Genomic DNA, 144,179 nt, shown 5'->3' with positions numbered 1-144,179 from the left:
ATCCGTCAGAGGTTTTGCAGAAAACAGTTATGTAAAATTTCAGTATATTTATTTTTTAAATATAAAACAACTGGAATCCACACATTGTGTTAAGCTTGGTGCCATTTTTTCGCAGGATGTTCATAATCAACCATTGAGACTTCCAAACTATGGTATGCATATAACTATGAGAGTCTTAAGAAATTGTTATATCTGTTTGTCTGTCAACAGGTATCAGGAGTCCCATCTTTAACAACATTATGGACCATAGACGCCCAAAGGGGTCGCCCCCTACCTCACGAAATTGTATACGTAATATAGCAAACCACGTATACCAAATACCGCAAATACCAGACGTAATGTAGCAACCATGGAGATGGGTCCCCCTAGAAAATTTTCTTCGGGCGCCACTGTTATGGGCCCCTGGACATGCAAACCACTATACTGGGGCCCCTACGATGACTACCCACAGGAATAAAATATAAATAAACCTACATACATGTGAGGTGGTACTATGGTAAAAGTGACTGCAATACTAACCCGGGTGTAGTAAATAAGAGAGAAATTAAAATGTCAATTCGTAACACAAGAACATGACAGCAAATATTACTTTCTAGTCTAGTATACTGTAAGATTACCTCGACAAAGTAGTACAGATAAGTAAGACAATTTATTACACGGGATTCGGTTTTTTTTCTCCCACAACCCTTTATTATAAAATTCCTGTTATATACAATACTCGTATAACAGAAAATCACTGTAAGTATGGTTCTAACACCAATTCAAAGTTCACTAAGTAGTTTGGTAAATAGGTGTCCCTAGGTCCAGCCAGCCACGGGAAGGTTTCCCACAAAGCTTCAGGCAAGCTGAATGGAGATGGTTTTTAAGATTCTCAGTGCTCCAAGCAAGCAAAGAGAGGTTGGAGTTCCATGGTGAATGCTGTACAGAGACTGTTCCGTAGAATATTTGGTCAACGTAAAATAACCGAATAAGTCGACCGTGATGAGACTCATTGCCAGTTTGGTTCTAGACATCAAATCTTGTAATAAGTTTTCACTATGACAACACGCTGTTCCGTCGTTGAAGCGCTCCATTTCTACTCGAACACAAAAACAGATTACGATAATGCGCTATTCGTCGCGCCATGACTACTAGCCACAATGACAACAGAAGAAAATCGTGTAGCGTTCAGTGCTGCCAAAACAGAAATAGCGGGCATTTTAAAAGTTGTGTTCTTTATGGGATACCTTTTACAATATACTCCAATGATAAATTTAGTTTAAATGTTGTTATATACGGTAACACCCTTTATGTTATCTCAAAACGCAGAATAATTCTGATAACTTCTAAATGAAAGTAAGAAAAAATTAACAGCATAAATTTTGTACATATTATGAATTTACGAAATCGAACAAGTAGAGCTTTCCAAGTAACGAGACGAGACAAGAAAACATTATTCTAAAATTGAGACGAGATTAGAAAGAGTTTTTCTAGAATTGACACGAGCCGTGATGAGTAAACATACTGTATTTTGTCTCGTCTCAAAGGTAACATTAAGCATGGAAAGTTATGTGAGTACGTGCCCTAAGATCCCTACTATATAAAAGCTGTGGTCCTTTAAAACTGGCATGTAATTTAACAACATCCTTAAGGCATATTTGTCAATATTTTCCTTTTTTAACTGGAAACTCTCACAAAGTACATTTTGCTGTTTTATTCAGTAATTAGTGGGTTTGCCTTTATTCTAAAGTATTTAATTCAGAAATTCCTGCATGTCCATTTGTAGGAGGCGCTAAACCAAACGCTTTATTTCTTCAGAAACGAAGTAAGCAAGCACTTACTACTGCTTAACGTTGGGTTTTGTTTGTCATGAAAAATGACTATATTACATGAGGATAAAAATTGACTAAGTTGTCGTGTTGAAAGAAAGGGGTGGGGGAGGGGGACGGAAGAATCAACAGCCGAAAGCCCAAGAAAAACAAATGCACGCTTTGCGTGTTGTCATGTAAATGATTTTTTAACCGATCATTACCGTTCATTGTCCACGGGGTCCGTTATCTTCCCAGGAACTAATGAATAAGCCTAACAGAGAATTAGATTTGCCCATCATTTTTTTTTTTTTTTTTTTTTTTTTTACGAGGAAAAAGAATGAACAGTGGGAATACGTCACAGATTTTGATGACGCAAATTTCCGAAACTTAAAAGGTGAACAGTCTTTTAAATTGTTTATTTGCTTTTCTTACACTAAGGAGCAACATTTTGTGATGTCGCATAAATATTTGTTCATGTAAATGTTATAGGAGACAAAACTTCGGAAAGATTTTCAAGTTCATAATGAAGAAATAAAAGAATTTTGAGCAGTGGTTTGTGATTCCCCTCCAACTTTCAGTAGGAGAAGTAAGGCCAGCAAGTTACTGATTAAATATTGTCATTACACTTCAAAGAATAAATCACTGCTTGAACATGCTTATCGAGGACACGGTATCTCAGTGGTCCTAGTGTCTCTGGCGCATGGGGTCCCTGATTCGATTCCCGAGACAAGTCAGTTTGTGGTAGACAACACCGTGTCCGTATGTTTTTCTCGGGGTACTGCCATTTTATCCCACATTTTCATTCTACCAATTCGTCTATCATCATTCACTTGCTTTAATCATCGCCTCCCTTTACCTAAAGGGTATAATCATGGAATGCCAAACTGAAATATTTCATTTTATTTTTGAACATGCTTTCAACATTAAAAAAAAAACAAAGAAAAAATAAACTAATATTGGTCATTATTTAACATGTCCAAGAAATTCCTAAGAATTGTATCAGTGAACAAGAAAATACATAAAATTCATCCGAAAAGTGCTTAATAGGAACTATCCGAAGAGTGTTCAAAATGTAATTGAACTTTCGATGTGTCCAATGAATATACGAACAGAAACGATTTTACTTTATTACTTTAATTTAACATTATTTGTTTGGTGTTGGTATTTGACTATATCGCATGCTTTAATAAGTTTTCTACTATTCTCCAATAAAATGCTTTCCCAAATGGCAAAACCAAATTTAATAATAATAATAAAACCTGAATCTGATGTGTAAGCTATCTACTTAAAGAAATCGCCCAGCCAACCACTTTACTTTGCCGAGAAGTAGTAAACAGGATTTATTATTATTATTATTTAATTGTTCATGTCACTTTCTCTTCTAGCCTGGTTCTTTGATGATTATTTTCTTCAATTCACTATGATATTCTTTGATTTATGATATTCGTGGCTCAGTGCAAGGGTGCTCACCTTGTATGCTAGGAAGTTCTTGGTTCGATCCCAACCCAAATGAGCTTCTGGTGCATGACATCTTGTCCGTGAGTTTTTTTCGAGGTTTTTCCCTCCAATTCTTCCCTAATCATACATTTGCGTTAATCATCAGTCTTCTTTAACCTACAGGATATAAACCGCAGATATACAACTACAAATTTCATTTCAACTTTGTCTAAGAAATGTCTCTAAAAAAATATAACCATATTGTGTTTTGAAAGCTTGAAATATGTCCTTTCGGGCCATTGTTTGAAGATAAAACACACAAATTGGCAATGTAACATCATTTGGACAGTTTTACAATTTTTACCTTCCCCTACCAAAAAACTGTCCTATGTGTGGTCAACTTGTGTTTTATTTCTTTGTAGTATTGGCTACAAGAAATCATGTGAAATTATTATGAATTAATCTGTCAAAAAAAAAAAAAAAAAGAGCTAGGAATCAGAACAAAAAATGTAAATAGTACTAGACTAATGGACAAGGAATTGTAGCTATGGAGTTACAAAGGGACACATCGAGTTTTGATGTTGAATATCTAGAAGGGGAGCACGGTAGCTTAGTAGTGCGTGGGGTCTCTCGTTCGATCACCGGCCAGGTGGTTGACCACATCGTGTCTGTGGGTTTTCTCGGGGTACTTCCGTTTCCACCCACTTTCCCATTCCACCAATTCTTCAACTTGCCTTATTCATCACCTCCCTTAGCCTGAAGGACGTTAAACTGTAAGATTTCATTTCATTTCATGTGAGTACCTACACTTTCCTTGTTTTTAGTCCGTTAGTATATATGGGAATTTATATTTCTGTTTTCTTTGAAATGAACTCTAATTTTAATGAGACGTTACACATTTCTTTTTTCAAAACGAATACATTATTACTTTAACTTGATTATTAAATATTAATATTATACATAGTCTATACAACAAAGGATGAGGCTCATTTCCCGTAGGCCATGTTTCCAGCTGATAATCCAATGAAAAAGTATTAAGTGAGTTATTACAAAAAAAAAAAAGTTTGGGCAGCGGGGAATCAGAAGCGCGAAAATTGAATGTGAAATTAATATTATTGACCATGTGAAAAGCACAAAAATTGGCATAATTATTTTTAAAAAAATATATATATTTCAATAGTACTTACATGTTAGTAAGACTTTTAAAATGGATCTACACTTGTCTTGAGAATACGTGTCATTGACGAGTTATGGTCAGTCAAAGTTGTACCAAATTGATATTTTAAATATAAAAGTCTAAAAAGATGCCACTTCTCACATAAGACAGATAGTCGATTGGTCAGCGCAGTTGCACTGCATGCCAAAGATCTTGTCATCGAACCCTTCCACTCCACAATTGGTGTCTTTAAATACAATCGAGTTTTTAACACTTCAAGAGCGAAATAAAGTATAGCTTATCTCATACGACACACAGTTGGACTGCATACCAAAGGTCTTGGGATTAAATCCAGTCGACCCCAAAATTTCTCAAAATCGTGTTGTGTGAAGTCTGATTTATTTTTATACAAATCACTACGTTCTTCTGTTTCAATAACACACACAACAGTTTAAGCCATATTGAAAATAATTCAAGTTCAAACCTTATATTTTCATTGACCATAACTCACAATGTTATATTGTCTTATTGTAAAGTTCTTACTAATTATTATTGAAATATATAATAAAACTCCACACATTGTGATTTTTTTAAAAAATGTTATGCCTATTTTTGTACTTTTTCCATAGACGATAATGTTAATTCCAAATTTAATTTTCGCGCTTCTGTTCGACCTTTGTCCAAACTAACACTGTTTTTCGTATTAACTCGCGTAGTTCTTTAACATGCATACGTTTCATTATATTATGTGCTGGGGACATAGGCTGTAGGAAATGAATCTCTTCCTTTAATTTTTACGAAGTACAAAGGACATTTAAACAGATCTAAAAAAAGGAACCAACACAATCAAAGCATTAACGTTAGTTCCATTTAAAAGGAAACAGAAAAAATAATTTCCCAAATAAATCAATGCGTTACTTAAAAAGGAAAAATGGCGCAGTTATCCTACACGGTTTATAACAAAATTCGTGCGTTGGAATTCTGATTTGCCCAGAATTTCTCATCGCTTCTAATTGGTCTTGAGTAAACTACTTAAAAAAAAATAAAATTAAAAAAATCTATAGCTTCCTAATTGTCTCACGACGTTAGAACAATATTAACGAATCTCTACTTCATTCAGATTTAAACCTGGCATTAGAAGAAGCTGGTGTAGAAGCTAGTAATTAGATTTCATAAATGTAATATTATTAACATTATAAGGTATGCGTAATTAAAATTTAAGATATGATAATGCATATTTTCTTAGATCATTCACATGGTTCATTAAAATGCTATGAAAAGAAGCGTTAAAGTTTTATTATTATTATTATTATTATTATTATTATTATTATTATTATTATTATTATTATTATTATTATTATTATTATTATTATTATTATTAAGTACCCAAAAGTAGGTTCTGTTGAATTTTGACCCCGTAAGAGGTAAATATGTAACAAGCAGTAACAGCATAACATGAAGTAAGGCTCACCTGGAAAATAAGAAGTAGTGCCAATCTGTATCAATGACCTGTATTCAAAACACGTGCATGCAATAGATCTCATAATGGTAGAACTCAGCGAAATGTGAACCAAAGAAGTCCAGTTCACTGTTAGTGGAATGTTCGCATTTGTCGTGAGAATGATTTGGTTATCTAACGAATGCCACAAATGATAATCTAATAGTGCTATTCGGAGTTTAACGTACCTGTCAGTACCGAAGCTCCACGAGACGTGCACCTATAGTTTACATTAGGATCCGGATCACGCGAGCTTCCATCGGAAATCGAACATGAGTCTGTTGTCTCGAAGATGTGTACGCTAAAACCATGAGGGAGCTCCGAATAGTTGCGTCAATACATCTAATTTCGTAATACTAGAAATTACAACTCCAAAAATGTGCATTTAAAGGCATTAAGGAGCATTGTATTCTGTGCACGTGCACACCCACATGGGGGGAGGGGGGTCTACCAGGTCCGGACTACCCTGTAAAAAGACTTCGTAATTCGTAATTCTACATACATTTATACACTTTATTATTAAAACTACAACGGTTTAGCAGAAAAATTATTGATGTAACCTAATGATTTGCTCTTACTCTTCACCTATACTCTCCCTTATCTTATAAACATAATTTAATTTATTATTTTTTGGTACTGAACAATAACTTGTGGCCTTTTCAGGTGTGTAGTAATAACACCGATTCAGTACTACACAGACGTTGTGTCTTGTATTGTTGGACCCTTCCTAACAACAACAACAACAACAAATCTGGGTGCACTCCTGATACCGTGTGATAGGAAGGTGTACACAAACCAAGGTAAGAATAGCGCAACAGCAATACAGAATTAATAGCAAGAAACATACAATATGTGTGAGCTACTTAACTTCGTGATAGCATATCTAATTTCGTGAGGGTGTGTACCTAATTTCGTGATTCTGTAATCCACTCACTTTCTACTAATTGTCACTATTTATATCTCTGCCACTGGCAATTGCACACACACATTCAATTCATTCAGAGAGTTGATCGCCACAAGACGCGTCAATATGCCTAAGAGGAAAACTACGTACAAGAAACGTCAACAGCAAGACAGGGCTGTTTCTCCAGCCCCTTCTGTTGAATCAGTTACTTCATCTCCCCAACCAGAAGAATTTTCTTCAGATGACCATGGATACAACATCTATTATATACACAACATGTAAGAAACAGTCGATCTCCAGAAGTTCGCTGATTTCCTCAATACCAAGATGAAGCACGTTGTGCCTTTTATGCTCACCAAAATAGAGTATCCAAACAGTGTGAAGATAACATTCCGCAGCATTGAAGAAAGCCAAGAGTTTTTCTCTGCATGGACTTGCAAGGAATTTGGACCAGACGCCTTTTACTCAGCTAACCGGATCAATTATGAACTACCTGTACAGAAGAATGACACCCACACTCCGAAAGAAGTCAGCCCTACTACCGCAGAAACCCATTCACAACAAGAGATACCAACACAGCCAAACAAGAAAGAAGATAAAGAAGTCCCCAAGAAGACGTCTAGACTACCAGCCGCTAGGACTGACATCCCAAACAGCCGCAACCAGCCAACATACACCTTCGTTATCAAAGGTGTTAATACCCAAACCAGACTGAATGAAATTCGTGCTGATCTGCATTCACAAAAAGTTCCATTTACCAACATCATCCGTATCCAGTCAGACCAAGGTCCCCTCCCACTCATCCGGCTTTTCTCCAAGGACCCTATCACAATCAGTAACCTCATCCAGAGTGGTGTTCATCTTGGAGGAAGAAGACATCCTGTCGAGGCCTCACGTAGCAGCCCACGACCGCAACCTTGCTGGAATTGTTACTCTTACGGTCACGCAAAACACCAGTGCAACGCCCCACGAGTGTGCTATCGATGCGGTGAAAGCCACAACGAGAATTGTAACCAACCCATTGACCGAACATTCTGTGCCACATGCAAGTTGCAAGGACATCGTACCGGCAGCAGTTCATGTCCCCGACGTCCGAAAGAGCAGTCCAGGAAGATTCCCAACATAATCTTAGGAAGAAAACTGGTTAACTCCGAACCCTCCGGCCCTTTCAAGAGCCAGTCTGAAACTCCATCCAACCGAGAAACCATAACCCCGACAGAAGAGGATCACATCGAGATGCAGGAGCCCACCAGCATTAACACCATAGAAGAAAAAATCACCACAGCAATAGAAGCAGCTACACGCAAGATCATGACGTGGGTGTCCTCCATCCTGACCATTACTTTGGAACCTAAACAGCAGAAAACCCTATCAACCGCAATAGAAAAAGCCTCAAGAACAATCTTCCAAACCCATCTCAGAGCCATAACCACAACTACAGGAGATATCTACATCCACCACCAGAAACCATCATTGAAGACTTCAACACGCAAAAAGAAACTTCAGATTGAGAAACCAACATAACTGAAGAACTCATCGCCCACCGAGAGTTTTTGAGCTGAAGACCAGAACTGCATGATTTGCAATTCTCCAGGGATGCAAGACATCACCGAAGAGACCTCACCATCCAGCCACGTACAGGGCCACAGGTACAGGACCACTTCCCTTGCAAGAGCCACATTGTCGGCAACACACAACTTCGGGATCACATCAAGAATACAAGAATCAGGACCAGACGTGCTATGACTTGTTTCTTCAACCTTGCCAAAACTATAATTCAAAGCATTGGGTAAAATAGCAAATGCTGCTAGACACCCGTCTCTGCCTGCATGGTTAGAGTAAAGTTATTCTTGTCGTCGTCGTCGTCGTCAATTGCACACACGCTGCAAACAAATATGGTTATTTTAGTTGAATCAAATTGCTGTTGTGTTGCTGGAAGCTCTGGTGAAACCATTGCAAGCAAAAGCAGCACAGTATTTACAGCTAAAACTCTTTCCAGAACACTTTTTTTTTTTTTATTTATTTGCCAGGAATAGACATATTTTACGGTCAAGCATGGTTAAATATAGCACATGAAAGAAAGCTATAAGTATGTTAGGTATAGCTACTGCTTTTAACGCTTGATTCAATGCTAACATTGTCTTTATTGCCATCAGTGCTGTTCACATAATCTTCCCAAGGAATAGAGAAATGATTGACGATTGACCCTCTCATAGTTAGTCCATTTTTACTCTAAAATTTCCTGGACAACATTGAGCACTACCAAGAGAATAAATCTCCCTTCTTTAGATAACACTCTCCGTTTATTGTTGTTGTTTATCTTCTTTTCTTTTGTCACAACCCTGTTTTGCTCTCCTGTTGGTCTAGTGGTTAGTGCGTGTGCTTTTGGTGCACGTGATCCCGGGTTCGACTCCCGGTGGAAGAGCACAAAATGTAATTTCACAATCATAAAACGTAATTAATCATCTGTCTCCCTTAGTCTAAAGGACACTGAAGGACGCTAAACTAAGAAAAATATTTTTATAACTTTGTATTGTGTTAGAACAAAATAAATAAGAATCTGACACAATTTCACAACAGTGCATTCAATGCGCCTTATTAACTTTTAAAATCAAGATAACTACAATATCCGTAGAAGAAATTTATGTAAGAACATTTACGGAAGAAACCATTAACATACAAAATACTTCTTCGAAGATAAGTTTAATGGAAAGCGTTTTCTACCTCAAGCACTAACAACACTTTGGAGTACCGTCAGTGTTGTAATAGTCAGGGACGAACCCAGGGGGTTGGATCTTGGGGTCCAGACTGTCCTAAATCCCGACTTTTCTGTCAATTTAGTGTAATTTTATGCGTGATTTTACGAATTTTATTATAATTTATGCTCGTATTGAATTTGGACCCCTCAAAAAGCTTTGAACCCCTCGAAATAAATTGCTGCGTACGTGTCTGGTAATAGTTCTTGCTGCAAATGATTTCACTATATTGCTAAATCGTTGTCAACTCTTGAGAAGTGGTATAACTCGATGTACGAAATATGCTTTGCTCTGTGATTAATAAAATGTCTCATATCACGAAATTAAGTTTATCCCGTACCAAAAATTCTCCCTGTTGACTCCACCTATAACCAATAGTGTCATTTCAAGTTTTGCCAGCAAGGAACAAGATTATGTCCACCAACACAAGAATTTCACTTTTTAAAAAATCGATATATTATTAGTATACAATTTATTAAAAACAATGGCGTCATTTCAGACTTCACTTGGGAGGGGGGCAAGAACACCACCGACATAAGACTTTCACGTTTTGTACTAATATATTAGTAGGCAATCGATTAAAGTATATGTATTCCTCAAACTCTTGGGGGGAAATTGCCCCCTCCTGCTCTCCCTAAATGACGTCCCAAATTGAAAAGCAAGTGTTTCTCAACCTCAGGGGTGCATAATTGCCCCTATTCTCCTTAAATGACGCCCTTGCCTAGGACTACAATCTTGTGATGTCAGAAGTGGATATTTAGTTTTTAAATATATCGAGGAGGCACAGAAGCAGCAAGAATTTTTCATATGGATGTGCACAAAATTAATCTCACCCCCCCCCCCACTATAATATTCTTACTTGCTCATTTTATTAGATTTTTTGAGTTGAAAATCAGATAAGATGTTACTTTGATTAATTGAAGAATTACAGATATTTTAAAATGCATGACGAAGAAAAAATGAAACTATTTTAGAACATCTATTGGGAAATCTAACATATTAGAGTCTTGACAGTCTTGATAGTCTAGTCTATTGGGAAATCTAACATATTGATAGTGTTTTCTTGATCTTGACAAAATTTTATTAACCCTTCTAGGTGTTTTGGTAACTTTTGTTACCATGGCATAGTATCGACTTTGACCGCTTATTTAGGTTCTAAAACATTTATTTAAAAAGTTTTTTTTATTAGTCAAGTCAAGGATGGACCAAAGAACATCCCAGATACCTTTTGGAACCGGATGGTCAATTTGTCGGCGCCAAGTGGGGACGGAGGGGCGTGACTTTTTTTTTTATTTGTTCTTAAGGCAAATTTCAAAAAATTTTCACGTCTTTAGTTTTCACGATATCAGATTAGAACTTTGCATAAGGATTGTGTGTACCTTTGGGTATTTCTTAAATTTTTCTGAGATCCCTACGTGAAACCGGGGCTGGGCCCGGGAGGAGCAAGTGTTCCGAGGGAGTGATTTTTTCAGAAGAAATTCCGGAAAGGGCTCGTTATACTGAAGAAAATAACGTTTGAACCATGACTCTAGGCCAAATAGTAATGACGCAGTAAATTTATATATATATATGTATATATATATATACAGGGTGGGCCATTTTAATCAATCCACGGAAATATCTGAAAAATGATAAAACATAGAAGAAATGTTTTAAGTACACGTTATATATTGCTAAGGGGAAAAACCAATTCCGCCAAAAGTACCCCTCCTCGCCCCCCGTAAATGGGGGTAACTTTGAAATGTCAAATGGGAACATGGGTCGAGTAATACCTCGTTCGAAAGGTCTTGGAAAACTAAGTAACGCTGTACCAAAAGATGTTTCATATGGAGCACCAGTTTCAAACTGGCCGCCATGATATACTTCGGAAACTCCAGTACCCGTAGTATGAAAACCATGGAAAGTAAATGAATGGAACGAAATTGAAATACGTAAATATCATAGGGCATATCGAATGGTGTGGTCTTTGTGATCCCAGTGTCCTCCCTGAAGGGGTCTTGTGGGCTAACTTCAAGATTTCAAATAGTAACATGAGTCGAGTGATACCTCGTTCGATAAATCTTGCAAAATCAAACATCTTGCAGGAGAAAACAATTGAGGTGAAATGGCACTGTTCTCAAAATGCCGCCGAAACATAGTATTCGTGTCAGAGAAAAGGTTTAGTACCCGTAGTATGAAAGCGATTGGAGATAAATCAACACAAGAAAAACTGGAGTAGGTAACTGATGTAAGGCACGTCGAGAGGTGTTGTCGGGGTGACTCCACTGAAAGGTTTCCGGGGCCAACTTGAAAATTTCAAATAGCAACTTGAAGCGAGTAACATCACGTTACATAGACAAATCCATATCAAACAGCTCCTGTAAGAATATTTTCGACATGAGACACCGTTTTCAAAATGAACGCCAAGACATGGCGAATGTGTCTAAGAAAACGTCTAGTGCCCATAGTATGAATACGGTTAGAGATAAATGAAAATAACGAAAATTAAATAGGAAAACCCGGAGGCGTTCCAATGCTCGAGAATGATACAACAGAGATAAAAATGTTAAGAGTAAAATTGCCATAATGTATAGAGAGAAATCCAAGTCCTGCAAAATAATCTCTTCCTGCGCTCTGTATGTGAGTGGGGTGGAAAGTAACTATGAAAGTTCAAGTGAGAACTCTACTTTAATTCGCAAATTAAGGCTACGCTACAAATAGGTATGGTGTGTTTGAAACATTTGTTTGTAAGGATGACGCTGTAGTGACTAAAAAAAGGTGAAATTTTATTCGAATGGTAACGCATATCTATATGGCTAAGTACGATTTGAGGCGAAAACAGAAGGAACGTTATACGAAAGAAGTTGTCGAATAATGCAGTTGCTGGAACTTACAAACGTGTGAATTTGCTGAAAAGTTTCTCCGTCGCCACAGAAACTTTTATGTAATGCGTGCTGGTTATTCGGAAAACAATTCGGGGATATACGTACACAGCGTTTCGTCCCTCAAGCTCACAATATGACATGAGTGCTAATAGTTAATCAAAATGTAAATGTGACCATCCGCATTAACTCAATGCACCAATTCTCTATCCATGAAGTCTGTCTTGCAAACAGCATTGGGTAGATCAAGCATCCGCCCGAACCGTTGTCCGGTTGGACATTGAAATTTTGAAGTTAGCCTACAAGACCCCTTCAGGGAAGCCGCTGGGATCACAGGGATCACATCATTCGATATGCTCTATGATATTTACGTATTTCAATTTTGTTTCATTCATTTACCTTTTATGGTTTTCATACTACGGGTACTGGAGTTTCCGAAGTATATCATGGCGGCCAGTTTGAAACTGGTGCTCCATATGAAACATCTTTTGGTACAGCGTTACTTAGTTTTCCAAGACCTTTCGAACGAGGTATTACTCGACCCATGTTCCCATTTGACATTTCAAAGTTACCCCCATTTACGGGGGGCGAGGAGGGGTACTTTTGGCGGAATTGGTTTTTCCCCTTAGCAATATATAACGTGTACTTAAAACATTTCTTCTATGTTTTATCATTTTTCAGATATTTCCGTGGATTGATTAAAATGGCCCACCCTGTATATATATATATATATATATATATATATATATATATATATATATATATATATATATATATATATATATATATATATATATATATATATTTGGATAGAGAGAGAGAGAGTATAAATTTAGAATTTCAACAATTTTCCCGCCCTTTGTTTTCAAGGTACAAGATTGAAATTTTGCACACATATTATGCACATAACAGCGGGTTTTTAGAAAAAAAATCAGTTCCCTACGTCAATCCAGGCCTGGGCCACAGGGACAAAGTGTTTTGGTGGGATTTTCAAAAAAATTCCGGGTTTTTCCCTAATTTTCCGGTTCAGGTGTATAATACGGACTTGTGTTGGAAACGGCTCGTTATACTGAAGAAAATGGCATTTGAAACATGACTCTAGGTCAAATAGGAATGACGCAGTACATTTTTGAATATTTTGTATATACATATATATATATATATATATATATATATATATATATATATATAAATATATGACAAAAATGAGTCATCTTCAGACTTTTAAAAATTTCTCCCTACCTCAGTTTTCAAGATACAAGAATGAAATTTTGCATAGGCCTAGGTATTATGTACATCACAACGTATTGTTTTTTTTAAAAAAAAAAGAATAAAATAGATCCTTACATGAACCCAGGCCCGGGCCAGAGGGGCCCAAAAATTTCGAAAAATCTCCTATTTTTGTTTGTTTTTTATGTTTTCCCGTTTCTGGTGTATAATATGGACAAGCGAGTGGTACCGTTAGAAAGTATGCTTTATCCTTAAAAAAAAAAAAAAAAAAAAAAAAAAAAAAAAAACACGAGGTATGAACCATGATCCTACGATACATAGTAAGGAAGTAGTAGCCGTTTGAGTGAAAGTCTAAAATTTACCTCAGAAAGTGGAAATCCTAAAAGGGTTAAGAGCCCTCACTTCTTCTCGAGCATGTCAGATTTCAGTGATCTGGGAGCGGGGAGAAGGGTAGTGTAGGTGTGGCCATTCGTCTGTCAGTCAAACTCGTCCTGTAGTGTTTCCACTTTACATTAAATATCGTTATCGGTACTTATACATTTTCCTCTTGTTTTGTCATTTGTTGGGAAAATCCTACCAGATTCTCATAGGTGACATATTCACACAAAAGATACTATAAATTTCTTACTGTTCTTGTTGCACAAGTCGTACAGAACGTTAACTTTCTTGTCGAATTATTTTTTTTCCGTTAGACAATTATTTCATATCAGATATGGCAACCTTGAAATTCCACCCAAAATAGTTCTCATCAATAAAGCGTGTAAATTTCGGTTATAAGTTTTCTTTAAAACTTTTCGCTGCTTGAAAACAGTCATAGTGAACCTTCCTGACATCCCTACAGACACTGATCTTAGTATAAACGATGAATCCTATATTTCTGGAACAGTTTACTGCAATACTTCCGCGATGCTTGAATGGCAATGAAGTTGCATTGTAGTCGACTTTGAACTACCCTGTACCCTGCAACAGCGCTAGAGATAGGAATAAGCGACATACCACACACACACAAATACACACACACACTCACAACGGGTGAACACAGGTTCTTCTAAGAAACGCACGCACAGGCTTTTGATACCTGCCGGACAGATAGTAAAATTATTCCCGCACTCCACAGTTCATTGACACGGTTTCCAGCTATGGAGGAGACCTTTCAGTTTGTCAAAAAGAAGGGACTTCGTAATCAGAACTGCTGTGCTGCGTTTCCTGAAAATTTGTTTTTCAGTCTCCCATTGTAAGAAAGCATAGGCCCTATACAATTTCAGAAACGTATATCACAATACTTCACACGCAAAGAATGCCAATACAGTGGCGTCACTAAAATATTTTTTTTGGGGGGCATACTCCCCAACAACTCAAAAACTCCGTTTAGTATTTTAGAATCATCTTCAATCAAGGACACAATGAAATTCGCTTTTAGGCGAGGGAGAGGGGATATTGTTGCTGCTCTACGCTTTCATATTTTTGGTATCATAGTCGTGTTTATTTATTTCACTTTTATCGTTACTGAAATGCACATTCTTGTACTTCACCGACTCATTCAGATACAATCACGCAATTTTTCTTTTCTTTCTTGTTTTCTTTCTTTTCTTGATAGTTATTTTTCTTAAAAGTACTTCATGAGAAGCTACTTTCTCAGCAAGCTTATTTTTATATTCGACTTCTGACCTGCCTGAAATAGTAATACAATAAGGTAAAAATAGACAATAATAAATAGCATATAAAATTTCTTAAAAGTTATCCATCTAAAATTTGCAGCACGAGATAGTTTATAGTTGAGACCTCAGCTTGCGAAAACAAGAAGCGCGAACTAAGAAGTAAAGGAATGAGAAGTTCAGTTCACATAGTATTTCCAAGTGAGAAATACGATAGAAAAGCATAATTATGTCAATTTACGATTTTGTTTCGAAAGGAGCTATCCTAACTTTCGGGGGGAGGGGCTCTGACTGGAAATGTGAAAATTCTGCAAGATATTTCAGTTATTTTACTATAGTAAGTAAGATTTCGAGTGGGGCCTTAAGCCCGGAAGTCACCCCTAAATACGCCACTGATTACGTCATAGTCATAATAGCTATCGCTTTTCTCAGCTAAATCTAATACGTCAACAAGTATCTGTAGTCGCTTGCAGAAGAGTGAACTTCACATTGAGAACCCTATAGAGAACGCGTTGCTGTTTGTTGAAGCAAAAAGAAGGCAACCCAATATATCATGAGTCTACTGATGACGTGTTAGAATCTTACCTTTGAAATAAATTTCTCAGTATATAATGTATTTTCAGAGTGAGATTTTGGTCTTAGTAAAGACTATGTGCTTGATCAGCAAGAAAGTTCGCAGCTTTCATAACTTCATAGAAAAGGCCTGATTCTTTCAAAGAGGGGACAATATTCTCTTCTTCAGGTTTGCCGCAAAAATAACTTGCACAATTTGAATGGTCACCAAACACGTGGTAAATTCCATTCAATATGTCCTTCGAAATCATGTCATTTTAGTGACCTTGCTCTTATCCGTGGTTTTTCTCCAATGTTCAACTGCTTTACACACACCAACACGAAGACGCAAAATTTTTTTCTCCTAATTTCCGTCTATGAAACACGGGTTTAATTTTAGTTAATTACAATTTCTCGCAGTTTGGAACAATAGTTTCTCAGAAGATGATTTCTGCATTCTATTTTCTCCACTGTAAGATTATCATAAGGCCTTGCCTCCATTTTTTTTTTTTTTTTTTTAATACACGCTACTATCGCCGTCTACGATTAGGCGACCAAACCTTACGCTATAAAGTTCTTCACTTTTCCTAAAGCCTTCCACAATAATATCAGCTTCCATACTAGTTGAGCTCCCTGTCCAGTTCTTGTAGCATAGATGATCATGATTTGAACTATCAGCTCCCGGGGGCTCTGCTTCTCTCTCTTTCCTAGCACATAGTGTACAATATTTGTTTCTAACTCCCAAGAAGAGAACTTTGCGTGTTCTTAAGCCAACAATCGCGGCCTTGAAAAATTAATACATAATATGTTATAAAAATAAAACTATTACTTAACATTTTACTTTACTAAATATATCTAATATAAATAAAATGAAGAGTTTGTGTGTGTGTATGTGTATGTGTGCGTCCTGGGAACCAGACGACTACTATCCATTTCATAAAGATAGGCCCCTGACTTGGCGGTGCTGCCGTGACGTCCAGTCATAACTTATATTACATTGTCGTACCTCGTTGGAATTGTTGGAATGTTGTCTTTTCAATACTTAAGACATACAAATTTTCTTTGTACTGTGTAGTGAGAAAAACATAGAAATTAATGAAAAAGTGCGTATTTTTTCGTACTTTTTTGGTAAATCAATGTTTATAGGACTATATCTCGGAAAGGAGATAACATAAAATAATTTCCTGTGCACCATATGTAGATGCATATGTTACCTGTAAGTTCTGAAAATTTCATTACTGAACACGTAGTAGTTTTCTTGTTATTTAGTAAAAAGTGAGACATCATTATCTCTGAATTGCTGCGGTGTATTAACAATCTTAAAAAACTTTTAGAAAGATCTTAAAGTAGCTTTTTCAACCAAACTGTTTTGACTTGTTTTAAAAGATAAACAATCACAAATATGACATTATAATTTTCTCAGCTTTGCGCCCTTCGCTATCGCAGTTTATACGGAGTGCTACGTTGCCACATTTTCCTGGCGCGTATACACTCTCAGACAGACGGGTATTTAAACTTGTCACGCACACTGTCCGGCACTTTTTAGATATATTTTTAAAATTTTATGTCTCCACAGATTTTAAACCAATTTCTTAGAAATTAACAGGATATACAGAAAATGTGCCAAATGTTCAAAATTAGAAAAGCGAACTCTTATTTTGTTTGGATTTGCATGTGATGGTCTTCGAAAATTTGTTGCTTTTTGTCAGTTTTTCACTTACTGCACGCAGTACAAAATACACTTGCACAGAAACAAATACAAGCATAAACTTTATTATATGATACAACCTTAGTTGATATGTAATATTGAGTTTACACTTCACAGAAGATCTGTTCCACCACTTGACAGACATACTAATAGCTCTTGCGTAGTTGATTTGTAAAAATCGCGTAAAGCTGGCTTCCGTGCAAGGCTTATGTGAGTAATTAGTGTAAAAAGTTCCTGGTTTTTAATTAAAGTAACACGCTTTCATTTAGAAAACAAAGATTTTTGTTTTAGTAGTTTTTCTTTTTCTCAATCTGCTGTTTTGCGTATTGATTCATAACTTTTGCTACTATTCCTGGGAGAGCTCATGTAGTTTGGATTTCACGTTAATCAGTAGGTCGACGTCTCATATAGCCTCACTGCTGAACAGGACGTTCAACTCAAAATCAATTCAACTTTTTTTTACTATAAAACTTCATCGGTAAAAACAGCTGAAACACTTTATATGCGGAATACTCTGTAGATAACCCAGCATTTTGGTCAATTCCCGGGATACCACTAAACAGGGGTTTTGCATTTACTTGAATTTTATCGCTCCAAGCTACATCAGAATCTGTCTTTGAATAGGAACGACACGTTTTTTTCTCTCTTTCCCGGCGCAGCCGCAGGTTCACTTGAAACAGAGTTACTATCTTGTTCACTCCCGAATACGCCACTGAGCACAGAATAATCAATGTCATTACTATTCATTACTAACTCATAACCGTCTGAGTCGGAGTCATTCATCAGTTCTGCAATTTCATTATCGCTAAAAATTTTGCCTCTTCTTTTTGTAATACCGCCGCTCGTAAAGGAATATCCATATATATATATTTTAATCAAAAACCACGACATATACTAAGGAAAATATAAATGCCCATTCGTCCGTCTCATTGCAATGAACCCATATGGTGTGAGTGCATGTCTAAGTTTTTGACGCCTACGAACCGAAGGGAAGTGTTGAAGGCGTAATCAGTGCAACGTGATTAGACGCAAATAATTACAGCCCTCGTCACCTACACATTGCATAGTTTTCTTTCGTTGAAAGAAAACAAAGGACCCATTCTGTGTTATTGTATACATTCGGCAGGGGAATTGATCGCAGAACTTGGGTGAACACGTGATTGCCAAGGATACATTTCTTTTTAACCTTTAACATGTTCGTAAGCTGGAAAGTGTGTATACTGATAATCTTGAGGTAAAAATGGAGCCATTGTTAATAAGTGTACAGGAAGATAACAGGAGCAGCGATGAGTCAACAAACCCATTACGAAAGTGAATGAAGTAAATAGATTAAGAGATGAGTTTTTGGATGTTTTACTTCAACGTTTTATTTCGATTAAATTGAGATGTGTAATGCATTATTATTATTTTTATGATGTTGTGAAAGGTTATAATAAATACTTTTTCCTATTACATTCTTATGAAGTAAGCTTCGCGCTACAAGCTTCCTGAACGCGACAACACTGCACGACAGCGTTGCCGCACTTCCACTTACTGTATGCTGTTTCTTCATATAAGCGCGGGGAATTTAAAGATTGGGCTGCAACATGGCTCACCGCTTAACGCAGAGAACATGTTGAAGTAAAAGATTTTTTTTAAAAAATAAATACTCTACAACTAAACCCTTTTTTGTTAATAGTTCCAAATATTTGGAACACTAGACTTCCAAATTTTCGAGCAGTGTTTTGTACGTTTCTCTAACTACCATGGTAAAGGAGATCAGAGCGTCGTACATTTGTTTTAATTACACAAAAAGTATCAAGTGATGAAAATTGAAATTCTCACAACTTACAGTTAATGGATGCATCTACATATTGTACACAGGAAATTATTTCACGTGATCTCTTTTCTGAGATATAGTACTATAAACATTGATCTACCAAAAAAGTACGAAAAAATACGCACTTTTTCATTAATTTCTATTTTTTTCTCACTACATAGTACAAAGAAAATTTTTATGTCTTAAGTATTGAAAAGACAACATTTCAGGAATTCCAACGAGGTACGACAATGCAATATAAGTTTTGACTGAACGTCACGGCAGCACCACGAAGTCAGGGGCCTATCTTTATGAAATGGATAGTAGACCGAGAGTTACCAAATTTGGGCCACGGGTATCTTGGTCCAGGACCCAGACCAAGACGAAGCTTCTTTTTCTTAAATTTCGCACCAAGAGGGTCTCTCGGAAGGGGGGGGGGGGATACCGGGACATGTAAAAGAAATAGAAAATGATCGATATTAGTGTCAAATTCATAGTTTTTGCTGCCGCTGAGGTCAATAGTGAAGCTCTGATCGCATTAACTTCCAAATTAACCCCTTTGGCTGCGGACCGGGGTCACCCGGCGGGATACCGAGATATGTAAAAATAATCCAAAATGACCGATATTAGTGTCATATCCATAGTTTTCGCGGTGGATGAGATGAATGGTGACACTTCCATTAGTGATGACTTTCAAATTCAGCTACCATCGTATGCGGGTTGGAGGTGACCAGGAGGGGGGATACAGAGACGTAAAAAATAATCGAAAATGGCCGATATTAGTGTCAAATCAATAGTTTTCGCGGTCACTGAGATCAATGGTGAAACTCCGATCGCATTAACTTCCAAATTCACGCATTCTGCTACGGACCGAGGATCACCGGGGTGGATACCGAAACATGTAAAAATAATCCAAATTGATGGATATTAGTGTCAAATCCATAGTTTTCGCATTCGCTCACACCACTGGTGTTGGAGAAGCGAACGTTTATGGTTAATAGACTGAAATAGTGATGTCGTCATTTCCTCTCTGTTACCATGGTGATCTCCATGTTTTTTTCTATACAAACGCGTGAAGCGAATGGTGTATTTTAAAGTCTAGTACAAACAAGGTCAACATCTGTAAATTTATTTACAATTACAAAATATTTAACGACTAATAAAGTTGGTGAGAAAGGGTACAGATTTAGAATATCGAAATGCGTTTAGGAAACTACGAGTAAATCAAGAAAATTCATAAAGAAAGACTAATAGCTAAGGAACTTATTTCTAAAAGCGCCACATCTCTAAGTGATAAGGTAGAAATCAAATAATTAATCTAAACGTTGTTATCATGGAATTCACCTTAAGAAGCAATTATACACAATATAAATTCCCTAAGTGCAGATTGACAAACTGTCGGCACAAGGAAAATGTAAAAATATACGATTTTTTTAAAATGAAAAATATCTTTTAGAACAATGTTAATTCTATTGGGACATTCACTTTTCTTATGTCCACTCTTCATAATGGAATTGCACAGTGTTAATGCCTACACTATTACAAAAAATAAATAAATAAATAAATAAATAAACAAGCTTTTGGAAATTTTTAATCCGGACCATCAGTGGATATAGATCAGATCTTTTCTTATATTCCCTATCAATTTTTTTTTTTAAATAGAAACAGTATAATAAGAAAACATCCAATTATGAATGGTTCAGCATATATTCTAAAGAACTGTTAAACATTAATCCTGTCCATGTATGTAATGTTATGAAACTTATATTAATGAATCAAAAATTTTCCAGAATTATTTAAGGTTAATATCTGATTATGAACAAGATGAGTACACTTGTTTTCTTTTTCTTTTTCTATATGTCTGTTTTTTGGTTTCATTGATTAGAAATATTTAAAAAGAAATATAAATATTTCATTCAGTCTAATGTTCGCAATTCAGAAATATTTCATCACTATTTTCGTTTTGCATTTAGATCCTTTAGGTATTTAAGCTACTTGTTGTTTAGAAAATAAAATGGCGATCACCATGGCAACGAAAAGTATGTGACGTCACACTATTTCAGTCTATAGTCCACAAAATATCAAAGAGTATAATCTGTAATCCAATATGGCTGCCAGCGTGAAAAATGAGTTTGTATATAAACATGTTATTTCTTGGAATACTGTGACCAAACCAACAAAGTTTGACGCAGTTCGATGTACTGAAATGACTTTACATATGTTTGGTACTACTTGCCAATCTTGCATTTTTTTTTTTTTTTTGTGTGTGTGTGTGTGTGTGTATTTGGTATTGCTTGAAGTATTGAGATCAAACCAACGAATGACATACAAATGTAACCATCACGAATACGTTACAATAGAGCCCCCAACCTACTGGTGCAGTAAGTTCTTTCTGTATGAACTACGTATGACAAAATTAGAAAAATACCCGAAGGTATTCAACTTTTGTTTTCACTATGAGTAGGAAGTCATAGTTGTGTGTTCATCGCATATTCGTTATATTCAAGTAAATAATGTCGAGAGAACCGTGACGAACGCACATTAAGAAGAAACCATATATGTGTCGTTACCGAATGAAATAATAGTTGAAGTGAATCGAAATTCAATTGTTCTTTAGTCTTCCTAGTATTTCTAAATACATAATAGAGAAAAATAGAGATTTAGATTTGTACTGTTATGAATGACATAGGTTTTAAGCGGCCATCTTGGATTCAAGGTGGCCAAGGTGGCCAAGGTGGCCATTTTTCAATTAAGCTTTTGTTTACATTTTGACCCTCCGTCATTTTGCACAGGGTTGTTGTAGAGAGTCGAGACTTGCTGCATTTTCTTTCATTTTACAACAGCTTTCAAATGATGTGCCACTTAACCACCCTTGCCATTTGAAACTTTTGAGTTGGATCCCGTCTGGGGCCCTGCGGGGGACCCTGGGACAAAGTTTTTACCCCAAAAAGTTTGTCGTTGAAAATGATGGGATACGTGTTGGTCGAGTTTTCCATTTACCCAACCGTTTCCGAACAAATGACTCGGTTCAAACTATTCTGCCAGGTAATTTTTTTGTAGTTCTTACATTACAAAATATGTTGTAAATCACGATATTCCGCCCGGTGGCACGTATAACTTTGGGATTCATCTAGTTATAGCATTTAAAATGCAAACACAATTGTCTCGTTCGGATCTCAGCGGAGCCACTGCGTGACCCTTCCTTGTGAGATGGCATTTTGCCAACGATCACTTTCTTCAAAGCTGCACTATGCGTTCGTCCTGGAATTCGGAGATTATACACCTACCAACAGAGGAAAGGATTCCCGAACGTGACATAAGCAGCCGATGCCGAACGAACTGAACTCGTATTTCGCGCCTCCAGGAAGTTGAGTGAGGGAGACTGCAAGGAATAGTATCACTCCGCGCTGACGTCAAAAAGTGGGTGGGTCAATGCTTGCAGCAAACGCCGCCCGTGCTGGCTAATTTTTTTTTTAACGTACCATTTTCTTTTTTACGTAATAGTTTTGCTAATATGCATTCAAAATAGATTTTGATTTCAGGAACGTTTAGCAAAAGGTTCAGTCTACAAATCCCTGTTTTTACTTTTTCTTTTACGCAACAATTTGTTTCTGTTGAAGAGTAATTGATAGACAAGCTGTCAATTCGATATTTTATTAATACTTTTATTAATTAAAGTTATTTTACCACGCTTATTGGAGAAAAGAACTACAGACAACTGTTACATACAATTTAATCTATCTAACAAAAAAAAAAAAAAAAAAGAGCACAACGATATCTCACATGATAAGAGAATTAGAGCTAAAATAGATTACCATGGATTTAAATGGCAAAAGCAAACTTGGACAGAATGCGGTGTACATAGGCACATACCGTAGCTACGTCTATACGAGAAGGAAAGTTGAATCCAGGAAATTAGGCATTAATAAGTTGTAAATGAAAAGTAAGTTCCTTCAAAATTTCAGAATAAATGGATGAATCAAGTAATTTATTCACTTACTCTGTCAACGAAAGTGCAAAGTTCCAAATCTCATGTTTTTGGTTCTGAAGAACACATGATATAGACTGCGAGGAAAAGAAAGTAATGGTTGTTATGTTTCATTTTATTTTTGATGCAGATACCTTACCTACCTTCTTTTTCTTTGACCTGTTGAGCCTTTAAAGATTCTTCTTTCTGAAATGTACATAAAAATCACAATTCTCTTTATATGTGTAAATCAGTGGCGGAAAACATAACCATTGTAGCAGGGGGGGCGCACCCATGGGTAGTTCACCGAGTCCGGACCCTCCCTCCCTCCCCCCGCAAAAGAAAACTTCGTAAGTCAGCCACTCAGTATAACAGAAAAAATGATTGATGTATCATGAAAATTTGATCGTACACTTCATCTATAAGAGCAATCTAGTTCTATCATTTTATTTATTTATTTATTTTGAAAATATATGTGGAAGTATTTTACAATTATACAACGATATTGTATATCAGTACAGTGAATTACTTTCATTTTTATCGTGTAGTTATTTTGGACAACGGTGCTTAAAAGTACACAATCTATTGTGAAGAAGAAGAAGAAAAGAATGTATTTTACAAGGATGTTATAAATAGAGGAACTACCCATATGTATCTTCATTGTATTAAATCGATGAAGCCAAAAAAAACCGAGCATCAGCATGTTTGATTGGCTACTCTCGTTTCTGCCATCGTCTGATTGGCTACTTTCGTTTCCGCCATGATTGTTGGCCCAAAACATTGCGATCCTATTGGGCGGAGTGGGCAGAGAGGGGTGGCGAAACTGTGACGTATGGCTTCAAGATTTTGTTGTAAGGGCAGATCCTCTATTTTATAAGATCCTTGGTATTATATATATATATATATATATATATATATATATATATATATATATATATATATATATATATGTCGATATCAGATGGCTATTCATGTAATGGTAGTTACAGTAACAAGATATGGTTGTTTGTTTAAAAGTTGCTATGACAACTGGAAAAAAAATATTATTAATTGAGAATAAAAGGTATTTGTGATGTGTATTAGATGTGTCTAATTTCCAGGTTATGCAATTGCTAGTTCTTGGGGTGCATGATAGTGGTGACTTATCTTATTATTCGAATTGTGGGCATAAATGTAACGTATAAAAGAGAGAATTACGTATAAAGTAAGAAAATATTATATATTCGTAAACTGTTACAATTACTTATCGTCGTTTGAGATGCAGAATAATACACGTTTCGTCAATAGACGTAGTGGCTTGTAGTATTGAACCTCTCTTACCAAAGTTTGGGCCCCTCCGAACAGAAATTTCTGGTTGCGCGCCTGTCTAACGGTGATACTAACTACTTCTACTAGTGACGCAAATACTTCTGATTCTCACACATATAGCATACCCTTGGTAATGACTTCCGTTAATTATTTAATTAATGAATCCAGAAGTATATAATCGTAAGAACCTCCGTGAAAGCTAGAGCATCTTATAGTTTTAAGTATAGGTAACGCTAATAATGTTCATGCAGATATGAGCCAAATATGCAAATACCTTTTTTGTACCTCATACTTTCGGTTGTCTTCATTTCCATAAAGGGCCAATATCCTACTAGAATTAATTAATACATAACCATTTTGTGTAGAGCGCAACCTTTTATGTGTAATTATCGTATATATATGCTTGACCATCAATTTTCCACCTGAAAAATGATGACGATAATAATAATAAAGGAAATATTTTTAAAGGTCTGTGCTGTGGGTTATTTTGACAGCATTAACGTAACCACTCCCATCTTTACAATATAGAGAAAAATTACCGAAATTTACAGTGAAATTGTTACAGAAGGATGACTATGCTTTTTAATACATATATATATAAGGTTGTAACAAACACAATTTTGGATAATTATGTCCTTACTTAAGAGGTTTGGTACTTAATGTGACCCAACCGTGTTAACGAAGGCGAAAATAAGATTTTTTTTTTCCAAGTCATAGAGGTACGATATCTTTTAATAGTGTTTAATAGACTGAAGACCTTCTACCTTTATAATTTCTTGATTTTTTTTTCTCTTGAGACATGGTGGCTTCATTTTGGCTTCATTTAAAAAAAAAAAAAAAAGAGGGCAATTTCCTGTTTAAACCCTGCAGGTGTAATTGGTGAATCGGTGTAAGTGGTGCCATTATGTAATTAAGTTATTAGAGATGAAACGGTCTACGTCTTAGGTGTAGCGTTGAAATCTTATAAGAACTTATTAAAAACGTTTTTTAGAAAAAAGTATCTGTGTATGACGCTTAAGGAACAAAAGAAAGGACAACGAGACAAAAATACAGAGTGGATTGTAATTGACAGTATAATAGATTACCTTCATACATTTTCTTCAAAACCTTCTTCATCCTAATGCTAAGCAACAACACCTCTTTCACGTGTAGGCACATCAGCCACACAACAAACCTTGGATATAATTGTTTTCCTCTACAGGGTGACTCATAAGTTTTGATGCATGAGGAATAACTGGTTTTCTTGCATTGTTTTTTTTTTTTCTTTTTGGATCAAAATATCCAATTTATTTCGATCAAAATTTTTTTTGTACGCCTTATATCTGGAGAACTACATATAGTGTAGCCAAACCAAACCAACTATCACTTAACTCAGTATGATGTGTTTCTTCAGTAAAAGATGCTAAAAGTCGATTTAGGGGTCGTTCAAAAATTTTGTGGCCCCTGATCTAAAAATTAATTATTGGCCAAGATCGCAATCTTTTGATGTATATTTGTATCATTCCTAAAATTTTTTGTCAAGATCACGATCTTTCGATTTTTTTTAAAAAATCATTCCTAAAGTTCTTGCCAAGTTTTACCTCTTATGATTAAGTTCCGAGGCTAAAGAAATCTTGGAAATGAAATAGCTTAACGACCCACGATTGTATCCGTTAGGCTAAGGGAAATGGGTGATTGATGTAAGTGAATGAAGATGGAATAAATTGGTGGAATGAGAATGTGGGGGGAAACGGGAGTACCCCGAGAAAACCCGCGGACACGATGTCGTCTACCACAAACTTACTTGTGTATGGATTGAACCACGTCCTAAGCTAAGGGAAATTATGCCGATGATAAAGATAGTAATGGTGGAGTGAAGAAGGTGCAAGAAGCTTGAGAAAACCCGCGTACACTGTGCTTATCCAGCACAAAAGCCACTTCGCAGAAACTAGGATCAAACCAGGAATCCTAGGCACCTGAGGTTAGCGTTCTACCACTGAGCCACAGTGGTTCTCTTTACAATTATTCTTACTATATTGTCAACTGATAAGTTAGAGAAAATAACTAAACAATAAACCAGGTCTCACTTTAAAAAAATAGCTAACAAAATTTAACTTTCAAACAAGCAACATATTTCATAATTTTCCTGACTTGTCTTAGATACTCTGTAATACTGAAACTGATATGCTCAAATCTAACACCTTCACTTCTAAGTACATACCATTTATAACAGGACGCAAAATTTCCGGTTGCCATTGGCGACTAGATATTTAGAGCTGGCGACCAGTGTTCTCTATGAACGGTTTCTGCCTAAACTCACAGGGCTGCGCAGTTTCTGTTTAGCACGAAAATAATTGTCACTGAGTGAGAGAAAACATGGAATGTGAAGTCTTCACAACGAACATGGAAAGCAAAGTCTTCACAACGTTGTAATTCGCCCCTCCTTTCCCACCCTCAATCGAAAACTTCATTGCGAGATTCCCAAATTTGCTTCGAATTGTCACATTTTGTGCAGATTTACCTGTGAGTATTCCTTCATGTGAGAGAGGCTTCAATAGTCTCCACAGGAGTTAAGACTGCCTACAGGAATTCACTGAAGACTGACACACTGGATGATTTGCTGACAATTTCCATCAACCTTCAATTAACCCATTAGCGCCGTGCGTGATCATATGATCACACCAGTTAGTATTTATGAAAATTAGCCTTGTATAACATACTTTTAGAGGTTTCTTTACGCTTTATGTGTTGACTACTAGGAGAAGGTTCTGGTAACGATATTCAGACAAAACAAATTCCACATTGTGGCGCGAATGTAACTTAGAGGCACAGATATCCGCAACGCGCCAGAAATATAAGAAAAATTGCATCGTCCTTGTAGTAAGTATGGGAAAACAATCTTATATCTTATTCTTTCAAATTATTTTCTGCTGGGTTATGTTTTAGAGTTGTCAAAAGTTGTTACAGATTACATTTCCCTCATCTGAAAATAATTGGGTCATGGTTATTGACGTTTTCCATCAGTGTGATCATATGAACACGCAAGGCGTTTAAGTAGCTTTTTCTCTTACGTACGTACGTATAAGTGTTGATAATACAGTAAAATTTTGCAGGTATAGTACACCAATTTAGAAGAGTTTGTACATGCTTTCAGTTGACTTACTTTATTCTTTTTACTTTATTATTATTATTATTATTATTATTATTATTATTATTATTATTAGTAGTAGTAGTAGTAGTAGTAGTAGTAGTAGTATTAATGCCTTTTCAACTCATGTTACTGGTAATTGAATGTTTCCCCTTTAGATACAGAGGTCTTTCACTTCAACAAATTCTTGATTCTTTAGAATCGCATGACGTGCAAGACACGCAAGACATATATGCTGAGCCTCCGAAACCTAATGTCTTTTCGGATGAAGATTCAGGAAAAGAGGATGGAAATGAACTCATCGAGAACCTTACATGGCGACAACTTACCAGTCATGCTGAAGTTGGTTTTACAGATAATACTCAATTTGGTGAAGATGCTGTGACAACTCTGTCGTCACAACTGCTTCTACTTCTAACGGGTTTCAGCCTGTTTTTAATGTCGAGCAAAATTCCCAAGGTGAAAAGAGGAAGTACTCGTGTGTATGAATTCGGAATAATCGGCAAACATATGGAACTTACTGATCATGGGAAGATATCTCATATCTTCTCATATACTGATATCTCATATTATAGAATTAGAATCAAGTCCAAAAAGTGGTGGTGGGCGCCTTTCTCTTCGATGAGTGATGTATCGCACGAAACGCATGGCTAATATTGAGAAAAGCCAGAATAGACATCTCACACTTAGAATTTGGAAGACATATTGTTTAAACTTATTTGCAAAAGTATAAAACCATTCTATTAGATGCAGGGCTTCCATCCATTTCTGAGTCCAGCAGTCAACAATACCATGTAAGGAATGACGTTTGTCTTTATGGATGAAATCACTTTGTGGTTCTTTCTAAACGTAAACGTTGTGCAAGGACACTATGTTCAAGCACAGTACCTAGGGAATGTTTCAAATATAGCATGGGTTTGTGTACATACCGACATTCTTTTCAATTTCCATAAAGTCCTAGAGATAATGGGCTTGATAACCTGACAACTCCATAGTCCAAATACTGTCCTTATTTTTGTCTTCTAAAGTGTAAAAATTTTTAAGACAGAAAATGTCTCTTTTCTTTTCCATATTTGTTAATAATTTAACAGGGCAACCACTTAAACATGATATACGAAAGTACTTAAACGCCTAGCGTGTTCATATGATCACGGGGCTCCCCAACAAAACCGCTTACGTCACGAACTTAAAATTTCTCGTAAGTGGTCCTTACACCTAAATAACTCAAAATTACAAATTTCACCGAAAATAAATACAAAAAAATAATTTCGGCGTTTTAAGGTGCGCCATCATTTTTGGCCACCATTATTTTTGAATTGGTGAGTGCGTCTGGCTTTGAAATTTTGCGCCCTGATTTATAACATACTCTATTCCGGTCATTTATTATTTAAAACGTCACTAGACATTCTTTGAGTATTTTCATCCTTGGGTGGTTTAGTAGCTAAGTAGTAGAGCTTACCTCTGGTGTAAGAGGTCTCTGGTTCAATCCAGCCATGTGAGTTTATAGTGGACAACATTGTATTCGTTGATGTTTTCGGGGTTTTGTCGTTTCTTCCTACATTCTCATCCAGCAGTCTCCATCTCACAATGATAAATTTTCATTTCTCATTCGCTTGCTAGTTAAAGTTTAGCCTTTTCTTTTTCAGCACGGAGGTTTATATGAGACATAGACCTTCAATTGAAGGTGGAATCCGAATCATTTTAATTATTTCAAATTTCAGTGCTTTCCAACCTAAAATAGAATCCGGGACGCCATGTACGGAAGACGTGAGCACTATCCACTATACCACTTGGGATGACATTCGTATTTTTTTTAGCCTAAAAGGAATAATTATGAAGCACTAAATCAATTCATTTTTCATAATTTACAATAATGTTAGCCATGTATTAATTTAGCAAAGCATTAAAAATCACAATATTAGTCGAAAATACACTTAAAATACTCATAAGGAAGTTATCATACACTTAAAACACCCATACGTAAATTATATGGCATTGACCTTCATTGTAGAAAGATACAAATTTCCGGAACACCGATTTGCTTTGAGACCGCGGTATATAACCAAATGAAGTTAAATTTTTAGTTTCACGGCCCAATTATTTCCTTTAGGTTAGCGGATACAGATGATTACTGGAAATGAATGGTTATAATATAATTGGTAGAATAAAAAGTGTAAAAGAAATCTGGAGAATCTGGACAAAACTCACAGACACATTGTTGTCCACTACAAACTTGCATGGTTGGGGATTAAACCAGGGATATTTCGCGTTAAAATGTATGCCGTTCATGGCCGATTTCATGATAAATTTTCTTCTGCTGGAATAGATTATTTATTGTGTATGAATAATATAAATCATCAAGTAGCAGATTGTCTTTCTTCTGCTGGAATAGATTATTTGTTTATTTATTGTGTATAAGAAATATATTCCATTAGCAGATTGTCTTTCTTCTGCTGGAATAGATTATTTGTTTATTTATTGTATATAGGAAATATAAACTGTTAAGCAGCAAATTGTGTTTTTTATTTGCTGCTAGAATAGATTATCTATTTATTAATGTATATGAGAAATATAAACCGTTTAAGCAGCGAATTGTGTTTTTCTTGCTGCTGGAATAGATTATTTATTTATTTATTTATTGTGTATGAAAAATATAAACTGTTAAGTAACAAATTGTTTTTTTTTTCAGCTGGAATAGATTATTTATTTATTTATTGTATATGAGGCATATAAACCGTTAAATAGCAGATTTTTTTCTTGTGCTGGAATAGGTTATTTTTTCGTTGTATATCAGAAATATAAACCATTAAGCAGCATTTTTTTTTTTTTTTTTTTTGCTGCTGGAATAGATTATCTATCTATTTATTGTATATGAGAGCCACATATCTCTTGTTGTTGTTGTTCTGTTTAATTTCTTCTAACAGAAACGCACCAACTCCGAACGGTGACCCATATATTACCTTAAATTTTGTGAAAAAAAAACATTAATTTTTCTTTGTTGAAATATGGAACAAATTAAAAGTATCTCCATTATTTTAAATGGCAAGAGAAGCATTTAAGAGGAAAAACGTCTTTTTTTTTGTAGGTTCCTGAATAAAGGGTTGAGAAACAAAACTCGTAAAATGTTTCGTGTGGAGTATTGCACTGTATGGCGCACAAACAGAGACATTACGCAAAATGATTTTTGAAAAGTGGAAAGCTTCGAAATGTGGGTGTGGCGGAGAATGAAGAGAATTAGCTGTGTCAAGCGGGAAACGAACGAGAGAGTTTTAGAAATGATGTGGGAAAAAAGAACAGCTCCATTGTAGATGTAATTGAAAACAGGAAGAGAAACTAAATGGGATTTTGGCTGCCAAGGAACTGTATCGTGAGGGATGTGCTAGAGGGTATGGAGGCATAGGAAAGAGAGGGATAGGCGAAGGAAGTTGATGGACGGTATCAAAACAAAAATATCGTACGCGAAGACGAAGATTTAAGCTGAAGATCGTGGAGAATGGAACTTTTTCAGTTGCGGCAAGTCACCTGCCAATAATGGCAAAACGCTTGTGATGATGATGATGATGATTTTATATGGAAAAATGTGATTGCTAACAAGTGCTTTCATAAAATACCAACAACTTTATGGAAGGAATGAATCTTGTAAAGTCGACGTATATAATAGTGTACAAATAAAATTGTATCTTTCTTTGGCCTAAACTTGCACAGAGAGAAAAAAGTATCTAGCGTACGTTAAACGTAGGTTACATGCATAAATCCCGTAGTTTTTGTACTTAAGGTTGGTGTAAAGGGACAAGTTTTGCCGATTGATGTCACTGCGGTTTTCATAACTCTTTCATGTATTCTTTACCTTTTACGAAAATTTACAATTTCTCTTACAAATTTTAACCTGAAGACTTCAAATTTTTAGAAAAGGAACTTCATAATCTATCGAAGGCAACAAACCGTGCCGAGTTTTCATTTAGAATATTCTTCATTGTTGAAACAGATCCACTGTTAAAGGTTTGGACATCCAACTCAACAGTAAATCCATTTTAACAATGAAGAAAATTCTAAATAAAAAATTGGCATGGATTGTTTCCTTCAATAGGTTATGAAGTTCATTCTCTAAAAATTTGAAGTCTGTAGGCTGAAATTTGTAAGAGAAATCGTGTATTTTCGTGAAAGGTAAAAAATACATTAGAGATATTCGAAGACTAATGGCATCTATCGGCAAAACTTGTCCCTTTAAACTAACCTTAACCTGCAACTATAGGTAACGTCCTGAAGCAAACGTACAACTAAAAATATATTTTATACGTACTTTCAGTATGAAAGAATTGTATATAGGCGGTAGTAGTAGAAAATGGATCGATCTGGAACAACCTAGGACAACATAGAACAGCATAGAACAACTCACAAGCCCCTGGGAAATTGACCACCGTACTTCGTGAGCCCACGGTCTTTTACGACCTCCATTTTAGGGGTGAATTCGTTCCCTTTTATGAGCACTTTTTAGGGGGTGTACTCGTTCTCTTTTACGAGCACATTTTTAAGGAGTGAACTCGTTCCCTTTTATGAGCATATTTTCCAACCCCTACGAACACACAACAGAATAGATAACACATAAGACTCGTTCTCTTTTATGAACACTTTTTCAACATAGCAGACAATGAACATAGCAAAGGGGTACGAACACATAACATAACAAGGGTGTACTCGTTTTCAACCCCTATTTTAACATAGGAGATAACACATAAGATTACGAACACATAGAAGAGAAGATAACACATAACACTACGTAACACACAGCAGAACAGATAACACAAAAGACTACATAACATAGCAGGGTGAACTCGTTCCCTTTTATGAGCATATTTTCCAACCCCTATTTTAACATAGCAGAAATTACACTGAGACTACGTAACACATAGCAGAACAGATAACACATAAGAGTACGTAACATAACAAGGGTGTACTCGTTTTCAACCCCTATTTTAACATAGGAGATAACACATAAGATTACGAACACATAGAAGAGAAGATAACACATAACACTACCTAACACACAGCAGAACAGATAAAACAAAAGAGTACGTAACATAACAAGGGTGTACTCGTTCTCTTTTATGAGCATATTTTTCAACCCCTATATTAACATAGGAGATAACACATAAGATTACGAACACATAGAGGAGCTGATAACACATAGCACTATTTTAACATAGCAGAACATAAGACTACGTAATACATAGCAGAACAGATAACACATAAGAGTACGTAACATAACAAGGGTGTACTCGTTTTCAACCCCTATTTTAACATAGGAGATAACACATAAGATTATGAACACATAGAAGAGAAGATAACACATAACACTACGTAACACACAGCAGAACAGATAACACAAAAGAGTACGTAACATAACAAGGGTGTACTCGTTTTCAACCCCTATTTTAACATAGGAGATAACACATAAGATTACGAACACATAGAAGAGCTGATAACACATAGCACTATTTTAACATAGCAGTACATAAGACTACGTAACATAGCAAGGGTGTACTCGTTCCCTTTTATGAGCATATTTTTTCAACCCTTATTTTAACATAGCAAAAATTACAGTGAGAACACATAGCAGAGCATAAGACTACGTAACACCAACAACCTCCATTTTAGGGGTGGACTCGTTCTCTTTTATGAGCATATTTTCCAATCCCTACGAACACATAACAGAGGTGTATTCGTTTTCAACCCCTTAGCATAACAGTATGTAACATAGCAGTTACGAACACATAGCAGAGCAGATAATAAACACAACAACCTCCATTTTAGGGGTGTATTCATTCCCTTTTATGAGCATATTTTCCAACCCTTATTTTACCATAACAGAGACTACGAAACATAGCACAGGGGGTGTATTCATTTTCTCCACCCTAATTGAACATAGCAGAAATTACACTGAGACTACGAACACACAGCAGACCAGAGAATACATAAAATTCATTCCCTTTTATGAGTACATTTTAAGGGGTGTATTCGTTCTCTTTTATAATTACTTTTGCAACCCCTATTTTATCATAGCAGAAATTACATAAGATTTTTTTTTCAACCCCTATTTTAAGACAATGAATACCTATGTAACATTCCCTTTTATGATGAAACATTCCCTTCTATGTTACATTCCCTATGTAACATTCCCTATTTGGATGAAACTCGGCATATGGGGGTTTTCGACCATGCTGAGTACGAATATCATACTTATTTTTACCTGGGTCCTATAGTTTATGTGGCATACGCCCTTTGTACGACAATTTTAACCAATTTGGGTGAAACTCGGTATATGGGGGTTTTCGGACATGCTGATTACGAATATCATACCTATTTTTACCTGGGTCTTATAGTTTATGTGGGATACGCCCTTTGTATGACAATTTTAACCGATTTGGATGAAACTCAGTATATAGGGGTTTTCGGACATGCTGATTACGAATATCATACCTATTTTTACCTGGGTCTTATAGTTTATGTGGGATACGCCCTTTGTATGACACTTAAAACCCAATCACTCGAAAATGGATCCACATATTGAGGTGCCGTTTCCACATTTATCAATAGGTCATCAGGTACCACGAGTTCCAAAATTAGTGGTCATCGAGGTCAAAGGTCAAAATACTTAAAACCCAATAACTCGAAAACGAAGCAACGTATTGAGGTGGTGTTTTCACATTTAGTAATTAGTCATCAGGTACCACAAGTTCCAAAAATAATGACCATCGAGGTCAAAGGTCAAAGTACTTAAAACCAAATAACTTGAAAAGGGAGCCAAATATTGAGGTGCTGTTTCCACATTTAGCAAGAGGTCATTAACTAGTACAAGTTCCAAAATAATGATCATCGAAGTCAAAGGTCAAAATACTTAAAACCTAATAACTCGAAAACGGAGCCAAATATTGAGGTGCTGTTTCCAAATCTAGTAATTGGTCATCAACCACTACAAGTTCCAAAAATAATGACCATCGAGGTCAAAGGTCAATCTCGTAAATGAAACCACATATTGAGATAACGATTCCTCATTTAGTAAATTTGTGTGATCTATTCAATTTTGTACAAAGCAGAAAAAAGTGAAGAAGGAATAAATTTGGGAACACAATTTTAACTAGCGCAGAATTTCTGTACCTTTTTGGGCTATTCAAAAGAAAGCAAAGATATGCCATATTAACTAGCTGAGAATTATTTAAGCAAAACGAAGAAAGCGAACATGGACCATTTTACTCAAATTTGGATGGAGTATTTATATTTGTATGAACCAGAAAAAAAATGAAGAAGGTTCAATATTTCTGTACAATTTTGTACTACCCAAATAATCACAAGAAAATCAAAGAAGGGTCATTTTAACTAGATCAGCATTTTATACCTTTTTGTGCTATTCAAATAATAGAGGGAACAAATTTCAGTGGTCTATTTTATTTTTGTACCAATTACAACGAGATACTTTGTATAAATTGATAATTACTTGTATTTTTGGGCAGAAAGTGCTTCTACATAAGCACTATACCAGATATAATGTTAATTTAAAAATAACAAAAGAAGAATGTTTTTAATATATGTAAAAAAATATACATTATTGTATAATTCGTTGCTATGTAGTTGTTTATGGATACCTAACAAACATGTACGATTGCAATACAGTCTATGTGCATATTCGTTCAAAGAAAATCAACGAATAAAATTGTTTAATACGTATCATCGTTTCGTGATTTCAATATAAAAGGTGAGAATACTAGTAAATGTAATCACAGAAGATATTTTAATGTGTAAACAATTACTACCACTCGAAATCTACTTATATTATTAGCCGAACCAGGTTGATGACTACCTTTGGTGAGTCGTTGTAAAAATTTTGGTTTACCTCACCCGGGATTCTTGTAAATTCATATCCCGAAGTAAAGTAAGGGTGAATTTACTTCTGTAATAAGGTTAATGACTACGAACTTGACAAGACTTAGAAGTGGTAGAATAATCACAAGAGAAGTGAACGGTGAGGCAATGGAGAAAGGAACCAGTGATAGTAATAACGGTGAACAAAGTGCAGCACCAGGAATGACATTAGAAGACCGAATTTTACTAGTCTTACAGCGGCAAGAACAAAGCCGAAAAGACGATATGGAAGCCATGAAGCAGGAATTAAAGCAGACGATAGAGCAGAAGTCCGAGGAATCCAACAGACAATATGAAGAATTAAAGCAGACGATGGAGCAGAAGTCCGAGGAATCCAACAGACGATTGGAGCAGAAGTCAGATGAGACGAAACAATTTATTATCCAGGCAATGAATGACATCACTTCGCAGTTTGATGAAAAATTAAAAGGAATATCTGAGGATTGCCAGGATAATCAAAACCATCTAATCCAAGAAGTCAGTGGTGTAAAAAGGGATTTGGAAGTAATAGAATCTTCTGTACAGCAACAAAAGATTCAGGTCACGGATAACTCCAACCAGATACGTATGAATACACAGTTGATAGCTACCTTACAAGAGAAAATCAGGACACTACAGATCAAGGACAACACATACCACAACATGGATAATGATCGTGTAGAATTCCCTTGTTCACAAGAGATGACTTCGCCTTCACCCGTATCTGATGAGGACATTATTTTGGAAGAAATTCATCCGAGGAGTACAGATGGGCGGAAAAGAGATGGTGCAACTACACATCACGCCATAGGTAGGAATTGTCACACAACAAGAACACGGAATGATAAAAGGAAGGTAAAGTTAAACGTAAAGATGAGTGAAATACGTGCTATGAGTAAGTTCAGTGGTAAATGTAATGAGAATGCTACTTCTTTCCTAGAAAAATTTCAGGACGAGTGCAATATAATGTGTATAGATAGATCACAATATATGAAACTAATCCCTCATTTATTACTCCCACCATGTTCTTTATGGTTTAAAGCAGTACGAGATCACGTTAGTACGTATGAGGAATTCAAAGCAGCGCTAATCGCAAATTACGAAAATGACTTTTTGCTTGCAAATAGAGATGCCACGATTAGAAACCAACATTTCAATCCTCGTTTGCACAAATCTGTTGTCGAGTTTGTTGTAAATACATACAACGAATTAAAAGTCGTAAATCCATTGCAATCGGAATCTAGAATCATAGCATCAATTCGAAATTTGTTACCGTTTAAGTTACAACAGATCCTGTTTTCTACCCAGTGTATGAGTTTTAACCATTTATTAATGCTTGTTCAATGTTATGAAACTCAATACCATGCTCTGAATCAACAAGCAGGAATAGGCAAAAGTAAAAATAATTCCGATCATTTTGTACCTGTTCGGAATCTAAATATCCGTAGTGTGAACGATACGGAACACAACCGAAACCGAGTAAATTCAAGCAATCAGAACGAGCAAAATAGGCAGAGCTATGTAGGGAATCCGCCTAACCTAATTAGTCGTGGCAATCCTTATGTAAGACCATATACCCAAAATAGGCATAAAAACAATCGAAATACATGGCGAAATTCTAGAAATGCTACAAATTCTATGTATCGATATAATCGTTGTTCAAGAGATGGCACTTCGTATCAAAATCAGAATCACGACGCAATACATGTACAAAATATTGCGGAACCTAATCATGATAGTGCAGTACAATGTACTTTATTAGAATCATATGCTAATACAAATTTAAACTGACTCTAGTTAATGAAGTAAGGGTTAAACCCATACCAGCTATAGATTCTTGTGAAGATTTATTTTTAAGTTTATGTGTTAATATCAATAATGAAAACAATTCTTATGACTTCGATATACAAACACTATACTTGATAGGATTGGTTAATGGACTCATAAATATTTTATCACATTTGTTTCAACAAATGATAATTTTCAAATGATTTTAACTCTTTCTTGTTAATATGAAGAATTATAGTTCGATTCATTTAAAGCAAAGGTTATTTATAGTATATTTGATTTGTGTTGAAACTTAATTATCAAAGATTATGTTAAGTATATGATTCATTCTATTAAGCTAATTATTCGACGACTGTCTTCATGCACAATCTAATGTGTTACTTGAATAAGAATTATTCTATATTCTGACGCCCGATTGATACAATGCATACTGTAGAATATCATCTAAAGTAATTAATATATAATGCGCCCTTGATCATGGTGACTCATGTTTTGAAATGTAATTGCTTCGTACTATTTTGAATTCGTACCCTTCGTTAATTATATAAATAAGCGACGACGTTTTAATAATAAAATATATATTAATGTAATAAAAGATAAATGATAATGAAATGAAAGATTTATTATAAATATATTTATATGTTATATATATGCGAGGGTCGATCAAAATGTAAAGGACGTAATTATGGAATATTGTTCTTATAAACGGACCAGTGGTTCTTAAATATAAAAACCAAGCTCCCTTGTAACTTTTATATTCAGTCCCATCGTCGGGCGACATTTTTATACAACGAGATACTTTGTACACACAAAAATATACAAAAATGTAACACTACAAAGGTGTAAAATTCTGAGCTGTTTTCTTCTGATTGTTACAAAAATGAAATAGAGTAATACAAAATGATATAAACTTACCGAGCTTGTTATAATGGACCTTCATGGTTGGTATAAAACTAAAAGGGGCTTGCTATAAAAGTGAATAGGTCACACAAATTTATTCCTTCGTTCATTTGAATAACACAAAAAGGTATAGAAATTCTGAGCTTATTCCGTCGTTTGTTTGAGTAGCAGAATATGATATTTCTTTGTTTTTCTCTGGTTGGTATAGAAAGTAGAATTTGAGTAGTACAAAATGTACATAAAGTAGACCTTCTCCGTTTTTTTAAATTGCAAACAAAATTTTTTCTACTTGGTATAAAATTGAATAGATCACTCAGTTTTAATAGCACAAAAGGTACAAATTGACCTTCTTTGCTTAAGCCACTCAAAATTTATTCTTTCGTTTCTTTGAGTTAGTTAATATGGTTATTTGATTAGTACAAAATGTTAATTCTTTTCTTTTCCTGCTTGTTTTCAAAACTGAATAGGTCATAAAAATTTATTCCTTCGTTTATTTGATTAGTACAAAATGGTATAAAATTCTGAGTTAGCTAAATTGAATCTCCTTCGCTTTCTTCGTTTATTTAAATAGCACAAAAAGGTATAAGATGCTGAGTTATTTAAAATGATATTTCTTATTGATACCAAATTGAATAGGTCACTCAAATTTATTTATTTGTTGATTTGTGTATCACAAAAATACTCAGCTAGTTAAAATGGCTCTTCTTTGCTTTTCTTCTGATTGGTATAAAATTGAATAGATCACTCAAATTTATTCCTTCGTTTATTTAAATAGCACATAAAGGTATAAAATGATCCTTCTTCGCCTTTTCTGGTCAGTACAAATTCTTTCCTTTTCTGCCTGGCACAAAAAAATAATACTCCATTCAAATTTAGTTTTTTCATTTGTTTGAATGGCACAAAAGTACAGAAATTCTGAGCTAGTTAAAATGATCCTTCTTCGGTTTTTTGTTTATTTGAATACTACTGAGGTGGTTAAAAAGGCATTTCACGCTGGTACAAAAAGTAGGACACCTAAACAAAACGTATATAAATTCTGAGCTGCTAGTTAAATTGGTCTTTTTTCGTTTTTTCTTTCGTTTATTTTAGTAGTACAAAATGGTATAAAATTCTGAGTTAGCTAAATTGGACCTCCTTTGATTTTTCTGGTTAGTACAAAAAACAGGCCACTCAAATTTACAAAAAGGTACAGAAATTCTCAGTTAGTTAAAATGGGCCTTCTTCGGTTTTTTCTGGTTAGTACAATTTTGTTCTTTCGTTAAAATACTCAGCTACAAAATTAAATAGCTCACTCATATTTATGCCTTCGTTTATTAGACTAGTTTAAAATGATATAAAATGATCCTTTGTTTTTGCTTATTCCTTTGTTTGTTGAAATAATACAAAATGGTATAAAATACTCAACTTCGGTTTTTCAAATGCATTACTTCGTTTAATTAATTTTAGAGTTGACACAAGTTATAATTCCTTTGTTTATTTGAATACTCCAAAATGGTGCAAAACTAAATACTCCATTGTTTATTTGAGTAGTACAAAATTGAATAGGTCACTTAAATTTATTATTTCGTATATTCAGCTAGTTCATTTTTTTCTCGTTGGTATAAAAAGTAGAACATCAAAATTATTCTTTCGTCACAGAAATTATGAACTTGTTAAAATGATCCTTCTTCGGGTTTTTCTGATTGATACAAAAATAGAACATTTCAGTATTTCAAAAGTTACATAATGGTCAATTTTCGTTTGTTTAAACAGTACATAATGGGCTAGTTAAAGTAGCTCTTCTTCTCTTTTCCAGTTGGTATAAAAGAAAATAATCCACCTGATCTTCACTTCTTTTTTTTCTGATTGGTATTCCTTCGTTTATTGGAGTAGTACAAAATGGTATAAAAGTCTGAGAATGGCATATCTTTGCTTTTCTTCTGATTGGTACAAAAATAAAATATACCACTGAAATTTGTTCCCTCTATTATTTGAATAGCACAAAAAGGTATAAAATGCTGATCTAGTTAAAATGACCCTTCTTTGATTTTCTTGTGATTATTTGGGTAGTACAAAATTGTGCACATCTTCTTGAAAAATGTGCTCGTAAAAGAGAACGAGTACACCCCCTAAAAAGTGCTCATAAAAGGGAACGAATTCACCCCTAAAATGGAGGTCGTAAAAGACCGTGGGCTCACAGTGTACGGTGGTCAATTTCCCAGGGGCTTGTGAGTTGTTCTATGCTGTTCTATGTTTTCCTAGGTTGTTCCAGATCGATCCATTTTCTACTACTGGCGGTAATGACTTCACATACAGATGGACGTATATAACATATAGTTAGCGTACATAACATATGTATAAGTATGTAATACATGGAAGACTGTTAGATGTCAGACATCCTACAGCGGCATGAGGTAATATCTAAGCGGGAAAGAGGCAGTACGTATGTAGCATATGAATAACTTATGCTTCGTACAGATTTCCGTAGTAAACATATGAATTCCGTGTATTTGTTTAATATACCGCTGTAAGGACAACGGATTTTTCTCAATATGATATATCTCACTGCTGTAGGTAGGATTGGAAACTAAAGTTTTTTGATATTCCGAATCTCGGTTTATGGTTTCCAATTCATTAGTTAATGTTTAAACTAAACTTCAGCGCTTTCCAGACGCAAGAACAATTTGCTGTAACATATAGCCGCGTATGATTATAGTCTTGTTATCGTGTTGTTTGTAGTAACTTAATGGATTTTTTTAAAGTTCAAGGTGATATTTTAAATAATGATAATAATAAATTATATTTAGCATGAAGGTCAGTCAAAAGGATGTGAAGTTTCCTTTCCTTTATTCTTATTATTATTTATTTATTGTTCCTTAAACGAACCTACTACATTTGTGATATACTAGTAATTAACACAAGACACGAATGCATCCAATGCAGATACCTATTACGTAATTCTTTCTTTAAAACTCTATGAGAAAGACTTTATTTAGAATAGTTAACAAAACTTTTATTTTTTTAAAAAAATAAAGTAATTTATTTTGTTGCAAGTGCGAAGAAAATTACCCGACAAAAATAATTTTGTTTCCCACAATTTTCTCTACTTGCAACACTTCCTTGAGAAAGTTAATATTTTTTTATTTCTTTTATGCACTGTTAACAATGTTATACTTCTAAATTATTATAGATAACAGATAAAAATATACTAGTAATTTTAAAAGTAGAGTCATACCTTTTCTATTGCATTAAGTGAGGAAAATTGTCAGAATATTCTATCGCGCAAGGTACCACCAACAAACTCAAGATTATGAAGTTATTATGTTATTCGTATCTTTATCATATATACATGTACAGGGCCGGATTTGTACGTGCGCCCCTCTTCGTTGTAAATATACACTATCTAAAACGAAAAGCTAGCAGTGAAAAATAACAAAACTTTCTGAAACTTTCTGCCGTCATGTTTCCGTTTGGAGTTTAAGAGAAAGCGAAGTTTTGCAAAAGCAATAGTTTCAGTCAATTTTCTGAAAGTTGAGAGAAAAGGATTCACCAAGCAGAACAGTATTCCTCATTCACTACACAGATGCCTAAAGGCATTAAAAGAATTCAAATTTAATTTAAATATGCTGGTAGTTATTGGTGTACCCACGTCAGAAAATCCTGGATCCGTTACCATCTTGATTAAACGTTACCATCGGATGTTTCAATACGTTTACTATCATCATCTTCATCATAGGTATTCTGTCATTTTTGGCAGGTCACTTACCCCAACTAAGAAGCTTCCATGCTCCATTGTCTTACGGTAACTTCTTCGTCTTGACGTACGATTTTTCTCTTTTGGGATCGTCCATTGGTTGTAGCCTTCTTCGCCCTTTCCCTCTCTTTCCTGCCACCATACCCTCTAGCACGTATCTCATTGAACAGTTCCTTCTTAGCCAATGTACCAATCAGTTTATCTTTCTCATGTCAATAATATTTAAAGCTGTTCTTTTGTCCTCCACCATTTCTAACACCCATTCATTTGTTTTTCCACTCTACCAAACTAATTCTCTTCGCTCTTCTCCAAGGGGGCCACGGTGGCTCAGTCCTACAGTGCTTACCTCTGGTGCATGGTGCCCTATTTCGATCCCCGGCCAAGTAAGTTTGTGGTGAACATCGTGTCCGAGGGTTTTCTCGCAGGGTACTCCCGTTTCCTCCCACTTTTCATTACACTGATTCTTCCAAAAAATTTTTTTGTCCTGCAATCATCGTCTCCCTTAGCCTAAAGAGCATAATCGTGGGGAACTTAAACTGAAAGATTTCATTTCATTTTTATTTTTATTCTTCTTCATACACACATTTCGAAAGCTTCTAGTCGTGTTTCATATATATATATATATATATATATATATATATATATATATATATATATATATATATATATAATCTTGCATAATTTACATTACATTCTAAGTTTTTACGTTATTTTCTGAGCAATATTACTGGATTTATCAGCCAAAGACAGTAGTTCTACAAAAATATCTTTAGAGTATAACAAAAATCTAATGATGACACTTATACACTAAGAAAAAGTCCATTCTCCGGACAGCGGTATATTGTACAAATATACGGAATCCTCTTGCTTACGATAGAAATCAGTATGGAGCATACATCATCCATATGCTACATACGCATTGCCCTTAGATGTTACATCATGACGTTGCAGGATGTCTGACATCTAACAGTTTTCCGTATATCACACGCATATACTTATGTTACATTTCTCAGCTGTATGTCATATACGTCCATTTGTATGTGAGATCTTGACCGCCTATATTGTTTTATACGGAAAGTACGTATAGATGGAACACTTATGAAAGTATTATAAAACATCCGTTTTCAGTTAGATCCTATACGTCTGCTGTACGTTAAGTCCAAAAACTACAGGCATTAAGAGTCTTCATCCCGGCGAAATTAAAATACCGCTAATTTTACAGTAATTATGTGATATCTTCAAATAGATAAAAGATAATTAAAATATGGAACAAGAGCGCACTAGACAATATTATTTTGCGTGAGGTACCGTTATCACAAGTCACCTAATGGCTTTCCTTTTTCAGCTGTTTAGAAACGCGAAAATAAATGCCGATTTTCAAAATGGCTCGAAATCGAAAGCAGATAACTGAGTCGTGATAGCGGTTTCTCATGTAAAATAATATTGTCTAGGGCGCTCTTGTTCCATATTTCGATTATCTTTTATCTATTTGAAGATATCACATAATTTCTGTAAAATTAGTTGTATTTTAATTTCGCCGGGATGAAGACTCTTAAGCATGTAATCTATCTTTTTAAGTACGCCACCTACAACTTTTTTCTCAGTGTATGAATGAGCAGATCATTGAGTTGAATAAAATGATGCACACAGAAAGAAAAAAAAACATATGTGACGTAGGTAAAAAACGTAGTTTACATGCGTAAATCCTGTAGTTTTTGGACTTAACCTACTATACGTAACACCCTGAAGCAAAGGTATAACTGAAAACGTATGCTTTATAATACTTTCGGTATAAGTGTCCCATCTATACATACTTTTCGTATGAAACAAAGATCTGTATATAATAGGCAGTAAGAATCTCACATACAGATGAACGTATACCTGACGTGTGTAACATACGTATACGTATGTAACATACGGAAGACTATAAAATGTCACACACCCTGCCGCGGCACGATGTAACATTTAATCGGAAAAAAGGCAGTACGTACATTAGAGACCTGCACGGGCCGAATTTTTCGGCCCGAGCCCAATCCAGCCCGGGCCCGAAAAGTTTTGGAGATTTTCGGCCCGAGCCCGGCCCGGCCCGATAAGTTTTTTGAAATTCTTGACCCAAGCCCGGCCCGATATTTTTTTTAAAATTCTTGGCCCAAGCCCGGCCCGATAAGTTTTTTAAAATTCTTGGCCCAAGCCCGGCCCGGGCCCGATAAATTTTCGAAGTTTCATTTTGTAACATTTTTCACGGGCACACTTCTTCAACGTTTGCCTTTATTCTAATTATCGTTTAACGAATGTCAATAACTATTAAAGAATTGCAATTAATCGGCCCCAGTCCGGCCCGACCTAAAGAGAAATTAGTGTCGGCCCGCTCAAGCCCGGCCCGGCCCAAAGAAATAATAGAGTCGGCCCGCCCAAGCCCGGCCCGTGCAGGTCTCTAACGTACATAACATATGGGTAACATATGCTCCGTACAGATTTCCGTAGTAAACATATGGCAAAAAATAAAATGAAATCTTTGAGTTTTACGTCCCATGGTTATGCCGGTTAGCCTAAAGGAAACGAAGTGATGATGAGAAATGAAATGAAATGGTGGAATGAAGAAAGTGGGAGGAAACGGAAGAACCCCGAGAAATCCCACGAGCACGATGTTAGTCCACCACAAAGTCCACACGGCGCGAGCTGGGATCGAACCAGGGACCCCCACAGGAACCGGAGCTGAACGCTCTACCACTGAGCCACCGCTCCCCCCGTAAACATATGGATTCCGTATATTTGTACAATATACTGCTGCCCGGATAACGGATTTCTGTCAGTACGAGTGAGTGTAACTCTTCATGCGTAGTTTTTGAGAAATCTAGGAAAACATTTTTTTTTAAACTAACACTTATTTACGATAACTACACCATTTACTAAGATAAAAGTGACACTGAAATATGTCGTCATTAAGCATTTTCTTATGCCACTAGAAATACCACAGTAAATGGCATAGTTAATGAGATAGGCCCAAATTATGATTAATTTTAATACTTTAATTTTAGTTTAACTACAAATAGTGCCCAAAACAAAAATAAGATTTTTGGGGGGAGGGGGTAAATTCTTATGTCTAGTTTTCGGCAAAATAGGGAGAAATTAAATTTATAGCGCTAATAGGTACAATATGTCGGTCATTGCCAGTAAATAACTTATCGTCTTTATTCTGTACGAACAGATTGTATATTTACAAGTAATATGTGTGTGTAACCGGGGCGTAAATAAGGGCCCTGCAGATCCCACATTGCGGGGGGGGACCTCAAGTCATCAGGGAGACCCCAAAAAGTGAAGTGGGACGTAGAAAAGGGACCCCACTTCACGCTGCCTGCGGGGAGGCCTCCAAACCTTTAGTTACGCCACTGCTGTTGGGAATATATTGTGTCATTATTAGAAGTACTTGTGTCAGCGTTAAAAGAACAAGAATAGATACAATCTCCTAGTTAACCGTGCATATCTATATATTATGGATGGCCACAAAGTTCCGGTTCCGGCGGAACCGGTTCCGCGAGGAACCGGTTCTCGGAGATCCGGTTTTTAAAATAGGATCCGAGGAACCGGATCTTAGGAACCAGTTCCAGACCTGGATCCGAAAACCCGGTTCCAGAACCCGATCTTAGGAACCGGTTCCAGATCTGGATTTGAAAACCCGGTTCAGAACCGGATCTTAGAAACCGATTCCAGACCTGGATCCGAAAGCCCCCAAAAAGCCGTAAAGGAGGCACAAAGTTCAGTTTCAAAACACTGCAAAAAGGACCATGCGCTTGTGCCCTCCCCGCCCAGACCCGCTTGTACCCCCAGAAAAAAAATTTGGTCCACCAGTGGGTGTTTAGCCAAATGAGTTGGCCAGTTTTCCTGTTTAGCCAATGCGTTTGCCAGTGTCCCAGTTTATCTAGCCAAATGAGACAAGTGGCCGCCGCCTGGGCGTCTGCTTGTCACTTCCACCATTTCATCTAACACACTGTTCACAGCCTGCCAGCAGCTCGGGCTTAGCGTAGGGATGATCAGAAAGTTTCGGTTCCAGCGGATCTTGGGAGATCTGGTTTTCAGAACCGGTTCCATACCTGGATCCGAAGAACCGGTTCCAGACCTGGGTCCGAAAAACCGGTTACAGACCTGGATCCGAAAACCGTTTCCGATCTGTTCAGACCCGAAAACCGGTTCCACTAGGAACCGATGCTGGCCATCCCTAATATATATAGGGCCTTTACAGTTCACAAATGAACAATCTTCTCCAGTAGAATGGAAACTGTCTGGCAACGAACAATATACTTTGTACTTTTTAGCGCCATAAAATTTCTTTCTAAGACTTTTCTCGAAGATTACGCATTGCAATTTATCTCGAAGCATTGTTCAGGTCGATGTCGTTTATTGATTGATATAAGTCTCATCTTTGCGCATGGAGTTATTAATCAATGTATATCAAATATGTTAATTATTTGCAATCATAGGAAGATTTATGCGAGAGTACTTGTACTAGTGAACTAATATTTGATTGAATTAAAAGAACATATCTAAGTTTATACTGTTCACGTACGGATTTATGTCCCTCTTGATAACAAATATATTTAATGGCGTATCATGAAAGACATATCATACTCAAGAGAGATTTCCACAACATCCTATCCTCCTATTCGTGTTGGTGGCGTGTTGTTTGCCACGACCCGATTTTGGTGTTGTTTGCCACGATTTTGCTACAGTATTTGTATTCCGATCTTATCAGACCTCGTTATCGTGAAGATTCACACACATCTGGATAAAAAGGAAGGGTTGCCAGGCTCCTCTGTTTGTGATCCCCTGAACAAAGTGGTAAGTGTTCTCGCCTTAGGAACGAGAGAGAGGTCTCATTAAACTCGCTCCTGAAAGACAACATTAAGCTCCAAGCAAATGAACACAAAACATCATTAATATCACAATAACTTAGTAAATTGATATAATTGTATTTTTTCATTGATATAATTGATATATATATATATATATATATATATATATATATATATATATATATATATATATATATATATATATATATATATATATATATATATATATATATATAAAATTCATATAATTGGAGTTCTTAATATAACCTTTTGTTACATAATGTTCTGTTTTTTATTATGCTACGCAACTAAAGAACTGGATTTTATATATTTACAAAAGTGAAACGAAATATTTCAGTTTTACGTCCCACGATTATGTCGTGTAAGCTAAAGGATATGATGATCATGAGAATGAATGAAAAGTTGTGCATTGAAGAAAGTGGGGAAAACAGAACCCCGAGAAAACTCACGCACACGGTGTTTGTTCACTACAAAGCATTCTTGATTCTTATAGATGCCACTTAGGATTATGAACCAAATATGATGTGAAGTTATAATCATCATTCTACGTATTTCATGCTTCTGGGTGCATAAATTATACTCTATGGTATATTATGTCTACAAAAAGCTTGCTGCGGAGTATTAGAAACGGATTAGAAACAGCAGAAGGACTAAATGGCATCAACTTCGAGGTTCGTAAATTAACATATACACAGAGAAAAATCCGTTCTCAGGACAGCGGTATATTGTAAAAATATACGGTATCCTCTTGCTTACTATAGAAATCAGTACGGAGCATACGTTATCCGTATGCTACATAGGCACTGCCCTTAGATCTGACATCATGCTGTTGCAGGATGTCTGACATCTAACAGTTTTCCGTATATCATATGCATATACTTATGTTACCTTCGTCAGCTATATGTTATATACGTCCATTTGTATGTGAGATCCTGGCCGCCTACATTGCTTCATACGGAAAGTACGTATAAATGGAACACTTATACAGAAAGTATTATAAAAAATGCGTTTTCAGTTATACGTCTGCTGTACATTGTCCAAAAACTACAGGAATTACGCATTTAACCTATCTTTTTAAGTACGCCACCTTTCTCAGTGTATACAAGTGTTACAGTTGACATTTTGTAACTTTTCGTATTTGCGACCGCCTGAACAGCTGAACTATTAAGCATGTAGGGACAAAGGGGCTCAGTGGTAACGCATTCACCTCTTGTGCTTGAGATCTCCGGTTAGATTCCAGCTAGCGCGAAGTGGGCTTTGCGTATATCTCATTAGAAAATGAAATGAAATCTCTGTTTTATGTCCCACAATTATGCCGGCTAGGCTAATGGAAACGGTGATGATGAGAAATCAAGGCAATGGTGTAATGAATAAAGTGAGAGGAAATGGGAGAACCCTGAGAACACCTACGTACATAGTGTTTGTCCATCACAAAGTCCACTTGAAGCGAGCGGGAATCGAACTAGAGCCCCCGTGTACCAGAGGTAAACGCTCTACCACTGAGCCACCGCGTATATCTCAATAGAATCAGCCTATAGGTATATAAACTCATTAAAACATAAATTAATAAGCGATCGAGCACTGTCTAATGTCAAACGAGCAGAAATCCACTAAAATATCTAACGGTCAAAGTCATAGGATAAGAAATGGAACGTTTAGATAATTTAAATTTTGAGAATAAACTAAAATACTCTTAAAATACCTTTGGAGAGATATGTCTAATGAATACTCAAAACTATGGTTATGGAATAGAAGCAGTAACCGTGTCTGGGGCCGTTTGTATTGTATATATTCCGTTTATAAACGTAATAGATCTGATTTTTATAATATAGTCATCTGGCAACCTCAGTTTGAGTCGATTTTCTATAAATCTTCATGATTATCACATAAGATAAATCAGAGAGAACAATACCGTGGCAAACAACACCAAAATCGAGTCGTGGCAAACAACACGTAATCTTCGTGTCGGGCCCTCCATTTGTTCTTCTGGTACTTATATAAAATATCTTTCACAATGGATTATAAAACGTCGGACAGAGGTTTCAACCAAAAATAATCCTTTGCCTCACTGTATTATGGATTTTATTCAGAAGTGACTTTCTAGGTTCAATTGAGCAGTTTTCTATCATTGAATCCAGCAGCGTACTAAAGAATGCGGAATCCACAAAGAGTGGTGTGGCCAGAACAGAGTAATGTACAAAACTTCAATTGATCGTTATCTCCAAGCATGATAAAAACAATATAATTACTAATTATGCTATGTACTGTCCTAGTGTCATAATAAAGATACTCTTCTTGTTCACCTCAACCGTAGGTTGGTGGGCAACATGGAAATTTTAAAACTTTTCTCTCGTTTGCGAGAGCTGTTTTATACTTTGATAAGACCTCTTCTTCGTAGCTGCATCTAGATATCCTATCATTGGTCTTCCTCTTCCTGGTTTTCCTTCTGCCTTTTCCTCTATCAACACGGTGATCCAATCGGAGTGCCGAATAAGATGGCCAAGCATGCTGTTTCTTCTTTTTCTTATTACTTTCATGATCTGTCGTCCTTCATTAGCTTCCTTTAGTACGTCTTCATTCCTTTTCCTTTCGGTTCATGATATGTGCAGCAATCTGCGCCAACACCACATTTCAAACGCTTCCAGCTTGGATATTTCAGCTTTTCTCAATGTCCACGTCTCTGATCCATAAAGCGCCACGCTCCATACCAATGTCTTAATAAATTGTTAACGAAAGTCCAGCGACACATTTCTTGATGTTAGTAGTCTTCTTTTCCTAGAGAATGCTTGTTTAGCCTACGCTATTCTGAAACTTACGTCTTTTTCATTTCTTTCGTCCGAGGATATCACACTTCCTAAATAGGGGAGGCTCTTAACTTCTTCGATTTTCTCTCCATCTAGCCATAAGTTGGCCTCTTCCTGTCCTGCTCTTGTGCACTTTATCACTTTCGTTTTTTTATTATCTATTTTCATTTTTCATTTTTTTTTTTCAGTTGGTTGTTCAAGTTTGAAAGTGCTTCGTTCTTCGCTATCAATGCTGTGTCATTAGCAAACCTTATTAGAAAACCTGACCATTTACTTTTACGCCTTTCTCGTTTTTATCAAAGAATTCTTTAATAGCCTCTTCTATATAGACGTTGAACAGAAGAGGCAAAAGTCCACATCCTTGCCTCACTCCTTTACTTAATCTTGCTTCCTTCTGATCTCTTCCTTTAACAACTGTCTGGTTCCTTTCGTATCAGTTTCACTTCATTAAGTAGTCTAGTTTTCGTACAGCTTCAATTTATAGATTTTCATTTATATATATATATATATATATATATATATATATATATATATATATATGTATGTATGTATGTATGAGCTTTTATACTCATTTATACCCTTTGTTTAGCTTTATGAGATCTACCCCGGCCAAGTAAGTTTGTATTGGACAACATCGTGTCCTTGGGTTTTCTATGGTACTTCCGTTTTCTCCCACTTTCTCATTCCACCAATTCTTCTATCATTATTTTCTTGTTTTAATCATCGTATTCCTTAGCCTAACATGCACAATCATGGAACATATTTAATTTCAATTTCATTTTCTATATCTATTGATTGGTAGCATATATATATATCTCCGATTTTTGGACATTTTTACTTCGATAAAAAATTTGGAGAATTTATGAGCTGTATTGTTAAGTAGCAGACTGAATATGTTGTTCTTATTATTTTTGTTTGTCTTCTGCTAATGGTGACACACACTCCTAACAATGACACACCAACTCCTAGCAGTGAAACAAATCCTACCCACACGGAGCAATTTATGAATATAAAATCGAAAACTAAAATATTATAGAAAATGTCTCTTCCCCTCTAAAAGCGAGATTTTTCGCAAATGCTGGAGTACGTGTTAAAGTTATTTTTGACATAGAGTTTATACATCGAGTTTTGTCCTCCATGAAGTAGTAATGAAATGTTATATTTATTTCATTTTTTAAGCTTCCCTTAGAATACATATTTCAATGTGACAAAAAGAATTTCAAATATTGATGAGAGTGGGTCAGTTTATTAATTTATATAGTAGTACAGATAAAATTAAACTTACGTTATATTTTTTTAATGTCATGTTTAAAAAAATATCCGCTAATGTCAGTAATAAGCAGTTACCATGATAACCTTACTAGTTTTGATTAATAAACCTTTAAAATAGTAGTTAATAGTTGATTAAACAATCCTTAAGAACACAGATGTAAAACGTATCGTCCTTTCTTTCTAACGAAAGCTGTACCTTAAAGACGAAGTGACTGTACTTTCTCAACACCGTGTTACATCATTTCTTTATATAGTATTGCAAATAAAGAAGAAAAGAAGAAACGACTTCAACCTACACGAAACTACTGAATTGGAAGCCCTTATCATGTCTTATTCGATGCATGATGCCCTGTTTACAAGTCATACATATGCCACATGTAACAAAGCACTGTTCTTGTAGCACAACAACATTATACATAACAATATAGCCTGTCATGAATTCTTCGTACCTCTTATATGCATTTGAACTCGCCCACCCCACGGTTCTTCTCGTCTCTGCTCGCTCACACACCAATCCATTTCAGTCGGTACACGAAGATCGGCGCGGTTTACCTTTTAGAACGAGGAGGAGAATAGAAAATGGTGGCCCGGAGCCAATTTCTACCCCCTGCCTGCGTCGGCAATGAATAATCCATTAAGGGTTTGAAAATTATTTAATTATCGGAAGTAACCCCTGCTGTGTTTTGGTCAATGCCGATAGTTGCCTTCGACGACGGTTTTGTGGGCCGTGAAAGAATTGGTTTGTTCGGGTTCCAGAAGAAGAAAATAAAAAAAAAAAAACTTGAAGCGTCTATCGGACCAATCTGTGCTATGTTACTTGTTTTACTGTTTTACTTACACTACGTATGTGTTAGTGAAGAAATAATGTGTCCTGTGGAGATAACTGTTAAAGACCTGCAACTTGATATTTTACTGGCTATTTCAAATCTACTTTTGCCTGATGTATTTCGACTAATAAACTATCAATATTCTAGTATCAGCATTCCTGAAACTTTAATCCTCGAGGTCTGCCCTTGTGATCCCATTGAATTGAATATGGGTCCCAAAATGTCGGAAAATGTCAAATTCATTGCAATTGCATATCTCATAATATTTCATATCTCACACAATATCTCATAATATTATTACAGTTGAGAATTTCAAACAGGTAAAGATTATGTAAATAATAGATTAAGCAATTTAATAAGATAAAGATTATTTAAATAATCGATTATATAATTTAGTGAGATAAATATTATACAAAGCATAGATTATACAATTTAATAAGGTAAATATTATACAAAGAATAGATTATACAATTTAATAAGGTAAAGATTATACAAAGAATAGATTATACAATTTAATAAGATAAAGATTATACAAAGAATAGATTATCCAATTTAATAAGATAAAGATTATACAATTTAATAAGATAAATATTATACAAAAATTAGATTGTACAATTTTAATAAGATATTTATTACAAAAAGAATAGATTGTAGAATTTAATAAGATAAAGATTATACAAATATTGGATTATATAATTTAATAAGATAAGGATTATACAAATAATGAATTATACAATTTAATAAGATAAAAATTATACAAACAATAGATTAAACAATTTAATAAGATAAAGATTATACAAATAGTAGATTATACCGTAAAATTCACTACAGTAAGGATTAGCCTTCACAAATTCTATTAACTTAAATAGATTTATTATTATAAGATATTCTTCATAGCTCTTAATTACTAGACTTCCAAACAATTATATGCACAAGTATTGGAGGTTTAATGCAGTGGTTCTCAACTTTTTCGAATCTAGCTCCCTCTTGGGTAATTGCAATTGTTTCGAAGGACCACGTCATTTTGTCCCAATTCATCCATGCACAAGGCTGAACATAGCAGTCTAAGAACAAGAAAAAGGTTTCAATTCTTAAAATCATCCTTCAAGGATCTATATTATTAGTTGTAAAAATAAATCTAAACTTTTGATAATTTGTAAAATACATATCTAATATCTTTCGTTCTATAATAAGAAGAAAGTCTAACAGGTCTTAAAATATCAAACGCCCCCAAACAGTCTATCGTCTCTTTTTTGTTCTGATGCCCGTTCGGAAACGATAGCGGTCCCTTGGAAGCGTTAACACACAGATTTAGAACCACTGATCTACAGTAATAGAACGACTGATATCAGAGTAAATACGGTCACGAATATTAAGAAGCATTTTTTTTTTAATCAATTCAGCGTCCAAAGAATAAGCTCCACATCGTTTGCTATCTCTCTATTCAAACCAGAAATTGTAAAAAGTAATCATATCCTATTTCAATGGTTGTCATGGGGGAAAAAGTAACAATGACAAGTGTTTTCTGAAATCGATTCAGCGTCTGAATAAAAGATACCACCTGCATCTCTTTACTAAATCCGGAATTGGTAGAAGTTTACTACTACTTCCGGTTTCAATATTTATCTCCATAGAGCAGAAATGGTAAGAGATATATGCAGCTTCCTGGAATCGATTCAGCGTCCCAACAACTACAGTGATTCCAGCTACTCCGTTAACTTTCTAATCAAACCTGAAGTGGTGAAAATTAACCATTTCTCGTTTCAACATTGTCATAAAAAAAAAAAAAAAAAAAAAAAGTAAGAGAGAGCAAGAAGTAATGTTTTGAAATCAATTCATTGTCCCAAGAATAGGTTTAGTATCATGTAGTAACCCTCTATTTCAACCGAGTGTTAAAAGTTAACCATCTCCGGTTTCAACGATTGTCAGGAAAGAAGGTAACAGATTACGACAAGTGTTTTTCGGAATAGGTTCAGCATCTGAAGAATAGATCAGAGATGAAATGGGTCAGTGGGTCCAGATTTGTGAGTGAGTCAGTGGGTCGAAGGTCAACAAGCTGTGACCTACCATGGCCCATTCTGACACACTGACATGCTCTGACCCATCGACCCACCATGACCCACTCTGACCTACCGATCCACTCTGCTCAGTGCATTGTAGATGGCATCTTCTGAACACTGGTGAATTTGTGTACGTTTTATTTTCAAGACCTTCATTTTTTTTCTTCCTTTTCCATTTGTTTCTATTTATTTGCCTGGGATAAGTATATCTAAGTGAAAAAAAAAAAACTTCAGGCACTTTTGGATGTGATATTTGTAATTGTAATGATAGCAATAGGACTGTTGAGGCACAGTCGAATTTTACACTTTTTTCCTTTATGTTGGCCTACTTTACCTAGATTTGAGACTCAAATTTCATTATATTTTCCACTGAAAAGTACCTGTAATTCAACGAGAAAATAATTATTTATGATAATTAAATCGAAATTCACAATAATTTGGCCCATGACAAACACTTTACCATTTTATACCGTCCATAGAAGTCAGATTCACCGGGTATTGTAACAGAGTGCTGCTTGAGCGATTGAGCGTAGAAATTCAAACTCCGATTAGTGATAATTTCACAGCCTTGTTTTATTACAAGTGTAAAATATTTAGTCAGTGGAGAGGAGGGCGTGGATCATGGTTCAGAGTTAATGATGATGGGTTTTGGTGTATGGTGGATCAGAGCGGGTCATGGTGAGTGGTGGGTTGGAGTGGGTCACAGTGGATCATGGTGGGTGGTGGATCGCAGTAGGTCACAGTGGGTGGTGGGTCGGTGTAGGACATGGTGGGTCAAGTTTTCATTGATCGACGCCAACTGTGGAATAGATACCATTTTTACCTGCCTTTCTCTACTAAACCGGAAAGTGATAAAAATTTACTATTGCTTCTGGTTTCAAGATTGACCTCTATAGAGCAAAATCAGTAAGAAGTTGGGAGTAATGACTTTCTGATATGGATTCAGCGTCTGAGGACTACCATTACAATTCAAGAGTTATCATATGGAGTAACGAACATACTATCATTACAATTGAAAAGTTATTGTGTGGAGTAACGGACGTACTACCATTACAATTCAAGTTATTGTGTGAAGTAACGAACGTACTAACATTAAAATTCAAGAGTTATTGTGTGAATTGACGAACGTACTACCATTATAATTGAAGTTATCATGTGGAGTAACGAACGTACTACCATTACAATTCAAGAGTTACCACATGGAGTAACGAACGTACTACCATTACAATTCAAGTTATTGCTTGAAGTATCGAACGTATTAATATTAATATTCAAGAGTTATTGTGTGAAGTAACGAACGTACTATCATTACAATTCAAGTTATTGTGTGAAGTAACGAACGTACTAACATTAAAATTCAAGAATTATTGTGTGAACTGACGAACATACTACCATTATAATTCAAGTTATCGTGTGGAGTAACGAACGTACTACCATTACAATTCAAGAGTTATCACATGGAGTAACAAACGTACTATCATTACAATTCAAGATTTATCGCCTGAAATAACGAACTTATTAATATTACAATTGAAGAGTTATCGTGTGAAGTAACAAACGTACTAACAACATGATTGAAGAGTTATTGTATAGAGTATCGAAAGTACTAACATTACAATTCAAGAGTTATCATATGGAATAACGAACATACTAACGTTACAATTTAAGGGTTATCGTGTGGAGTAACAACTGTACTAACATTACAATTCAAGAGTTATCATGTTGACAAAGAACGTACTAACATTATAATTCAAGAGTTATCGTGTGGAGTAACAGACCTACTAGCAATACGTATTGTTCCTACTTGTGTGAGGGGACGCGGTGGCTCAGTGGTAAAGCGTTCACCATCGGTGCTTGGGGTCCCTGGTTCGACCCCAGCTCGCGCCGTGTGGACTTTGTGGTGGACAAACACCGTGCTCGTGAGTTTTCTCGGGGTTCTCCAGTTTCCTCCCACTTTCTTCACTCCACCATTTCTCTCATCATCACCGTCTCCTTTAGCCTAACCGGCATAACCGTGGGACGTAAAACTTAAAGATTTCATTTCACTTTTTTCCTACTTGTGTGAACCTAATAATAGCTTTATTTGAGTTATTTTTGTTCTAAATATAATTTGAGTATATAAATCGAAAATTTGACTGAGTCCAAAATCTCAACTTTGATTATCTTTAACTCAGAAACCAAAGGCCGACTACTGAGTTCGATATAGACATAAACACAGAAACATTGAGGATACCTAAAAGCTCTCATGCTCTTCAGTAGGACTCGAACCCACGTTGGATGGGGCCTTGCAATCCGAAGCTGAACGCCCGAGACTACTCGGCTATTACCACCAACAACCACTACAACAGCATAGTACTAAGGCTATACTCCAACGGTGTATAAAGACTTAATACAGTTTCTTATTTCACATGACATTATTTCCTTATATTTTGGCTGTTGATTTAAGTGAAATCGAAATGCATTCTTTGTGTGTGGCACTTGAAAAATATTAACTTTGAACAGATATAATTTCCTACAAATTAACTTATCTTCCTTAGTTTTAAAATATTAAATATTATTTGTTGTTTTAAATTAAATACTAACCTCAAAGAACACTCTTCCATCAAAATAATTTACATTTTTTTCTCCTTACAAACAGTCTACACACATACACACACAAACAGAGAGAGAGAGAGAGAGAGAGAGAGAGTCTGTTTCTACTACGCCCCCTCTAATTTGAGGAAAGTCTGCTTTAATATATAAACATAAAAAAAAAAGAACCGATTCCGAAACCCAAATTAACCTTTTTGTCAAAATTCGCTTTGAAGGGCTTCGTACCTAACCCGGGAGGTCTAACCTTCCGATCATGACGTTAATTGAATGTGCCAATCAAGTTAATGAAATAAGCAGGCGATCGTGTAAAGGAATTTCGTCCTTATGGTCCCTTAAGCCAGAAGGATCATTATTGTTTCACACAAGCACTTGGCGTAAGTTGCGCATCTATTAGAAGCCTCAGAATCATCATTTATCAGAAACAAATAGTATGTTGTCATGGATAGTTTTTTTTTTTTTTTTTTTTTTAAGGGGGGAGTTAAAGAGAGAGGATATAGTGGCTGAAAACCATGATGTGACCCTTTCGTGACCTCCTTATAGAAACAAAATTCGAAATCAATTCCGTGCATTATAACAGGCCTATTTATCTCAGGTGGACCATCTATATCAAGAGGAAGAAACCATGCTTACTAACAACGATAGACAAGATTGGTGAGCATGCTGGGATGACACTCGTAAGACTGACTCCATTGCTCTATATAGGGGTCTACTTGTTTTTTCGTCCCAATGTTGCAAACTCCAGAAAAATACACTCTCTACATTTACAACAAACAAAAATCAAACGAAATATTTAAGGTACAGTACCAAAATATTCGTTAGAACACTTTGTAGCGTATGAATAACAGGCTTCGTAGTTGCTTCTAGCACGAAATACCCGAGGTTGGTTCCAAGTGGATTTACACATTGTTTGGATTTATGATAAACTGTAGTCCACATAGTTGGATAAAGAACTTTTAAAAATCTCCAATATCAAATCATCTATTGATAGTTCCTTCGTGGCGGATTGGCTAACAAGGGAGGGTCACGAAGTGGCTCCGCTGAGATCCGAATGAGACCATTGTGTTTGAATTTGATATGTTATAACTATACGAATCCCAAAGTTATAAGTGCCACCGGGCGGGACATCGTGAGCTACAACATATTTTGTAATGGGTAAATGGAAAACTTGGCGAACACGTACCCCATCATTTTTAAGGACACACATTTTGGGACAAAAAAGTTTGCCCCAGGGTCCCCCGCAGGATTCAGACGGGATCCAACTCAAAAGTTTCAAATGGTAAGGGAGTTTTTTAAGTAGCAAATCATTGAAAAGTTCATGGCCACTCCTATAAATTGGAAACGGTGAGACAAATGTGAAAACTGGAAAGTACGTGTGGCATTATTTTCTAAGTACAACAATTTAAGTTAAAACGTCTTGTCCCAGGGCCCCCACAGGGTCCCAGGTTTGAGTCTAACTCAAAACTTTCAAATGGCAAGGGAGGTTAAGTAGTATATCATTTGAAAGCTGTTGTTAAATGAAAGAAGATGGAGCAAGTCTCGACTTTTTACGATGATTCTGTGCAAAATGGTGGCGGGTCAAAGTGTAAACACAAACTTAATTGAAAAATCTATGGCCACCTTGAATCCATGATGGCCACTTAAAACCTATGTCATTCTTAACAGTCCCCTAAAATGAAGTTAATGAGAGACACAGTAGTGTTGCTAGAAATTTTTCAGAAAGTGCCAGTAAGGGGAGGGCACTAACATTAGAGAGAGCCATTTGAATTTAACACTTTGAAAATTAAATGATTTTATTTTAGCTTAACTTCCACGGTTTGTTTATTTATTTGTACATATTTCTGCTCATTACTGGCATCTGAGGTCTTAAGCACATCATGTATGAGCGTCCCTCGGCGAGCACATTATCCAGGGAAGGGGGAAAGGAAAAAAGGAACGGGGAAGAAAGGAAGTGACCTGGGACTTGTATTTTAGGTATCATCCCGGAATTTACCTGATGTGAATGAGGAAAACCGAGGAAAAACCTCATTCAGGATGGTTAGCCTGAGAAAGCCCATCGGAAATCGAACCTCGGACCACTAGTATCAAAGACGAAAGCGTTAGCCACTACGCTACGCGGGGCCACAACTTCTTAGGGTTATGCCCTATAGGTTAAAAGAGAGGGATAATTATTTAATGTGAAACTATATTTTCATGCTATCCCACCCCCATCAGGAAGTCGCGGTCGGAAAGAGGGATTGCCGCTGTCGACGGTGGTGGGCCACCGGAGGCAGCCGGCACCCGTCTGCGCCGGCACGACGATCTACTTGTTCAAAGTTGCCGGCCTTTTGCCGAGGCGGCAAGCGGTCGAAAATCGTAAAATAAAATGCCCTTTGCCGACCGTCAGACTCGGCAAAACAGTCGGGAAGGCCTCTTTCCGACCCTCTGCCGACTCCTTATGCCGGCCTCTCTTCGACGGCGGCGCCGGCGCATTTAATGCTCATTTCCGGCTGTTTACCGACTGCTCGGCAAGGCAACTGTTCGTCGCGGTCGAAAATCGCGCTGAAAGACACCGACGTCCGGCATCAGCAATCCGACCGCGGCATCTGGTCGGCATAGAGAAATTGTCCGACTGTAGGCGGTAGAATCCTGATGGGGACCGGGACCAGGTGCACCCAAGACACGCACGCTAGACACTAGACTAGCGGGGAGAGCTTTAACAACCTTTGAGAAAAATGAAAAGTAATATAAAGCAGGTTATACGTCTCAGATTTTCCCTTTAGTCTTACAAGATAAAGACAGAGATTGTACCTTGAAAATGGATCCTTTCTACATCCATTTTCCACTTCCCACCACCACGAAGTCCATAAATACAAGTGTGTATAACGAAAATATCTATATTTCTTACTAGAATTAAGAAATTAATGTGTATTTTGTCCATCAAATTATAAACAAAGTTAAACTGCTGATGTTAAACTATATAACTATCACAGCTAAAATTGCGTTTCGTTTTAAGTAAATCATAAAGGGTACTTGTGCCTTTACTACTAACACTATTTCTCCTTCAGACAATCTAAACCCATTAAATCCCTCTCCCTTAGCCTAAAAGGTACTAGTGGGACGTTAAATTGAAACATTTCATTTCTAAATCCATTTAATATTTGCAACACAAAATTTATTTCTAAATTCTAAAATTTCGCGACATACTCCACAGACATATTAGTTAAGAAAGTTTGTCGTGCTGTACCGAAAGGGCTAAGATTTGTGGCTAGCTTTCATGCTTTTCAACCAGGAAGTCCTGAGTTTGAAGTCAATAACCAGCTATCGTGGACCAAAATCTTCAATATTCTTTCTTTAGTTTTACCAGGAGAATGCCAAGATGTTGATTATATCCCTAGAAGACTGCCTTCGAGTTGCTTTCCCAGTAATGTTAATATTTGTTGATTACTAATAATTTTAGAATACGAGTAATCTTGGCCTCATTGGTTCCATTCTTAAATAAATAAATATTTTTTTATCAAAAAAAATCAATATTTGATTTCTCAATACGAAGCATCTGTAGTATATATATCTGGTTATATTAAGTTGCTTGATAGTTTTAAATAAATCAGCAACAAAAGTATTACGTAATACAATAATTGTTTCAGTATTCAAAAGAGCTGGATAATTGGAGCTGAATTGTATTTCATGGCCAGCTAAACATAACACATAAGAAAAGAGACTTGTTAAAAAATTATGGGAAATATGCATAAGACATATTTTAAAAAATGAAAGAAATTTTCTCACAATTTAAAATCCTTTTTCCGTAAATCTGAAAAATAATATGCAACGTATAAGTGAAATGGCGTCTTTAATGACCTCCAAACTAATTGCGTGCATACTGTTTATAAGGCGAAAAGTAATGTTAATAATATATATTGTTAATGAAACACTATTCTTCTGCGTTTTTTTTTTCAATATCAAGGTTTCAGGTATAGCGTGCAATTATTTTACACTGATTTTTTTTTCACTGAAAGATGGTACGGATTTGGGGGGAGGAGAGGAGAAGTAAGGGCCTGTGTGCATTAAAGGTACTACCCTAACATTCATCTTATTCAACTTGAAGAAAATCTGTAGTAAAGAAAACAGTTTTCTGGCGGAATTCAATGCCGGTTTCTCCCAGTTGCTATGACGAAACTCTATAGTTATTCACTGTAAGACCCTGTAATAGAGCTATAATGTGCTTATGTTATAATTTCTGGTTAAAGTGCACGGAAAATAAAATGTTTGAATTCCTATAGGAGAAAATGTGGTAGCCGCGGATATTTTCGCATAGGAAACTACTACTTACTAAAAAGATGCAAAATAGTTCCAAAATATTTATTTAGAATGTGAACTTTACATAAAAAACATAGAGGTCAAAATAAATGCAAAACTAAGGAAAGAAATAAGCGAGAGTATGCAGGGCTATTTTTTTTTCATATTGCAAATATTGTCGGGTACTAGTGGACACTTAAATATATTTGAAATATTCTCATTTTCTACACTAGCAAGGAACAGCAGTACGAAAACCTACCCGAGCAGAACAAAAATCACATGTGTAATAGATATGTGATTTTCGACATACCTGTTGTTTCGATATACCTGTAGTTTTTATGAACCCAATCTTGGCGGGGCTCACATTGCACCCAGCCCTCGTTGAACGTCACTCTACAAACTATGCATTCATTGGTGCATTCGTGTCCGTATGGTAATATTTCCTCTTTTTATTTGTCACAAGCAAGGGATTAATGGATCATTAACTTCTTTTGTCATTTCTTTGCTATATTTAATGTTGAAATATCTTTTCTTTCGAGTCTTTTCTTATATGATGAAGATGTTAGTATTCACTCATTTCTGTCTTCTTAATGCCAAAGTCTCTTAAGATTTTCTAAAAAAAAAAGAAAAAAAAATGGTATTTTCATATAATGGAGACTCATATATAGTTGAGAAGATTTCTGATTCCTATGTGTTATGTAGAGACAGTGGATTTGCTGCAGGAGCAGAACAAGAAGCAGCCCCTGTTTCCTGAATTGATGCTGAACTTAAACATAGTTGATCTTCACAGGTGGTGTAATATTTTTCAGCTCAAGTCAAGTTTGCTGGCAGAAGGTCAATGAAAGAAGTCGCTCCCTAAATTTGTCTGTAAAACAACCATGTAGACAGGGGTGGATTTACCACTGGGTCTAGTAGGCCCAGGCCTAGGGGCGCAAGTTGGACGAAAAAACATATTGCAAAAGTTATATAATAATGAAATCAAATGGAAAATAATTTTAATTTAATGTCCCACGGCTATGCCCTGTAAGCTAAACGAGGCGGTTAAATACTACTACTACTACTACTACTACTACTACTACTACTACTACTACTACTACTACTACTACTACTACTACTAATAATAATAATAATAATAATAATAATAATAATAATAATAATAATATCAAAGTTCATTAAAACTTACACAAAAATGCTGAAACAAAAGTTTGCTTATTTCATTCTCTTAAATTTTGTGAGGGGCGCTAAATACCTTTTGACCTAAGGGTGGAAAAACATTAAATCCGACCCTGCATGTAACTTATTTATATCTGAATTTCGATGTATGGTAGGCGTCTGATTTCTAAATGAAACTATTATTGTAGTAACAGGATAATATTATGATGTATAGATCTTTGGTTTCCCAGTTATTAGGCATCTAAGTTGGGTTTGAAGTCAGTAAAATCGACAAATTTCACTGACACGCGATTGGCGAAATTCATCTGATATTGACCAAACTTGAGATGGTGATAAAATTCATGAGTTCGAGCATGAATTCATTTGATTCCTCGGTTATAGGCCATCAAAATTAGGCTTGCACTTCGTAAGAGGATATTATACAAATACGTCGCACGCAATTGACGAAACTAACTCGAACTTGGTAAAGTTTGGCAGGTGATAGACCTCAATGAACTCAGTACGCAAGAGAAACAGTATGGTATACAGAACGTTGGTTCTCGAGTTAAATTCGAATTTATATCCATTCGAGCTTAACATGAAATATGGTGTACAGGTCTTTGGTTTCCGAGTTATTGGGTATCGAAGTTGAGTTTGAACTCAGTGAAAAGATATCACTAAACCGGGAGTGATGAAGCTCATGTGATCTAGACCAAAATTGGGATTGTGATACAACTTTACAAGCTTAGTTATAGTCCATCAAAGTTAGGGTTGGACTTAGTGAAAGGATATTACATATTGCATGCTATCGACGAAACTCATCCGATCTTGACCAGACTTGTGTCGTAATAGATCACGAGAAAATTAGTATTCATATGAAATAGTATGGTATTGGTATATCTTTGGTTCCAAGGTTAAGTGGAGTTCTATAGTTCAGATGTTATTGACCATAAAAGTTAGGGTTTGGAGTAATGAAATTTTTGTAAGAAAAAGAAATAGAGGAAGTCCTTTTGACGCGATCGTTGGAATTCATACGATCCTGACCAAATTTGGCATGGTGGTAGATTTTTGCGGGATTAAAATGCATATGAAATATTGTTGTGAGCAAACATTTGGTTCTCGAGTTATTTGCTATCAAATTTGGGGCTTGAACTTATTTAACTATGTTCAAACCTCAACTTCGATGGCCAATAAATCCGGAACCAAAACCATATACAATAGTATTTCGTATACCTACTAACTTATTAAAATCTAACATCATTTCAGATAGGGTCAAGTAGAGACCTTTGGTTCTCGAATTATAGACTATGAAATTTAGTGTCTGAATTCAGTGAAATGGCTTGCACACTATGGCCACATGAGCCGCAGTGGCGTTCATCTCTGGTGCATGAGGCCGCTGCTCTGATTTCCGCTTGCGCGAAGTGTGCTTTGTGATAGACAAACATCGTGTGCAAGGGTCTCTCATCATCGCTTTCTCCTTTAATCTACACGGCATAACCGTGCATTGTAAAACTAAAAGATTTTATTTGCTATGGCCTGGGTTCATGCGCTATACACTAAAATATTTCACATGCAAATTAAACTTATTAAGGTGTACCTGTATTGTAAATTTGATCAGGTAGTGATCTCTAATTTCCGAGTTATTGGTCTTGGATTTAAGGCGGTCTCTAACCCTTGGAGCGCGCTGAGATTCTCCCTATCTAAAAGCATGTAAAATTTGGTCATGATTATTTCAGGAACTACTGTACTTAGAACATTGTAATTTTGGATAAGTGTTTTAATGACCAATCTCAAGAAAATGACTGAGCAATTTTATAGATATCTCGTTTTGTTTTGAAGTTGATTTTCATCGATTAAATTTGACAATCATGCAATGAGACTCGTCGCTGCTAGCCCGAGCAGACACATTTTTTTCTCTTTGGTCACGTTCATTGTAACTCAAGAAACATTTCAACGCTCTGCGCTATACTTCCGCTTTCCTGGTATACAGTTACTGTGCGATGCCGACACACCACAGGTGGTTGAGGATGTCACCAAACTCAGTATGATGACCTATTTATGGCTGGTCGAGGGAAAGTTGGTGAGGGTAACAGATCTATTGTTGCCACTTTTGTTCCATGATTTTATGCTGTAGAATTCACCCACGCCAGTTATAGCTGTAGGTTTTGGTTTCACAAATGCGGTTCCTAAAACAATCGACTGCAAAAAAAAAAAAAAAAAAAAAAAAAGTCACTCTGGGCTTCCGGAAAAACGATCCCTCAGGGATATTTTCTGAAGAAGTACTGGGAAAATCGACGAGAATCTGAAATGGACAGGTAAGCAAAACGAATGTCTGCTTCTTTCAAGTATTGAATTGGTGCGATTGAAATGTCTATTGTCACTTTCAATGGCAGTAAAACCAAATAGAAAGTATAATTACTAATTAGTTATTCAAACTAGTCTCTGGTTGCAGCCACACACTTTGCGTTCTCTCTGCCAACAATTAGATTCTATCAAGAAAGTCTGAAATCTGCAGTGGCGGAAATCAGGCCCGTATAAACGAGGGATCTGGGGGACCTGCCCCCCAAAATTTACTGACCCTCCTAAAATTTTTACGGAATGCTTGCAAATGAACTATAATATGGTTGGATCGCCCCTCCTAATTTCTACCGGCCCCCCTACATTTTTGGGCTGGCTACCTGCCTGGCAAAAACGTAGGGAGATCAGACCTCCCTTCTCAGTAGCGACCATGTTATTGCTTACTAAAATATTGAAAAACTTGTACAGGTCGGGTAAATACTTTTAGCTAACAAACATTCAAATGCAATACAAACTTCTGATAACCCTAAAATACCACTAGAAAATCAGTTTTGAGTTGTCCACAAGAAAAATATAATATGTGTAAGCCATATATAAGAGTTTCGAACCCAGACATACCTAATGCTGAATCAACGAAGTGACAAGCAGTGAATCAGTGGCTGCTAATATATATATATATATATATATATATATATATATATATATATATATATATACTTGTTTATTATTATTATTATTATTTATTATTTTTGGACATGTAAGATCAAGTACTAAAGTATTATCGGAGTAATTAGAGGCGGCCTGGTCCACCCGTGCGGGGTGGAGCAACATGACAAAGACGAAAGTGTCTATTTCTAAGAAAAATATTTGTTTGGTTAGATGATTTCAATATCTAGTGTTACGCTGCTATGGGCTGGATGGGAAACCCAATTTTGTTGCACGGCCAACTCGGTAGCTAAGCTAGGTGGGCCAAAGTTTGCCAATCCGCCCCTGGGAATCAACATAAATAAAAGAAACGGACACCTCATTTCTCATTCCAGCTTCTCAAATTAGATAATAAACATGTCAAACTGAAATATTTATTATTAAACTAGCCTTCGGCTAGCTGGGAGCTTGTCGTCCCCAGAGGCCCTTATTGGCTTGACCTACTACCTTGCACTTCATAGACCTGCAAGCATACCGAATTTCACTTCCAATATCAGGTTTCATGTCTCTGACCTTCCGAGATCCTAGGATACATCGAATTTCAGTTGAAGTACCAGGGGGCTTCGCTCCCAGACCACCTAGTTTGCTCGGCCTGCGGGCTCGCACTTCATAAACTACCAAGTACACCAAATTCCAGTTTCAACACCAAGTTTCATGTCTCTAACCCTTCAGGACCCCGAGATATGAACATATAATCATTGTAATCCCCATCCATATTTCTTCCCGTCCTTTTTCTTACCTTATAGACCATATATAAAAATACCGCTTATTGAGAAGTCGAAATAGCAAATTGCATGTTTCTAATTTTCAGAGATTCTGAGATAACGATATCTTTATAATTGCAATCCTCACCCCTCATTTTCCTTTTTATCTCTTTTCTTATCCTTTTTATTAAAATTCTGAAACACTTGTGAAATTATTTTAAATGTGAAGTCCAAATACAAAGCTTCTTGAAGTCTCTAAGGGTTTGTAATAATGATTGTAATTCCCACTCATTTTTCTTTCCGCTCATTTTCTTCCCTTCAAGACCATATTATGGGGGGGGGGGGAAGCTGAAAACACGTATCTAATATGAGTTCAAATACCAAATTCCATGTTTCTCAAATCCTAATATGTATTGTCCAAATTTCAAATTTCTGGTTGTGGATTAACCTTTGCTTAGTGTCAGCCAGTCACTCAGGACTTCAATATTTTATTTACTGAGATTCAAATAGTCTGTCTAATTAAAAAGTTTACATCTAGTGTGGTCGAAATTTGTGGAAGGATTATTTCTCGTCTCGATTCCATTTTTCCCATCTCGTCTCGAAAACTTCCTCGTTTTTTTGCTGTATAATGACTTGAACATCTTTAAACGTAATAAGTGCTCTTCATTTTGTACGCACAATAACTTTGTCAACTTATAGGATTATATTATGCACCATTAAGATCTAATATTTAGCAAAAAATACTGTTTCCCGCAGGACTCGAGAAATTTATCGTTTCATGTGGAGTGTCGTGTGGAAAACAAGGTGAGAATTGTCATGTTTCTCGTCTTGTCTCGAATTTAAAAATTACTTGTTGCCTCGATTTCGAGACGAGACGAGACATCTCGTCTCGTGACAACACTACTTACCTCACCAGTGTAATATCCTTTCTGGGTCCTTCACAAAAAGAAAAAATGTACCATATTACAGGGTCAATTATGAAATACTATATTTATTCTAAAAATTCAATTTATATAGCATTTATTCACAAAATTATAAGAACCATTCCTAACAGAATCACTAGAAAAGTCACTCAAATTCCGCTGATTCTATTTTGACAGAAATTATGCTATATTCTAGATTTACTAATGAAATAAACTCTGGAAACGACAGTATAGAGTATCAAGTGATATTTTCTAAATTAATATTGAAACCGAAAGTGATATTAGATTTATGCCGCTTCTGGTTATAGTAGAGAGATTAGAGTGGGCAATATATTTTTTCTTGACTACAGAAAACCGTTTCTATCTAGGTAATTATCTATTACAGTTTTTGTCTACAGTGATCAACATTAAAATGTCAACATCAACATGAACTATGTAACATATGTATACATATGTAATATACGGAACACTGTTAGATGTCAGACACTCTGCAGCGACATGATGTGATATCTAAGCGGAAAAAAGGCAGTACGTATGTAGCATATGGATAATGTGTGCTCCATACAGATTTATGTAGTAAACATATGGATTCAGTATATTTGTACAATATACCGATGTCCGGATAACGGGTTTTTCTCTGTGTATTGTGACTTGAAAAGACTGGCCACCCACTAGTCATTCAAAAGCCGAATTTAATCAATCGTATGCATGAAATTATGATGCGACAGCTTGAAGAAACATCTTAGTTATCCAAAAAAGATGTTCTTGTGTTGCTCATGATGAATAAAATCGATGGATGTCAAAGAGTTAGGAGAGTGTCCAGACATTTTTTGAACCAGACTGTACAAGACGAAATTAGTGATGGAACAAATGAATTCAGACCCAATAATATTATATCCTACAGTGCTTATATTGAACACATTCTTCACTTGCTTTTACTGTGAACGGACTTAGTCTCAAACTTTAAAATATTTTACGTTTTGCATTTTAAAAAGATATGTGAAAATTAGTAAGGAGCCAGTTTTGTTCTTTTTCCAATCACTTGACTGTTATGCTTCTGCTGTAAGAAAAGTTACATTATCTGTGCTTCAGCCTATTTTCAGATTCGAGGGAGAAAATGACTGAATAATAATAGTACTCCAATAAGCTGTAAAAAAATTAAATTTCTTATAAGCATTTCGTGTAGGGAGACAGGGCAACGCGAGGAAGAGGAAAGAGAAAAACTGGTCGATTGTTGTTTTCCGTGCGAGCAGCAGCCAGTCCTACTGCGCGGTTGTCACATTTAAATTATCAAAGTCCACTGGAACATGAAACGGGATATCTATAATATTGCTCAGTCATTTTCTTGAGATTGGTCATTGAAACACTTATCCAAAATCACAATGTTCTAAGTACAGTAGTTCCTGAAATAATCGTGACCAAATTTTACATGCTTTTAGATAGGGAGAATTTCAGCGCGCTCCAAGGGTTAGAGACCGCCTTAACAAAGCTGTTATTTGAAGTAAGGGCAGTGTGAACTTGCAATAAAATTTGCTAGAAATCAATGAAAGACGATTTTTTCCGCTACAAGATTTTTTTCGCTCTTTCATTATGTCTTTTTTCCTTAACGAAGCTTCTCAAAAATTTGCATCAAAATAGTTACAGACTTGGTGTCATCGATTCCAGAGCTACAAAACAAGGGAGGATTCAAGTTCAAGATAATTTATTCAAGAATCATATATATATATATATATATATATATATATATATATATATATATATATATATATATATACGATTTCCCTTTGATTTCGTATCGGAGAATTATTTGAAAATAATGAAGTAAAATTTCTAGTTTCTTTTTAATTGTATTTATTGACATTGTGAAGAAATTGATCAGAAACATAAAAATTAGTAGCAAGAAGTAAGTATACAGAAAAGCAAAAGTGATAGCTAGTTGTGGGCTAATTGACTATACTCCCCACTAATTGCATTCTTGTATGTTATTTTTTTAAATATCAACAAAGTGATAGTGCTTTCTCAACTCAATAATTTAATTAATTATTATACATGTCTAGTAAAATCTTCATTATAAACACACCAGGCAAAACAATAGTCACCCTCCACAGAACTTGCCTAATAGGGGTTAGACTTTCCTGGTTTGAATTGTCTGGAACTGACTTCATGAGGTATTGCTGGCATGCTACATCAATAGGAATCTACTCACTCATAGTAGATGCACGAAGATGCCTATATTTGCGTTATACACGATCCTCCAAACAGCTACACAGATTTACATTCACTTTAAATCTGGGAACTTTGCAGGTTACCATGTGCGACAGGGTGCATGAATACTCCTCAATAAAGCATATACAAACGGTTTGAGATTTTTGAAGAGAGTATCCACTGCATATTCATCATGAAGATGTTGAAATGACAACGATTGCTCGAAATGATTGCTGAGAATAAACATACTATACCTTGTTCAAAATAAGAAACGAATTGACATTCGAATAAGACGTGTTACTCTGTTACCACATCATGAGTATCCCGCTAAAACGTCCTCTATAACTTTACCCTCTCTAATGAAATAGAGTTATAGAGGAAACCTCAGCGGAATAATTCATTATGTGGCAACAGGGTAACAATCTTTCTCTAAATCTCAATTCGTTTCTTATTTTGAACAAAGTATAGTTCATGTTCTCATTCATCTGTACGAATGGGATTAAGTCATGGTACTGAAGTCAACTTCACTTGAAGAGCTTGAACTACACTTTACACCCATTGCGGATGAAGTCCTTCTTGGGAATTTCGGTGCTTTCGACGCCTTGTATAATTGAAGTGCAAACAAAGCACGATTCATTGAACCATATTACAGGTTTCCAGTCAGCCACAGCCTGGTGTCTGTGTTCTGAAGCTCATTGAAAATAAGGATCTTTATATATAATACGAAGTGATCTATTTTGTGGTATACCATTTCAAATACCCAATTCGTGATGGATTTGCATTAACAGATTGCAGAAATTCTAATCGGGGTGTAAAACAATTTTCCTTCACCAGGCATGCAGCTTGTTGGTGGTTCCTCTGTGTCGGGATTTTTTCGTGACTGTTTTATAGCCGTTTCGTATTTATACGCGTGTTAGATCATTAACTGTATACATTGGAAGTCTGCTTTGATATACTAACAAATCGAACAACTTTCTTTAATATACACCCATGGTTCCATCCAAACACAACAGCTTCTTTTCACAGTTCTGTCACACCTTTGTTTCAATCCGTTTTGATGAACTGTTTCCATTCAACCGACTGGTGCACTGAACTCCACTGAACTCCAATGGTCATGAATCAGCAATGATGGGGTATTTAGTCACATGTTATCAGTAAAATGTGACCCATAAAGATAGAAATGAACCAATGTTAGATCTTGAAGGGGTGACTAATATTTTGTTCGGTGTACTTATGTTTTTTGTTGATTACAAGTTAAGTAGAGAATAATAAAGTCTCTTTGGACTAGAGGTTTTCTGGCAATAATTTAATCTTAATAAAAAGGTTCAGATCTTTTAATTAAACTAGATTCCCAAATGACAGATATTGCTGGATCATCATCGAAAATTATGTGTTCTCCGGAAATAGAACTCGGAACCACGGTAGTTTTAATTAAAAGGAACATTATATTATTACAATGCTTTTATTAGAATATTGTTTTACTCAAAATTAATACGTATAATTAAGTTTCTTGTAGTTATTGTATTTAAAAATTGAGCGCCTGTTGCTTATACAATCCAACTCCTTACTAGAGTTTGGTTGGTTGCAGACAACAAGGAGTAAATAATTGATTGCAGGCTATTGAAGAAAGTAACAAAGTGAGTTTTGCTTAATAGTGCGGAACTACAGTTGACTTCCGAAATACGGAAATGTAATACTCAAACTTGAAGTACTATGTCTATAACTACTAGTTGCAATAGCTTAATAAAATCAAAGATAGAATCTGTTCCGCAGACGCTGAATCCATATCAAAAAGTCATTATTCGCTATGCCTTACTGTTTTTGTTCTTTGAAGATAAATGTTGGAAACGGAAAACTTTAATTTGAACCACTTCCGGTTTGAGTAGAGGGTTAACGGGAGAAATGGAATTTATTCTCGGAACACTGAATCAATTGCAATCTATGAAAATCAGTATTAAAACTGGAAATAGTAGTAAATATAAATCACTTCCGGTTTTGATAGAGTGTTCATGGGTTGTGATGATACGCTCTGTTGAGACTCTGAGTCGATTATAGAGAACCGATTGCCGAAAACTATTTTTTGTTCTATTGCGATAAGTGTTGAAACTGGAAGTGGCTAGTTTGAACCACTTCCGTTTTAAATATAGAGTTAGTGAGGAAGAAGGGTTCTATTTTTGGAACAATGAATCGATTTCGCAAAACTACATTTCGATATTTCTTACCATTTTTGCTTTGTGACCATAAGTAGAAACCAGAAGTAATAGTAAATTTAAACCACTTCTGATTTTGGTAGAATGTTCGGGATAGTCATGGTACGTCGCCTTGAAACACTGAATCGTTGAAAAAAAAACTGTTTCTCACGTTTCTTTACCGTTTCCGTTCTATACCGATAAACCGTTAGAACCAGAAATGACTAAATTGAACTACTTCTGGTTTGAATAGAGAGATAACGAAGGAAGTGGAACCTATTCTTTGGACTCTCAATTAATTTCAAGAAATCGTATCGCTGGATACATGTTACTGTCTCAGCTCTGATTCCTATCAACAGACAGACGGACACTATAAGACTTCCGACACTTATGCATAGCATAGTTTGGAAAGCTAATAATAGCGTTACGATTTCGATGATTTCGCATCTGTTTCTCCGATGAATTGAAGCGTTTCTCATCATGATATCATTTTGTTTCCTTAAACATTGGGTGACTTACTCATTTGTTACTGCATTTTTACGAATTTCAAAATACACGTGTATATTTTTTCCATTTTTGTCATATATATGTGCATTTTTTAAAAAGTGTTTCATCATTATTACAATTACATATCTTATACAAGTTCATGGATGTTTTAAATGAAATTGAATATAGTATTTTCTTTAAAAAAAAGTTCACTTCACCTAGAGAAAAGAACATATTCGAATTCTTAATTGTTAAGTTGCAATTGTTATATGAATCATATTTTCCTCGTCTCTTTCGCCAGTTCGCCTTCAACTGTGTAGATATATATTTTTTTTTAATCCTTTGTGAGCTAAGGCAATTTTCTACAACGTTCTCAGCATTATTATTGCAAAATGCTTAAAGTTAACGAAGTAAATCTTCGGAAATTCTTTCAGCTTAACGTTTCACAAATTATGCACTTTAGACTAAGAGAGACGGAAGATTAAGGAAAGCAAATAATGGTGGAAGAATAGCTGGAATGAGAAGTGGTAGGAAACGGTAGTACCCCCGAGAAAATCCGCAGATGCGATGTTGCCCACCACAAACTTACTTGACCGGAGATCGAATCAGGGACTCCACGCACCAGAGGTAACCACTTACCCCCGTGCCTCCCAAAAGTAATTCTTCGGAACTGAATATTTTGTTATTTTGTTTCTGAATTTAGTGGTGCAAAAGTTTTTACCACAGATGACTCTATTTTCTATGTAATGGGGCGTTTACACTTAGTCGATTTGCGTTCGATTCAGTTGAATTGGCGTCACTTTCAACTTAATCGACCGTGTAAACGGGACTTCAACTTAATCGCTTGTTGATCGAAGGCGACTAATCGACTGGCAACTGAATTGAAAGACGTTCTATTTTCTGTGGTTGAAATAATTGAACACATCCATCGATCTAATTCGGCCTAGTTGCTTCGATTTAGTGGCAAATGCAGCGAGTCGATTTAGTCGTGCGACTAAATCGACCAAGTGTAAACGCCCCATAAGGTGTGTGACACACAGCAGTTGCTGCTGAAAGAAAGTTTACTCTGGAACAACAAGTGCAAAGGTGGAAACGTAGCAGTAAGTTTAAGTTGCGTGCGAACAAAAAACCAATGCAACAACTTCTTAAGAGTCATCATCCCGGCGAAATTAAAATACCGCTAATTTTACAGTAATTATGTGATATCTTCAAATAGATAAAAGATAATCGAAATGTGGAACAAGAGCGCCCTAGACAATATTAGTTTACATGAGAAACTGTTGTCACGACTCACTTATCTGCTTTCGATTTCGAGCCATTTTGAAAATTGGCATTTATTTTCGCGTTTCTAAATAGTTGAAAACGGAAAGCCACTAGGTGACTTGTGATAACGGTACCTCACGCAAAATAATATTGTCTAGGGCGCTCTTGTTCCATATTTCAATTATCTTTTGTCTATTTGAAGATATCACATAATTACTGTAAAATTAGCGGTATTTTAATTTTGCCGGGATGAAGACTCTTAAGCAGCGTGGTACATCAAATCGTTGTGTTTTTCGAATATTTGTGTGGGACGTTACTTTGAGTGAAGTGGATAATATAAACAGAGTGCACTTTAAAAAAAAAAATACAACTCTAAATACGTTCCGGATTCTACGTGAAAATGATTTTACTTTTTTAAAAAATTACTGAATATAAGACATGAAATGGAAGGAAAGAAAATATGGGTGTACGTGGATAAAACATGCAATTCACAGGAACACAGTGTTGTTATTAGTGTGATACAACATGACGGGCCTACTAAAATATTTCTTCTAAGCTGTGACATTCTGTGAAATGTCAATTAATATATGGTAAAGTCGGCAAACTCATTGCAGGCGCTATATTTAAAAATGATTCATATACATAACTTGCCTCAGCGATTCAAAAGACTACGAAATTTATCTTAATATATGAGTCAATCCATTCTAAGTGATCAAGCATGTGCCGCTCGACTATCTCCAAAAAATATTTTTTTTCGTGAATGTTTATCCTATATCAGGATACTTCGAAACCACAATTAATTAATTTTTACAACATCCCATGGCGACACAGAGGCTGGAGCCATTTTGCGTTTTTTTCGATTTTATTCGTTTACGTTGTTTTGAATATCTCAGCATGCATTTGTCCTCCAAATTGAAAACTGCTGGACGTCTCCAACTCGTGCAGAGCTAACACTTGATCTCTTAACATCTTTTTCCTAAAACCACTTAAAGGGGGTGAAATCAAGGTCTGCAGTAGCAACATTTTTGGACATTGAAAACATGTTTGGGAAGAGGAAACAACTGACGTAGAGGTCTGAATTTGTGTGTACATGTAGTCCGAGGTCATAAGTTAATACACAAAAATTTTCAGACCTGAAGCTGCTTCCAAAGGCCTGAAAAAATCATAAAGTTGGGGAATTAAGCCAATTTAGCATTTTTCACTGTCCAATATCTCCAATGGGCCTGGATAAAAAAAATCTGAAATTTTGGGAATAGTTAGTCCTTTAGTATACCATAACACACAACAAAGCGTGTTTCGTGTTTTTGAGCAGAAGGGAGTCAAAGTATTAAGTAATGACGTTTACATTCCGCAGTCCGTGTTTACACCGAGTAAGTGTTCTCTGACTTAAGAATGTAGATCAAACGAAAGGACAACAGTCTCCTGCATGAGTTGACAGTTAAAACAAGAATAAACATGATTGAATATCATTGATATAGCAAGCAGCAAGAGCAAGGAGTACTTACGGACTTTTTGTCAAGGGTGCATTTTGACTTTCCTCGCCTTCTGCTGATAGCAGCATTCTTCACCAGTGCTGCTGTGGGTGTGATAAGACAGTGTCACAACTAGAGGAAAGAAACGAGCTTGAGAGACTTGACGGGACTAACCATTCATCCTACTTTATTTTACTTCACAACAACAAATTTTCAGTAAATTTTATGAACAAAACACCTCCTAGAGTATGACGTCATTACTTAATACTTTGACCCCCTTCTGCTCAAGAACACACAACGCTCTTTGTTGTGTGTTAGAGGACTAACTATTCCCAAAATTTCAGATTTTTTTTTATCCAGGCCTATTGGAGATATTGGACAGCGAAATGTGCTAAATTGGCATAATTCCCCAACTTTACGACTTCTTTCAGGCCTTTGGGAGCAGCTACAGGTCTGTAAATTTGTGTATCAACTTAGACCTCGAACTACATGCACACACAAATTCAGACCTCCACATCAGTTGTTACCTCTTCCCAAACATGTTTTCAATGTCCAAAAAATATTTTATGAACAAAACACCTCCTAGAGTATGACGTCATTACTTAATACTTTGACCCTCTTCTGCTCAAAAACATAAAACGTGCTTTGTTGTGTGTTATGGTATACTAAAGGACTAACTATTCCCAAAATTTCAGATTTTTTTTTATCCAGGCCCATTGGAGATACTGGACAGTGAAATATGCTAATTTGGCATAATTCCGCAACTTTACGATTTTTTCCAGACCTTTGGGAGCAAGTTACAGGTCAGTAAATCTTTGTATATTAACTTATGTCCCCAGACAACATGCACACACAAATTCAGACATCGTTACTCAATTGTTTCCTCTTCTCAAACATGTCTTCAATGTCCAAAAATGTTGCTACTGCAGACCCTGATTTCACACCCTTCAAGTAGTTTTAGGAAAAACATATTGAGAGATCAAACTTTTAGCACTGCACGAATTGGAGACGTCCAGCAATTTTCAATTTGGTAGGGCAAATACATGCTGAGATATTCAAATCAACATAAACGAATAAAATCGAAAAAAACGCAAAATGGCGGCAGCCGTTGCATCGCCATGGGATGTAAAAATTAATTAATTGTGTTCTTGAAAGACCCTGATATAGGATAAACATTCATGAAAAAAATAGACTTTTTGGAGATGGTCGAGCGGCAATTTTTCTTTTTTCTCGATCACTTTGCGTGGATTGACCCATACATATTTTTTATGAATCTGAAACTAAAAAAACTGTTTTTTTGTTTTTAAATACTTTAAATTATTTTAGAGTATTTAAAAAATATTTTAGGGATTTTTTTATTCTGCATTTTCTGCAAATTCATAGTACAATAAAATCCTAACCTTACTAAGTAATAACCTTTTAAAAAAATAAAAACAGTAATTTTATAAAGTACACTAAAAAGAGAAAATATTTTTTGTGAACTAAAAAAAAAGACTGAAAGCATTGTGTGTTTATTTTAAGATAGAGGTCTCGCGCCCAATGTGTTACCCGGTTACCATTTGGGAGTTTGAAATTGTGTGCTTCTTTACTTGAGTTAGCAACACTATTAACTAAGGTGGCTTTTTTTTTTCTGGTACAGACCGGGAGTATCTATCTGAAGTTGATGTTCTTTTGTCTACTTTGGTCAATTATCGAAGTCAAGGTTAAGTGTGCTGTACGTCGAAAGGAACCTTGTTTAATTGAAAAGTTGGTTAGCAGCTGATGAGCATAGCGCGGATATAATCATCGTGTATTGTTGCCTCATCAACAAGGATGAGACTATCTCTTCCTCCCAGCCTTAGATAAAAATTCCTTCCCACTGGGTTTTAATTACACATTGCATCATTATTCCTATAAGATATTTTTTTTCGTTACTTTTTCTGATTTCAGGAATTTTTTCTTCAGATAAATGTTTTTATTTTTAGCTTACTCAAAAAAGGGGGAGGAAATTCATATTTAATTAGTAACTTCTGAACTTAATTCATAGTTAAATTCTATGGCAGAAGAAATCTATGGGAACGAGTTAAAACAAGATAATCGGGCTAATACTAGTGGCAACATTAAGAACAGTCCTTCAGTTTGACGTCCTACGTTTATGCCCTTTAGACTCAGGGAGATGGATAATTAAGGACAGATGATGATGATGATGATGATGGAAGAATTGATGAAATGATAATGTGGGAGGAAAGGGGGAGTATCACAAGAAAACTCATGGACTTGATGTTGTCCACTACAAACTTACTTGGTCGGGGATCGAATCAGGGACCCCGTGCACCAGAGAGAGTTAGGCATTCTACCACTGAGACACCGTACCCTCCAGCAACACTAAGAAAAATACTAAGTTATTATCAGGATCCTTCCATGGTCCACGACACACACACACACACACATATACTCCAAAATTCTTGTAATGAAATGTGATATTCTGGCAACTGTATACAGGAAGTACTGATACATTGGCTCTAAATAAAGATCTGAATTACCAGAAGAAAATCTGTTTGTTTGATTTAATTTCAAAGGTGAGTTAGAATATTGGGCTTTTAAAAGAGAGATAGGTGGTCAAGTTTTTTTTTTAAACAAGAGTGTACTAAAATTACATGTTCACTGCACAAGGAAATCAAATCCACTTATGGTAATTTTGATCATATTTCGGTTTTAAGATCTCTATCTGAAGCTTCTTTCAGAGCTTAAAAGACTCACTTCCAGACATTGTAAATCAGTGCTATTTAACCTTTTTTTTCTCGCTTCCCTTTAGACACAGTTCGCCATCCAATCGTGTACTCCTGAAGCTGTTTAAAATAAATTAAACCAAAATTAACTTGTTAAATTTAATACACATGTTCTGTAGATTTAAAAAAAGGGGGGGGGGCAAATAGAGACCCGACAAAAGGACAATCAGTGTGCCAATCAGAAGACTATTTACAGGAGGATGAAGTGCACATCCGAAAAAATTAACATGGGAAATTTCAAAATATATGGGAGACATCCAGTTCCACTGAGAGGAGGATTTCCTCCTCATCCTTCCTGATAATTCGTACACCAAGAACAATGTTAAAAATTCAAAAAACTAAAAGTAACTTTAGAACTAATCTGAGATGACTGAGCTTGTTTCCGGAACGCCAACTCCTGGATTCCTGGTCGAATCTTCGGGAGTGCAAGAATCAGAGCTACTTCTGGATTCAAGCAATTTCTGTGCTTTGTTTTTATTGATGCTAATGCAGAGAAACCCTGTTCACACAAATATGTTGATGTAAATGGAAGAAGTTGTGAAATAGCATTGTCACTAATTTCATTGTACTCTTTTCGAGCATAAATCCAAAAGTCACAAATTGACCAGTTATCGAATTTCATTTGCAATGAACTGTCAACAGACACTTCCAGCAGACTCCCAGAAGCAGCATTACGTACCCCCAGATACATCTTCGCATACCCCTAGCTGTACACGTACCCCCGGTTGAATAGCACTGTTGTAAATAACTTATATATAACAATGTTAATGTTTCCATGCACAATCTTGTTCAAAAAATCTTGGTCTTCCACCTTGATTTGAAAGATGATATACTGGCAACCGTATATAGGAAGTTCTGATACAAGGGGTGATCAGAAAGTAAGGTTACAGAGCCCGCAGTGAAACGTGTATATATTATTTCATACAACCAATACAGCCAACACATACTACATACATTAGGTTATTTTTCGACATAATCTCCATTTCGGTTGAGGCATTTGTTCCTTCGTTGGATGAATTTGAAGATTCCCTTGTGGTAAAAAATCCTGTCCTTGCGTGTTCAGCCACATTGTCAGCCACAATGTGTTTCACTTCCTCGTCCGAAGCGAGGGACGGCCTCCTAGGTACTCCTTCAAGTGCAGAAACAGGTGAAAGTAGCTTGGAGCGAGGTCTGGACTGTAGGGAGAGTGGTCGATAATGTCCCAGTTGAATTCAAATCTGTTGATGCCTTGACTACATCTTTCTGCGTCATGCTGAAGAGGTTACAGTCTTTCCGTAAACCTCTACCAGCTACCGGCGGGTTCCAGCCGCGGGTACATGTTTCGCACACAGAAATCTAATAACTGAGAGGGCTTCTTCGCGAGACCAGTTTTCGAAACGAGTCGTCATTTCTGCTTACATACAGCTAGCGTCATAGCTGACAAGTGGCTGAAACTCTGCACAGTTGCCAACTCCAAGTATTGAAATTATAACGAAATACTTTGGATAGTTTAATAATTACCTGTACCTTGGGCAGAAAGTGCTCATACATGTGCACTATACTTAATAGAATGTTAATTTAATAATAACAAAAGAAGAATGTTTTTAATATATGTAAAAATATATATATTATGGGATAGTGTTATGTAATTAGTTGCTACGAAGTTGTTTATGGATACCTAATCATCTTGTATGTGTGCATGACAATTTGAATGAAAATACATAAAAGTGTATCAACTAATAAACCATTTGATACCGTTTGTCGACTTTATAATTTTGATAGAAAAGGTGAGAATAATAATATGTATAATTATTAAAGATATTTTTACATGCAAACTATTACTACCACTCGAGATTCATATATCATCGATCGAACCAGGTTAACGACTACCCTTGGTGAGTCGTTATAAAAATTTTGGTTTACCTCACCCGGGACCTGCTGTAAATTCATATCCCGAAGCAAAGTAAGGGTGAATTTACTTTTGTAATAAAGTTAATGAATACAAATTTCACCAGACTAAGAAGTGGTAGAATAATTATAAGAAAAATGAACGGTGAGGCAATTGAAAAAGAATCCAATAATAGTGACGACGGTGAACATAGTGTAGCACCAGGAATGACATCAGAAGACCGAATCTTGCTAGCCTTACAGCGACAATTGATTCAGATGTCTACCGAATTGAAGCAGACGATAGAGCAGAAGTCCGAAGAATCCAATAAGCAATACGAAGAATTGAAGCAGACGATAGAGCAGAAGTCCGAAGAATCCAATAAGCAATACGAAGAATTGAAGCAGACGATAGAGCAGAAGATAGAGCAGAACTCCGAAGAATCCAACAAGCAATACGAGGAATTAAGCAGACGAATGGAACAGAAGTCAGATGAAACGAAACAATTAATTATCCAGACGATGAACGATATCACCTCGCAGTTCGAGGAAAAGTTAAAAGGAATATCTGAGGAATGCCAGGATAATCACAACCACCTGAGCCAAGAAATCAGTGATGTAAAAAAGGATTTAGAAGTAATAGAATCTTCTGTTCAACAGCAAAAGATTCAGGTCATCAATAATTCTAACAACATACGTGCAAATACGCAATTGATAGCTACTCTACAGGAAGAAATTAGAACGCTACAGGTTAAGGACAACACATACCACAATAATATGGGTAGTGATCGCTTGGATTTTCCCCACTCACCAGAGATGACTTCACCTTCACCTGTGTCTGATGAGGATATTATTTTGGAAGAAATTCATTCGAAGAGGACAGATGGGCGGAAAAGGGATGGTGCAACGACACATCACGTCATGGATAGGAATTATCACCCAATAAGTACACGGAATGATAAAAGGAAGGTAAAGTTAAGTGTTAAGATGAGTGAAATACGGGCTATGAGTAAATTCAGTGGTAAATGTAATGAGAACGCTACTTCTTTCCTGGAAAAATTTCAGGACGAATGCAATATAATGTGTATAGATAGATCACAATATATGAAATTAATCCCTCATGTATTACTCCCACCATGTTCTTTATGGTTTAAAGCCGTACGTGATCACATCAATACTTATGAGGAATTCAAAGCAGCGCTAATTGCGAATTATGAAAATGACTTTTTGCTTGCAAATCGAGATGCCACCATTAGAAATCAACATTTCAATCCTCGTTTGCACAAATCTGTTGTTGAGTTTGTCGTAAATACATACAACGAATTAAAAGTCGTTAATCCATTACAATCGGGATCTAGAATAATAGCATCGATTCGAAATTTGCTCCCATTTAAGTTACAACAGATCTTGTTTTCTACACAATGTATAAGTTTCAATCATTTATTAATGCTTGTCCAATGCTATGAAACTCAATACCATGCTATGAATCAACAAGCAGGAGTAGGTAAAAGTAAAAATAATTCAGATCATTTTGTACCTGTTCGGAATCTAAATATCCGAAGTGTGAATGATACGGAACATAACCTAAGCCGAGTAAATTCTAGCAATCAAAACGAGCAAAATAGGCAAAGTTATGTAGGGAATCAGCCTAACCTAATTAATCGTAGTAATCCTGATGTCAAATCACCCAACAGAAGTAGACATAAAAACAATCGAAATATAGGGCGAAATTACAGGAATACAACAAGCTACATGGATAGACGTAATTGGAGGTCAAGAGATGGCACTTCGTATCAAAATCAGAATCACGATGAAATACATGTACGACATGTTGTGGAACCTAATCATGATTGTGCAGTACAATGTACTTTATTAGAATCATATGCAAGTATGAATGTAAGCTGATTACCGTTAATGAAATTAGGTTAAACCCATATCAGTTATAGATTCTTGTGAACTTTTATTTTTAAGTTTATGTGTTAATATCAATAATGAAAACAATTCTTATAACTTCGCTATACAGACAATATGAGGAATTATAATTCGATTCATAATTGATTAAAAACAAAGATTATTTATATTAGATTGACTTGTGTTGAAAACTTAACTGCCAAAGATTATGTTAAGTGTAAGATTCATTCTATTAAGTTAATTATTCAACGACTATCTTGAATGAGATTCTTCTATATTTTGATGCCTTATTGATCCAATGTTTATTTTAAAATATCACCTAATATAATTATTATATAATGCGCCCTGGATAATGGTAACTCATGTTTGTTTCTTACGATTTTGACTTCGCACCCTTCAAAGATTAAATAAATGGGCGACGACATTTTAATAATAAAATATAATAATAATATAATGAATGATAATGAAATAAATATAATTAATGTAATGAAAAATAAGTATTAATGAAGTGAAAGATTTGTTATAAATGTATCTATATCTATGATATGTAATCAAGATACATACGAGGGGCGATCAAAATGTGATGGACATATGTAATGTAAGACCATTATTGTAAACGGACCAGTGGTTCTTGAAGATAAAAGCCAAGCTCGCTTATGACTTTTATATTCAGTCCAATTGTCGGGCGACATTTTATATAACGAAATACTTTGGATAGTTTAATAATTACCTGTACCTTGGGCAGAAAGTGCTCATACATGTGCACTATACTTAATAGAATGTTAATTTAATAATAACAAAAGAAGAATGTTTTTAATATATGTAAAAATATATATATTATGGGATAGTGTTATGTAATTAGTTGCTACGAAGTTGTTTATGGATACCTAATCATCTTGTATGTGTGCATGACAATTTGAATGAAAATACATAAAAGTGTATCAACTAATAAACCATTTGATACCGTTTGTCGACTTTATAATTTTGATAGAAAAGGTGAGAATAATAATATGTATAATTATTAAAGATATTTTTACATGCAAACTATTACTACCACTCGAGATTCATATATCATCGATCGAACCAGGTTAACGACTACCCTTGGTGAGTCGTTATAAAATTATCGTACAATTCTGATTCCTCTATGACAGACGAAACTCCAGAAATATTGGCCTTATAATCTTATTATAAGCTGATCCTTCTTCGTACATTATTGCTAAATAAAAATCTGAATTAGCCTAATAATATTTGTTTGGTTTACTTTCAAAAGTGAGTTACAGGAAACACATTTTAAAAGAGAGGTGGGTGGCCAGATTAAAAAAAAAAAAGCTATCATACGCACATTATATCTCTTTTTCTCACAACTTTGGTGGTTGGAATTTATTCCCTTGTGCTCTGAACGATTGAAATATCAGTATCACTTTTGAACTTACTCAACAGCTTTGACGTATTACACTCCATTCTCACAGGAACGGCGCTGATTACTAAGTGTGTTTCCTTGTATAAATTATGCAATTTTATACTTAAGAAAAAAGAAAGAAAAAAGTTTTTAACTAGTTTAAATGTTTCCTCTATTTTTCTCGACCCCCTTCTCCCCAGAACTTAAGTTTGTGTCACGATACTCTTCCCTATGGGCATCCCAGGGTGGTAATATCTAAATGTCCAAATTACGAAGTCAGACTCTTGGTCAGTCTCGTGCTCAGTAGCAAAAAATGTGAGCGTGAGCCCTATAATTTGATAGTAAGCTAAAGTTCGAGTCCTAATATGGTTAATGAGCTTAACCAATGAGCGATTCAAAGTCATAGACCCTAATGAGGACAGCCCACCTGAGATCTTTGTGAAATGCGAGTCAAATGAGGTTAATGAGCACAAGATTTATTGAAGATTGTAAGCCTAAGATATAGGCCTAATTAAAATTATAGTTTCCGCGCCGAGTCGTGATGCTTGATCTTGATCTACCGATTTCACCACCCAATAGAACGCGAGGGTGTGTTCCGGTCGTCTACCCCCACCCATAACATTTCGTCAGTGTCGTCTCTCGCGCTACACGGAAAACATCTCTCGAGAGTACAGTGTTGTCGGATTGGCGCCAAGTTCCGTTTTGATAATTGTTTTTTTGTTGCATTATATTATCATTGTTACTATTCGTGTTTTTGTTACCATTTTAGAATAATTGTTACTGTTGTTATTGTTGTGCAGTGTAATTATTGGTAATTTTTAAATGTTTTTTAAATACTCTTTTACACTGTCTTCAAAATTTGGCAACATTGTTGGCGAATTTCAGCTGTTTGACGTTTCCCCAAGTGTGCGCTCAGGAAGCGGCTCCACGAATTGTACCGAAGTTTCCCGATGTATCAGAGCTCAAGCAATGATTGGTTTAGAGCCCAAGCTTCACGACTCGGCGCGAATACTATAGTGAAAGCGAGCCTTGTTGAGAAAAGTGATCTCAGAGATAATGGCGATGATATTGAAGAAATGGTGGAATGAAGAAACTGGAAAGAAACGGGATAATCTCCTAAAAATCCACTCACGCGGTGTTTCTTCACCACAAAGCTCGCTGGACGAGAGCGAACAAGGTACACCACGAACCAGGCACTCCAAGAACTAGAGGTGAGCGATTGACAACTGAGCCACCGTAGACCCTGTACTTCAATATCATATTGTTCATACACTGTATGTGGCGTACGTAAAATCGTAGGTTACATGCGTAAATCTTGTAGTTTTTTTTTTTACATAATATACAACTCTATGTAACATCCTTCAGTAAACGTATAACTGAAAACATATATTTTATACGTACTTTTCGTACAAGTGTTCCGTATAAATAAAAAAAAAATAACTATGAATAGGCGGTCAGGATCTCACATACAGATGAACGTGTATAACGTATATATAGCTGACGTATGTAACATACGTATATGTATGTAATGTATGGAAGAATGTTAGATGTCAGACATCCTGCTGCGGCATGATGAAACATCTAAGCGAAAAAAAAGTATGTAGCATACGGATAACGTGTGCTCCGTTCAAATTTTCGTAGTAGACATAAGGCTATCGTATATTTGTACTATATACTTCTGTCCAGATAACGGATATTTCTCAGTACGCTGTTAAAAATCGTTGTGTTATTTCAACGACACGCCTATGTGTTAACAGGATTGTGTTAACATATAACACAAACAGGTGGTTAGGACAACTCACTCTCCATTTGGAGTTGTGTGTCAAATGCCGATAGTTGAAATGACACACAGCCTGTGTGTTACATTAACACAAGTGTAGAATCTTCGGTGTTGTTTTCTGCGTGATTGCCAAATATGTTGGACATCTAATTATAAAGGCTTATGTACTGAAGCTACAGACAAACACAGTAGAAAGAAATACTTAAACAAATCCAGGTATTCGCAAAATTTCAACGTGCAAAGGGAGCGATGTGTTTTCAATTGTTTTACATAATGTTTCTGAAGAAATACGTCAACAGCGAGAAACAGCACCGTATTACTGTGTCACTTCTATACTCCACTAGAGCTCACTAGTCAACAGCCGGAACTGTATTTCAAAAATGGCGGAAAACAAGTAGAAACACGATTGAGGGGGAAACACTATAAGATATAAGTAAGAGTTTCTATCATTCTTGAAGAAGATATTGGTGAAGGTTGAGTTTCGCACCATTAAGAAATACTTCACAATAAATGTTGGGGAGGTTTTATGAAGGTTTTCTAAATGAAGTGTTCTGTAGGTTACTATTCTTATTTTAAAATTACTATCTTCACTAATCATAAGCATGCACACCACAAGCTTTTCCAACACAGAAAAATAGTTACACCAACACCGAAATAGGTGTCATAGTAACACAGAAGTGGAGTCGAACTAACACCAAAAACGGTGTTAATCTGGTGGTCCGAACTTGAATTTTACCACAGGGACTGTTGAATTAACGCCAAAACGGTGTTACTTATATGGCTTTGAGACTGCTCAACACTGGTTGTGTGTTAAAAATGTAACACACCTTTTGTGTTAATCGGCAACATCGCGGGATCTGTGTTGAATTAACACCGCATAGTGGTAGTCACGCTGGAACCACTGCTCTGTGTTAAATTTGAGTTGAATTAACACAACCATTTTTTACTGTATATATGCTTAAATATATTCATGATACCATATACATGCATTTACATATACATTTCCATATACTCCTCGACTAAAATTTAACATCTGAAGTTAAAAAGTACATTTCTGAAATCGCCGATGCTGCATTTGAAAACTTGCACGTCGATGATACTCGTAAGTAAATAAAGAACCATTGTTGAATTATTATTATTATTTGTCATCGGCGTTATAAGTATACAAGGTTCTCTTCCCCATTTGTTTGAATGACTTGGAGTGTAATGTCCCGTTTAGCATTTAGGCTGTATGACACGTGAACCTACAGATTAACGTGGGATCCGAACCATATAAGCCCCTACCCTATATCCTATTGATAAGTCACATTAAGAAGTTAGAGATTTTCCATTGCAGTATTATTAAACAACATTTTTCGATCTTCTTCGTATTTTAGATACAAGTATATTTTTGAGTTACGGTTACGGTAAAAATTTGACTAAAGTACATTTCGAAAACTATCTTTTTACGGTGGTTCAGTGGCAGAATGGTTACTTTTGGTGTTGTTAGGAGGGGTCCCTGCATCCGTGGTTGGATCCAGACCATATGAGTTGGTGGTGGATAAACATCATGTCAGTGTGTTTTCTCGAAATTTTCCTGTTCCCTTTCACATTCTCATTCCATAACTTTTTTTTTTTCACATTCACTCACTTTCCTTAATAATCCATCTCCTTAAGCTTAAAATGTAAAACTAGGCGTAAAACGACAAATTTCATTTCAACAATACTACAATATTATGTAAGTTAGTTGACATGAGAAACTCTGGAGAAGACATTGTATTGCATGTGAGTGTGTCGAAAACTGCTCATATTCATATCTCGTAAATGAATATTTCACTAGCAACTCAACAGTATAACATGATTAGTTTGTCTCAGAAAGCTCACAAAAGGTATTTTGTTGATGGGGGTGATTATTCTAAAAAGTGCAGCTTTTTCTTCAATATTTTACAAATAAAAACTTAATGTTCAACGCTGCAAGTTAGAATAATCGTTGTATTTTTTTTTTTTTTTTTTTAATACACGAGGATGATATTTTCAGAGATTTTTCTTTTCAAAAGTGTTACAATGACAATCGTATTCCACAAGTGTACATTTCATTAAAATACTATAACAGAGTGGAATCCGTTTTCGTAATAAAATTTCAGAAAATATTTTCCTGATGGGGTGAGTCTTATTCAGACAATTTTCCCGAAAACATTTAATGACTTTGTTCATATTCCATAAATCAAATATCCCACCCTGCTGGTCTAGTGGCAAATGCAGACTCTTCATTGCACGGGGTTTCCGGTTCAATTACCGGTAAGAGAGACTTGAAATTTATTGCATTATGGTGATAGAGAACCTGACATCAAAATTAATAAAAAGTTACCATTTTTTCTTTTGCTTGCTTTTTGTAAGTGAAAGGAGATAATGAAATGCGACTTACCAGAAGATTCTACATCAGAAAATATGAACCTAAAGAATGTTCAATGTTGCCATCCGTAAAAATTACAGTGTAGCCAGAATAACAACTCCCCCAAAATCTAAGTTAAGACAGCGACTAGAGGAATGAACGCAACTGTATTTCTTTACATATCATGTTGTTCTGGTATCCAGTGAACTACCTTTTAAATGACATTATTATTTAATTTTAATAACTGTATGTTAAAACTATTTTGTTTATTACAAACTAAATACAACTGTTATTTTAAAAAATCGTTTACAGGATTCCAAGACAACATGATACGTAATCAAATACAGTTAAGTTCGTTCCTCTAGTCGCTACCTTAACTAAGATTTTGGGGGAGTTGTTATTCTGGCAACACTGTAATTTCTATGGATGGCAACACTGAAAATTCTTCAGGTTCATATTTTCTTTTTGTAGAATAACATTATCTATATAATTGTGGTAAGTTGCATTTCATTATCTCCTTTCACTTACTGAAAAACAAGCAAAATGGTAAATTTTGTATTATTTTTTGGTGTGTCAGGCTCTTAAACTGTAGGTCTACATCTCACATAGCCTTCTAAAAAACAAACAATTAACCATAAATCAATAGGCTTATTTCACTAACAACTGTACGGTATAACTCATTTTCCTAACAAATTCCAGACATTTTCTATTAGCAATAGTAAATATTTTATTCACACCGTCTTCTGGAGAACGGCGGTATAGATTAATAAACAACTCTACAAGTACACCTAACTCATTTCTCTCGAAAAAAAAAAAAAATAATCCGGAAAAGGTAAATTATAGTATGATGTGAATTCTTTATGGACGATATTTTGGTTATTGGTTAAAGCGATTTTCTTTATTTTCATGAATACACAGAAAAAAATCCGTTCTCCGGACAGCGGTATATTGTACAAGTATACGGTATCCTCTTGCTTACTATAGAAATCAGTACGGAGCATATGTTATCCGTATGCTACATAGGCACTGCCCTTAGATGTTACATCATGCCGTTGCAGTATGTCTGACATCTAACAGTTTTCCGTATATCACATGCATATACTTATGTTACCTTCCTCAGCTATATATTATCCATGGACCGCCTACATTGTTTCATATGGAAAGTTCGTATAGATGGAACACAGAAAGTATTACAAAATATGCGTTTTCAGTTATGGTAAACATACTACATTTTTTCTCAGTGTACTTTATTGTAAATACTATAATAAGTATAATCCAATTTTGTAAAATAAATAAGTTCACCGCATGTTTGTTCATATAATTCTCAATAAGTCGGCTTTATGATGTTTGTTCGTTTATCATAAATTACTATTTAATTAAACTCTCTACAACATACCATAATCATTTATCTCACAAAATTGCAGGAGAGATGGCATTCTAGTGGGAACGAATTTCGCTCGGATAATTTTCTCGAAAATGATTCAATGCAGACTAAGAATTGTTTGTCAAATTAAAGACTTTAGCTTTTCTTGCTTTAAATGATTTTCTAAAACGTTCTGAACTGTTATTACCCTGCCACACGCCCAAATAATCGCGTACAGATTTGATAAAAAGTGACCAAACTAATGTCTACATTTAAAGCGTTTTCGTAAAAGTTTACAAAGAAGTCCATTTCTTCACTCCTATTTATCGAAAACACATAAAACAAAACTGTTACAAAAGTTATTGTAGTACCATTTCGAAATCGAAATATCCGTAGTTAAGACAAGAAACAGGGTATTTTGAAAACAAAATATTCCGTAGTTTATAGGGTAAACGTTGTATTCATCGATGCAGTCTTCCTTTACGAGGACTTTACCTTACGTGTATAAATATGCGTCTGAATATATATGCTAGTACAAAAAGGATTGATCAGAAAATAAACCAACTTGTGCTAGGTGTCATTAAAAGCGAGTCTGCTATCTAACCCAGTCAGGGTAGAAGAGCAGCAGTGGAGCCTTTGTGGTAGCGTGGGGTGTGCGTCTACGGAGAGCGGGTACGTCAGCGACGGGGAGTATACGCGTAGCCGATGATAGTGGAAAAAACACTTGATATTGCATAAAATAACATACAGGGCATGCACAAAGTCCCTTCACCCCAAATTAAGTATAAACTAGTGGTCTAAGTAAATTGTAATTATATAAACTATAAATATATGTAGGCTGTAAATATATATGACGGAATTACAGTGTATTTTTTCTTATTTCAGATGTAAACAATGGCTAATACAAGTGATTATATCATTGAAGAACGCATCGTCACAAGCACTTGGGTAAACGAGGGGGCCAGAACAGGGAAAATGTTGGGTTAGGTGTGTATGGATTTCCTGCTACGATTCGAACTAGAGTCCCTTCCAAAGAAAACACTTTTGCATTGGAAACGAAAACTACTTTCTACCGGCAGTGTTAAGAATAGACCACAAAGTAGTAAACCATCAATAAAAGAGGAACAATGCACTGACGTCACGGCATCGGTAGAAAGATCACAATGAAGTCAACTTGCAAATAGCCTATGGAACTTAATACACCCTGGTCAACTCTGCGCAAACAGTGAAACATGACTTAAAATTACACTCATATCGACCAAAATTTGTTCAAGAATTTTCTGACAATGATTTAAACCGAAGGAAAGAGGCATGTAACACACTTTTACACGTGTTTGACACTGTTCCGTAACGTGGAAAAGTGTTTTCCAGTGATGAATGTGTCATATACTGAATCTCCGAGCAAGAAATGTCTTCTGGTCAAAGGAAATCCTTTACTTTATGAGAAAATTGAGAATAAAGCTCCCCATATCATGATATGGGCTGGTCTAGGCAGCAAACACATTTACGTCCATATATATCTATATATCTATATATCTATATCTATATCTATATCTATATCTATATCTATATCTATATATTCCAAAACGCTGGATTGGCCACGGATTGCCTCCACTGCCCGCAGTACAACGTTATGCCGCGATTGATGAATTGAAAGAAACTGTGAGACTTGTTTTCAGACGGGTTACTCCAGCAATGATGAGAAGAATGTCTCAGAGAACCTGACGACGTATTATTTTGTGTTCGGAACACGATGAAGCCCATACTAATGAGTTAGGCATTTAGATTAAAGTAACAGATGTCCATTACACATAAAACTCAATCACCAGTGTGTACAACTATAGTTATAATTAAAGTGTGCATAGTTTGAATATTTAGTGCTTCAAGAGGGAAAAGTGACGAGACTCTGTGCCCACTCTACAGGTTAGAGAACTTGTAATGGTCTCACACTTGTAACTCTATACAGTACTTATAAACATAAAATACAGGTGTCCTACATCATGCAGAAATAGAAATTAGTACGTTGTATAATCATCTTCCATAGGTAATCATTTTAACACTAGTATAGCTCTTGCAATGTTTCATATTTGCAGCATTACACTTGTAAACATAAAATACATTTTTCCTTCGTTGTTTAAAATTCCTCTGAGAGTGGAATTAATATCCTGTTCAATCCTCTTTCATGTGCTCTCTCATTCTAACCATAAAATTACCATTCTTACATATCATGTACTATTCTTAATCAGTACAAATGGCTCTAATAATTGCTTTTGTATTCAATAAACATTTTATTAATAATGTTGCAACATGAGATAGTAAGTAATTTCTCTCCTTAAATGCACTCTGAGAGTTGAAAAGAGAAGTTAAAGCCGACCAATCAAATGAATTGCCAAATAAATTCTGTATTGCGAAAGAAAAATCGTTCTTCATAGATTATTTTAACAAATCTTTATTATAATTGTTTTGTACTGATTTAAATGTAATATCTATGAAAATAGCGAATAATGGTGAAAATTCCTCGGTCTATTGAAGACCACGGAACTTACTTGTCATGGGTCTCTTCTTTCCTTTCTTTTCAATCTATGAATTCTTTCTAAATACTTTTTTTTTTTTTTTTTGCCCTTAAACCATTTCGTCTTACAATATTTATATTGATTTTGGGATTGGGGGGGTTAACGTAATAGATGGAAGAACTTTGAACATAACGAATTGTTAATTAGATCTCCTGGGGTTTTCTTCTATAATTCAGAAGCATTCACTTTTAAAAATGAAGTACTTTTGTGTGGATTCTATACGAATCGAATTGACCTATCTTTTTTTAAAAGGAGTTTAAATTTTTATACCAAGTTGGGTGGCCTCTCTATCTAGTAACAATCATCACCATTCCTGCTTGTTACATAGCTTTAGTGAGAGTTAATTTTTAGGTACTTTATCATCATAAAATATTTCCCCTTCTTTCGGTTTTTTATTCTTTTCTCCTGTTCCCCTCCCAACCAGACACCCGTCTTTTGTTCATGCGTAAGTATAGCAACTAAGTGGGTCCAGATAGTCTTACGTCTTCTTTTTGCCACATCAAAGCGTAATTTTTACATCCGAATGCGCCTTGGCTCTCCGCCTATATGATAAGACCCTTAACGGTAAGTGCTTCATATTCTCCAATTTGTCACGAGGTTTGAAGCCAATTTGGAGTGATTAGTCCCACGTAATAGGTACTCTTAATGACAACACAAAGGATATAGCATAGAGAGGGCGGGAAGGGAAGAAGGAAGATTCTAAGTGATGCCGCAGGTGAATCTGTTATAAAATTGAAGCTAAAGCATGGGTTTTCCATCCCCGTTCATTTCTCGTATTTCCCCCCGCCTCCCTCCAAAATACTCTTCTTATTTTATATCCTGTTTCCTAATGAACTCACCCGCATGATATGTCTCAATTATACAGGGCTGTGCCCATACTTATGGAAACAGAGATAGTCTTACAAAGCTTATTATTGTGTGGCACGAAATAGATTCGCCAGTTATATTATACCAACTAAAAGCTATTAACTTTTTTTTTCTTCCCATTTTCATACCTTCCTCTGATTATCTTAATTCTACTTTTTTGAAAGAAGAAAAAAAATAAAGAAAAGAAACTTCAATCGCTTAACTAAAAGCTGTAAGCAATATGGTTCAAACTGTATCCAAACACCACTTAATAGAATTTTTCTTCATTGTTGTTAAAACTCTGTACTCTAATGCTGCGATTCCCAAGTGTGCACCATGGGGTGTGTGGTATTTCCGCGAAAATTGCACCGTTTGCATCTCCATGTACACTTTCGCATTTCGGTTTGATTTTAAACAATTACTTGCTATTCTTTTTGAGTTGCAATATGCGGAAATCCTCACATTGACGTATTAACGAGCTCGTATATCTCCCAAACGGTAAGAGATACCGGTATAGCAAAGTGTTTCCTCTCAAAGTTGTTTAAAATTTAGCGAGCAAAATTAATTCCTGTTTCCATTTGAAATTTTGAAGTTGTTCCCCCTGTAGAGGTATTATATGATTTCAGAAGCATCACCACGTGATTCAACACATGCACTTTGATAATTTTTTTCAAAGATTTCTGTTCACTAGGAGCTGCGTTAAAGCCCTATTACGGATTTCGTGAATCACCCCATATATATATATTTCTTAACGGAATATCCGGGAATCCTCATTTCCTGTGGTGGAATCCCTTGTGCCGCTACTGAAAGATTATGAATCATGTATTTTTGTATAGAGGAGATCACAAGTCTAAATCAATAACATGCCGTCTTTGCTCAGTGGCTATTAGTTTCCAGGATATTCGCCTCTAAAGTACATTTTCCTTCGCTTTCCGCAACCTGTAACTCTCAAACTAAACGATTTCGAGGATATGTTTATTGGCTTTTATTTTCTATTAATAGATTTATCTCCCAAGCGTTTTATTAAAGTTAACACCCTGTGCATGAGCGCATGTGAACGTGTAAAGAAATGAAATTTTCAATGTATATTTTTTGTAGAATGGAAAATGGAATTAGGCCTACTCTATGTTGAACTACACCTACTATAGGTTTTGAATATAAAAATACATTTTTTTAAAATTTAATGTAGTATTAACTAACCTCCAGTAATTGGAGAAATATTTCTCTGTTGAAGGAAATAAGTAAATAAATTACAAAAGTCAGCGAAGAAATATTTAGAGAGCTTCGAAATGTGGTGATGGAAAAAGATGGAGAAAAGGATAAAATGGACGGAAAGATTTAACAAATGAAGATGTTTTAAAACGAATAGGAGAAAAGAAGACCCTTTTAACCAGCATTCTTCATAGGAGGGTGAACTAGATTGAGCACAACTCGCGAAGAAACTGTCATCATCATACCGCCATATACAGAAAAGATGGAAGGAAAGCGAGGAGCAGGGAGAAGAAGAGCACAACTTATTGATGAATTGGAAACTAGAAAAAATATTAGGAGTTACAGGATGAAGCTGAAGATCGAGAAATGTGAAAGAAACGTTCTAACTAGGGTAAAAGTCTTCTATTAGTCCCAGGACTTGCCGACAGACAGAATACTTTAATAATAATAATAATAATAATAATAATAATAATAATAATAATAATAATAATAATAATAATAATAATAATAATAATAATAATAATAATAATAACAACTTGCATTTCGTAACACGGATTCCTGTCACCTTTAACTCGGATTATCGATAGTTCACTGTATATGATTTGGAAATTGGCAGTAATGTCAAAGGCGGCAAGGTAGACAGATAAAGAGGAGAGGAAAAGGCAGAAACTATTAAGTCTGCATGTTGTTCTGTCAACGCCCAAGTCACTTGCGCGTGATATATCGATGCTTTTCGGGGCAAGGTGAAGGAGGGAGACGTTATATAGTGAAGAAGAAAGACAGAGCTAAGAATCCTGCTGAGTAGCCCATGCCGAGTCCTCAGCTACCATCCCCCTTGTTTTCTTCGCTTGTGTAATTACCTGTGTTTGTGTTCATCCCCTATGAATTTCTCAGTTGGTGGGAGAATCCTACCTAAGTTAATAAAAACAAGAAAGAAATTTAAAAAAAAAATAGTAGGAAAATTTTCCCGCTCCACTAAATCTGAAAGCATTTTCAACAAGACATTGTCTCATAACACCAAACAAGAACCGTGACTATTGACTGGTCTTCTTCACTATATACAGTATATACTTCCCTGCTGAGTAGTTCATAACACTAATGGTAACCGATAGAAATTTATTTTAATTTACACTTACGTACTTTTTTTTTTTTCGTAAACCATTCCTAATGTTGCAACATACATTCTATATATTAAAACAAAAAATGTTTATTGCTAGATATGTGAACATAAATGTTCAGTGCTTTATAACATTGCGTAGATTTAAGCAGTGCTTGAAAGTTAAATATCTCTTGTTATAGTTACAGCTTTCCTTTTTTCTGTTTTACAGCAGGTTGTTGTGTCTTTCAGATTATTTTTAAGACTGATGCCTCATGAAACAATCAACCTACAACTACACTTATATCAGATGCTGGAGTGTTACCTATCTCGCTCCTGAAGACCGTTGCTTATACCAATGTGCGATATTTAAATTTCGATATCGAAAATCGATATTAAGTAAATATTTAACTCCAACTGGGTATGGAAAATTTGATATTTTTAATGTAGTGAATATCATAAATATTTAAATATTCGAAACAGAGAAACCAAAAACATACATGTTTCGCATTTCAATCCGTATTGTTTTGTCTGAATATTGATATGTCGAAATATTGGCTAGTTTTAGTTGCTCGAAAATTCAAGTTAATTAGGGTGACTAATGCGAATATCGCCACCAATTTGGATTATTGGAAATATTTCATTGATTTTTCAATCTCTTCAGTCCATAGGTGCACATGTGTGCACCTTTGGTTTTTATTGTTTTGCTTCTACTCTGAAGCTTGCATCGTAGTAGAACCTGCTTTGTAACGTTTGTGTGTACCTCTCACCTGTGTTAATTACTAATCTTTGTCATTAGATGGCATCAACAATCATCATATTTCAAGCGATAGTTACAAAAAGATATGGACCGCTTAGTGCCAGGACTCTAGAGGTTATCAAGAAAAAATGAATAAATTTTATATCAACTACCTAGAATCTTGTAGTAAAATATCCATCAGCTGAATTTTCAATACGAGAAACCAGTTACAGTTTATTAATGTTTTTTTTTTTTTTTTTTACACTAAACAAAATGACGATATTATAAGCATCTAAACATAATACCGCCACTTACAAATATCAGGATTTACAGAATAGATACATACATTTGAGTAGTAAGTTTTCAATCTAATATTGGAAAGTATAATTGGAAAACAAGTATGCAGCAAAAAATAATACACAATAAAACATTAATTTAAGAAAATATATATGACCAGTAAGTATTAAAACAATAGACTTCCTTTGTGGATTCACATAACGCAGATGTAATTTAAAAAAAAAAAAATCATCCAACAGTGCACAGTCGTCTTGACACTTCTAACAGTCCAGCTACTGACACAGACTTCATTGGCAAACACTTTTCATGAAACCACATCTTGCCCTCCATACATTCAATCTAGGATCTTTTGTCTTTTCGTTGGTAATAAAACTCCTTACAATTGCCGCAAAAATTGTCTTTCTGATGGTCCTTCTTTGTAATAAGTTGATTTTGGCTAACACACAACTTCGGTTGATGATAATCGTTTTCGAGTTGTCTGGATTGTCCAGCTATATTTAATCTCATCTTCGCGATTTTCTTCGAAGTTTGTCCTTTGGACGCTCTTTCAAATTCTATCAACAGTTTCTGTCTCAAAATAACTGCTTTGCTGCTAACTGATTTTCTGCAAAGTTTCGGACCCTTAATTTTAGGCGTTGACAAAATCTTAGCCACGATCCTTTGTAATGAGACTTCACCCTCGCGACTTTGCAATGATCCATGGAAATCTGTCGGAGTTGGAAGTTTACCTTTCTCTGAAGTGGAATCAATAAGTTCATGATCAGCTATAGGCTTGGGGACATTGGATCTTTTTTCCGAGATTATGCTAGGAACAAAGGCAGCTTCTGGAAACATGTTCGAATCATAGGGACTGATTCTTGATGCCTTAAACCCTGAAATAGCATTTTCAGGAGTTGCAGCCCTGTACCGTACTCGAGCAAAAAGTATTGGAAACTGTTGCTTGCTTAATAATTTCCCAGAATACATTCGTCGAAACATGTCTGTGGCTTCATTCCATGCTACGTTGAGGGATTTTAAATAGCTCACATCAAGTGGTTGCAGTTCGTGGCTACAATGGGAGAGAAGATAGAGCATCACAATATCAAACTTGACAGTCAATTCAAGTGCAGATGCATCCAGGTGAATGGGATGTCCGTTGTCCGTTGGTGCTATTGCTAACAAGAGTATATGGCGGTATTGTCTCATTATACTATTTTAGTTATTCGCTACTAAACTTCTACTTATGAAAGGAAATACATTTTCTTTATCGCCTGCAATGAGCTAAAGTCGTACGTGACGGAAACCTATATTAGAGATTATGTCTAGAAAGTAAAGAGAATAAGAAAGTAGCCACTAAGAAGTTTCTTGAAAATTGACGATGTTTTGGTGGCTTCAAAGCACACAGCTTGTCTTCTTCCACAAGGCCTCAAGCAAACTAAAGCTACGAGAATTTCCCGAAAACGCGGTCAGTACGTACCAGCAGACAACCAACAAATATACATAGAAGAAAATAGCTTTTCAGCTGTGTAGGTAACTTCTCAAACTAAAATTTTTCGGTATCAGCGGCGATATTGTCGACATGGCGATATTCGCCTCAGTTACCTATATAAACTTCATGTCGTTCATTGGTAGTTTTGTGTCTGTTTTGTTTTAGTTAAAAATAAAATCTGACCACAACAAATCACTTTTAGTAATAAATAATCCTGCATCAAAGAGATTATGTCAAGAATTGCCATAGCCAAAGAAGCATTCAACAACAAAAGATCACTTTTAACTAGTAGCCTTAATATTGGACTAAGGAAGAAATTGATCAAGTGCTATATCTACTGTATATGGAGTATTGGACTTCATGGTTCAGAGACTTGGACATTAAGGAAGTTAGAGGAGAAATATTTAGAGAGCTTCGAAATGTGGTGTTGGAAGAAGATGGAGAAGATAAAATGGACAGAAAGAGTAACAAATGAAGATGTTCTTAAACGAATAGGAGAGAGGAAGACACTTTTAACCAGCATCCTTCGTAGGAAGGCCAACTGGATTGGACACATCTTGCGAAGAAATTGTCTTCTTCATATCGCCATAGAAGGAAAGATGGCCGAGAAGTAAGGAAAAGGAAGAAGAAGAACATAACTGATCGATGATTTGAAGAACAGAAGAAAATATTGGGAGTTAAAAAAGGAAGCTGAAGACAGTGAAAGGTGGAAGAAATATTTCCAGGCTCAAACCTCATTAGTTCCAAAAAAACCTCATTACTTCCAGAACCTGCCAAAAGACAGAATATTTAATAACAATAGCGTTACGATCTCGGCAATGTATCATTGCGTTTAAATAAGGTGTAAGATGTGGAACAAGAAGATAAACAATTGATGAAGAAAGCAGACAAACAGCTTATATGGGATTTAATTAGTGAAGAAATCGAGATATCTACAAAGTAGTAAAAGATAATATCCGATGAAAGCAACAGGGCCGTGCCGTGGGAAATCAGCGCCCGGGGCGAGAGTACATGGCGGCGCCCCCATACATATATTCCAAGCGATTTTTCCTATCTTTTTTCCTTTTTTCTCCCGAATTTTTCCCCCCTTACTTCGGCGCCCGGGGCCGTCGCCCCGCTCGCCCCCTCACGGCACGGCCCTGGAAAGCAATGACACGTTCCTGAAACTATAACACTATTATTTATTAAAAGTAATTTGCTTTGGTAAGATTTCATTTTTAATTAAGATAAACTACAACAGTAAATAACACTTAGAATGGCTATACACATTTAGAGATGCTTTTCAGCTACTGTAAGTAAGCCATATTTGTAATTCTTTTCGATATAGTTCTACAAGGCTTAATATGTGCACAATTAATTCCTTTTTCTCATAGTTTCGGTTTATATACTTCTAAACAAGGTTGAATGTTGTTTTCAACACTATGTTAAGTGCATATTACAAGTGCAGTGAAACCTGTCTTTAGCGGGATCGGGCGGGACTAGCAAAAATTTCCGCTAGAGTAAGGTTTCGGCTGAATAGAGGTAGACCTTTCCTTTAAAAAATACATGCTTATAACGAACATACTGAGAAAATACATTACTGTACGTAGCTTGTTCAATTACAGTACTTCTTTCTTCTACTAATTAATACACACACACACACACACACAAAAACTTAAAATGAACACAAAATATGCTATGTACGCGTTTACTTTATTTTTCCAATAGTCAAACAGGGTTTTCTGTATACACTGCTGCTTAGCTACTCGACTTTTCGCATACACTGTAGCCTGAGAAACTACACTAAGTAAATCAGTCATTATTCCATAAAGCAAATTATCCAGAAAGGTTTAACAAAAGAACGAAGAATTTATCGCAGACAGTGTAATATATATGTTTGCCCCTCATACAATGACTAAATATTTTCTAAACGCTGTAGTTCGGAACTCAGAATTAAAGGTTTATTTTGCTTTCCATTGTCCTGAAGGAACTTTTACATGTTTCTTACTCCAAAATTCATGGGACCAGGGACGTAGGCAGGGGGTGGGTCCTGACCCTCAATGTGTAAATTTAGCCTAATTTTAGGGGCAATTTTAGGAATTTTAATATAAAATACCCTCATATTGAGATTGGACTCCTCCTGAAATATATTCCTGCGTACGCTACTGCATAGCACCGGGAAATATTTTCGTTCAAGACAGTTTTTCGTATAATAAAGGGCTCGTTGAAGGCAGGTTTTACTGTATTATACAGTTACATAACATTTTAAATTATTCTACTTCATGGTGATATATTTGGAAAGCTAGAAAAATGAAGAAGAGACTCATTCATTTCCAGGAAGTGCATTGTCCTTATAGCTGCGAGATGATAGAATCTTAGAATTTACTTTAAACATAAAAATCGGCATCGGATTTGACAGCCAGCATACGAGTACATTAGTTGCTGCTGCATTAGTTCTGTTATTATTTGAAAGCAGAACATTCGTTGATAAATTGTTTATTCAAATGGTGATGGACAATATTGTTTTATAAACATTGAATCACAAAAAAATTGTTTTAAGATGTAGGTATAAAAGTAACACATTAAATCAAACAACCTTAGTCACACTGAAATTGAAATCTAAAATACTGCGAAGTATTTATTTTATAAATCATAACTTCAAATGAATGTGTGTAAATAAATAAATAAATAAAAGTAAAAAACAACATGATAATTACTAGTAGAACGTTTACCACTAATGTTACTTGCAAGACGAAACCAGAAATAAAATTTTCTTCGTATCGTCTCATGTATTTTATAGAATCTCGCCTCGTCTTAGTACTCGAAAAGATTTTCTCGTCTCCTCTTGAAAATGTCTCGAATGGTCTTGTAAATTTTTGTTAAAATTTTATGCTCTGATTTTTTCATCACTTCATCGAGAAATTATTACAAGCCTTCCTCGGAACGAGGGGTTCACAAAAGGTTATCTATAACATTTAACACGTACTTGTCATTGCAGTATTTTATGTAATAACTTGTGTATCTTTAGACGTTGATACAAGTAAATGCTCTTTGTTGCTTTCGTACAATCACTTTATTTTTTAATTAGTTTTTCTACTATGAATCATGTGTCATTAAAAGACTTTTGTGAAATAGTGTCGCCCAGGGAAATCGAAAACGAGACAAAATTATGATGTTTCTTGCTTCGTCTCGATTTTAAAAGGTCCTTCCCTTCTTGACTCTCAAGAGGAGACGAAACGAGAAACTTCTCGAATCTCGTAGGCAACGCTAAAAAACTACACTCCAAAGCCGCTGGGTCGTACTCACAAGGGAAGTATCAATGAGCTCATATCAAAACCTACTGTAAAATTTCTCTCAGAGGAAGGAGGTCCGACAGAAAGACCGCACACAAAAAAAACAGCTGCATTTTTGACTTGGGATTAACCAAAATGGCAGATTGAAATGTCACGTATCCATGTCGACAATTGCACAATACGTTCAGTACCACCCCTTGTAAACTGCCTGTTAATAAGGAAAAGTCAATAACAACAATGTGGGTACATACTATACCTAAGGGGAAGTCGTACGGTAAGGTGAACTTTGATGGCAGCCATCTAGAACTCCGCCATCTTGCAAGTCAAGTTTTGTAAATAGGAATAGGGCAATATGATACATGATTTTGGGCTAGAATTTAAGCAGAAAAACAAGGGTAGCAATAATTTTAAGATACGTGCATTTGGTAAATCGTTACAGGCATATTTACTGTGTGTGTTTCCATCTGCACAACTCCCGAATGAAGCAGCTGCCCAAAAATAAGTTGTCGCTATTAAAATGTAACTTACTCGATAATGTTCGTATTATCTGGTCTATCTTCGCTACTATTCGACCGATTTAAATCAAATTTTCAGCGTAGTCTCTCAAAAGTATTTAGTTGTGACCATTATAATTTCAAACAAATCATCAGAAAACATCTACATGGTGTTTAAACTATTTTGTACTTTTGCAATTGAATTTTCGTTTTGTCCGGCTTGTATCTCCGCTCTTATTCAACAAATTTGAACCAAATTTGCCGACTAATCTCCTAGAAGTGTATAGCTTTGCTCAACAAGATTTGGGACAAATTGAGAAAGTATAGAGGGTGTTTGCTATATTTTTATATTTTACAAATGGTTGGACAGCTGCTTCATTCGGGAGTTGTGCACATGGAAACATACACAATAAATATGCCTGTAACGATTTACCAAATGCACGTATCTTAAAACTATTGCTACCATTGTTTTTCTGCTTAAATTCTAGCCCAAAATCATGTATCATATTGCCCTATTCCTATTTACAAAACTTGACTTGCATTCAAGATGGCGGAGTTCTAGATGGCTGCCATCAAAGTTCACCTTACCGTACGACTTTCCCTTAGGTATAGTATGTACCCACATTGTTGTTATTGACTTTTCCTTATTAACAGGCAGTTTACAAGGGGTGGTACTGAACGTATTGTGCAATTGTCGACATGGATACGCGACATTTCAATCTGCATTTTGGTTAATCCCAAGTCAAAAATGCAGCTGTCTTTTTGTGTGTGATCTTTTTGTCGGACCTCCTTCCTCTGAGTGAAATTTTACGGTAGGTTTCGTTATGAGCTCATTGATATTTCCCTTGTCAGTAAGGCTAGTTGTTTATTTGTTTGATTTATAGTTTGACGTTCCTTTTGAGCACTGAGGCTATATGAAGTGTGGATCTACAGCTTAACGTGGGGCCCGAACCACATGAGTTCCCACTGGAAATCAAATCCGGGTGTTCCACATCGAAGGTGTCCATGCTCCCTATGAAGCTCGAGAGGAGTACTAGCTAGTCGATATGGAGTTTGTCTACCTTCTAACTGGACGGGCGGGTTCGTATCTCAGTGAAGGCTGAATCTACCCTAGTCACAAGTTCAAGAATCCTCTATAAAGTGCGTACCAGTAGAAATCTGGGGAGTAAAAAATCATACCCAACACGCTGCATGGCCATGCGAAAACATGAGGTGTATTACCTCAACATAATCTGTTGCTGTGGGGCACCTTATATCCCTAAAGGGGGCATCCGTACATTTACCAACTTTCCAACTATGAATTATAATTTGCAATTCATTGGCATTATTGCTAATATTTATCTTTAGTGTAATTTAATCAAGCTATACTTAAATTCAAAATTAGCCATAAGAGCACTATTACTATATTCTTGCCTTGGGGATGTGAAACTTTAAGAAGATTGACTAATTCTTTTTTAAGGACCTTGGTTTACCAAAACCTGTTTTATATATTTACTCTTTCTGTCCGTCCGTCCATCCGGGAGACAAAAAATATCAAGAACTACTCGATGGATCACCATCAATTTTGGCCAAGGTGTACAGGATCAAAAATTAGGAGTCGAATTCGTTGATGAAGGAGATCCCTCCAGTTAGTCCTAAACAAAAATCACACAATCAAAAATCGGTTCTCCATGTATTGCTATGGGAGTAATTATGGATTTATCTTAGTTTTACGTTTCTACAAGTGTAAGTTAGTTTACCCCCGTGTATTGTTGTAACATTGTCACTTCAAGGTTAAAACCATCGCTACATGGAGGCTATACTAACATGTTACCACATACTGTCATAGGGGATTTCCTTCAACAAGACACTGTGAACAAGTAAGTGATGATTTCTGTGTAAACATAACAGTAAGTAATATGCAAGACACAGCCTAGGTCCATATATTTGATATCTACAGTAATTTGAGTGGCCGTCGGGAATATATACAAATATATATTCTACCTTTTCTTTTTTGTTGTTAAGTTTACGTCAACGTTACGTTAATAAGATGGGATATGAACAACCGTGAACTGCTGTGCATCACCATACGTTTCCATTTTGTTGACTTTAACGATCACTGGTTAAACGAGAAAACCAACTAACAGACAGGCCACAAACGCTTAATTCTTAAACACAAGAGATAAAGAAGGAGGAAACTATACTAAGTCAGTTTTCAATTCACACATAAATGTGGACAACCTTTTAGAAGAGGCCTTAAATATACGTTATAGGTGTCCCCCCTGTTGGAAGTCTTGTCTAGCTTTTTCCAGTTATGATAAAGATGATGGGGAGTTTGTTCCTTTGGCGTTTTTTTTTATTGTTTGAGACGCTGTTGGAAAACATGATATAATTTCCTTTCTTTCTTTTTTTTAAAGAAAAAAATAAGCACAGACAACTTTTACTGCTTCACATAAGTTTTGGCAACATTATGAGCCGAGACAGACTAATATCTGTGTACTAATAAGATATGATGCCATTTGCATCTCTTGTGTCAACAATACACAACTGAAGACAAGGATTCTAATGGCTTCTGAACAATCTCGAAAAAGAGCTTCTTGTACAACGAATATTAAAAAAATAAAGTATATTTTCCATCTTGTATTTTTATATATATACATACAGACGTAGTGACCCTACATGACATTTTTTTTATTATTATTCTAAGTATGAAAACAAGTACTTGTATACATGTACGTTAGATTTCTGTAAACTGGACAAGCCAAATTGAATCACATCCCACGCGCTCTTTGTGAATTTAAATGTATATTGTTTTTTTAAATGTACAAGATTATATATATATATATATATATATATATATATATATATATATATATATATATATATATATATATATATATATATATGTGTGTGTGTGTGTGTGTGTGTGTGTGTGTGTATGTATATATATAGAGAGAGACCATATATAGATAGATAGATAGATAGATAGATAGATAGATAGATAGATAGATAGATAGATATAGATATAGATATAATATTCTTTGCATTTTGATTTTAAGTTTTTGAAGACATTTTAAGATTTTCAAGTTACATTGCATTCTCTACAAAGATTTCCTCAATTTTTTCCATCAATTATGGAAAACTTTACTGCATTTGCAAAGGTTCTATCGTGTTATTATTGATAAATTCCAATCAACGAAGGTTGTACCTTTGTGCAGTGTTGTCAGATCCGAATATATAAAAGTAGTGAAGTTGTACTCTAAAAGTAACGGATTTGAACTATTTGTAGCCCAAAAAGGTAAAAATGAATTATTTTGCACCTATACACTTTTACATCGACTTAATAGAACCATCTGGAGCTTTAAATACGTCAGATGTCTGGGTTGGCAACGGTCAGGAGACGACCGCAGTTTCGGACTGTTGGCGATGTTGTGTTAGGGCAAACTCCATACTACTTGAAGAAGAGCAGAACTGCAGTGTGTAATGAACTGAATAGATAGTAATAGTATAGGTATAAAGAGAGACCTTTCTGATTTTCAAGAAGACATGTTAGCTTAAGTCATTTTTGTGGGTTCTTAGATACGCGTTACAACGTTTATAGTATGATTTTTCACTGATATTCTTCGTTTCTTTAATTCATTCACTAAATTATTTATCTGAGCGCCATGAATTTTGGAAATTTTGTAGATCCACTTACTTATTATGTTAATATGGATAATACAGTAACGCAATTAAATTTGCGATGTTCACGTTTAGACAGCTCCGTACAATTATCAGGTCTAGGTATTTCTGAGATGTCAACACAGGTGTTATATTAGAACAGAATAAACTCAACAAAAGCGTAACGTTGCCAGGTCTGGAGATTTAAAAAGTGCCAAAACAAGAATTTAACTAGTATCGAATATGTTAGTTTTACTAAAACTTTTGTTCGTTGTGAATACAATATTCAGCAAACTAATCTTTTCTTACATTATATAAAAATTAATAATTTGTGATTTCATGCATGAAAATGAGAAAGTAGCATATTCTTAAGAGTTATAGCTTGCAGATGATTAAAAGTAGTTCAAAAGTAGCGTTTCGCCCAATTTGAAATTTTGGTAGCGAGAGTACTTGAAAAAAATCGCCCAAACCGCTACTTGTAGCCCAATCTGGCAACACTGCTTTGTGTTACAGAACATCGTGCCCATGGGATGTTTTCGAAATTGTCACGTTTCCTTCTACATTCTCATTTCATCAATTCGCATTCGTTAATTATTTGTCGTCTTTTTCTTTCAGGTATAATCGTGGGGCGTAAAACTGAAAAAAAATATTTATTTATTCCCTAAATTTATTTTTTTCCACGTGTAACTTGGCAGGCGGTCAAAGATGTACAGATTGGCTCATAATTATGTATAAGCTGTTTGACTGATTCTAGTACTTGTAATTCTCGACAAAGAAAGTTTTCATATGCCAAAACAGTGTAGCCAGATAGTGGAGATAACGATCACTAGACTCAGAAGATGAAACACTACAGTATGCCGTATTAGTGCGAGAGTGGCTGAACGAAAGATTTCTGAACCGCTGGATCGGTCGACGTAAGTCTGTGGAGTAGCCAGCTCGATCTCCCGTTTTGTAACCACCTGACTTTTTCTTATGGTGCGTTTTGAAGGAGGAAGTGAATCAATGTCACATACGCGATTTGGCCGAACTATACGAGAAGCTATCACAGAAGAGTTCGACAGGATACCAGTACGGGTCTGTCAAGCTACTTATGACAACATTGCTCTTCGTCTCCAGGCATTGTATGGATTTTGATGGTGCATTAGTGGACCATACCAATGGAGAACAGAAATTAAAATTCTTGTTGGGAAAGATATGAGACTAATATGTTTATGTTCAAGTTACGGTCCTAGTTTCTTTACCACAGTCTTTGAAGTATCATAGGCCCATACATAATTATGGGTCACCCTGTAAATTAGCAAATGGTCAATGCTTCCTCTAATCAACCAGATTATTATTCAATCAGATTTTGTTCAGAACGAGGTAAAAGTTACTGTATGTGGTTTATAAATAGTTTCTTCGAAACTAGCAAGTCGTACTAAATATTTGTACTATATTTCTGTTCTTCCTTTCAATGATATGACATTAATTTCAAACACCTACAATTATATGGCAACATTCCACTATTTACTGTTGGAGGCTAAATATGATAACATTGAAACCAGTGTGTCTAACTATATTTTAAGATAGATCACCGTATTTGTTCCCGGCATTAGAACATTTCTTTTATAGAGGTATATTAATACTAACCTTCGGCTATCTGGGGACTTCGCCCCCAGACCGCCGCATTTGCTCGGCTTATGACCTCACATCTTATATTTTAAGCTTCGCTTCCGTTCTTCACACGACAAGAATACGTTTATAATCACTATTCTTTTGCGAAAAGCTTGAACACCTTCTCCCCTTTAGAATCCGCATTTCAATCAGAGTGAAACGATATAAACTCATGTCGGCTCAAGTACTAACTCTGTTCAAAAATTCATTTCAAATGGTTCACCTGTTTTCCTCTGATGATGAGACTGATAAGTTTGAAATCATTTTATGTATTTTTTTTGGGGGGGAAGGGGAGAATAGAAATTGCCTCCCTCCTGTTGTAAGAAGTGGAATTTTCGGAAAAATCTTATCAGGACAGGAAGAAATTGCTGATTCAAGAGAAAGAAATTTGATTTCATTTGACAGTTTAGCGTCCCGTTCAGCAGCAAGACTGTATGAGACGTGGACCTAGAGTTTAACGTGAGATCCGAACCACATGAGTTCCCGCAGATGATCGAACCTGGATCTCCCATACCTAAAGTGTGTACGCTAACCGCTTAACCAAGAGGAAACTCAAAAAATATATTAGCAAAATACCACATTTAAGATTTCCCTTTTTACCAGATTTCTCCACACGACTATGGTATAAATGTATGATTGGTAACTTGAAGCCATCTATATTGTCTGCATTTGAAAATAGAAGACGGTAGGTACATGGCCTGTTTCCAATTATCTTCTATTAAAAAAAAGAAATATATATAAAAAACAAGAATGCTTGAGCATGGAGTCGAAACTAATGTAGTTTAATTAAGCCAAAGAAGTAGTCAGGCTAAGCTCGGTTAATGTGTTATTAAAGAAGACAGAGAAGGCTTCTGTAACTAATACGTCGCTATCGCAGTATATAATTGTCGTAATGGTCCAAGGAAGAGATTATACAATACGCTAACAAAAGAATTGAGCTGAAGCAGGCAAGTCAACTAGTAAAGACAGGCAAAGGAAAAGGGAAGGGAGGAAATTCCTGATGATAATTCGGGTGTACATCTCAATATAGAGCTGTTAGGAATGCTAATTGTGTTAAAATTATATAGGATATATTGCTACGTTTTTTGCTTTTGGTTCAATGGATTTTTGTTGTTACGTTTTCACACCAGAAGGCGATGTATTAAAAAAAAAAAAAAGCTGTGTATAGTAGACTGACTGTATGGCGTCAGTTCATTTTGTTATAAAAGTAATTTCATGTTTATATATGTGATTTTCTTTTTGTCCAAACAAAATAAAAGTCAATTACCCAAAACAAGCCATTTTAAATTTTTCACATTCAGTTGTTTTTTGTAGTCCATTTTTAATCAGAGCATGATTCCTTTTTCCACCGAAACATTAACTGTTTCTTTATATTATTATTGTGATTATTTATCATTTTGCATCCTTGATTATTAATAGCTTTGAAAGTAGTTGTATTCCACCTTTGAGCAAATTAAAGTACATCAGCGAATGAGCAATTTTCTACCCTACCGACTTTCCAACTGCAAGAAATTACTATATATACTAATGATAATAAAAGGATTTGAGTGTATAATTAGACTTAATTGTTCCTGAATAATCAGCAGTGTTACCAGAACTTGCTTTTGTTTATCATATTAAAGTCATCGTATAACATAAAGATATCAACGTTCTTAGACAAGAGAACGTTGACAGAAAATGTATTAAAAATTGTAGAATGAGAACCAGTACAGGGTGTCTCAAAAGTCCCCTGATATAGGATAACTCTGTTATTATTAGAGTTACAACAAATTATAAGAGGAGAAACCGTCTCCAAATATGATGTTTTCAATCTAAAGAGAAGGAATTTTTAAAATCGGATTAGCCGTTTGAGCTGTACTATCTTTATGCGCCCAATGTTAAATCAAAATGCAATGTTGCCATTTATCTGGATCCACAACATAAGTAAACGAAGTTACTGTCTTTTACGCTAACGTGTCGATGGTCAGCCCCCATTTCAAACATGCCCTCAGTCACGTTACTCTTACAAGATCTATCCACCTGCTGGTAAATGGCAACGTTGAATTTTCATTTAACATTGGGAGCTTAATGGTATATAGCACAAACGGCAAATCCGATTTTAAAAATTCCTTCACTTTAGATTGAAAACATCATATTTGGAGGCGGTTTCCCCTCTTACATTTTGTTGTAGCTCTGATAATAAGAGTTACCCTTTGTCAGGGGACTTTTGAGACACCCTATATATATACTAAAGCGAGGTTACGTGGTTCAAATCTTATTGGAACTAAAGTATACTAAAGAATGTTGCACACCCGCGCCATCTTTGCGTTTAGTTCATTGTTTTTTATGGAGAAGTAGTATTTTGTTTTCTTTTAAATTAAACTGTAATTTTAACTATTTAACTCTTACTGATATTTTCTTCACACCTAAAGTAAATGTCCTTTGGCCTGCGAAAATTGAAATGTCATTGTGCAGGGTGATATAAAAGTAGACAGGTAGATCTAGTTGGACAATAAATGAAATTAGATGAATGGCTTTTTTTTTAGTTTAACGTTCTACGATTATGCTCTTTAGGTTAAAGGAGACAAGTAAATAATAATGAAATTGAATTATTGTGAAATTACTTTTTTTGGTACTCTCTCGAACGGAAATCGAACGGGGATCACATTCTTCATAGGCGGACGCGTTAGCCACTTTTTTTTAAGTTAACTGATTAATAGAACATTTTCAGTTATAATTTTGTATTTAAAAGGGCAGAGACAAGAACACAGAAATAGCTATCGAGGACAGTTGAAATTCCAACTAAGCTTCCCACCGGGAATCGAACCCGAGACCTCGTACATAAAGATGCACACGTTTACTAAACCAGCGCGGAGGACTGTGGTCAGTCAATGATAATATTTATTTTAAGGTTACATTTATAATTGTATTTATTAATACAACTCAACTTCGATCAACAATTATTACATGTACGATGTTCAAAAAAAAAAAAAAAAATCTTTGCCACCCATCTTGATTTATAAGGTCATATTCTTGCAATCCTACTTAGGAAATTCTAATACTTCGGTCCTAAATAAGTATCTCACTTTCCCAAAGAAAATCCACATTTGCTGGATTTAATTCCAAATGTACGTAAGACTGCAGGTCTTTTTTTAAGTGAAAGAGTAGGGTGGCCAGGCTTTTTAAAACAAGATTGTGCAATTAAATTTTAATGTATACAACAATAAATTTAAAAACGAAACTGTTATGAATGCAAGTGTTAAACTGCTGTCCATAATTTATACAGCCTTGAATTCTACCTTTCACGATTCGACAAACTTTTATTTTAACACATTTCTTTGTATATTATTAATTTTTTGAAATGTGTTTTTGAAGTCTTTTTTTTTTTTTTTTTTAATTACTGGAACTCATGGTTTCGACTATACATGTTGTCCCTTGAGTACTCACAATTTTTTTTTCTTTTGAGACTTCAATACTCCTTTAACACCAAATTCCTTGCATTAATATTTAAATTATTTGCTGTTATGACTTCTTTGAGCTATCTAAAAAAGAAAAATAATAAGTAACTTTAGCTATAACATTTAACATATAACAAACGCCATAATTATAATAAACACCAATGTTAACTCTAACACAAACTTTATTTCACCTCAGAGCCTCGATGGCCCAGTGGTAGAGCGTTTACTTCTGGTACCTGGAGTTCTTGGTTCGACCCCAGCTCGTACCAAGTGAGCTTTGTGCTGGACAAACACCATATGCGTGGGTTTTCTCGGGGTTCTCTCGTTTCCTCCCACTTTCTTCATTATACCATTTCATTCTTTTTTTCATTATCACCGTCTCCTTTAGCCTAGCCGACATAACCGTGGCACGTAAAACTTAAAGATGTCTTATTTCACCTGCTGTCCACTTATTTTTAGTTCAAAGTGTATATAAATTTAATATTACTTAAAACAAATTTTATTAATAGACATTAACATTATATATGGAATGATAATGTTCACGAGGGAAGAGACATTGAAATAAAAGAGAAGAAACAGTTAAATTAAACTAGCAATGTCTTCCTTCATTTCAAAGAAAAAAAGCATGTTTACTGTATCTGTATAACTTAACAAAATAAGATCAAAAGCTAGATGGAGCTGGTATCAAACGTAAAAGATTATCTACCTAGAATAAGATGCAGAATACCTAAAATAGGGGTCTTCAACTCGTCAGGCAGCAATTACAGGCCATAATAACATTTTCAATACTGCTTTGGGGATTACTAAACTATACTACGGTATTTAGGGTTACCCACAAAACGAGACGAGACAGAAGCATTCCAATAGAAACCGATACACTTTCCGAGACGAGACAGTTGTCGTGCCAAAATATAGGATGAGACAAAGGACTTTTATTACAACTATGTACCCTTTCCGAGACGAGATATTACTTCCTCAATATCCTTTCGAGAGAGAGAGTTCTGTTACTGGTCTTGTAGACTACCTTAACGATACTTGGAATTTTAAAATGGTATCACCTACATCAGGTTTTCATGTTAAGAACGAAGACTGCAACAAAGAGTTTTGGTGAAGTCCCTTGATCTAAAATAAGAAGATATAACAGAAGAATGTGTAATTATAAAGGTACAAGTAATTCTCTTTTTATAATAATAATAATACAGTATATAGCGATCTCAGGTTGTATTTCCGGTTGGGACATTCGGTCAAGAAAGTCTAGAAGATTTTTCAGGCCAGCCTTCCTATATGAGGATTTTCTGGGTTTCCTTATTACACCAGGCAAATACCGGGGTGGTACCTAACATATAGGTTCCAGGCCGCTACCTTCCTTCCCCAATCCTTTTTTCCTTCCCTTTCCTCGGATAATGTGATCCTTGAGGGGCGTCATCCTTCATACATGACGATCTAACATGGCCATAGATGCCAAAAGCCCAAAAATCTAATTCCTTGTGCTTATCCTTATCATTGATTTAGGACAGGATGTGGAACTGTCACCTAATGGATCATCATTGATATAGGCCAGGATGTAGACGGTCACTTAGTGGATCACTATTGATTTAGACCTGGGTGTAGACGGTCACCTAATGAATCATCATTGATTTAGGCCAGATGTAGATGGTTACTTAATGGATCACCATTGATTTAGGCCAGGATGTAGATGGTGAAGGAGGAGCTACGAACGTCCTGTCACGGTCCGCCATTTTAAAACTGAAGCGAAATGAGAAGGAGAAGGAGTGGTCGCCAAATTGAAACTGAAAAATTATTCAGTAATCGGTATATCGATTCAAGAAACGAAATAAGCCAATTCCTAAGTTTAATATTTTAAATGTATTTCTTTTAATGGTTATTCAATATCGGACTTCCGAAGATAAAACGGATTAAACTTATTGACCTCGCACATAGCTACAACTTCTAGTCACGACTCCCTTCAGTTTTTATTTAAGTAAAGAAAGCCTGAGAAAGATATATAGGAGAGTCAAGGGGAAGGTAAAGGAGGTAGAAGATGAAGAAGAGGGAGAATGGAAGAGAGAGAGAGAGTTAGGAAGGTCTTTTGATGAAACTATATTACGGCGAAGATAGTAAAAGACAAGAATAAAATGTTACAGAAGAGGGATATTGGAATAGTCCATGGTGAAGACAGAAGAAGATGAAAGAGGGAGGGAAAGAAGAAATAGAAAACAACATAAAAAAGTTCGGGATAATTATCTAAATACAGCAAAGAAAATTAAATAGGTACAGAAGCTTCTTTATATTCCCGTTCTATTACTCGAGAATCGAGTTCGAATTGTTCATGGTAAGACATGTTTACTCATACAGCTCTGACCTGGATCCAGATAACTGCACAAGTTGGAGTTACCCTCACCCACCCAGATGGTGAGAACTGTTAAATTGAGTGTTTTATTTGTCATCTCTGATTATTAAATAGTTTTCATCCATTTACTGAATCTTATGCAGTGAACCAAAGAAGTGTTTGAGTTAGCCAGGAAGGGGAAAAAATCCAGGTGATAAACATATCTTCCATAAATCGGAGTCCTTGAAGTTTTCGACAAAACTGTTATTATCCCTAGTTTTATTCCGCTGCATCGGCCTGCCTTATAGAGCCGATTCGAATTAATCAGAGATTAGTAACTTTCATGACCTAGGTCATGAATCATATGTAGACATATTTCCAATTAAAACATACAGATAACAAAGATTATTAATTTGCATTAAACTTTAAAATTCACTACTTAAAACTAGAATTGCCATTCATTCAACCACACATTTATATTATATTTGACAATGTATTGATAAGGCAAATGGGTTAAATATTGCTTGGAAAGGAAACTATTACCTAACTACAGTTTCATAACATTTATTACATCTACTGATGATACTGATGATCTACTGATGATTTATTACATCTACGAACACAAGAAAAGATATTTGTTACATACGGATATATATATAGAACGTTAAAAATATCTATATATATTTAATTGTAGAATTCAACGAAGATTACTACAGGATTGAAAATTCATGACAACAAATTGAATCTCTCGTTCGTTGAAAAAAAATATAAGAGAAGAGAAGATTTCACTATACGAGTCTATTTTCTCGTCGTTTTAGAGAATATCATTTATTTAGAATAGTTATCCATATTTCACTCGTTACGTGTCCATGCACACAGTATCTCTTTTTCAAGGTACACACACTGTGATACTTATTCATTTTAAACTAGCACATATTAGGTTTACATAGTGATTAGATTGTTAGATCATAATAAACTGGATCTTTATTTTCATCGCTCAGATGCGTGTATAGTCAAGATCGAGATTTCTTGAATATTTCAAAATCAGAGTTACACTAATACAACTTAGAAACACGACGAGTTAGTATGATTATTTATTATGATAGATGTCCTGGGTGGACTTGCCATTGAAACTTGGAACTATAACGCGAACATTGCTTATCACTGTTATGAAGATATCACGATCACTTAGATGAATGACACTATTCGATTTTGGAGATTCATAAGTAGCGGAAAGGGAATTCAGATATAATTATATAGAAGAATTCTGGTTTCACAACGTTTATGGATACATTTAATATTAACCATGAGTCAGGATACTTGCCTCTTTACTACATTCAATTAGTAAGGTGATACATAGATGTTAAACACATATGTAGGTCGAATTACATCACAAAGACAAGGATAACATTTAAGTGCAAGGCGGTATATTCTACATCTGAATTTTATATTTGTCGAATTCATGAAAACTATACAAACGAACGTATTGATTATATCGCAACCGATCGGGGAAAGCAATGAAATCCTTCATCTATATCAGCGTTTCCCAACCTTTTTCAACTTGCGGCACACTACGAGTGTTGCTTGAATTCTCGCGGCACACTTATAGATATTATTTGTAAATATAAAACACAGTGGTGTTTTTTCTGTGATTATTGATCTCCTTCTCACAGAGAAGAAAGCTCGAACACTGGTTTTTCCCCGTGATAAATCATTACGTTTATTTTTCATTCTAATTTAAAATAGAAAACAATTGCGATCAAATATTGGACTCATGTTTTTTAAAAATACGCTTTCTTTTTAAAAACTGTATCCAACCTTTTACTAAGAAAGAAGATCACTAAATAACGAACGAACAAACAAATCTCATTTACTTTTAAAATACAAATCTAAGTAGTTTGTCGAAAGGATGGAATGATATTTAAAATTTTCAAGTTACGAAATAGTCTGCAACAATAAAGAAGCAATAATGGTCATAACAATGACAACAAATACTTTTTTCAACATTAGAAATGTGCAGAACAGTAACACGGTATGAAACTTAAAATTATAGATTCATAGTAGAGGTTCTTAGTAATGTAAAATACAAATATATATTTTTCCCTACGTTTTACAATTTGTTTCCTCTAAAATTAATTTTGTTTCGATTCCTCGCGGCACACCATCGGCCCATTCACGGCACACCAGTGTGCCGCGGTACAGCGGTTGGGAAACGCAGATCTACATCAACACGACGTATCTCCACATCATACTACACTCTTCAGAATAAAACGTACATCTCTTACATATTTATAATTCAAAATACTACTCATCTTCTATACAATTTGCAGTTAACTACCCCGTTCACTATAGTCTCAAGGTTGTGTAAATATATCACATACAATAAAAGAACTTGGCGAATGAGATGAGTAACCGCACAAACCAAGAAAAAACATGTTTACATCTTACTTAATCCTTAGAGATTCAAAAATCATAGATATTGTGAGTAACAGGCAGGCATGACCGCGAAATATTATACACTATACAATATACTAATTATATATATATATAATATCATATATATACTATACAATATACTAATATTCTACGCCTTGGACAGGAATAGCATCCGCCATACTCCCTGGACATTGCACCGCCCGATTATCACCTGTTGAATTCCTTGGACAATCACCTTAGAGGACGCCAGTTCAAATCCCTAGTAGAAATGCAAACTGCACTTGATACTTTCTTCCCTTCGCGAATCACCAAGTTCTACCGCCATGGAATCCATGGTCTTCCAGAACGCTGGCAGAAGGTCATCGATGCTGATGGGGACTAGTTTTGATCTTCCAGGTACGTCTTAGGTGACATATCGATGTTCGAAAGTGTTGGGTGAAAAAGAGCTAGAACTTTCTTGGTTACCTTTATAAATGTAGAGGAAACTAAATACACAGGCGTTCGTTGAGATAACAATACTGCAAATTATGGTGGATCCATAAAACATCCATCAAATAATACTTTCGACAAAGTGGATACTTAGGTGCATTTCGCCAGCCCCCCCACCTTGGAGTTTCGAAACAAAACCTATGCCAATCGTTTGTGCTACGTTTGTGCCGAAACGTACCGCAAAAATTTTCGTTTGTACCACTTAAGACACAAAGTTATAAGAGTTTTAAAGTGGGGGGGCTGGGGAAACGGCAGCCCCCCCACCTTGGAATTTCAAAACGAAACCTATGGCAATCGTTTGTGCTACGTTTGTGCTGGAATGTACCGCAAACATTTTCGTTTGTACCACTTCCGGTACGAAGTTATAAGGGATTTAAAGTCGGGGGGCTGGGGAAACGGTAGCCCCCCCACCTAGGAATTTCAAAACAAAACCTATGCCAATCGTTTGTACTACGTTTGTGCCGGAATGTACCGCAAAAAATTTCGTTTGTACCACTTCCGGTACGAAGTTATAAGGGTTTTAAAGTGGGGGGGGGGCTGGAGAAACGGCTGCCTCCAAACTTGGAATTTCGAAAGAAAACCTATGGCAATCGTTTGTGCTACGTTTGTGCAGGAATGTACCACAAAAATTTTCGTTTGTACCATTTCCGGTACGAAGTTATAAGGGTTTTAAAGTGGGGGGGCTGGAGAAACGGCAGCCTCCAAACTTGGAATTTCGAAACAAAACCTATGGCAATCGTTTGTGCTACGTTTGTGCAGGAATGTACCACAAAAATTTTCGTTTCTACCACTTCCGGTACGAAGTTATAAGAGTTTTAAAGTGGGGGCTGGGGAAAGGGCAATCCTCTACCTTGGAATTTCGAAACGAAAACTATGCCAATCGTTTGTGCTACGTTTGTGCCGGAATGTACCGCAAAAATTTTCGTTTGTACCACTTCCGGTACGAAGTTATAAGAGTTTTAAAGTGGGGGGTTGGGGAAATGGCAGCCCCTCCTCCTTGGAATTTCAAAACAAAACCTATGCCAATCATTTGTGCTACTTTTGTGACGGAATGTACCGCAAAAATTTTCGTTTGTACCACTTCCGGTACGAAGTTATAAGGGTTTTAAAGTGGGGGGGCTGGAGAAACGGCAGCCTCCCTACTTGGAATTTCGAAACAAAACCTATGGCAATCGTTTGTGCTACGTTTGTGCAGGAATGTACCGCAAAAATTTTCGTTTGTACCACTTCCGGTACGAAGTTATAATAATTTTAAAGTGGGGGGCAAACTTCAGAAACATCAAATTTTATACAAATAGAGATAGAAACATAGAGTTAACGGCAATCGTTAGTGCACTTAAAAGCACTAAGCACTAACGTTAGTGCTATCATATTTTGGGATTTATTCAAGATTTTTGGTGGAGGGCCAACTTCAGAAATATCAAATTCTTTACAAATAAAGGTAGAAACATAGTGTTAATGGCAATCATTAGTGCATCATTAGTGCACTTAAACGCACTAAGCACTAACGTTAGTGCTACTATATTTTGAGATTTATTCAAAAAAATTGGTGGGGTGGTCAACTTCACAAATATCAAATTCTATACAAATAGGGATAGAAACATGGGGTTAATGGCAGACGTTAGTGCATCGTTAGTGCACTTAAACGTACTAAGCACTATCGTTGGTGCTACCATATTTTGGAATTCATTCAAGATTTTCGGTGGGATGGGCAACTTCAGTAATTTCAAATTCTATACAAATAGAGATAGGAACATAGAGTTAACGGCAATCGTTAGTGCATTGTTAGTGCACTTAAAATACTAAATACTGACGTTAGTGCTACAATATTTTGGGATTTATTCAAGTGCACTAACGATGCAATAACGATTGTCTTTAACTGCATGTTTCTACCTCTATTTGTATAGAATTTTATATTTCTGAAGTTGGCCCCCACCAAAACTTTTGAATAAATCTCAAAATGTTGTAACGCTAACGTTAGTGCTTAGTGAATTTAAGTGCACTAATCACGCTCTAACGATTGCCGTTAACTCCATGTTTCTACCTCTATTTGTATAAAATTTGATATTTTTGAAGTTGGCCCCCCACCAAAGATCTTGAATAAATCCCAAAATATGGTAGCACTAACGTTAGTGCTTATTGCGTTTAAGTGCACTAACAATGCACTAACGATTGCCGTTAACCCCATATTTATACATCAATTGTATGGAATTTGATATTTTTGACGTTGACTCCTAACCAAAAATCTTGAATAAATACCAAAATATTGTAGAACTAACATTAGTCCTTAGTGCGTTTAAGTACACTAACGATGCAGTAACAATTGCCGTTAACACTATGTTTCTACCTCTATTTGTATAGAATTTGATATTTCTGAAGTTGGCCCCTCCAACAAAAATCTTGAATAAATCTCAAAATATGGTAGCACTAACGTTAGTGCTTAGTGCGTTTAAGTGCACTAATGATGCACTAATGATTACCGTTAACACTATGTTTCTACCTCTATTTGTATAGAATTTGATATTTCTGAAGTTGCCACCCCCACCAAAAATCTTGAATAAATCCCAAAATATGGTAGCACTAACGTTAGTGCTTAGTGCTTTTAAGTGCACTAACGATGCACTAACGATTACTGTCAACCCCATGTTTCTAAGTCTATTTGTATAGTATTTGATATTTCTGAAGTTGGCTCCCCCACCGAAAATCTTGAATAATCCCAAAATATGGTAGCACTTACGATAATGCTTAGTGTGTTTAAGTGCACTAACGATGCACTAACGATGCGCTAAGTTTTGTGAAAATCTGTCTGCATAAAGATGGGTGGGGGGCTAACTTCATATAAAGTTGGTCCCCCACCAAAATCTTCAATATCTCGTAAACGCTGATAGCACTAACGTTAGTTCTAAATGCACTAACGTGCACTAACGATGCATTAACGATGTGCAACGTTTGGTGTAATTTGGGAGAGGTGGGGGGCCAACTTCAGGCACGTAATTTTTTTTGCGGTACATTCAGGTAAAAACGTACCGCAAACGATTGACATAGTCTTATCTCGAAATTCCAAGGTGGGGTGTTCTGGAAACGGCAGCCCCCTAGTTAAAACTGTTATACTTTTGTACTGGAAGTTATACAAACAAAAATGTTTGCGATACATTCCGACACAAATGTTGTTAAACGATTTGCATAGGTCTCGTATCAAAATTCCGAGGGGGTATGAAAACGGCAGCCCCGTAGTTTGAAACTCTCGTATCTTTGTACCGGAAGTAGTACAGAAAAGAGTTTAGCGAAACGTTTCTGATCAAAAGTGGTGCAAAGAGTGGGCATAGGTTTCATTTCCAAATTCCTGGGTGCGGGGCTGCCATTTCCACAGCCCCTCTTGAAAACTCATATAACTTCGTACCGGAACTGGTAAAACGCAACTTTTTGCGATACATTCCGGCACAAACGTAGCACACACGATTGGCATAGTTTTTGTTTCTAAATTCCAAGGTTGGAGACTGCCGTTTCTCCAGCCCCCCACTTTAAAACCCTTATAACTTCGTACCGGAACTGGTACAAACGAAAATTTTTGCGGTACATTCCGTCACAAACGTAGCACAAAGATTGCCATAGGTTGTTTCGAAATTCCAAGTAGGGAGGCTGCCGTTTCTCCAGCCCCCACTTTAAAACCCTTATAACTTCGTACCGGAAGTGGTACAGACGAAAATTTTTGCGGTACATTCCGGCACAAACGTAGCCCAAACGATTGACATAAGTTTTGCTTTGAAATTCCTAGGTGGGGGGCTGCCGTTTCCCCAGCCCACCACTTCAAAACCCTTATAACTTCGTACCGGAAGTGGTACAACCGAAAATCTTTGCGGCACATTCCGGCACAAACGTAGCACAAACGATTGCCATGGGTTTTGTTCTGAAATTCCTAGGTGGGGGGCTACCGTTTCTCCAGCCCCCACTTTAAAACCCTTATAACTTCGTACCGGAAGTGGTACAAACGAAAATTTTTGCGGTACATTCCGGCACAAACGTAGCACAAACGGTTGGCATAGGTTTTGTTTTGAAATTCCTAGGTGGGGGGCTGCCGTTTCCTCAGCCCCCCGCTTTAAAACTTTGTAACTTCATACCGGAAGTGGTACAAACGAAAATTTTTGCGGTACATTCAGGCACAAACGTAGCACAAACGATTGACATAGGTTTAGTTTTTAAATTCCTAGGTGGCGGGCTGCCGTTTCCCCAGCCCCCCACTTCAAAACCCTTATAACTTCGTACCGAAAGTGGTACAAACGAAAATTTTTGCGGTACATTCCGGCACAAACGATTGGCATAGGTTTTGTTTTGAAATTTTTAGATGGGGGGGGGGCTGCCGTTTCCCAAGTAGCCCACTTCAAAACCCTTATAACTTCGTACCGGAAATGGTACAAACGAAAATTTTTGTGGTACATTCCGGCACAAACGTAGCACAAACGATTGCCATAGGTTTTGTTCTGAAATTCCTAGGTGGGGGCTGCCGTTTCCCCAGCCCCCGACATTAAAACCCTTATAACTTCGTACCGGAAGTGGTACAAACGAAAATTTTTGCGGAACATTCCGGCAATAACGTAGCACAAACGATTGGCATAGGTTTTGATTCGAAATTTCACTTTAGGGGGTTTCCGTTTCCCCAGCCCCCACTTTAAAACCCTTATAACTTCGTACCGGAAGTGGTACAAACGAAAATTTTGCGGTACATTCCGGCACAAACGTAGCACAAACGGTTGGCATAGGTTTTGTTTTGAAATTCCTAGATGGGGGGCTGCCGTTTCCCCAGCCCCCCACTTTAAAACTCTTATAACTTCATACCGGAAGTGATACAAACGAAAATTTTTGCGGTACATTCCGGCACAAACGTAGCACAAACGATTGGCATAGGTTTCGTTTCGAAATTCCAAGGTGGGGGGGCTGCCGTTTCCCCAGCCCCCCACTTTAAAACTATTATAACTTCGTACCGGAAGTGGTACAAACGAAAATTTTTGCGGTACATTCCGGCACAAACGTAGCACAAACGATTGCCATAGGTTTTTTTTTCGAAAATCCAAGGTGGGGGGGCTGGCGAAATGCACCTTGGATACTTTCAAATCTCTAGGATCAATATTGACCACCAAAATCATATTCACGAAGAAATTAAATGTAGACTGAAAGCAGAGAATTGGTGTTATTATTCAATTCAAAATGTTTTGTCGTCGCGAATTCTGACGAGGAATTTGGAGCTTAAAATATATAAAACGATAATCATACCTGCTACCTGTATGGTTGCGAAACATGGTCGCTTACTCTGAGGGAAGAGTGTAGACTGAAAATATCTGAGAATAAGATTCTAAGACGAATATTCGGACACAAGAGGGACGAGGATGGTGAACGGCAGGAACTTCATAACGAGGAACTGCACAATTTACACTTTTACCAAACATTGATAAAGTCATCAAGTCTTGGAGGCTCAGATGGGCAGATCAGGAAGCCAGAATGGAAGAAAATAGGAACGCTTTCAAAGTTTTAACTGGAAATCCAATCGGAAAACGACCATTAGGAAGACCTAGGCGCACATGGGAGGACGATATTAAGATGCATCTCGCAGAAATAGAAGTATAAAGTAGAAACTGGGTCCAGTTCGCTAAAGATAGAAGGTAATGGTGGGTTTTTGAACGTAGCATTGAACCTCCTTATTACATAAGCCATAGAATTAGTTAGTTAGCATTATTTTCAATTCGTTCGATATTAGGTCTCGAAGACTATCGACTTCACAATTTTTTTAGCACCCGAATACCGGGAACCAACCAAAGTGATATATATATATATATATATGACGCTATTATAAATGACGGAGGGAAAATTAAACAAGTTATCGCATGAGTATCGATTTTCCGAATTGATGGTAAAACTACGAATTAAGAATGGGAAACTCAGCGTAACATTTAGGAAGAACAAATCTTGTATCTAGACCTAGTATATAGGCACAGCATTTACATTTACTTAATCACATCAAGTCAATCTGCAAGTGATAAATTACTCTTTGGTAATTCGTTACTAATATCGTCTTCTCTAAATGACCTGTATTAGCTGATTAGGCTATAGATGGTGAAGCTGATTTCACTTTCATATATCCTGACATATTCACATTTTTTTAAAGAGTATGTCAAGTTACTTATCAGCCTTTTGCATCTTAAACGATTACAAACAAAGTACATTTAAGTTCATTTTCATTTTCTCTCTCTCTGCTTTCTTTTCTTTCATTTTCGTCTCTGCTAACGCAAGAAACATTCCTATAAGTTTTTCCACGATTGTACACACTACAAGAAACGGTTAAAAGCTTGCGCATCACGCGTCAGATGAGCGACGTAGCTTATGGCAACTGACGTACTAATAGCAGGTTCCGCTGATTAGATTTGCTGACCGAAAAGTCATTTGGCGGGGGGAAGCAGGAAAGCGCGCTCTGGCGAAAAAAACCTGGACCAAGGGAAGTAAGCGAAAGTGATAAAACTCCAGTTCAGAGCTCTATAATTATTGCGTCAAAGCATTTTACATTCAGGACCCGAGTAGTCAGAAAAGAAATACCTTTCCGTATAAACGTAGCGGGAGTGTAGAAAAAGTTTAAAAAAAGAAAAGCAACCGCTTACATGAGAGGCGTTTGCAATTACCATAGTTATTTCAAGCAACTGGAATACAGTATGCGAGGTAATACATCTGTTTTTCCTTCCTCTTCGTTATCCTATACTGGGCTGATCTTCACTGAAAGAAAAAAATTTACGTATTTGAATCTAAATTTCCCCACTTAAAAACATTTCACCCATCAGTTTATAAGCTGATATTACGAAATTTGATTGTATATAAATTTATATTGATCTTGCAACATTTTTTTTTAAGTCGACAAAATTGTAAAGCCCCTATCTGGTTTGGCATAAGGACCAGACTGTGTCACGTGATCAGGTCAAAAGTCACGTTCCGTGCTAAATCGAGTATGGAGATTCCAAATTCAGATGTGAGATATTTCAAGCACGTGACCTCCGCGTAGGACACCCTGGGTAATTCGAAGAAAATGCATATACTTTATCATTATTATTGATTTTACTTAAATAACTGGGCTTTTGACAATGTTCTATTCATATTTACCTTACGTACTATACATCGTTTTTAAGCTCTTTATTATGTCTTTGCAATAAGCTTTCAATTAGTCATCTCATTATAGGTTTCGAGATATGTGGACAACTTCATTTTTTTCATCGATTTTTCCACTGACTTTAATCTTAATTCTTCGCTCTTTTTGGCTATGTTCCATCCATTTTTAGGACAATTGGATTTTGGAATTAGAATCAACAGTCTCTCTTCTACATTTGACCTGAATTTCAGCCACTTCCCCCAATATCTATTCACATCATTGCAACCGGATTGGCCCTTTACACCATTTCATTTTAGTGATTTATAATACTGTACTTTGAAGTAAAAGCCTAAAAACTGTAAAAAAAAAAAAAAAAAAAAAAGTAAACTGCTTTTATAAATTTATTAGAAATGAGAATATAATTTCTTTGTTAAAGTAAAATGAATACATTGTAGAAACAAAAGCAGAGGGTGATCCTTCTAACGTTGAGGACTAAAGTTTTATTCATATTACGGACGTTAAGTTCCTGCCGTTTCTTCCCTTTACCCCACCAAAGAAATTACTGTACTTTTTCCTTGCTAGTACATTTTATAAAAGCATTCATTTGAATTTATTTTTACGGTTTTTAGATCTATTTTATAATCATTCGTATATATATATATATATATATATATATATATATATATATATATATATATATATATATATATATATATATATATATATATATATATATATATCGAGTATTCTAAAAATGGCGCCCACGAACAACAGAGCGCTATTCTTCAGGTCAAAATAAAGCGAAAATGGTATAAATGCTATATCCTTAGAGGTCTTCTTCAGTTGCTATGGGGAATCAAAATTTCACTACGTGGCAACCTGGCAACGTTGCAGAATAACTTGAAACCATTAGCTTTGCTCTACGAGTGAGATTAAATTGACATTGAAGTTGCACTATTCGATCGTAGTCCACCTTGCACTCACAATTTTATTGGTAAAAAAAAAAAAAGTTATTTACTTACGTTATGAAACATAGCTGAGCGAGCGAAGGAGGTTAGAAGCTCCGCAGGGCTCGTTTTATTCCTCTTTTACCCCCATGATCAGGGCTGTCGCGTGGGCGGGGCGACCGGGACGATCGCCCCTTGCGCCGCAACCAGAGGGGGCGCCGGGACGACAAATCAATAAAATTCAAATTATGATCTTTACACTACATGTTTTGGAAGAACATATCGTTAACATCATCCTGCGAAACAAACATTAACAAACCGTACATTTTGATTTTGAACATAAATTATAATTGAAGCAAATACTCACAAATAATTACAAACGTCACCTGAAAAAGTTACTTTTTATTCCAACGCTATTATAAATCTTCTGAAAAATTTATGTGTGAATCGCAAGGAAAGAAATGTTTATTTTGTTAGTTTTTAGCGAAAGTCAGAAAATTACCTTTTTTTTATCATTTACGAATTGGGCTGTAACATTTGTATCGATATTTGTGTATTCTATGCTACTACTTTGTTGATGTCTATATATAAAGTTCAAAGTAGACAAGAGTAACACTCGATTTCAATAATTGAAGACCATGTTTAACTTTTATGTGTTAACTATAAAAGCCATTGACTTTTTAAAAAATAAAATGACATAATACCAACTTCTTTTATCTTACATTATGATCTTATATTCCATATTTATCTAAGAGTACAGAATAAACTCTGGTTGCTTTTCATAGCACACTGGCGAGGGCGGGCTGGGTATTTTCACCCCGGGCTCTTACAACCAACGCGACGGCCCTGCCCATGATAATACCACGTGGAGTTACGTCATTATCGGATGGTGCAACTTCCATGTAAATTAAACCTCACCCTTGCTTTTACTAATCCATCAAGTAGTTACATCGATTGTTACGCTAACAAATGGTGCTAATCTCAACGTCTATCGACTTAAACTGCCATCTGGAAAGATTCAATGTTAATATTTGGTCGATTAGTAGATCTATTCTATGGTTCTGTATCTGCGATATTGCTACATAGTGCAATTCGTGCCTCAAGATGAGGACCCGAAAAGTTTCGCTTTATTTTGACTTGTAGAATAGTGTTCTGTAGTCTGAGGACGTCACGATCGGCAAAACTCATTTGATTTTGACCGAATTTCAAATGATGACAAGATTTTACAAGCTTAGTACAAATATAAAATATTATTGTGTACAGGCACTTTGGTTCCTGAATGTATTAGCCATCAAAGTTAGGGTTGGATTTAATGAGAAAGTATTATATATGGTATACCATAGGCGACTAATCCGATTTTGACCAAATTTGGCATGGTAGTATCTCAATATGTACATGAAATATTGTGGTATATACATACCGTTGGTTCACGAGTTATTGACCATTGAATTTGAGTCTGGAAACAGTGAAAAAATGAAATTTCCCTAAATCGCCATCGATAAAATCTATCCGATGTTGACGAAGCTTCACATAGTGGTAGACATTGACGAAGTTTTTCAACATGCAAACATAATATTAAATATTACGATGTACGGATCCTTGGTTTCCGAATTATTGGCCCCTCAAACTTGGGTTTGAACTCAAGGTAATGAACGCAATGCATGAACTCAATTTTATGAAAATGCAATTTAGGAACTCATCTTATCTTGACCAAAATTGTAATGGTGATGGAACTTCACGAGTTTAGTATACATAGAAAGTATTATGTTGTGCAGGCCTTTGGTTCCTTAGTTATTCGCCACCGACGTTGGAGTTTGGACTTAAGTGGGTCCAAATTTCAAGTTTGTTAGCCAATAACTGAAGAACAAAAGCCTGTACATCACGATATTTCACATCGCATATTAACCATGTTAAAATTTCCCAACATTTCAAATTTGATAGTTCCCGAGTTATTGGGCGCGAAATTTTGGGCTTAGGCTTAACAAACCCGTTACTGGAATTAAGTGCAGTGTGTGTTTATAATCAAGATTTCTTAAAAATCAAGGACTTTTTTTTTTTTACGCTATAGGGAAAATTACTTTTTATTACAAAATATGCTCACATTTAATCAGTTCTTGATCGTATACATCAGCTTCCTACAATGAACGATAATAAAACCCTTTTTATTTTTTGTTAGTAATTCCTTCGGGACGTTTGTAATTCCAATTAATCCAAAGTGAATGGTTTTGTTTTGTGCAGAATACACTTCTTCCATTCTTACGTACTCTGTCTCGATAATTTGCTTTCGTGCCCTTGTAGTATAATGTACCGTGTGGATTTCTGTGGTCTCCGTGTGAACATCTCTTGCACAACTGCATCGTTTTTTTCTTAAAACGTGACGTCGATGGATTGCCTCTTCTCCTTACTTCCGTAAACAACCCTGTGGTTGTAAGCTATTCTTATAATAGTTCTTGGGAGTCGGATATTTTAAAGTTTTCAGCCGGATGGTTTTGTTTTAATGATTTCATGTCTAGATAACACCACTATACATTCGCTGGGTCTTTTTGATAAAACGTCCAGTTCTTATAAATCTCGAATGGCTGGTTATAAAAGGATGATACGAAAAGCGAGATAGAAAAATGTTATTAGGAGCATTCTGCTTGACCCACAGAGCTCTCTATCAATGGGCCCGTGAGGATTTACCTGAAATTTTAAATGGGACCTCTGATCCTCAGAAACACACCCACACAAACAACTTATCCCTACAAAAATTGTTCGTTTTACCATGATCTTTTCAATAATATGTTAGATAACATACCTTTAATTTAAAATTTTCGTCTGATTTCTGAGGGCCCCCTCATACAGAGGAGACAAGGACAAGAAGAATGCTCCATTTGATGTACCCTCTCACATTTCCTATCTCATTTTTATGTTTTATCCTTTTATATACAGCCGTTTGTTATTGATTTATAAGCACTGGACTATGGGGGAACCCACTGGGGGTCCAATTAGTCCGGATCCCCCCAAACTTCCTAACTCAAGATATATTTGTACACTTTCTCTATAAAAAATATACCAGTTTAACAGGGAAATTATTGATGTAACATAGAAATTTGATCTGCACTTCATCTGTACTCTCTCTCTTATAAAAACAATCTAGTTCTGTCATTTTCTTATGAAACTATATTATTATTATTATTATTATTATTATTATTATTATTATTATTATTATTATTATTATTATTATTATTATTATTATTATTATTATTATTATAGGTATTCTGCTATTAACTAACTAACTAACTAACTAACTCTATGGCCTATGGAATCCGGAGGTTCAATGCCGAGTTCACAAAAGCTCTCCACTGACTTCTATCCTTAGCTAGCTGCATCCAGTTTCTATTTTGTATTCCAATCTCTGCGAGATCCATCTTAATATTGTCCTCCCATCTGCGCCTAGGTCTTCCTAATGGTCGTTTTCCGATTGGTCTTCCAGTCAAGACTTTGAAAGCGTTTCTACTTTCTTCCATTCTAGCTACATGACCTGTCCATCTATGCTCCTAGATTCGATGATCTTAACAATGTTGGGTAAACTGTATAAATTATGTAGTTCCTCGTTATGAAGTTTAAGCCATTCCCTATTTCCGTTTCTCTTGGGTCCGAATATTCGTCTCAGGATCTTGTTCTCAAATACTTTCAGTCTATGTTCTTCCCTCAGAGTAAGCAACCATGTTTCGCAACCATACAGAACAACAGGTATGATTATCGTTTTGTATATTTTAAGCTTCAAATTCCTCGACAAAATTCGCGACGACAAGAGATTTTGAACCGAGTAGTAACACGAATTCCCTGCTTTTAGTCGACATTTAATTTCTTCGTGAATATGATTTTCGTCTGTTAATATTGATCCTAGATATTTGAAACTATCCACTTTATCAAAAGTATTATTTAATATTTTAACGCATCCATAATTTGCTGTATTACAGTCCCGACGCACTTCCATGTATTTAGTTTTCTCTGCATTTACTTCTAAACCCATGTCCCTGCATCTCCTGATTTCAGGCCATTTTCGACGTGAAAGCTCGTGGACAAAAATTTTCCTACCCGGACTTTACTTTGGGATTCATTTAAACATATCTTAATTAATCTAATTAGCTTTCTCGGTATTCCTAGTTCTGTAAGAACGTTGTATAATGTTTCTCTCCGAACCGAGTCGTACGCCTTTCTAAAATCAATAAATAGTTGATGTACCGGGGTATTGTATTCCCACTTTTTTTTCGAGTATTTGGCGAATGGTAAATATTTGGTCGATAGTTGATCGATTCCGTCTGAATTCGCACTGATAATCTGCAATAATTTCATCTGCGTATGGGGTCAATCTTCCTAATAGAATATTTGAAAGGATTTTATAGGATGTTGACAGAAGAGAAATGCCTCGATAATTATTACTGTCAGTTTTGTCGCCTTTCTTGTGAATTGAAAGAATGATTGATTCTTTTCACTCTTCTGACAATTCTTCCTTGTTCCAGATAAGGAGAATGAGTTTGTGTATCTTGTTCCACAATTTTTCGCCTCCAGCTAAAATTAACTCAGCCGGAATTTCATCTACACCCGGAGATTTGTGTTTCTTTAATTTCTTTACAGCGGTTCCTACTTCTATTCGGTTGGGTTCTGGAATATACGGTTCTGCGGTGTGTATCTTCTTTTCTCCACGCACACTAGTTTTTGGCTGCGTCTTAAGCAAATCGTCAAAGAAATCTTTCCATCTATTTAAGATGCTATCCGTATCAGTGAGAACTGTACCGTCAGATTTCTTTAATATATAATCACGAGGTTGATAGCCTTTCTTAAATTCGCTGATCCCTTTATACATGTCCCGGATGTTTTTATTTTTACTATTATCTTCAAGTTCCTTAATTTTAGCTTTCAAAAAATCGCGTTTCTTTGTTCTAAAAGTTTTGGAAGTTTCCCGTCTGGTATCTGAGAAATTTTGTGTAGGTATTTTATTCGGATTTTGTAGCCACCGTAATTTTGCCTGTTTTCTCTTCTCTTCTAGTTTAATGCATTCCTGTTCGAACCATGGTTTGTTCCTACGTATTTCCACGTGTCCCAATTTTTCTTTTTCTTAAAAATTTTAATGCTATCTCTAATTTCAATCCAAGTATCCTCAACACTAGTGCACTCCGTATCTTCTAAAGCCGAGAATCTATTCGAAACCTCAATCTGGTATTCCTCTCTTACCTGGCTCTCTTCCAATTTCTTTAAATTGAATCTCTCCGTTTTCGGACAATGAATATTACCTTTATTCAACAATAATCTCTCTCGTATTATCGCTGCTACCAGGTAGTGATCAGTGTCACAATCAGCCCCTCTAAACGACCGGACATCAATTATGCAAGATTGCCTTCTTCTATCTACTAAAACGTGATCAATTTGATTATGTGTTTTCCCGTCTGGTGATGTCCAAGTGTATTTATGAACTCGCGATGTGGGAACTTTGTACTCTTCACGATTAGGTTTTTGGATGTTGCAAAGTTCACGAGTCTAACACCGTTGTCATTACTTTCCTTATGCAGACTTTCGTTCCCTATAATCGGTTTGAGAATATCCTTTCGTCCTACCTTCGCATTGAAATCCCCTAATAGAATTTTCATATGGTATCGCGGAAGTTGGTCAAATATCCGTTCCACTTCTTCGTAAAAACTGTCTTTTATATCGTCATCCTTATCTTCAGTTGGGGCATGTACATTTAAAACAATAATATCACACCACCGTCCCTTAAGAGTAATAAAAGAAAGGCTGTCAGTAACAAATTCAACCCGTTTAATTGCTGGTAATATTCGTTTGTGAACGAAAAACCCTGTTCCTAACTGGTGATTTTTATTTCCTTCCCCGTAAAAGAACATAAAATTTCCGGAATTCACAGATCCACTTCCTTCCCACCTAACTTCCCGAACTCCTATTAGGTCTATCCTGTATTTTTCTAACTCACTCGTTACGGATTTTAACGCACCTGCCCTATAAAGACTTCTAATATTCCAAATTCCAAATCTCATATCCATTTTCTTTTGCTGAGGTCATGCCAAGTTATCAGTCCTTGTCCGAGGCTTTTATGAATATTTCTGAACAAGGGCTTTTTTTTTTTTTTTTTTTTTTTTTTACAGGATGAGGTTGTTAGCCTTACCCAAACCCCCAAGCTGGAACACCACTCCTAGTCGGCTATCCGCGACTGCTTATTCAGTATATTAGCAGCTAACCTCTATATCTAGAGGCCTTCTCCTCGATCCGCAACTTGAGGACGCGCCATGCCATTGTGACAGGAACCCACGTTACACGGATTCTGCTATTAGTGCAGTCAAATTAGGGTTTAATCTTGAAGTAATTTATATAAAGCTGAAACTTTGGGTGGTTGTTCATTGGTCGGTCCTCATCTCCCCCTGAAAAGTCCCCAAAAATCCAATGATGGGTTTCGGAGTTATGACGTCATCAATATGGAAGTTGCAGCGTTATCTTTAAACATGCGTAATTTCTCACAGATTAGAGATAAACTCTTCGTTTCTGCACTAAAATATGGAAAATTGATTGGAAAACACACAAAATAAAAGATATTGCGTGTACCTCACTGGTATTGGGTGAAATTATTGAGTGAAAAATGTGGTTCCGTTAAATTAATAAATTCCGTTTCATTCCGCTAAATTAATAAATCACAAAGGAAAATCATATGAAGTTGAAACTTTGTGGGATTGTTCATTGGTTTGTCCCCACCTCTCTACGAAAGGTCTCCAACAATCCGGAGGCAGGTTTGGCCGCCATATTGAAAAGTAGCAGCAACCTTTATTTCTACGATAGTTATACTGAAGTGTTGTGATGTGAAGAATCAGCAATCAAGTGTGATACCCTTAGTGCGACATTGAATAGGTTTTCACAGTTCATTTTTGACACTGCCAATCTCAATGTACGTACACTCGATGGCCAAAACGCATTTCATACCATGGGATATGTAAAATGTACTACTCCTATTTCTTCGGTTCCTCAGACATCAATAGTGCCCAGAATAACTACAAGTATTGGTTCACAGGTTTTTGGAAAATATGGATTTCTTCCTATTAAAAGATATAAGAAGAAGTTTTGTCGAGGACTGAAAACAAAATGGGTTTTACCGGCTGCGGACTTAGGAATGAAGAAACCACCTCTTCATTCTGCAGAATATCTTAGTTGTAATTGGAGTAATGCTTGTTGGCTGAAGGAAACACCTAGATTTATACAAGTATTTTATGGTAGATACAAACCAGGACTTCGATATTTCCCCATTTAGATGCTCTTCTTTTCATCAATCTGGATCCATGGAATTCAGATACCATTTATTCAGCTCTGATCTTTGCTAGTGAGGAGTGTAGGAGACAAAATCAGAGAACATATTTTGAGAACAGCCTTTGTACACCAAGGCTTTGGATATAGTTGCAGCAAACAGTGACAGTGAATTGGCCCAGATCGTAGTACGAATTGGAGGCTTCCATCTTCTTATGTTCTTTCTGTGTTCAATAGGCCATATAATGTCTAGAACTTGTTTAGAGGAATTGTGGGAAACAGTGTTTGCATCATCATCAGTATGCCATATGGACATGCATATCCCCGTGCAGTGTAAGCGCACTTATTAACTCGTCGATCAATAACTACATTGTTGTTACAAGAGAGCAAATATGTGAATGAGGATATGAAGGTAAAATTGCTTGAATGTCACAACAAATTGGTTTGTAACGAAATCGATCCACAGTCTGCAGCGAACGAGTCTCTTAGCAGGACATCCTTGCTTGCATCCAAGAAGCCACAGAGCATACCCAGACTCTTTCTCGAACTAGCAAATTATGGATCCAATACTACCATGAAGTAATGTTGATAATGATGTTCTTATGGTCAGAAGGGACTGGTCATTTTGAATCTCATCTGCATTGTATACAAAGGATGTTGTCACACTTTCACTCCACAGGACACCTCCAATATTCGAAAAGCGCACACATCTGTTTAGAAGACATGGCAAAATTTAAGGAAAATATGGCTAAAAATAAATGGTTCAAAGAGGATATTTCGCTATCCTTCGCATAGACAAATTCTGGAGAGGAGTGTGGAGAGATATGTGCATTGAGCAGTACTTCATGAGGTCCATTAAAACAACTGGAGGTCTAACAAGAAAACGAGAAATAACTGATTCAAACCTTGCTAGATGGGTACTTGCAGTGACAGTGTGCATAAAATTCTGCTCTTCTTAGAAAGAGTTTTGTGATATTACAATCAATTCATCCAAAGAACCTCTGGAAATGCGTGATTCTCGTCAACAGAGAAATGAAGTGGATTTTAGAAAATTTTTGGACTGTTTTTTCTGCTCATAATCTTTTTTCCACAGCTTACAGTGAACAATTTAATTCTATCTATTGGAGTGATTGCAAGCGGTCACATTAATTGTGACAGAGTAGAAGAGGTTGGTCTTGAAGCAGTACAGGAAACATAAGCTAACAACTTTTGTGACCTCAAATTTCATCGGAAAAAAAAAGCAGACCTTTATCTTCAATAGGTACTGCAATAACAGAGAAGATGAAGTGTCAATTAACATACAACAGCTATTCTGCAGAATTTTATGTACCATGAAGGAAAAGTCAGATTTCTGTAAGTATCTGGAATCTGAACTTGCACCAAAACCTTCTGTTTTCAGTGGATCAACGATGCTTAAAGCTCAAAAATCAGTGCTCTTTAATTTTCTAGGTGACTAACACCATGCAATACTGTGGCGCCTCTTTCGTCACTGTTCTTAATTAGACGGTGGATTCGTCTTGCATAAAGTTGTTTGGCCAAAGCCAGCTACATTCGAATTATATGTAACATACGTTGTAACTCATTTCCCATCTGAGGACACTGTAGTTTTTCTCGATTAAGCAATCTGAAGCGTTCTTCAGACATTCAGTTCACACCCATGGTGCATACTACTGTCTCCCAGGAAGGTTTCTTAACAACGAGGCCAACAAGTGTAGCATAATAGGTTTTCTTTCTGATTAATTACAGAACGCAGGAGTAAAGGTAATTAATTCTAGCAGATGATGATGCAGATTAAGTTATTGTCTACAGCATTAAGTTCGTGTGAAAATGACGTAAACTCAAAAGTGACAGTTGTAGCAAATGACAGATATACTGATCATGTTTATTGCCAGATCGTGTCCAGGCGCATCCATAATCACGCTAATGCCTGGACATGCATCTAATCAAGGTCGTATTATTGATCTAGCACAATTACGACTGGCTTTGGGAGAGATGGCTGATGTCTTACTTTTCTGTCACACTCTCTCCGGCTGCGACACCACCTCAGCTATATATATTAAAGGGAAGAAAACAATTTACAGTTTGCTAAAAAAAAAAAAAAAAAAAGTCAAGATTCAGTGAGTGTTTTGCATGCTAATGCAACGGCGGAAGAAATTGCTGCTGCAACAGTCATTTTTCTTGGCACTCTATGGTGAAGGAGAATCACAATACCTGAATGAATGAAGGCATTCTATTTTTACTAAAGTTGTAGCACGTCAGGCTCTTGGTGACAAGTTTGAAATCGCTTCTCTTCCGCCAAGCAGAGACGCAGAACGCCAGTGTGCATTCAGAACTTATCACCAGGTACAACAATGGCTTGAAAAGTTAAATCCTAGAGACTGGGCATGGGAAATATTGGGAATACTTTATTACCAAATACTACGACTGCACCTCATGCTCCAGAGAATTTGTTTAATCTAATCAGTTGTGGTTGTAAAAGTAGTTGCAGTAAAAAATGTAGATGCAAGCTGGTAGGTCTCACATGTTCACTAATTTGTCTTAATTGCAAGGGTACAGCTGCGAGAATTTGCTATTCAGTACTGATAATGATAAATGCTAAACTGTAAAATACATACTGTAAGTAAATACAGTGTTTCTGTTTAAAACCTCATTACCATGATCATAATGCCATTTCGTAAAATACATTTCTTCCGCAATTGTATCAGGTGAAGTACACCACATATCAAGTACAGGCGAAAATATCTTTGTGGACAAAATGACATCTTATTTTCATAATTACACCAAATTGTGTAAATTTTATCCTTATCAAGAGTAACTAGAGTAGAAATAAAGGTTGCTGCCATTTTCCAATATGGCGGCCAAACCTGTCTCCGGATTATTGAAGACTTTTCGTAGAGAGGTGAGGACAAACCAATGAACAATCCCACAAAGTTTCAACTTTATATGATTTTCCTTTGTGATTTATGAATTTAGCGGAACGGAATTTATTAATTTAACGGAACCACATTTTTCACTCAATAATTTCACCCAACACCAGTGAGGTGCATACAATATCTTTTATTTTGTTGTTTTTCAATCAATTTTCCACATTTTAGTGCAGAAACGAAGAGTTTATCTCTAATCTGTGAGAAATTACGCATGTTTAAAGATAACGCTGCAACTTCCGGCGGCGGCCATATTGATGACGTCATAACTCCGAAACCCGTCATCGGGTTTTTGGGGAGTTTTCAGGGAGATATGAGGATCGACCAATGAACAACCACACAAAGTTTCAACTATATATAAATTACTTCAAGGTTTCATCAAAATTTGAGTTAATTTTACTGGATTATATTATTGAGGTAAATGAGAAGCTTCCATGTTCCACGGTTTTCCGCTAACCTCTTCGTCTTCACATAAGATTTTTCTCTTTTGATATCGTCTATTAATTGTAGTTTCCTTTGCCCCTCTTTTTCCTGACACCATACCCTCTAGCATGTCCCTCCTGATACAGTTCCTTCTTAGACAATGTCCAAACTAGTTCCTCTTCTTATTAATATTTAAAATTGTTCTTTTTTCCCCACCATTTCTAGCACCCTCTCATACGTTTTCCGCTCGACTCAGCTAATTCTCTACAGTCCTCTCCACACCCACATTTCGACAGCTTATAATTCTTCTGAGACTATATATAATAGGTGGAAATATTTTACAATTACTTATCGTGTTTTCGAGTGCAGAATAATATCCTCTCAATACAAATAGATGTAGTATTGGACATCCTTCCAAAGTTTAGACCCCTCAACAACGAAAATTTCTTGGTGCAATTCTGCGCTGGACGTACAGCAAATTCTTAATGCCTTTACTTCTCAGCCACCCTGTAAATTTCTTTCTTTTATTATTATTATGTAAATTATCCACTTTCATAGGATGGAGTAAGTCATTCGTTGGGTTTTGCACTGTAGAACGTTTCCAAGACTAAACTTCTCACTTCGTCAATTTTTCTGTTCACATCGATCGTTCACAATCTGGGTTTTCTTCATGATCTCACCCTTTGACAAAATGACAAAATTAATCACCATCGCAAGTATGAATGCAACGTTAAAAAAAAAGAAAAAAAACTTTCCTACTAATTCAAACGCATTATAAGAACGACTTTCTTAACCTTGTACTCTGTAACTTCCCAGACATAAAACAAGAAAAAAAAAAAAGACGGTAGCAATTGATTCAAGTTTTGCAACGAGAAATTACATGAAACATTTTATTGACCCTCATTAAGGCTTATTAATAATTTGTAATCACTTAATGCCAGTTATAACAATGCTACAATTTTAAGACCTCCTCAACCTTATTTATTTCTCTCTCCTTTTTTTAAAAAAAAGAATTAATATTGAGATAATAGAAGAAAAATTTTCCGAGGTAACAAAGGACACATTACTGTACTAATTAATCAGTAGCGAAACAAAACTTGCTAATTAACAAACGGTAAACATATCTGTCATATGCATCATTAAGACTGGTAATACAAGTTATATGTAAATGGCTGTAACATGGGTAGGGAAAGGGGGAGGGAGAAATCCTGGTAAACCTGCTGCGGTCGTGATACCAGGCCAATACAGTGTTTCCATAGCAATCACCATTTTCGTTACTTCTTTACTCCACTTATAAGAGGATGATTTTCATTCCGGAAGATTAGGGTTATCTTATGACAACATTTTTTTAAAAGAAAAAAAAGAGAAACATATTTAGATTTAAATAAAATATTTATATCAGTTCACTAATATGTTAATGACATAATGAGAAACAACCGCATAATTGCAGATTTCCAGCAAAATTATTCTCCGAAATAAGAAAAGTTTCACGTTTTCATAATACCATACCACTGATTATACAGAGTGTTAATGAACCATAGTGACAAACTGCAAGAAGCGATTCCTCTCTCATTAAAATAAGAAAAAAAAGTTCCCATAGAACTCTGGGGGAAAATGCATAGTTTTAGAGCTAAAACTGTCCAAAAGCCGTAGCAAAACTACACTGCAACACGCGTTATTTTGAACAAGTAACCGTGAAGTGGCTGTTCATATCAGTGTAAAAGAAGTCACACGTAAACCATCAAAAATGTTTTATTTCAGCAATTTGGAATGTGTGTCTAAAGGATTCCCTACAGGGCATAATTCCTTGATATGCTCTCAACATAATTCTCACAAGGAACACTTTACTCTTTTGAATCCGGAATGGCAAAATGCAATACATAACCTGAAAGACTTAGTCCTCATAAAATGTAGATGGATTCCCAGCGTTGGTCAGCAGTGGTTTTGGGAGTTATGGGCCTGTAAATTTAACATACGAATCCATAGGAAATACAGCGTCTAGGTATTTCCTTTACGTCTCTTTCTGCTGTCCTATTAATTAAAATATATCCACATTTCAACATAAAACCTTCACACCTACCGTAGAATTTGTATACAAAGACCTTTGAGATACTTTCTGGCCTGTTAATATAGAAAGAAGTCACTAAAAGCCAGGCCTAGACTAGATGAAGGATGGTGAACTATCTGGAGTTCTTCTTGGAGGGAAAGACTATTACTTAGTTCTAAACATAAACAGGGGCGCATTTCACCAATTATTGCGCTATAATATACTGCCACGCGGACCTGACAGGCCAGACTGTAAAGGCAGATTACATCATCTCTGTTTTGAAGCAGCTGATATAAGATCACATTCCCAAAAAGAGAAGAGACCTTATGGGGCAGTGGAAATTGCATCACGACAATGTTTATGTCCATGTTATGAACAAAGCAGTGGTGTTTCTCTCCAGGAAGAACATGAAGAAGGTCCCGTACTCTACATAGTCTAGATCTGGCTTCCATGACTCCTTTTCACACCCAAAGGCCAAAAGAGATATGAAAGCATTTCTTTTTTAACTCTACGGCAGCTGTGAATGCTTTAGATGCGTCTTTGAAGCGTATGTTCAAAAATAGTTTAGAACAAGTGATTATTAAGTGACAGCGGCGCTAGTTGAAAAGCATGGTTACTATATTGAGCGTGGTTTGAGTGCTCCCGAATGTTCTGAAATGGCAGCCTTAGCGTCAGTCTTTATGGAACATTCCTCGTATTTTATGTGAAATATTATACTATATTATAAGAGCAAGAGAAAATAATTACGGAAAAGCGATAGAAAAAAAAGAAGTACAAGAAACTAGCGAAATGTGGTTATGTAGAAGTAGGGGAATAATTGTGTAGGGAAAATTAATAATTGTGACGTTAAGAAGTATGACCTTTTGTTGCCAACAATTATTTATAGTTTTTATTATGTTGGAGCAGATGGTTTACATATAGCATATGCGTCACTGTTAAGAATATTTTGACGTTAAATCTCATTTTAGTCGAATAAATTATATCAATTTATTATTGACAATGAATGGTATACTTTTAGCGCAAAAAAAAAATCTCCATTTTCTTGAAAATTATGTATCAGAATTTACTCTCAAAGCACCCGATTTTCTTCATCTCCATTTCATCTCTCTCATGTTTGAATACTGTTGTACTTACGCAAAAATTTAAGACAAAACACTGTTAATCACAATTATGAGCTATATCTTCATTACCCATACTGTGTCCTGTCATCTTGCTGCTGTTATAGTGAAAAGATCAATGAGGATATACTTAAGGATCAGTTTCATCTCAAAGAACAGGGATGATTAATCTAAAGTATCAATTTTTATGTTGCAGGGCATTATGACTCAGTGATAGACCATTGGTACGTGGAGTCCCTGGTTCGATTCTCGGTAAGTAAGTTTGTGGTGGACAACATCGTGTCCGTGGGCTTTCTCGGGGATACTCTCGTTTCCTCCCACAACCTCATTACACCAATTCTTATTTGGAAATATACAAATAAATTAGAATGAAAAAGATAATACTAAAGAACGTTATTAGAGCAAAACATTGCTGTTTAACGAAATGATAAAATCAATCTTTTCTTTTAAAAAAAGTAATGGAGGGTATGGGATTTGAACTGATCGTGGAAAAGATAAAATAGCATGGAAGGACGCGCTAACCAACTACTCTAAGCAGGTAAGTTAAAATTAATTTACTTCGTAGACGTATATAAGGAATTCTCTAACACAAAATGCCTGATTGCTTCACATATTTTGTGTTTCTTTCTATTTAGTCGTTTGTTTGCGTGCAGAAAGGTTTAATACCTATGACTATTAGAGCTGTACCATATGTATAGTAACTAACATTATGAGAGATTTACGTAGCATTTCTAATAAAACATAAAATTCCCTCTCTCTTTGTAAATTTCACTGGCACGGTTACGAAAATGGAACTTAGGATTTGGTGATGAAAGTTTCGGAGATTTCTTTTTTAATTATAACTTGCTTAGTTCTTACTTTTCTATTAAAATATTTTTGTAAATATGTTTTTTCTTATTTTTCTGCATATTTCGAAGAAGGCATATGACATTTTCTATCATAAGAAAGAGAGTTATTTCTATTTAAGTCAGGCATGTGCAAGTTGGAACACGTGGTGGGCCAATCACCGAGCCAATCACAGACTATGTATAAAATTTTCACAAAAATTGAATAGCTATATTCAATGGAGAATCTCATTCTCGTACACTAACATCCCAGGAACGTTAAAACTATTTTGTCGGTTACCAAAAATATTTACTTATTAAAGAAAAATATAAAAATCTTACTTATGACGAGTATTGGAGAACAAAGTTGAGTGGGAAAGGGTAGTGCTGAAGAGAAATACTAGCTTCTGGATTGTTTTCTCATGTTGTAAGTCTCACTGCATGTTCAAGGGTTGCAGTTTCAATTCAGTTTTAAATATTAGGTAAGATATACAGTTTACATACGGTCTAATGGGTCAGATGGAAAGGATGAAAGGAATCAATGGGCCGAAGATGCCCCGAGGGCCGGCTGTTGCACATGGCTGATTTATGTAATTTCTAAAGACAGAACAAATTTTGGACACAAGTGTATACATATAAGACAATAAATTGAAAAACTGTATGTCGATCTTTTGTCCCTCCCCCTCCTTGTAAAAATTCCTGGCGACGTTACATTTCATCATGTTGTTTACTTACTGAATTACATTGTGTTTTACACAGAATTAATACTTGTGTATTTTATGTAATACTTAGAATCTTACATTTATTACGGCTCTTGCTTTACGACAGCAATGCATATTCATATCCAGCATAATCACTTTCAATTGTCAAATAAAGACAGTGAGGCGAATGTAATAATTCACCCGCACATTTAAGATTTGGAAGAGTGTCCTATGAATTCCTGAAATGTGGAAAGCACCGTTATACCTTCCACTACCAAAGCAGTTATTAGCTCAGCCGGTAGAGTGCTAGCTTCCTAATCCAAAGATTGTGAGTTTTGAGTCTATGTCAGGTACAGAGGGTGTTTTTTCTGATTTAATTCTAGAAATGAAAATATTTCTCTCTTCACTTTGACTCATAATCGTGGATAGAGATGTTTGCATGCTGAAATAAATATACTAGAATATAAGAAAAGAAAGATAAATTACATGATTCCTTTTGCAATTTTTAACTATATTTTCACCTTTCTAGGACGTTTCTAAAAGTTTATATTTCTAGATCTTCCTTTCGCTCTCTTATGTGTGTTTTAGCCCTGATATTCTAATTTCTATAGTTCCTTAGTGAATCACATAGTTATTACAGATGTTGTATTTCTTTCTCTCTATGTCATGTTTGGAGATGAATGCTCTGATAAATAGGCTACAGCGGCGATTTTAAAAATAAAAGACGATATACGCTATCAGAGTTTGAAAAGGAAACGAGTTTTTAATAATAATAATAATAATAATAATAATAATAATAATAATAATAATAATAATAATAATAATAATAATAATAATAATAATAATAATGTGTTTCTACAATTAGGGTCCCATCTCTTTATCTTGCACGGGAGGCCCGCAAGTCTGCTACGCCACTAGTGTCCCTTATTCTGTGTTCATTTCTCTTTCCGTTTCGTGTGGATGTTTGTTTTGTGCTGTTAGGCTTTTGTATTAAACCTGTACACTACGTATTTTTTCTTTTTTTATAAGATCATTATTAGTATTATTATGAAAAAAAGAGAAATTGCTATCATTTGATATCTATTTCTTACCAATCCTCTTGTTTCAACTGCTTAAGTAAGAACATTTTGTAACTTTTTAAGTCACCCATTGCCCTCACGATAACAAAATGGTCATTCTTAACAATTTATTTTATTCTCTTATTTACAATTTGCCACACGGGTATATTTGTAACAGAATTGAAGTTGGTCCAACGCCTTTCTAATTCTCAACCACCCCAACGACCCTGTTTTTTGGTTTGCCTATTATTGCAGGAAAGGATAATTGCAGGTGGGAATGCACTTTGGAGTCGTCCAAAGAAAAAGTTGTGGAATTCTTACAATCGATGTAAGGTATTAATCCGTGAAGATGAGTGAAGTTTCCATAAAACTACGCTATATTTTACAATTTTATTTCAACAACTGCTTAAATACTATGCAGGCCCGTGGAGATTTCTTTTCTGCTTATAGTAAGATATGTTATCAAAAGTAAGAACCAAAAGATGGTTCAGTTGCTTTCGTTCTGGAAATTTCGATGTCCAAAATTGGTGATATTCACACAATCACAGCATAAATAGAGATTAATCACAGCAAAATTTGGTGATATTCTGGAAAATAGAGCAAGACTGACATATGAGCAGTCATGACATCGCCTATGACCTAAATATATATCTCCAAACAGTGATAAACCATTTGGAGAAAGCTGAATCTAGAAAGAAGCTCAGTTTGTGTTCCCATGATCTGACTCAAAACCATTTACTTGAACTAATTTATGTCTGCGAATCTCTACTGAAATGTCATAAATTCGAGTAACTTCTATAGCGGTTGATCACAAGTGAAGAAAAGTAGATAATCTGCGACAAAAATATGCTAGAAAAATCATGGTCGAAGCAAGAAGCTCCACAGTCTGTGGCAAAGCCCACACTGACGTCCAAGAATGTTACCCAGTGAATTTGGTGGGTTTTGGAAGGGCGTGGTGCTGTCGTTATCAATGATACCATGTGGCTAACATTGGTACACATGTGGGACGTTGGTTGTGGAGGCCCATACCTAGCAGTGTATGGTGAACTGGGTACTCAGGCATAGTCGTTAAAATCTGTTCACTGTTAACATTTGTTAAACTCTGCTGGGCCACTGTTTGCGCCCTAGCTTGTTGTACCAATCTCAACAATACGACGTTCATCTTAATTAAGACGTGGGAGCCCCACGCCTTTATGTTTTATGCTGACTTCACCGTTATTTCTCCACTATTGGAGGACACTAACCACGACAGCTCACAAATGCCCGATACGTCGCGCTGTTTCCGAGATGCTTATTTTTAGTTGTCTGGGCATCACAATCTGGTCCCTATCAAAACTTGAATGTCTCCGTCGTTCCTCATGCTACATAGAAGCATCTCGCTGACTGATCGAGTAAGATCCCTTCACCGTCTGGAAAGCGGTTCTGCTACATCCTGTGCCTCTTATATTAGCCTAACAACTTCAAAAAGTAGCAGTTGTCATAATGTTTTGGTTGGTCAGTGTATTTATACAGACTGATTTGTAAACGTACAAACAGCTTCGGTATGAAATATAATTAAACATAGTTCACTATTTTTATCACGTATATTCTCCCTCCATATTTTTACCAACCTCCTTTTTCATATTATTTACAGCACACACTCATCCTAATGAGATGTAAAGTTATTTTGTGAAAATGTTAGGGACATTCTCTTCCTGAATGGCCGCAAGGTTTCGCAGAGTTATTTGACATATTATAGGTTTTGCATTATTAATTTTACTACATGCTCAGCCTATATGTATATATAATATAAGGTAGGTAAATGACCCGTCAAGAACTTGATAACATAGGGCGAAAACTGACAGCATACAGAGATTACAATTTTCATAATTACATTTTTAAGCAAAGATGAATATCTTATTAATGTATAAAAACATCGCATAAGTCTTTCAAAATGCATGTTTGTCATGTTATGATGTATTTATCCTACTACAGAAGGGAAATTCTAAATACACAATAGAAATGTGTGCTATCCGTTGAGGTTATACTTAAGCTTGTGTGTCACTATCAGCGGAAGAAAACAATAGATATAATCTGCTACATAGTAGAGCGTTTTTTTCTAGATATACAGCACAAAAATAAATAATCTGTTCGGGCAGAATAAAAACTATCATTTTTGATTGAGAATGAACGCCATAGTTAACACCTTGAAAATTCCTTTCTTTTTCCTCGATCTCCTGTAAGCTAAGCATCATGAAAATTACCCTTAAGTTTATTTTTTCCGGTTTCTATTTATCATTAACGCGGTATTGTCTAATCAACAGAGATTAACTTTGTGAACTGGAAGACAAAACTTATTTATTAATTTTTTCAGTTTTTTTTCTTTTTGAGTAAATAAATCAAACTTTAATTAATCATATATTAATCAATATATATTAGTCCGTTCCAATTGTCAGGATTCCAGTTTCGATTAAAAGTAAGCACTCCTGTCACTCGTACACGACGCGGAATTCGACAATATACAAAAGGACTTTTTGTCTTCTTTTGATGTTACGAATCATCTTCCGAAGTATCTTTCTTCCGTTGCAATTGTCACGATTCAGTTTTCGATTCCAAGTTGGCAACCCTGTCACTCTTACACGATGCAGAATTTGACAATATGCGAGAGAACTTTTTGTCTTTTAACGTCATGTATCACTTGTCGGACTTTGTGCTCATCTTTCACGTTCACCCTAACGATAGTATGGAACGTTGTAAATAGTTGTAAATTTTTTAAAGTTTTTTTTTCAAGTGTATATGAACCAAAGGTAGTTTTGTCAAGTTTAACAAAAAAAAGTTCAAAATAAGCCTTTTGAAAACAGCTCTTAAAGAGAAGTTATAATGATGTTGCAATTTTATGTCCAAGAAACTTCATAAAAACTCAGCATTGCATAAGAACAAAAGCTGCATCCCTTATATGTAATTTAAAAAAAAAAAAAAAGGCATAGCTTGGTAAGGTGAGTGAATGAGGGGCGCCGAATTCTTCTTCTCCCCTGGCACCGAAATCTCAATCTACGGCTCTGTATAGAATATGGCCATTATATATTTCCATTACGCGGGTGAACTATACAGCTTCTGCAGCTGCCGAAGAAATCTGATCGATTATCTAGTGAGTAGATATTTATAATTATTCGTAATAGAGATGACTTAATTTCATATGCGAGAAATTTTGTAAATAATATCGGTACGGTTCAGAAGATTCCTTAGCAAACCAAATAGTTAGAAACAAAATGGTTACATTTTACGTTGTAGGAGTCCCATATTTTAACAAGAACTTTCAATAAATGGATATGGGGGAATGTGGACCTTACTCTTGAGAAATTGAATCTAGTGTTGCCAACGAGACGAGAAAAACGAGACGAAATACATATTTTTAAACACGAGATGAGACTACAAATATGACAATTCTCGTCTCGTTTTCAAGACGACGACAAAATTTTCGAGTCTCGTGAGCAACTAGTTCAACCAAATGTTAGATCTCAAATACTGTTTTAGTCTTACATGATTCACAGTATAAACACTATAAATGGATAAAGTGGTCGTTTGAACTCAATGAAGAGTATTTATCGACATTTAAAGATATGCTATCGAAATGTGGGTGCGGAGAAGAATAGAAAGAATTAGCTGGGTCGAGCGTAAAACGAATGAGGTGTTAGAAATGGTGGAAAGGAAAGAGGAATGTAAGATATTATTAAGAAGAGGAAGATAAGCTGGTTGTAACATTGCCTAAGAAGGAATTGTATTACGAGGAACATGCTAGAGGGTATGGTGGTAGAAAAGAAAGAGAGAGGGGTCGGCGGAGGACATTACAGTTAATGGACGATATCAAAACAGAGAAATCGTACCTGAAGAAGAAAAGGTTAGCAGAAGACCATAGAACATGGAAGCTTCTTAGTTGCGGCAAGTGACTTGTCAATAATGGCAGAATATATCGACCCTATGATGATGATTATGATGATAAAGATACGAAAGTCATTACACAATGTTTTTCAGTAGTAAATATGCTTTAAATGTTATATTATACTCTTCATAAAAGCTCTCGTAATGTGAAGGATTCTGATGACCTCTAGATGAAATTAAATAACAAAAATTAAACGGCGTGACAAACATCTTGGCATTTGAAGGCGGCGCTCCAAATTCCCTTTAAACGCTGCTAGCAAATGAGAGGCCAGCGTTATTGCCACGTTTATTTTGTACACATCCACATCTATCCCCTGTCACCTGATCGCGCTGTAGTTTGTCTGCTTAGCCATAGCCACACCTCTTTACCACTTGGCAACGTCGCATCAGAGCTTGCGTTTTATTCGTTCAGCTGAAATGCCGAGATGTTTGTCACAGGAGTTAGGTCATAAATTTTGTACACAACTTTACAAAAACGAGACAAGGAAAATTCTCGATGAAACGAAAATAGCTTTTTCAAGACAAGAGGATAAAAAATATTCAATAATCGAGACAAGGGTTTTTTTTTTTTTTTTTTTTTTACAAAATTTACGACTTGAGACTTACAAAATTTATGAGAGGAGACGGAGAAATCTAATTTCATGACTCGTCTCATGAGAAACACAATCTGAGTCCATAATGAAACGTTTTTGCTCCATTTAGACTAATATTAAAACTGGAAACAATAGATTTCTACAAGTCATAATAGAGATATAAGGATGAAATGAAATCTTTCTTGGGATACTAAATTCATATTTAAAAAAAAAAAACTTTTTTTTTGCTATTTATAACCAATTTTGTCCTACGATAATTAATACTGAAACTGGAAGCTGCAGTTGATTTCTATCACTTCCGATAAATAGGAGGCGCGATAGCTCTATCGAGTGGGACTCCTGGTACCATTTCAGCTATTCCAATATGAAATTTGTGGTAGGCAAACACCGTGTGTATGGTTTTACTCGGGGTTCTTTCGTTTCTTCGCACTTTCTTCATTCACAGCATTTTCGTTCATTAACATCATCACCGCCTTCCCTAGCCTTGACGTTATAAATTAATTTCTTTCACTTCCGGCTAACACAGAGGAATAAGAAAAGAGATACTTCTGTATAGTATAATTTGGATGTCTAAAATGGAGTATCAACTGTATGGAGACTTAATCAATATTTAAGTAATGAGCCTATCCTTATGCGTAACCTTTTTTGAGGGTGAGAACTGATAAAATAGATTTGGCTACTGTAAGAAACAAAGATCTTCTTTTCCTTCAATTGCTTTATCATCATCATTTGTCATGTGTATTTGACATCATTAGCACATCACTTGACAAAAATTTAGAAGGTTCGATATAGAAGTTCTCCACTAACTTCGTTTTTTGTTGGTTGGCTTTGGATGTAGCGTTTCTTTCAGCACCGAGACCATATGAGACGTGCGAGCTTTTCGCACTTGTCGAAGACATACACACTAATCGTATAGACACAAGGGAGCTCTACTGGCTTTGTTTCGATGTAAGACTGGATTCTGCTTTCATGCAGTGTGTTCCATTCGTGATCCCCGCTGTTATGATGTTTTTTAAATAATTTATCACACACACACACACATACACACAAACAAACAAACAAATATTGTACACTGATGTTCAAAAAAACTCCCCAGAACCTTTAACCCTATCTTAACCCTACATAAAAGTTTAGGAAATTAGTCATATACTGCAATCTTCATATTCTTGAACTCTTTCTCGTTAGAATATGCATCAAAATTTACCATCTGCGGCATTAATGCTTGGTACTACACGTGTGTGTATTCTATTCGTCGCTATTGCAATTATTAGCCTCCCCCAGAGTGTTTTTCTGACTACGCAATTGCTGAGGTAGTAGTAGTACATAGCGGGATCGGAATCACTTGTCCTTGTATTGACAATCGAACCTAAATAGGACAACGAAAATGCAAATTGTCCCTCTAGTCTCTGTTGGAGAGGTACTGTTGCCAAGGAAAAGTAACATGATGATCCATCACTGACAGTGACTCTAAAACGAGAACCAATTACGAATGAATAACAGCAAACTATATCGTACATTGTATTATTTAAATATTATGATGAGTTTGCACCTCTGCTGGAACGCAACAGCATTAAGAGTTGACTTTTTTTTTTTTTTTTAATTTGCTTTCTTTCTTGGTC

The sequence above is a fragment of the Thermobia domestica genome, chromosome 8 (assembly GCF_964235325.1).
Source record: "Thermobia domestica chromosome 8, izTheDome1.hap1.1, whole genome shotgun sequence".
NCBI lineage: Eukaryota > Metazoa > Arthropoda > Insecta > Zygentoma > Lepismatidae > Thermobia > Thermobia domestica.
The sequence above is the reverse complement of the archived record's forward strand: the minus strand, read 5'-3'. Positions refer to the sequence as shown.